The sequence below is a fragment of the Typopeltis vanoorti genome, chromosome 7 (genome assembly GCF_054136105.1).
Source record: "Typopeltis vanoorti isolate ZY-2024b chromosome 7, IOZ_Tvanoo_1.0, whole genome shotgun sequence".
Classification (NCBI taxonomy): Eukaryota; Metazoa; Arthropoda; class Arachnida; order Uropygi; family Thelyphonidae; genus Typopeltis; species Typopeltis vanoorti.
In genome coordinates this window covers 101,565,178-101,687,073 of record NC_143555.1, presented here as the reverse complement: position 1 = coordinate 101,687,073, position 121,896 = coordinate 101,565,178, and the positions used below count along the sequence as shown (strand labels likewise).

The window sequence follows — 121,896 nt, the reverse complement described above, 5'->3', positions numbered from 1 at the left end:
TAAAACCTGCATGTTTTTCGAATTATCAAGTAATTTATAGCGTCCATAAAATTAACAAGTGTTGATGTTGAAAGCTACAGTTGCACGTTTTCTTATTTTTCAAAATGAATCAGTGATAATACTTGTAGTTATGTTTTGCTTGGGAAAGAATCGTATTTCCAAACGTTTTGTCTGTAGTAGCTTTTATATGGATCATTACTGAGATATACTAAACATATTTTGAAAGTTCTCTGTGGTTTTTACTTATAATACATCAGTTTTTAAGTAGCAGCAGCGAAACTGTTTTGAGTATGCCTGCCTGATTCTTGAACGGGACGTCACTTTCTATCGCCACCTGGTGGTAATCTGGAGTACAATTATGCCGAATGACTCATCCAGCTTGTTGCCACACTGTTTGGTATTCTTGCTGCAAGGCTCATTCTGTTTCAAGTTTCAGCTGCCTTCACGCGGAACGCTTGAGACCCCTCTAGTAGGTGGCGTGGCGACCTCGTGCGGGCTTATGGTGGCAGCCGTACAAGAACTTTGAAGAGCGCGATGAGTCATCGGCCAGAAAAACCTGCCACTTCAGCCTGTGCTATGGAAACCAGGACTGTACTGAAGTGCTGCAAGCTTCCTTTTATCCCGATTTAACAGTACAGGGTTTGTTTTCTTATACGACTTTCTTTTCGTGTTCACCGTGAAGAAATATCCACAAGTGCTCCGGCCATTACTCTTGCTTTGAGCGGTGATATGACACATAACCGACTTTGAGTACGATGAAATGGTACGGAGGCCTCGTTGAATGCTAGCCAAATTTTCGGAGGTGAATAGGGACGTTCACACGTAAAGGGGCGAACCCTGCAATCTTCAGACTTCAGTGTTGACGTAAGTCACGTTGTCTTTTGTTTTTCTATACCATGCCTACCTGATTAATGTTCGTCTCCAAGTGGATTAATTAGAGTAATTATGCCTTTTTTTTTACCTCGTCCTCATTCCAGTTGTTTACTTTCCCTATTAATGTAAAATAAATTTCAATACAAAAAAGAAAAGAAATAAAATTTTAAATGCTAAATGCTTGTACTTCTAAAGTGTCTCACTTTAGAAGTACAAGTACTCATCATTTAATCTCTATCAACATAACTCAACAAAATTGTGATAAATTATTAATAAATTTTAGGCACCCATATCCTGAATTTCTTTTAAAAATTATAATAATAAAACGCTGTATTTTGAGAGGTACTTAACAGTGGTGTGTATAATACAGTTTTAATTGATATATTGGCTTTCCTTCTAGTGTTCTCAAGTATTCAGTTCATCACTGTGTATGTGTGTGTGTTTTAACCTCTTCTTCAGTGGACTTTTATAGTATGCCATAATTGCCATTATTAGTTTAATAAATTATAAGTTCATGACCGTTTCGATTATTCACTCTGTGCAATCGTAATTCCATACGTGTTCAGCCTTTACACTTCAAAGAAATTTATTGGAATTTGTTGTCGAGTTGTGAAAATAGGTAAAGATATTTTAAATTGTAATTGTCTTAATTAGCTTGAATGTTTTCGTCGTAAGTTGTACAAGTTGCATTTCGATTCTTAATGCTACGAAAAATCCGCTTGTTAAATGAAATAAAATATAGTATTAAAATATATCATATATTTGAGATTATTCTTCTCGAAGTATATGTTAATACGAGTATCGGTTTATCTAGCTATTAGGCTAGTTTCTGGTTTATCTGATCGATTTTGTTTCCGGAAATTAGGGAATTTTTTTATATGCTTTCATAACTTCTGTTATATATATATATATATATATATATATAATCTAACGTTTAGGGTATAAGAAAGCAGTTAGTACGATGACAGTCAACCCTCCTCCATTTTACTGCTTACTGTGCTGCTGTAGTGATCTGATGTGCAGCGATATAAGTCACGGTCTAGTGATCATAATACTCCTTTCTATCAAAAAAAAAAAAAAAAAAAAAAAAAAAACTGCATTCATGTGACACATAATAAACTAGCTACTCCAAATTAATCCTTCACATACACTCTTCTGACCCTCGCAAAACATAACAAAAAACATTTATTATCACCTGAACTTGTTCTTATACTATATGATATTAAAAGAAAAATCCATTTTTAATTGATCTTACATTCTGCATAAGCATCGCAGATTTACGTGAAATTCCACAACCAAAATGATTACTAAGGAAAAATTAACTCGTACTCAATGGAATTGGCATTTCCGTCATAATCTTCTGTTGCCATATGCTTTCTGTGGTAATTTTTTTAAAAAAAATTAAAAATCAATCAACTTTGAGTTTGTTGTTTAATTCTCTCTCTCAATATTTGTTAAGATCCTCTTATTGTCTCCAGATTTCCGACGTTCTTAGAGAATTTATTTTAAGAAATAAGATAAAATGTCAGAGGCGAATGATCGACTGTTAACCGTTTTGTTTCACCAAAAGCATTCGCGAACAACTGCGATTAGTGTGCCTGTGCTGAAAAATTCTCATGTTAAATCAGGATTGTAATGGAAAATATAGCTTGCTGTGTTTTTTTGCTAATGGTGTGTGTGTGTGTGTGTGTGTGTGTGTGTGTGTGTGTGCGCGCGCGCGCGCCTTCTCCATTTAATTTTACGAGATAGACAGTTTTGTAATTATTAATTGAATGTAAATTGTAGTTAATTGTTGGATTTGGAAAAATTACTTTTTTTTTTTTTTTACCGTTGCTAATGCTGAAAGTTACAAGGGGATCGTAACATTCGCGGATTTTTTTTCCTCGCTAAAGTTAAAACTGATAGAGAAAAACAATGACATCAATAAGTGTTTTTTTTTTTTTTAGGTAATAGTTAATTAGTATTCTCTTGCTGCTACACGTAATGTCCAATTATAATTACTTAGCGTAGAATAATTGTAGACGAATAGCTGTCCTACCTAACAAATATGCCATCGTGATTTGTTCCTTTGTGAGTCATGCTGTAACTCGAGAATAGTAACTACTAAAATTTTGACGATTACGTATCAGTACTGGGATCTAATTTAATACCTTAATTGTGTCTACCTGTTTTTGACGTGTAGTTACTCGGGTTTTACTATATTTGGAACCATGTTTTTTTTTTAATGACGTACACGTAATGTACGTCAGTAAAAGTGTTATGCTTCAGTACACGAAATCTGGTGGATAGCATTTTTCAAGTCCTTATGTAGCTCTTTTGTAAATCAAAGTGTGTGTGAGAGAGAGAGAGAGATTTCCTTTTGCGTCTGAAGAAAATACGCTTCACATAGCGTATTTATTTTATTACAAAGTGCGTTTTGTTGTATGTTTTTTAATATTAAAATGTTCTCATTAAATCGATGAATGCTATAAAAGGCTATTTGTCTTTGTAGCAGGCAAAACAGAAATACTTGTCATTTAGAAAATACATCTAGTTCTTTCCCAGCTTAGCGCCGCACTGCTTTTTATCTTCATAAACTCGAGCACACAAACGTTTATGAGAAATTCACCTTTTGATAATTCAGAACATCGTTAAACTACAATAGGTGTATTTTTTGTATATTTTATTATTTATTTATTTATTTTTAAGGATAATTAATAGATTACGAGATGGCGATACACCTCTTTCTTGCTTGCTTTTTTTTTTTTTGTTTGTTTAAGGAAGCAGAGGGTATATATTTTTGTGTAGAGGGTATCTCTATACAATATATATATATATATCAACACTGCAAAAAACACGCAAAAAAATCACATATACAGATTATCGGTTCGGCCTAGTTATGCGAATTTCCAAGCACTATGCAAAAACGGATGCTCGAAAGAGGATCGAAAAAGAATTCCATGTTTTGTTTCTAAAGGTTTACACTCTCTCATGGTTGGAATTCATAAAAATGTCAATCAGCAGAATATTTCTGGAATTAGAAACTCATAGTGCAGAGACATCTAATGGTATAATTTTGAAACTTCACACCAGAATGGGGGAGGGCAAAGAGTGAATGTTTATTATTTCATACCATTGTATGGATTTATTATTATTAAGTTAGTAATGATGTAAACTTTTCATGTAATACTCTCATATCCTGTACACCCCTTGAGGGTATATATCAGGAATTTGATGATGATGATGATTATTACACCCTCCATGGTGTCGGCAGACTCATCGTGGATTTGGTTCATAGAAAAATATTACTTTTTAGCATGGGCTCTTATTGTAAAAAAAATACAAGTACAAAAATATAAAATCAATAAAAATATTTTAAAAAAATTCCTTAAACCTTTCGTGGGTGGGAGCAACAAAAAAAAAAAAAAAATCAGGCTAATAAGACACTTCGCTAGACTCATGAAGCAAAAGGACATTATGTCATTGACGAGATAAGGTTTGAAACTGGACCAATCCATTATTAGATTTAACATCTTCTTCCCCTGATTTTTTTTTCAACGAAAAAGTGCATACGAGGGATTAATTTAGTCAAGATATCTACGTCACATGAATATACTGAGGGGAGGTGCAAAGGTGTCATCATTTTACATATATACTGTAAATCATGACCTCTTTCGTTAACGGAGTGATGTCGTTGCATTGTTCACTCATCCGTATTTCGTAAATTCTTGTAATGTGACCATATTACAAGAACAACAAATTTTACAAACACTAGATACTTACTTATTTTCAGCAAATCGCATTTGTTGTTTCTCTTACCTTTCGAATAAAATTTGTATTATCGTTGTTATTTTCGATTTGGTATAGAAACAAACACGCGCTATATCAATATAACTACCATTCCGGCTTCCATTCCCAAATTTAATGATAAGCCCTTTTTGTCAGCATCATTAGAGATCTGGTATGATTCGACTTTAATTCGTATTATTTTCATGCTGCGGTGATTGCTGTTTATCTGCTGACCTAATATCTTTTGGCCCAGGTAGCACCCAATTTTTATAGCGTTTGAAAGCGGGCAGTTTCGAAGTGTAAACTATGGATATGGATTTTAGTAGGATACTATGGATATTCTAAAAGCACATTCATTCATTCCTTGTACATAAAAATGTTAGACCTCATATCAAGGACTACATTCAAGATGAAGAGTGCAGAGTATGACTAGATTGATATTTAGACTGAATTACTATTCTTAGGAAGAAAGAAAGAAAGGCTTCAATTTTGTAGGTTGCAGGCCAAGGCGAATAAAATCAATTGAAATCCTTAAAGCTGTTAAGTAAACGAAAAAGTTCAATTATAAGGATGTTTTTGCATTCTTATATTTCAGGAATGACGTTTTAGAAGACAATGGTTACTCTACTAATGTGACTAGGTTATACTAATCTAACTGGTATTATACTTGGCGCACTAATTTTATGAGAATTTTTTTTTAAAATTCAGACGTAGTACATTTATTTTGAAAATTTAGTTATTATTCTAGTGTATTGTTAATGGTTGTATGAGACCATTAAAGACATTTTGCTCTTGAAGATTATGTTCTGACGTCGATGCTATATAGTCTATGCTTTCCTTCATCGCATTTTATACTAATAAATGAGTCAAAAATTTCCAGTATATCAAATCGATAATGGGCAGATACTGATTTGGTGTGAGTGTTATGCCCTGGTAGATTTCAAATTGATTGAAATGTGTGCTCAGCTGTTTTGTGGATTTTTTTTTTTTATTATTATTTATTAAGATGGTTTATGAAGACGATCCAGGTGCAGATAATAAAACGACTAGCACACTGGAGTGAAGAACTTAAAGCTCGACTTTGATACATATCCCTTTTCCACATTATCAGTATAAATGTTTATGCATTTATCCCACTCTGGTCTCAAGACCATCTTGTCATGGAAAAAATTGGTATCAAGGGTCTTTAACCCGGAAATGATAACGTGTTGCAAATCGCCAGCTAGCCAGTGTCTTCTCAGTGGTTCAACGAGATGGATGGAAATCGTTGAGTACCGTATACAATACACGATCAGAACTTTGCGGCGACTGTCCAAAAACCTAAGAGACCTTTCCTATTGTCTCCAAACTTTCTTCCATAGATGTTTGCTCTGTACAATTTACCGATGGGCGATGAATTTCTTCCACTGTGGTAATTTTAAGCAGAATTGGAATCCGATTTCTGAATGTTAAAGGTATCGTACTTGTCGGAAATTGAATCGTGCTGTGTACACTTGTTTCCATTCTATTGAATATGAGTTAACTAACTAGTACATTCTTTCCCCTCACTCCCTTCTGTTTTCCTCATCATAGCGAACGATACATTTTGACGTGTAGTGCTGCGTTACCTTATTTTTAGTAACACCTCCGTAATTCAAAACTACAGAATAATTTCTATTAGTATAGTTAATTGAAATATATTCATTTCCTTTGTATAGGTTGATATTATTCATTTTGTATTGTGTTATAAAAGTCACTACCTTTAAAAGCCATCATAAAATGATGGCTATAAAATGACAGGGGGCATACCTGTCATTTTATTTCTTAATTTATTTAATTCTCCTAGGCACAGCCTATTCTTACACGACTAATCCTCACATTTCACCTGCTTACAAAAAAAAAAAAAAATAATAATAATAATAATCTCCAGCTTACGATCTTCGGCCAACAGAATCCGACGAAATCAGTAATTGTAGGTGCTTTCGTAGCTCAGTCAGAAGCGACCACGCTTTGATTGGAAAGTCTGGGATTCTAATTCCTTCTAGAATGCGAAAAACCTTTATAAGCGATTTCAAGTGAAGATTAGTTCACCAGTTTAAAAGAAAGGTAACAGGTTTCAGTCTTTCCCACCCACCAAACAAGACTGACTGGCAAACATATGCAGTTGACAAGCATAACATGCTCCCTTCGTGACCTTAACTTCCTCGATATAACTCTAAACAAACAACGTAAATCATTCATCATGCGGCTACGAAATGTCTTTAAAGCAGAAAGACTCTTCCCCCCCCCCCTTTGGAAAGCGATTTTTTAAATTTAATAAGTGAGAATTGTCTTGATGGATATTATATTTCTCACAGCAGAAAACTTGTATTATCAGAACCAAGTACGGAAATTATCTGAGACAAATCATATATAAAACTTTTAAAGAAGTGCATTTCGCAATAGCGTTCTTTTATAATGACGTTATTCCTTATTCCAGCAATTAAATCGAAATCTGTTTTGGTAACCATTCGTACTTGGCCTTGATGGACGGATTTTATTGAAAATTTGTATTTGGAATCATTACTGAACTTTGTCGTTGTCTCGTCTATTTTGATTTAAATTGGACTAGTGTTTAGTGGCAAATTTTCACGCTTTGAAATTAAGCAAAATTCTTATGACTGTGAATAAATCTTAATAACACCTTACACCAGCAAGTGTAGAAAAGATCGAAGACGTTCATAAAAGAAAAAAAAAGTTTGTTTCGTAATATATTTCTTATATAATGACACCATTCATTATCATACAATTTAAATCCCCATTTTGGCATATATACTATAGACATAATTTTGATTTTCCCGATATGGCCACTAAAAATCGTCTGATTTGATGATATTTATACCAAATTTGAATAAATTCCATCTAACACGAGGAGAATTATTACAATCACTTTACCGTAAAAATGGTATGATTGGAATTCAGTTGTAAATTTTAATGGAAATGGGAAAATATCAAATTTCATTAATCGTAGAGTTATTACTTTGTATCACTTCAAAACATTTTTCTAGTAATATGTGTTCGCTTGAAACTGAATTTAAGATGGCTGGACTTTCACTAAAATTCGACCTGGAATAACATGTGTGCCTACGTACTGATGAATAAAAATTATATGCATTTTGCAAAACACACTTCACTTATAAGCAGTGCTACGTTCAATTTGCTGTGATGATGAATATTACTGTACAAGAGTACTATTTTGAAATGCAATTTTTTTGTCTTGAAACATTTCCATTCGTATTTTAGTCTACTGTACTATTTTTTACCATTTGCAACATATATTTTTTCATTGTTTTGCTAATGAAAATTAGCCTATTTAGATCATAATTAGTTCATATTTCAAAGTTTTTCAAATGAAAGTGAGTTCGCAAGTTTCGTATAAGGCGGCAGGGTTTTTTCCCCCGGAAACTCCGTTTTCGTTGGGATAAAAAAACTCGAGTTTCCGGAGTTTTACAACAGGCCAAGTTGTAAAACTTGGCCAGAATAATACATATAATTAACAGATCATAATATTGGCCTCATGGCTTCGTGGTACTCATTTTGCCTGTTGCTAAATGAGTACTGACGGACAAAACAATTTAATTAATCGCTTAAGCATTTTGCGATATGCATCGTTATATAATTATTATTGAAACACCGGAATTTACCCTTTTCTGCTGTAAGAAATCTCCCATTTCTTATGATTTTATAATATACTTTACAAAAATAAATAGTGCCTATTTAAATAGTGCTTAGTGTAGTGCTTATTTCTTATCAACTCTTATCAGCGGTAGGATATTGGCATCAGATGTTGCAATATTTTCGTCAAGTAAGTTGTACTTGCTTAATACTGTTTTTGTGACTTTATTCATTGCTATCAAGATGCAAAGCATGACTATATACCAATTTACTTCAGGATCATTCGTGTGGAACGCATTGTGGACATTGCCTAATGTGCTTTTGTCTTACGTGCAGTGAGTGACTGTAGAAAGTTTTCTTTAGTCTACAGTTGCAATTGAGGTCACTTCCGTAAGCTACGTTGCGTGCAACCTTCAGAAAATCAGTCGTGAAATACCGGAAATAAATTACTCCCTTATGTGAAAAGCTTCGGTGTGTTCGTTTTCAGAATCATCATTAGTACAAATATAAGCTATCACCTGATGCAGATGTGTTTATTTGGACTTTGTGTTCTTTTTATTTTTTTAATAGTAATTAATACCAGAACACGAGAAGTTGCTCCTCCTTTCCATCCATTCATGGTATAGCAATGAATGAAAAAGTGAGAGGAAGTACAACAGATTTGAAAACTTGCAGAGTGTACTTATTTTTGGAAATACTGTACATACTTTGGAAATTGGATAACTAAAGATCTCCAGTTTCACATAACATGTATTCGCATATCCTTTATAAAAACACCGGAAGTCGAATATTTGTGTTTCTGAGTGTTTCTGAGTTTCATTGAGCATATTTCATAGTGTTGTGAAAGCTTGAGAACACATTCTCCAGCAGTGAAGTAGAATAAAATGCAATAGCTTTCAGTGTTACGAAACAAGTCATTGTGAAAGCAAGACTGAATAAGAAATCTAATAGAAAAATGCATTGCACAATATCTGACCAGTACTGTTAGAAAACTTGTCTGTGAAGAATGTGACACACCAGAGATTGCAATCATCATTGCGTGTGCATTTGGACATACTGGAGTTTTCAATAGATTGTTATTATTGTTGTATAGTTTTTTTTTTTTTTTTTTAATTTAAAAGCTAAGCTTTTCGGTAGAGACTGCCAAATTTCAGTTAAATAATTAAGTTTTATAACATTAAAGAACTTAGTGGTTCCATTATGCTGTCAACTGATTTTTGGCGAGAACAAGAATTATTTCGAGATTCAGATGGAACACGGAATAATTTATTTTTACCTTAGGAAAATGCGCACCTCCCCTGTTTTGAAACACTACTTTTATATCCCAGTGATGGATTAAGGATTCTTCTTTCTCTAGGCCATGAAATAAGTGTTGCCCATATACAGGATGATTCCACGCTCCTGTCATAAACTTTAAAGAGGTATTCTACACATCAAAAAACTAACGAAATGGTTCCAATAACCACGGTTTTTTTCAGAAACCTCGCTTTTCCAGTTTACAACTCTTTGTATGACAGCATGAACGCCAACAACCTGCATTGCAAGTAGAAAGCAAACTGTAATGAAATAAGCATAAATCCCTTGGTAACTGGCAAGATGAAATACTATAGGATGAACGTGCTTCGCAGCACGTGTTCATAATCGACCTTCGTGTTGCCAGCGATGCAGCTGTTGAGACGTTTGACCACTGACATTTTCATGCACTTGAAAGGTTCCTGGCTGGTGTTTGATGGTAGTGCATGCATCTTCAAAATGTTCTTACAGTTCATCAACATTCCCAACTGGAGTAGAATACACCAATGATTTCAAATAGTCTTACAAATAAAAATCCACTTTGGTTACCTCTTTCGTCAGGTAACTGAAAGTCATTTAATTGGTGAAGATACCCTCGGGGCCTCACGACTTGAAGTGTGGTGGAGTTCTCATGTATGAGCCACACGTTTCCTCTCTACACCAAGAGAACGTCATTAAGCACATCTCTGTTGTACCATATAAGGTACAGAAGTCCTGTATGTCTGGTGAACATACAGCTCGATTTAATCTGAATTCAAAGAGACTTGCCCATATATTGCTGCTGATGTCTTGACTGAATAACTGTGTGCGGATGTGATTGTCGTGATAATACCATCTCGAATGAATGTCACATCTTCTTTGAAAAATGAGAGATTGAAAGAGAGAGAAAAAGCGATGATCCCGCGTACACTGCTGTAGAAGCCATGGACAAAATAACAATTGATGATGATAGCCTTGTAAAAGTGCTTGGATCCACTGGATATGGTACAGGCAAGGTCTATTTTCATGCAGGACCCTACATCAACTGCTCGGGAACGCCATCTTCCACTGCAGTACTCCGTGTGGATTTCCCGTCATTGGACAGCGTTTTTCTCAGTTTCCAGTATCCTCACAGATTTCCGCTCTCTCTCTCCTTCATTTCGTACAGAAACTGTCACGCTCACAAAGGCAGCGATAAAGACTGAACGTTCGAGAGCACGGAATTCAACTGCCAGGGAAAAGCTTGGTAAAGCCGATGCTATTATTTAGATGTGTTTGTTATTAGATGTTAATAAAGAACCTGAATTTAACAACATAGAAGTAAAAAAAAAGTAAATGTTAACTTATCCTCTATTTTAATACACCAACGTATGACTTAGAAACACTGAAACAAATGGCAACTACCAGTTCTGAGGGTAGCTCCAGGCACCTCTTATAATATGATTCTGTGTTTTTAAAGTCATCTTGATTCATCGACTTGCGTTCATCTACTTCGCGTGTTATCGACATTTCGTGCTGCAATCACAAAGGGCTCTGTGAAATGCGAGGTTTCCTAACCCATGTTTATTACAACCTTTTCGTTATTTTTCAGGCGTAGAATACGTCAAGTTAATGGCAGGGTTGTGAAATTATGTATATAAATTTGCGTACTTACCAATTAGTATGAGGGAAATAACAAACTAAAACCATTGTAATTGATCATTTGCGTGTTTTATTATATATTAGAATGCTCATGCATCCATACATATGCACATTTGGTAGAGAAAATAATTAATTCTGTGAATAGTCCAGCGAAAAATTATTTCATCTGTCAGCAGCAAAAGAACAGAAAAAAAAAAAAAATCAGAAGGATCAAATCAGAAACCTAATAAATATAATATTCCAGTTTGGAAGAAAGTTAGTGATAGGAAACTAGTTATGAAATATTGTTTTGGACTGTCATTATATTTAGTAACATAATGTGGATATTAGCCAGCCTGGTTGACCAAGTGTATCCGCACTCTTAACCAGCAGGCCGCAGGTTGGAATCTCGCCTTGGGCATGGATGTTTGTTATTGTGGTTTGAAAAAAAATTCCATATTTGGTCTCTAGAAAAGGGTTTCTGGACTTGGTAAAAAAAATTTAATTAAAAAAAAATATATATTAAAATTATTAAAATAGAAATTAAAAATTCTTAACTCACCTATGCTACTAATGTGCTATAGATTTACAACCTTTCGTGAGTGGGAGTCATAAAAAAATACACAAAGAAATGATAGTGATTTTTGAATATGATTAACATAGAGTCCGGCGAGATATAACCCCCCCCCCGCCTCCAAAAAAATAAATAAAATAAACTACCGAGTTAAAGGATAGTTTTAATCTAACCTGACCCTTTAACCTAACGGCTTTCGTATGGACCGAACATCGTTTGCATTCAGTACAAGTCCAATCTAAAAAAAAGAAAAATAATAAATAATTTTTTTTTTAAATTCGATTATTAGATAGTAGCAATGAAAACTTTGAAATATGGGATGAGTATTCTCATCCCATATTTCAAAGTTTTCATTGCTACGGCGTGAAAGAAGTGACTTACGGTGTGAAAGAAGTGATTTAGAGTAAATATTCGGGATCGGTAACAAATTATAGCGTTTGCGGGATGAAAAAAAAAAAAATCTTGTTAATCAGGATACACGAGAGAATTTTTTTAAACCAGAATGGTGCACCTACTAAAATTGTTGGCAGCCATTAATTTGCAAAGTAGCAAGTAAAGAGGTGGACACTTGAATGTCAGGCAAATGTTTAAAAAAGACCAAGGTCTTTTTTAAACTTTTCTGCCATATCCGGAGATAAAAAAATAAACAAACAAACCAGTTATTATTCATCACGTTGTTGCCATATGTGGTCTGCCAAGGCCCAATATAGACAAACTTCAATATAATACTCATATGTTAAGGTTTGACATAAGAATGTATTCTCATATCCTCGAAACTATAATACAATTTTACTATCGAAGAAGTCCTAATTTAACATACACATAGTGATGCAAAATCCGGTTCAGAACTAAGATGACTGGAAACAAATCCGGCTCTTGATAACCTTATGAAATTCAGATTGTTTGTCATTTTTGAATCTTTTCCGATGGACTACAAGGGTATAGTTAGACTCCCACTAATTTTCTTAATTTAAAAGCCTACAGAGAAAGAATGCGGGTAGAAATTTCTATATTTGCGCTACTAATACTACAAGAATATGGATTACCACGCACTGTATCTCTGCTCCCCATTACATTTACGTTCCCATTACACTAAAAAAAAAATGGTTCCTTATATTATATAGGTCTTGTAGTACATATTATTTTACATCATTAGTAATGAAATTTAAATTTTATATGAATATAACATATTAATTTTTTAATAATCATTATAGTACAACTGTGCCTGTCTTTGTAATGCAATACCAAGGACTCATCATAAATACACATTCCCAGTTTGAAATCTTGACATTTTCACTGGGTCTTGCTTGCTAACAGTAATTATTATATCTTGTATCACCGCTTACTCGTGCATTTCTCCTTCATTCATTAATTTGCCACCTGAATTTTTTATAGTTGAATATACAAAGATATCTCTCCTTAATGTTTGGAGCATTTCACAACTCCAACTGTTTGAAACTTGGGAGAAAGGGGAGGTATATATATGAAATGTGAATGGTAGTTAATTTGAGGCAATCTGATGTGATGTGGCCAACATAATATGCAGTTTGTTGCTAGTATAGACCCTGGGAGTACAAGGAGTGATGGGAAGGGCTTGCGTGCAAATTAGCGCAATGAATGCAGGTGGACTAATTATCGACTGGAAAGAGGAAAATCACGTAGCAAGAAGGAAATGGAATTCATACACCTTCTAAGAGATAATTACTTGAAACAGCATATAACTGAAAAGACTCGTGGCGTGAGAGTGTTGGATCTGATCATGGGTTCAAAACATCTAAGTTTTGAAAAATATCTTCTTAAGTAAGGTGTCCACGTTACCCCCGATTGATGAGAGTGATCATGCGGTATTGACTTGGGAGGCCGCAAAATTTGTGGATTTTTCTCTTAAGAAGGGGTATATACAGAGCTGTAGGGTAGGTGTTATAACAAGCTTCGGAGGCAGGATATTTTTGTGTCTTCTGTAGCAATAATAATATGAAAATTGAGGTTAATGAATCAGAGGTACTTAGGATATTGCAGAATTTAATGCAAATACTCCTGTGGGTTTGGATGGGATATCAGCTCGGGTATTACGTGAATGTGCAAAGGAATTGTCAGTGTCTCTTACTTGGTTATTTAACCTAAGTCTGAGTTCCCGTAAGGTCCCTAGGGAGTGGAAGGAAAGTAAAATAGTTCCTTTGCATTAAGCAGGCTCTAAGACTGCGGTAGAAAATTACAAACCAATAACCGTCTCGGAAGTGGTGGTAAACGTATTGGAAAAGTTGGTCAAAGACAGAATTCAGAAATGGGTGGATAAGAATATGGTACTGTATGAGGGGCAGCATAGTTTTGTTAAATGTCCATCTTCTTGCCTTAGTAATTTATTAACTTTATAATAGAGTGACAGTTAAGTTGGACAAGGGGGGGGGAATGGCTACACGGTGATAGTGCTGGATTTTGCTAAGGCATTTGACAGGAGACTCCATGAAGTACTATTACACAAATTAGAACAAGTGGAGATGGATATTAAACTGGTGATGTGGATACGAGAGTGGTTCATGGACAGATACTACCAAAAAGTAGTGTGCGGAGGAGCAGAGTTCCGAATGACTAGTGGTGTGCTGCGCTGCAAGGCTCTGTGCTTGGACCATTATTGTTCCTGTATAAATGATATAGGAAATGACTTGAAACGAGATATTCAGTTGTTTGCTGATGATGATGCAAAGTCGGGTTGCGTAATTATTAATCAAGCTGATGTAGTAGAGAGCTTGCAGGATGATTTAAATAAGCTGGCAGTATGGACAAAAGATAACGGATGTCAATTTAATATAGAAAAGTGTAAAGTTACGCATTTTGGGATTAAAAGATTACAGCTATGTACCACACTGATGGAACTGTACTCCAGGAAATTGATGAGGCCAGGGATTTGGGAATGTTGGTGGATAGAGAGTTGAAGTTCAGAGGGTATATTGCTAAGGTGTCCAAAATAGTTGATAGGATTACTTGATTATTGAAGAACACTAGCATGCAGAGATAAAGAAGTTATTATTCCTATTTTTTATACTTCTACATCTGAATTACTATGCTCAGGTTTGGTCGCCTTTATTTCTTGTAGATGAGAAAGTAGTAGAAAAGATTCAGGAACGAGTGACCAAGTTAGTGAGTGGTCTGAGGAATGCTCTCTACATCAATAGATTGAGAGTTTGTGGGTTGCAGAAGTTGGTTGATAGGTGGAGAAGATGGGATATGGTAGAAACATTTAAGTTACTAAAAGGCTTTTATAGGATTGATGCAGGGGAAATATTTCAGCAGTTAACTAGTGGTGGAAGAACAAGAGGTCATCCCTGGAAAATAACAGGGGTCTGAGGACTAGATTTTTTTGTTAGAGAGAGAGAGTGTGGTGAGCGAATGGAATGCGTTGCTTGACTCAAAAATTTAAAATTAAGGTTATTGTCCTATAAAAAATTGAATTTTAGAAATGTAGCATTTCATATAATTTTGCTTATAACCCTTAAATTACATGATATCATTTGAGTTTATGTGAATTATGTAATTTAAGGGTTGGGCTAGAAATGCATGCTTTGTTTAAAACGGTATCGTTTCCCCTGATTCGTGTCACATCGCAGCCATCCGTAATATGCTGGCTAGTGTATTAAATGACATTTTTCAAAGGACTTATTATGCAAGTTTCGAAAATGTTTTGCACGTGAATATTGCCTTCACACTATGCAGCTGTCGAAAGTTATAATGGCTAATGATCACATATAGTACTTAGACGTTCGAGTAAGCTATTTTATTCTGTTCCATGTATCATATGTGATCATTAAGGGTTTTTTTTGGAGTTCAGAACTGAAAAAGACTCGTAATAGAAAAATGTACTAAGTAACACAAGAAAAAACTTGCCTGTTTATTGCCTTTATATATTGCGAAAATTATGGAAATTAATCACACAGATTATGCTTCCTCATTTTATCGAAAACCATACAGTAAATCGCGCAAGTTTTTTTTTTTTTTACTTCAAATGACTGGAATTCCCTGTTCTTGAGGCATTCACTATGCAAATTAACAAAACGCGAGTGCAAACATTTAAAGTTAGTGTGTTTTGAACGTGACATTTTGATTTTTTCGAGTATCGTCAGTAGCTATACGTACCCGAGTTAAGACGCGACAGCCTTTTGGTTGTGCTTTCAGCCACAAGAAAAATCAAAAACATTGTTTGTATACAGACAACTGCGACACGGATGCGATCACTGTTATAAATAAAACGTTTCTTTTAACTGTTTCGTTGTGCGCGTTATTCTCTGTAATTACTGTTGATATTTTATATCTTCTGGTATGCTTGTAATAAGTGATCTGAGCCTTCCATTAGCAACAGGTCCGAAGTTAGCTAGCCGGGCGGAAACTTTTCCTTCAACCCATAATGACCTACCGTTTTCAAAATCTTATAATTTTTTCCGAAAAAGTATGAAAAATTTTTGTAAGTAAAACGAAATTTTGAATCTGTTTTCGAATTTAAGGAGTGAAAATTAGACAATCTGAAGTAAATAAATAAATAATAATCAAAAAGCAAATGTCAGATTTTTAACTGTTTATTAAGAGATATAAGCGAATGTGGAAATTATTTTTTTCTATAAACGTAGTCGTTTTCTTCGTCTGTTCGTATGGAATTATTCAGGGGCTATGGTTGCATGGATTTTATTGAAATTTGGTGTTTAGAATTCTTAGAAGAGTTTGTTGAGTCGTTTCAACTTTTGTTTTATTAGGTCTCATTTGTGTGTGTGTGTGGGGGGGGGGGGTATATTGCAAAATAATCCCGCTCTAGCTGGACGTAATTAATAAAATCAGGGATTCAGAATACATGCATGAAGATGTCCATGTAGTTAAATTTTTGTTTCAATCGACCCACATTGTTATTGGCAAAACATTCTAATGAATATTAATAATTTCATGCTGGCTTGAGCACTGAATGAAATCTGATATTTAGCATCTTTGTAATGAAAAAAAAATTAAGTAAAACGAAATTAGATGGCTAGAGCAGTGGTTCTCGAGATTTAGCTGGTGGCCGCATAATTCCTTTTTTATTAAGTTGCCGATAACAGTGATGGTAATTTAATCATGATGAATTTATATACATATTATATAGGAGTGATAATAACATTTCTAAAGTTTTTGTAAAAACTGCAACTAATAGTAAGTTATATAACTTAAAATTCTATCCTGAAATTATCTGAGAAACGTATATGTTTTTGAGTTTTGTAGAATAATAATAATAAAGATCTGCAAACCATTATTTTGAGTTGCAGCTTTTCATGTAATACTGCTAGAGACCTAATTCTGAGACATTATGAAAAATGTTTGGCTGAAACAATCTTAAAAAATTAATATTTTTTAAGACCACCGATATTCCATATACGACATAATATCGATGGCTTTTTGTAATATAACTGATTCCGTCTTAAATAGTTTGCGTATTAACATTATTATGAAAGTAAATACAACCGTTGTTTAAGCCGTTCTCTCACATTTCTTAACCTTCTGATCTCGTATTAGTTAGATAACTTAGGTGAGTATGCGTTACATGAGGTTTTATAATTTGACATTGAATTCTTTAAACGCCATGCTCTCTGAATTATGTTTACACACGTGAGCTTCTAGATGGTAATATCTTCCTTGTTTCTATGATAATTCACATTTCCTGTTCACTGACCTAATTCAAGTATACATGTTTCAATTTCCTCATACCATTATACACGTGTATATACAAGTTGCACTGAAAATGTTTTTATGCCAACAAACAGTAATCGATTTCTTTGATTTTCAGTTATTTTTATAATTTGCTCGAAACGGTCACTCAGTTGTATAAGAACTAATTGTGCCGTGGACTTGACTAAATAAATCATGACTCAGTGTAAAATACTTGGTGGTAATTGTTGTGTTCTCCTATGGGAGAATTAGGTCAGAACATAATTGCAAAATAAGAAAAACGTTTTATATATATATATATATATTCTTAGCCCAGTTGTGTGTATTTATACATAGTACACTAATCCATTACTCATTCCCTAGAGGGCACCATGGTGATTTTTAGAAATATTTACTGAGTCACCAAACGTGCGTTTTCTTTAGCTTTTGTAATATCAATGCGGACTACTAAATTGGTGCCTGAAGAAATTATTACTATGCTCCGCTTTTAAATTGTCGCATCAAGCAATTTTAATTTTGTTGGCTGAACGCAGTTGATTTTAATATAGATAAATAGTTTGTTCGCATCTATCATGAAAAGCTAAACAAGTTTTGGTGTAAGGATCGTCAAATCTATAAAAAATGTTTTTAAATTTTGAAGGGAAAAAATCCATGAACGAGAGAGTAGGAGGATGTGTGATTCTTATTCTTCTTGATCCAGATTACCTTCTAAGCTGTATGAATGTTGGTTCAAATAACATTTATGCAATGTGTCCTAATATATACTCCGTGTGTGTGTGTGTGTGTGTAGTAACGAAGCTGGGCTTACACTTTGAGCAACACGTGCCCACACTGCTACTATTCTCTCCCCGATTTTCACCTGGCATACTACTGCTGCTGCTCTATACTTTTTTTTTTTTTTTTTAATCCAGATAAGAGTTCCTTCCATCCGAATATATACATTAATAGTCAACTGATGACAAACGCTTAATAAAAAATTGGTATAGAATACGTGAATAATGTAACCTACATAAAGATCCATATCCAACCATTCTTAACGAGCTGGTTCAAGGTTGTTAGCCTTAACAGTTGAGTGAGTTAAGCCTTCACTTTGTTATCGAAGGGACTATGAATTCGAATTTCATTGTGGGATGAAGTTTGTGAAATTCTCTATGCGGAAATAATTTTCATCCGAAGTGATGACACCTCCACCTTGCTGGCTTGGACGCTTTCCTAGGTCTCCAATGAAGCGCATTACCGCGAGACATTAGCGAATGCTCTGTTATAAGAGTTAACTAGTGCAACACAGCAGTATTTGAACAGGATGGTATTTTTATTATTTAAAATATTGATTTTGATATCATTTAATTTTATTTATGCTATTCCTTAGCGAGCTTGCCCTACCTAGACCACGCCCTAGTCTTCTATATGCAATTTTTAATAATACTGAATTTCTCATTGTTTCCTTTCAATAACGAAGGGATTGGGATCGGTCGAAAATGATTATATAGAACGAAGGTGGTGAGGGCTAGCATATTTTTTTACTAATAATTTTTTAAATATAGAATTCATTATTATTAGGTTCTGCATATATTTTATATGATAATTATGATACACATAATATGATAATTATATGAAATTTGAGCTATACATCAGTGTGTGCTGTAGAATATTACGGTTGAATGTAAGGGATCAGTATGATTTCCAAGATTCAGTCGCTATTATATATGCTCCAAACTTAGTGACATCAGTTCAGCTAACTTATTATGTGCACAATAATTAAACATATTTTGGTTTAATTTAATTAATTATTATTAAAATGAATGCAATTAAATAAACAAGTATTAAATATTGATCCTGAGTAAGATATATGCAAAATATGTTTTTTTTTTTATATTACATTACTTATTATATAAAAATAAGTAATATATGTTAGAAATAATTATGACACATTGAATATCATTAGGAAAGTAGGTTGAAATGCTGGGGAGGGGGAAGTAATGTTTGATCATCATTTATGTTCATGGCTCCAAGAAACAGACATAATCCTTTCATATAGATAGTTTTTCAGATTTCTCATTTTCAAGTTTTTCGTGAAGAAAATGAAAGCTTTTTGGTGTCACGAATATGAAGTGACGTTTTCTTTGTGTGTGGAAAAGTAGACCATCTTGCTTGAGGATATGGTGCTGGTCATTGAGACTAATCTAGTTCATTTCAATGTAAAAAGAGAAGAATGCTGTAAACGTATCGCTGCCTGGCATTTAAGGAGATTCATGTTACTGACTGCAGTATGATTTTAATTGATTTTATCCCCCCCCCTCCCAGCTGCAAATTCCATACAGACTTCTTGAATTCTCATAATTCAAGGATTCAATATGGAATTTGAGAATTCCAGATTCATGAATTATGGGAATTTAGTATATCATTGCATAATATATAGCGTCTGTAAAAATCTGGGATACTAATACTACGCTTTTAATATGAAACCTGAAACCTGTACCATAGTTTGTAACGGATTATATATGAGTTTTCCATCTCAGATTGTCTTATCCGTAGACTTTGAATGGTAGTGCAACTGCAGTCACTTCTAGGATCATATGAAGTGGGATGATATCTTTCACTTCCTCTCATATATTCAAAAGTTTCGTTTATTACTGTTCTGTTTTACCGAAGTCTTTTAGTAGCGATATGCTTTTACCTTCAAATGTTGGGTACGCGAGTTCTGTTTATGGCACAAATATTCCTTTCAGATATGGGGAAAGCAATATTCCAGTTCTCCGTCATTTGTATGTGTACACACACAGTAAGAGAATGCTAGTAAAGTAGAACTGAATTTAAGTTTTTATGGTAATACGCAGTTGCTGATCCTTTTTTTCCCCTTACTTTTTTTTTCTTCAGATGGTTGCATTTTTCAGCATCTTACAAGTGTCAGCGCGAGACGCCACTTCTCTCGCCTCTAAACCAATGATATTTGCAGTATGGTAGTCCCCCTCGAGTACAGTGTAGGTTGTTAGTCTCCAATAGTGATTACATACAACCTTTGCCATTCACGCGTCTTGAATTACGTCGCTGCTAGTTTTTCATATTAGAATTACGGTGGCTGAATCACCGTTTCTCAGAATGATTACGCATTTTAGTACAGCATAGGGATCTCTGCCAGGTTTTCTTTGAGAAGGACCGACTACTTTGTTTACTTTAGTTAAACAGCTGTTTTGGAAGTAAGCGAGGCGAATGTTTTTTATGCCTTTATGAGATCTATGTATAGCTCGATATATTTAGCTGTATTTAACTGCCAACTGTGCTCTAGACGAGATGTATCCATGTGAGGGGGGTCCAAGGTGACTTCACAACAAAGAAATAGGAAACCAAAAAGATTCTAATTAGTAATTGAAAATGGACAAAAATGTTTCTCTACTGGAGCAATACTCTATTATATTAGGAGAATTTTTTCTACATGAATCACATACCCCCTCCAAACGAGAAATCGCAAATAGCCAAATAAATAAATGCACACATAGAGTAATACACCATAGTGTAAATTGTTTTAGTGCACGTTTGGGTAGGTTTTTTTTTTTTTTAAAGAAAACAGAGTACGCATTACTGAAGATAATTGGTTAGACTTGGATAGTATTTACTTAAAATAAATTATCCCCAAACTGTTTTGTTTACATTTCGAAGACCTAAGAGAAATAACTGTTTCATTTGTTTTGCAAAGTAAAATCTCTTATCAATTAGCACTTCATTTTACATATATTTATTGATTTTAGGCTGTTTATTATGGTATCAAAATATCAAAAACGTAGAAATAATTTTCTAGTTACGTCTGGTTTAAAAAAAAAAGAAGTATAGGAGTTATTATTTATTGCTTTGCATGGAGTTGTTGGACATTTTTTTTTTTTTTTTTTTTTTGGTGTGTGTGTGTGTTGGGGGGGGGGGGGAATTCCACCCAGATGTGAAAAGTATTCCGTGGTTAGATGAATTTGCTGTTTGTATAGAAGTAAGTTGTTCAGTCATAGACACTATTAAGACTAGATAACTATTAACAGAAAAAATAATTACTCTGAGTGTTCAGGAGTGATAAAATGGGATATGCTTACACCAAGAAAGAAGTATATTTAAAGTTATTGTGGAAAGAAGTTTTTCATCTTGTTTAGGTATATAAGTATTATCAAAGATAAACGTGAGTGTGTGGAGGATATGCCAATTCTGGGTATAATTGTTTTTAAGTTATACCCAGGATTGGCATATTCATGGTGCATCCATATGTCACTATCTCTCTCACCTAGTTGTGTGAATGGGTAGCATCTCAGCTTTTCCACCCAACAGTCTGTGTCAGTACTGTGGCATGGACATTTGTGAATGTTGTCTTTTAGTGGTAAATGAATTTTATTGCCCAGTGGGAGGCCACCGCCTACTTAGTAAAGGTTTCAATTAGTTTGAAAAAGTTTGCTTGTTATCTAGAGCAGAGTTCTTAGCATGCTGTATAGGTTTACAAACTTTTGTGGGTCATCAATATAACAATACAATTATTATAATCTTGTTGGGTTTATAAAATTTGATAATATTTTAACAAATTTTAACGAGCCTGTGTTGCTCAGTAGAAGTGGCGTGCACGTCCACAGCACTATGCCGCTGAAGTAAACCTAAATTCAGTTCTAGTCGCTGACTAGAGGAACTTTCCTAAGCCTTTCTTCGACTGGTTTCCGACTTAGTTGATCTTCGATCTCTGGCACAATGAATGGTTTTTCCCTCCTAGAAACTCAGAAAATAGACCGCAGAATCTGCCCTATTTCAGATAATAAATGAAGGGTTAGGATTAGAGACCCTGAGATGGTGAAACTTGTCAGTCACCTGTTTTCACCAGATACATACATGTATACATACATCTTCAAGGCCCACCTTTCCTAATTGGGTTGTGGGGGCAACAGCTGCAAGTAGTCACGATCCTCTGCCACCAAGCTCAGATGTTCTGGTGGGATTCCCAAACACGGCCACCCAAGGTTTTGGATATAATCTATCCAGCGAGTCCTTGGCCTTCCATGTGGCCTCTCACCCTCTGGCCTGGCAAAGAGGGCCTGTTGAGGAAGCTTCTCTTGTGGCATTCTGACCAGGTGCCCGTACCAACGTAACTGTTATCTCTCAAGACGGAGAAGCAGCAGTTTAGTATTGAGCGTTTCCCGAATTGCAGAGCTTCTGACTCTGTCGAGTTTGTTAGCCCCGCAACCCCTCAAAGGAATCTCATTTCAGCCACTTGGATTCGTGTCCGCATTCTTTCGGTCATTACCCAACTCTCATGACCATAGGTGAGGATGGGGACATAGACTGTATTGAAGACAGCCAGCTTTGCCTTCTGACTTAACTCCCGCTTCAATACTACCATACTCCTGTTCTACTTGCCAAAGCTTATCCCGATGCCATGTATAATTATAGATTGAACTGTCCCCCTCAGTAAGGGCTAAAACGGCCTTGTCTACTCCCCATAGGGGAATAGAAGGTGTTAGTAGATTTATTTTAAAAATTGTAATTGAGTGAGGACTTATCACACTCAAAAATTTGTACTTATTTTTTCTGATTTACTTATGTATGTGCATACATCACATTAAATTATTATATCTATATAACTAGTAGCGGAAATTCAGTTGCTGAAGATTCTGCCCCTACATGCTTTTGAAGCATACAGCAATTTCAGTTTATTTAGTTTCATAAGCTTTCTGGGAATATGGCATATAGTTGTTTGTATCATATTCAAATTGCAGTTGCAAGAGATAGTGAGATTATGCTTGCTACATTAAAATTCCTTTTGAAAGTTTATTTTTCACTTGGTTAGACTATAATGAATTTAGTTTAATCCTTTATCCAAGTGTGAGCAAACAAAGTTTGTGCCTGAAAATATCTTCAGGACTGGGGTAAGGTAGTACAGCACCAGGCAACTCATAGCAAAGGTGGACCAAGCTAACATCACTCCTATCTCAGTATCTCCCATAATGCAAAACACATCTCCTTGCGGATATGTATAATGTTATGCATTAAGGGAAAGGCCACTACCCAGACTAGTTTCAACCTTTATTGAGGTCTCTTCAGTGATAGCCAGGCCCAGAAGTGGAGATACCAGGCAGAAGCAATGGCGAGGTCATATTTACCTATAGGAGTTGACAAAAGGTGTGCCACCTTTTTATTAAATTACTCTGGATTTAGAGAAAGATGTTGAAAGTTTATTTTTCACTTGGGTTAGACTATAATAAATTTAGTTTAATCCTTTATCCAAGTGTGAGCTTGGTCCCAAGTGAAAAATAAACTTTCAACATCTTTCTCTAAATCCAGAGTAATTTAATAAAAAGGTGGCAACATCTTTTGGCAACTCCTATAGGTAAAGATGACCTCGCCATTGCTTCTGCCTGGTATCTCCACTTCTGGGCCTGACTCCCACTGAAGAGATCTCAATAAAGGTCGAAACTAGTCTGGGTTGTCGCCCTTCCCTTAATGCATAACATTATACATATCTGAAAGGAGATGTGCTTTGCATTATGGGAGAATACTGAGATAGGAGTGATGTCAACTTGGTCCACCTTTGCTACGAGTTGCCCAGTGTTGTACTACCTTACCCTAGTCCTGAAGATATTTTCAGGTGCAAACTTTGTTTGCTCACACTTGGATAAAGGATTAAACTTCATTTATTATATTAAAATTCCTTATATTCCATTTTCAAGTGTTCTTCCAAAACTATTTACTCCAAGAATAAATTGTTTTTAAGACTATTAAACTTTTTTTATCTAATCTTTGTCAAGTAGCTTTATTTTATCCTCCTACATGTTTCGCCAATCTTTGTCTATTGGCATCCTCAGGGAATACAAACTAGTAAGCTAAAATGAAGGTTACAGACTAGGTTATAACTGATGGTTCTAATTTATACAAAAAATTGGTATTGTGCGTGACAATGTGCGTGTCTTGTTAACATGATTTATTCGTTATGGCTCATGACGTAATTGTTATGAAAGTTCATTTCTTTGATGTTTAATGATCTGATAAAAGTTTTCCAAATTTCTGGTAAAATTAGACCTTGATTCTTGTTTAGGTTTTCAGTTTTACGGGCGACTGTAGCTGCTTCTTTAAAGGTTCTTGAATGGTAGTTATCTTCTATGTATGGCATAAGGCTCTTATCCCACTCAATGTGATGGTTAGTAGAGGCATGAAAGGCCCTGAAATGTCTTGTCTGTTATTTCTGACATAGCCTATGTGTTCTTTCTTTCTCATTTCAAAGCTTCTAGAGGTCTGACCTACATAACTAATACCACATGAGCAGGGTATATTATATACTCCAGAGTACTTGTAGAATGGGTGAGGATCTTTCGGTGATCTTAAAAATTTCCGAATAGTGTTGATTGGTTTGAATGTCACTCTGATCTTATGTGGTTTTAAAAGGTTAGCTAATTTTGGAAAGGTTGCTGACAAAAGGAATCGTAATTGTACGGATATGTCAGAAATAACAGACGAGACATTTCAGGCCTTTCATGCCACTTTGCCTCTACTAACCATCACATTGAGTGGGATAAGAGCCTTATGCCATACATAGAAGATAACTACCATTCAAGAACCTTTAAAGAAGCAGCTACAGTCACCCGTAAAACCATCACATTGAGTGGGATAAGAGCCTTATGCCATACATAGAAGATAACTACCATTCAAGAACCTTTAAAGAAGCAGCTACAGTCACCCGTAAAACTGAAAACCTAAACAAGAATCAAGGTCTAATTTTCGGTGATCTTAAAAATTTCCGAATAGTGTTGATTGGTTTGAATGTCACTCTGATCTTATGTGGTTTTAAAAGGTTAGCTAATTTTGGAAAGGTTGCTGACAAAAGGAATCGTAATTGTACGGATATGTCAGAAATAACAGACGAGACATTTCAGGCCTTTCATGCCACTTTGCCTCTACTAACCATCACATTGAGTGGGATAAGAGCCTTATGCCATACATAGAAGATAACTACCATTCAAGAACCTTTAAAGAAGCAGCTACAGTCACCCGTAAAACCATCACATTGAGTGGGATAAGAGCCTTATGCCATACATAGAAGATAACTACCATTCAAGAACCTTTAAAGAAGCAGCTACAGTCACCCGTAAAACTGAAAACCTAAACAAGAATCAAGGTCTAATTTTCGGTGATCTTAAAAATTTCCGAATAGTGTTGATTGGTTTGAATGTCACTCTGATCTTATGTGGTTTTAAAAGGTTAGCTAATTTTGGAAAGGTTGCTGACAAAAGGAATCGTAATTGTACGGATATGTCAGAAATAACAGACGAGACATTTCAGGCCTTTCATGCCACTTTGCCTCTACTAACCATCACATTGAGTGGGATAAGAGCCTTATGCCATACATAGAAGATAACTACCATTCAAGAACCTTTAAAGAAGCAGCTACAGTCACCCGTAAAACTGAAAACCTAAACAAGAATCAAGGTCTAATTTTACTAGAAATTTGGAAAACTTTTATCAGATCATTAAACATCAAAGAAATGAACTTTCATAACAATTACATCATGAGCCATAACGAATAAATCACGTTAACGAGACACGCACATTGTCATGCACAATACCAATTTTTTGTATGAATTAGAACGAACCATCAGTTATAACCTAGTCTGTAACCTTCATTTTAGCTTACTAGTTTGTATTCCCTGAGGATGCCAATAGACAAATATTGGCGAAACATGTAGGAGTATAAAATAAAGCTACTTGACAAAGATTAGATAAAAAAAGTGTAATAGTCTTATGAATAATTGTCAAGAAAAAATTCAACATAATAAATTGTTTTGTTGTGGTTCTTTCATATATTTTCTGTAAAATCCATGTATGGCACTTGAACGCTTGTCACAGAATTTATCTTTTCATATGGAATCGTAGCATGCTCCCTCTCAAGATGGTGCCATCCATTTTAACTATAACAGTATCTTTGATGTTAAGAATGAGACAAAGAACAAATTGCTTATTTATTTCCTGTTACTTATTCATTTCCAATAAACCAATGAATTTTTATAACAGTTTAAAATTGTATACTTCATTTTGAATAACCTCTTTATTTACATGCGGCTCTTAAACCTATATAAGAACCAGTTCACTCATTTCTAACAATCATCAATAGTCAACACCAAGTGATTTCAGTTTTACTTTTGAAAAATACAATAAATTTTGACCTTTCTGGACACCTTAGTAATTAGACCAAATGGCAAGTCTTTTTAACTGTTTATAGAAAACTGCTGTTACAGACAGTTTCTTAACCTGATCCTTAAAATTTAGGAATTAAGAATACCTGAGTAAGGTATTCTTGCTTAAAGGAACACCGTACTACCTACATAAGTCTACAATTTATGTTTCATTATGGTTGAATGGGATTTAAAATTGGTGATACAAAACTACTGATTCAAACATCAGTCATAAACAGACAATATGAAGTATCTTCTTTTGATATCATAGATTTCTTCTTCTCATTCTAGTATAATATAAATGAATGAATGTAATATAAAAGTGTAATATAAATAAATGAATGTTATATAAAAGTGTAATATATATAAATGAATGTAATATAAAACCTAAGCTAACTATGTGGTATAAATACCATCAAACTTTGCTAAATCATCTAACCAAAGAAAAATACGTTTGGAAAATAATAATAGATCCAAACTATTAGACAAGTAGATGAGAATTAAAATGTTAAAAGGATACCTTGCGAGAAAATAATGAACTTATAACTAAAAACCTGTAAATTAAAAATAAAGTTGAATGACTGATATGAATTTTGTTGAAAGTTTTTTCACTTAGTTATAAATTAAATTAAAGATGCCAAGAAATTATATTCTTGTTTAATCCTTAATCCAAGTTTAAGCAAACAAAGTTTGTCCATGGAGCATCTTCACAATTAATCTACTTGTATATGCATAAGTGTATACATAAGCAAACTTTGTTTTCTTACACTTGGATAAAGGATTTAAACAAGAATATAATTTCTTGGCATCTCTAATTTGATATGAATTATGTTAGTTGCATTAGCAATGTAAAAACCTTACAGAATGAAGCCATTCTGAATATAGTAGTTCTCAGAAGTGTGAAATAATAATAGCACTCCCTATATAGATTGGCATCAGTGGTCATGAAGCACTGATTGGCTGTAAGTTTCAGGTTCATTTTAATGTGATGGAGCTGTCAAAATTCTGAAATAATGTGAGAGCATTGCATACTTATGGCATTACAATTGGTTTTAATTTCAAATAGTTTCAAATGGTTTTAATTTCTTATAGTTTCAAATGCATAATTGTTTCACTGTCTTTTTTTTTTGTTGTAATTATTATTATTATTGCATATAAGCCACCTCCATGGAGTTTGCAGACTCATCATGGGAGGTCCATTTTAAAAACATTAATTATCCATCATCATCATCATCATGCTTTTTCAAGAATTTAGGCCTAGAGTGGCCTGTTCCAGCCTTGGAAATCATCTATGAATCTCTTTAGAGGATGTCCTGGACATCCAATAATTATCAATACCTGTCATGTTTTGCTTGGAAATCATTCACTGATAGAGCATACATGACTGACTGGTAATTTATTCCACTCATTCACTACTCTCCAAGCAAACAATCTAGTCCTTACTCCCTTGCTAACCACACTCTTACTCACTTTCCATGGATGACCTCTAGTTTTGTTTACATTATTCATGTACTGAAATATTTCCTCCACATCAATCCTATAACACCCCAAAACAGCTCAGAACTGTTTTCGGAGAAGAGTGCTATGTCATTTACTTATATCTCTAAACAATGATTAGAGATCTAAGTAATTAAAGTAAAGCATAAGGATTAAACATAAACTACAGCAAATCTAAACTAATGACTAACCACACAGAAATCTCAATAAATGTTGAAAACAGAAGTTACGAAGAAGATTTTAAATATTTGGGACAGATAATATCATTTAAAAACAGGATGGAACAGATGCCAGAATCACCAATGCTTGGAGGAGCTATTGGAGTTTAATAGTGGATGAAGGGAGACCTACTAATCAGCCTAAAATGCAAACTTCATAATATGATCATACTACCATTTTAACCTATGAATCACAAGCATGGTCACTAACAATTAAACATTGACCAAGATAAGAACATGCCAGAGAGCAATGGAAAGAAGTATATTAAACATCAAAAGGATAAAAAAAATAAGAGCCCTAGAAATGAGACAGAAAAAAAAAAGGCACTGACATCATAAGAAAGCAAAATCCCTAAATTGGAAATGGGCAGGACACTTGATGAGAAAACAAGATGATACATGGGATAAACTGACCACTTACTGTGTGGACAGACTTATGTGTTCGTCGAACATGTTGTTTATTATTTTAACGGTATAATAGAACACAGAAACTAAGTAAATAATTGATTTATTAACTTGATGCTGATATTTTGCTGGTATTATAACCAGCATCTTCAGAGCAACAAAACACAAAAGTACTACACAGAAACCCATATAAATCAGAGAGATTGTTCTTAGAGGCGACAGAAGCCCTAAAACACACTCCAAATCTCAACAAATATGGCTGTATTAACTTGCCGAAGATCTGGGAGACAGTCATATTAAGGAAAAACTAGCACTTTTCTAGGACTCTAGCAATATATGATAGCGTTTTTTTTTTTTTTTTTTTTTTCAGATAGAGGGCGCCAAAATCAGGACTCTAGTCTTTGTGTTGCTGCTACAATTTTGTTAATGTACACCATGTTGTTTTAGTCTCGCGTATTGTGACAAACAGTGTTTTTGTGCTCTGAAGATGCTGGTTATAATACCAGCGAAATATCAGCATCAAGTTAATAAATCAATTATTTACTTAGTTTCTGTGTTCTATTATACCATTAAAATAATAAACAACAATCACCACTTACTGGATACCTAGAGAGGGAAAGAGAAGTAGAGATAGAAAGAAGACAAGATGGAGAGATGAACTTATTCTAACAGCAGGACCAACCTGGTCGAGAACAGCCCAAAATAGAGCCGAATGGAAATAACATGTGGGAGACCTTTGCCCAGCAGTGGGATTCTGCAGGCTAACAACAACAACAGCTCCCATATCTGCCAATCTTCAATCTCTCTTCATGTGGACCATCACACAAACCTGTCCCCATCTTGGTCACTTGCCTCTGAATCCATTCCATCTTGTCCACATCTCCAGGCAACCAGATCTGTATGCAGTAATCTAGATGAGGCCTTACCAAAGCTTTATAAATAGGAATAATAAACTGCTTATCTCTGCATGTCAGGGTCTTCTTCAATAACAGGTAATCCTATGAGCTGTTTTAGCCATTTTTGCAAGATGCCCTCTGAACTTCAACTCCCTATCCACCAAATCCCTGGCTTTGTCAATTTCCTGGAGTACGTTTCTATCAATATGGTATGCAACTCATAATGTTTTCACTCCATAATGCATAACCTTACACTTTGCTGCATTGAAGTGACATCCATTCTTCTTTGCTCATACTGCCAGTCTATTTAAATCATCCTGTAAAATATCAACATCATGTTTATTGACTACTGTGCTACTTAATTTTGCATCATTTGCAGAATATTTCCCCTCAGATCAGTTCCTGTATCATTAATGAAGAAATAAAATAGCAGTGGTCCAAGTACAGAGCCCAATGACATGCTACTAGTCACAGGACTCTGCACCTGAATAAACTACTGTCTGGTATATCTCCAACAAACACCCTCTTATCCATATTTTATGAAAATTTTATAGAATGGATACACAGTAGTCTGAAATGCTCCACATAAGTGAGAATGACCATATCGTAGAACCGACTGACATGTTCTGAATCACATTTTGTTTGGCATGGAAATTGTATTCTATGTTGTGATGTTGAAGTATTTTTTTTGGCGAATTTGTTTTTTTTTATAGGCCTGAAATGATTTGATAATTTAAGATTTCTAGTGAAAACTATTTAGTAATCTTTATATTTGTTTGTATATTTTAAAGCATTGTAAAAGTTGTGTGTGTGTGTGTGGAACTTTCATACTTTATTAGAGGATATATTTATTTCATTTTGTGGGTTAATGACTCTTACTTTAGCTAGAGATATTAACATAATCAATTAATTGTTGTGGGTATGACCAATTTAAAAACTGTTTTGCATAAGTTATTTCTCTGATCAGTAAGTAAATATATATGCATTTATAAATTGCATTAATGCAACAGACTAGTGCAGCTTGTGATAATATACTATTACCTGGCATTCTCTCATCTCCCCCCTCCTCCCAGTATTTCATTCTACAACTGATATCCACACATGAAACAGTATCCACACAGCAGCTGTAGAATGAAATACTGGGAATGTACTAGGGATTTGACAAGGCTAGATCTATTAATTGCATCATAGAATTTGTCCATAACCAATATGACCACATTTTCACCAATTGGTAAGCATAATCATATGGTCATGACCTGGGAGGTGGCTAAATGTGTGGAATTTTCAGGTAAGAGGGGGGGGGGGGTAATATGCAGAATTACAAGGCCGGTTAGTATGACAAACTAAGGAGATTGCTTGGAAAGGCTGAATGTTAATAGTGCATTAGGAAGTGATAAAGGAGAGTTTGAGGGAAGTAATACAAACTGCATACCTAGAGTCAGGAGAATAAATCAACTGGAAGTTAAATGGATGAATATCATTATTAAACTGCAGAAAAATTTTTGGAGGAAATTCAAGGAGAAAAGTGACCAGCAGACATATGAGCAGTGCAAAGCACAGGTCAGAAGGGCAACCAGAGTGGTAAGAAAGGCAAAAGCAGAGTATAGAAGGAAAGTAGCAGTGCAGGCCAAAGATAATCTCAAAGAGTTCTTTTAGTATGTTGTAAGTAAAAGGAAGAATGTTTGTGGCAGAATGATTTTAATGAATGCTGATGGTAGGGAGGTAACTGAATCAGACGAAATAGTAGAATTACTAAGTGAACACTTTGCAAGCGTGTATTATCCGGTCAGAAATATTGCAGTAACAAAAGGTGCATAGCATATTACAGAACCTTGATGTGAATACAGCAGTGAGATTAGATGGTATATTAACTTGAGTTTTATGAGAAGATGATAGGGAATTGGCAGTGCCTTTGACTACATTGTTTAATCTGTCTCAGCTCTGGGTTATTCCCAAAGGAGGGGAATAGTTCCATTGCATAAAGGGGTCTCCAAGACTGATGTAGCAAATTACTGACTCATCAGCATACCAGGAATCATCAAGGTACCGGAGAAGTTTGTTAAGAGCAAAATACATGAATGGATAGACAGAAATGTTTGAATCAAACTCTTCCATTAGCTCTGATATTTCTAAATCTACCTCCGGTTTCCCTTTTCTTTTTTTATAGTAGCCAAGTGCTAATGAGTCTGCCTAGAATGTGTACTGTACTAAAATGATCACTTAAGATTTTCATTTAGTTATTTCTAGTCCATCTGACACCTTCCTTTTATCTGCATTCACAAAGGATTTTTTTTCCCATTGTCATTCTTCCTTTAAAATTGCTGCATAATGAAAAAAGTTCTCTCAGATATCCCTTGGCTAATTTTACTAACATTTTTTCACATTCTGATATTACTTCTTCATTATGGCAGTTACTCTGCTAGCCTGCTAGTCATTACTCTTCTTCAAAATTGGATCCATAGCACTTTATTTTTATGCATCTCTTGCTTTAAAGTTTTATTCATCCATTTAACTTCCACACACTCCTGTTTTCTCTACTATGCAGTTTCTTCCAATCTTCTACTTCAAGTTGCCTTCTTGATGTATAATAATCACCTTTTGGTGCCAGTCATGTCCCTTCTTAAGTAAGGTCTTACATGATTTTCATCTCAAGTCTAAACTATGAGGTGTGGCTATTAAATAATGAGACTGGTTGTAAAAATGTAGTTTATTATTATAATTGTACAACTTAATTGTTATCCCCTTCAACATACTCCCCTCCTCTATCTGTACACCATTGCATACGAATTTTCCATTGTTGGAAGCAGTGCTGCAGGTTGTCAGGTGTTATCTGCTTCAGTAGCACTGCTGTTTTCTCCTTTACCTCATTGACTGACTGAAAATGGGTGCCCTTCAATGCAGATACTTGCAGGAGAAGATCATCACATGTGATGAGAGTGGATTTTCCAGTACGATCCAGAAACAGAGAGACAATCGATGCACTGGGAAACTCCCACATCACCAAGAATGAAAAAAGCAAGCATGAGCAAGTCAAAACTGAAGGCAATGCTGATCGTTTTTTTTTTTTTTATATATATATATATCAGTGCCATGGTAATGGTTGAATGGGTACCAGAGGGTCAGACAGTTAACCAACATTATTACCTTGAGGTTCTGGCCAAGCTGAGAGAATGAGTGAGTGAGGAAGAAGAGACCCAATCTGTGGAAGAACAATGCTTGGATTCTCCATCAGGACAACATTCCAGCCCACAGTGCACTGTCTGTAAAGCATTATCTGGTTGATAAGAAGATCCCAGTGTTAGACCATCCATTTTACTCACTGGACTTAGTTCCATGTGACTTTTACCTTTTCCAAAGTTGAAATCGGCATTGAAGGGCACCCATTTTCAGTCAGTGGATGAGGTAAAGGAGAAAACTGCATGCTACTGAAGCAGCTAACACCTGATGACTTGCAGCCCTGCTTCCAAGGAAAATTCATATGCAATGGTGTATAGATAGAGGAGGGGAGTATGTTGAAGAGAGATAACAATTAAGTTGTACAGTTGTAATAATAAACCACATTTTTGCAACCAGTCTTGTTATTTAATAGCCACACCTTGTACATGATCTTCTCCAGTTGGAGGCATGACAGTTATATTATTTATAGACAGATTCTTAGACACTTGACCAGATCCAGTATGCTTTCATCACAAAGCCCTTCCGTGTATTATCCTTATGATAATTCCTTGAGTAACTCTAAGATCTCTTGCCCTCATTTTGCATGTTTTTTCCTCCCAGTCTGTATCCTCATAATTGAAATAAATCTCTCATGATGATGATGATGATGATAGTCCTTCCTGTGTCCATACAATTTATCTGTCTCTGCAGCAGAACTCGATTAGTTATTTTGTGCTTTTAATACCTATCTCACATCATTGAAACTGGCTGTTTTATTATTATCATGCAAGTTGTTGATTGAATAAATTTTTTCGTACACTAATTTAGTTTCTGATGTAGATTACATGTTTAAAAAAATTACTTCCTTTTGTCATTTTAATATAGGAACTTAACTACCAATGACAGGTCGGAAAAGAGACGCCATGAAGCTAGGAAGATCTAGGAAGATGTGAGGTGTTTTGAGAGCTTGGAAAGTTGCTAAGTATGGCTGTAGTCCCTGAATCAATTAATACTGTCGATGTACATCAGCTAGCTGCAGTAGTAAGAAATCATATTGATAACGTGAGTTTCCTTTACTCAGTGTGCAAATTTAGTATTTTATAACTGAAATATACTATTTTTGAAAAGCATATTTTTGTGAATAATGTGTGCAGTATTTTTTCTATATCAAAAATGTAGTGTTTTTAGATTAAATGTTTCTGTGAACAGCCTTCTCTGGGATCTTGGTTGCAAGGACATTAAGCAACAGCTGTGAATATATAAAATTGCATATATGAAGCCAAATAAAAAAGAATAAAAATATATATCAATCTGTTAAAGAAACAGTGATTTTTTGAGTTGTTTGGAACACATATATCATATATAACATAGTTCATTATCAGGAAGTTTGACATATCTGCTCCAAACAACTAAAAAAATCATTGTTTCCTTAAGAGATTGGTATATTTTTTATTCTTTTTTTCATTTGGCTTCACATATGTTTCATTCATTCAATTAAATTGCTTCATTAATGCAGACCATATAGAATTGTCATCTCTTGATTCTTATTACATTATGTTAGAATAACACACCATCATCTCCACTTTGGATCTTCTTATATATACAGGTAATCCTCGTATAACACGGTTTCGATATAATGTGGTCTACAAATTGTAGTAACCCTCATATAACTTATTACAACACGTGGTACTTATTACAACATGGTTTCGGTATATCACAGTCTACAAATTTTAGTAACCCTTTATCTTTTCATATATTTTTCACCTCGCGACTTAAAAATCAAATTGTATCTTCGTTAAATTTGTGTCTACCCATATCGTGCATGTAGTTATAAGCAGTGAATTTATATTAGGAGAAATACCTTTTAGCACGCATGTACGTCAATTGTTTATCGTATAAAGTGTTTATTGTTAAAAATCGTCTACGTTCTCTGCCAGAAAAGCGTATTAAAAATGATAAGTGTGTTAATCTCAAGCTAAGCACTTTATTTTCTGGTGAGTTACATACATAATATGTAATGCTTTTTTCATGTAAAAATTTATTTTTTATAGTAATGGCTGCTGAAACTGCAACGAAAGGAAAAACCAACATTGAAAGAAAATTTATTTCTCTCGAAGAAAAAATTAAAATCTTGGATCGGTTGACAAATGGATAATCAACAATTCGAACAATCAAACAAAATGAACATAAAATCCGAGAAAGTTGCTGGGTCATTCTAATGGAAAAAAATTAAGAAATCTCTAATGATTTGGATAGAAGATTGCACTCAAAAGAAAATTCCTTTGGAGGGAAATCTTATTAAACAAAAAACTCTCAAAGTTTATAAACATTTAAAAGAACTTGATAAAGATATAAAGATTCTTCAGAAGAAAGCTCTCAGCATGGATTTTGTGCCAGTAAGGGTTGGTTCGAAAACTTTAAAAAGCGGTTTTCTTTGAATAATCTTAAAATCCAGGGAGCATCAGCAGACGCAGAGCTGCCCAAGAAATACCCAAGAGAACTTTTAGAAATCATCGAAGAAAGTGGTTATAGTGTAGACCAGGTATTCAATGCAGATGAATCCGGGTTATATTGGGGGGGGGGGAGAAATACCAAAACGCATCTATATTTTGAAAAATGAAAATCAGCTCCTGGATTCAAAGTTTCCAAAGATACAATTACTTTACTGTTTTGTAGTAATGCAGGTTAATAAACCAATGTTTATTAACCGATCCTCAAATTCTCGTGCTATGAAAGGGCCCGACAAGTTCACCCTACCAATTCATTGGCGGGCCAACAAAAAAGGCATGGGTTACAGCTAGCATGTTTAAAAATTGGGTTTTCAAGTGTTTTGTACCCAGTGTAGAAAGTTACATCGGGTACAAACTTCTTGATAACTAAACCAGCCAAAGTATGCAATGAGAATTATACAAATAATGTGCAACAGATTTCAAGTGGTGACATCGTCTGGACACTGATAAATAAAGAACATCTATGAAATGTTATTTTTGAAGACAATGATGACAATTAAAATATGCACTTTATTTTATTTTGCCTAAAACATTTATGCATTATGTGCAATGAAGTTTACATACAATTTGTAATTTTTATAATTTTATACTATGTATAAAATTATAAAAAATTTATACATAGTATAAAATTATATTATATAGTATATAATAGTATAAAACCCAATATACAGTTGGGTGCTACTATAGACCAGGTGATGGAATAGATGGTTCATCAGCTATCATCAATAACACTCCTCCCCCCATTTTATTCCTCCTAAACACACTAATACCTACACATTCTATCCCACTAACTATATCATCTTCCGTCAGTCATGTTTCGCTAATGCCAATAACCTGGGGCCAGGAAGAATTCAAGGCCAAAAATTCTTCCTTCTTGTTCCCAATACTCCTGGCATTAGTATACATGAAATGCAGAGATCCCTTTGTCCCACCCCTATCTTGATGCATTATTCTAACTATCCCATTCCAATTTTTACATTCTTACACTCAACTGTCTCACTGATGTCTGCATATCCAATCCCTCCCCTCCCTCCTTGGTAGTTCTAGTTTCCCTGGTTCTGCACATCCATTTTCACTTCATTCAGCAACACTTTTTCCAGTCTCCGCACACCAAATCCATTCAAATGCAGGCCATCCATCTTGTATAAATCCTTTCGCCCATCAAACTCATTCCACACGTCCATGAATTCCACACCATATGCATAACCTGCGCATAATGTCATTTGCGATTATGGCCCTCCTAAACTCCTCTCTGTCATACCGTGGCAACAGACTCACCATCCTAACTCTGTCACTCTTTTCTTTCGCTACCTTTAACAATACTTTCAAGTCCTCTCTCATAAAAAATTTATCTCCTTTCAATTCATTTGTAAGCGCCACAACTATGAATTCTTTCACCCTCTGTTTTTGCGCTCTAATACTCTCACTTACATCCTTAAATTTTGTACCCGGTAAGCACAATTTAGTTAAACTCCCATCTATCACTCCTCTTAATAATGAGTCACCATACAACACTCAATATCATAGCAGTGTGAATGATGCTGTGTGACATATAGAAGTAAGTCAACGATTATGAGAATTAAAAATGAAAGAATCAAGTGTTGCTTGGGTTAGATGTTAAGAAGGCTGTGGGAATGAATGACATATCACCACATATTTTTTAAAGAATGTACAAGAGTTGGCCATGCCCTTGTTCTGGTTATTTAATGAGTCTTCCAGTGGAGAAGATCTCTAAGGTGTGGAAAGAAGGCAAAATAATACCTCTCCACGAGCATGGTTTGAGAAGAAGTTTCCAATTATGGACCAGTCTATATATCTGCAGTTGTGATCAATGTGTTGGGAAAATTGGTTAGGAATAGAATGCAGGATTGGGTCAATGGACATAAGATTCTCATAAGATAAAGACTAGACCAGTCCATAATTGGAAACTTGTTCTCAAACCATGCTTGTGGAGAGGTATTATTTTGCCTTCTTTCCACACCTTGGGATCTTCTCCACTGCAATCTATTAAATCCCTTTTAATATGTATATGAATCTCCCTTATCCAACACATTCATCACCCTATTATAAAATGTAAGCAGATTGCTGAAGCAAGACCTGCCCTTCACAGACCCATGCTGACCATCACAGAGAATCTTATGTCCATTGACCCAATCCTGCATTCTATTCCTAACCAATTTTTCCAACACTTTGACTACAACTGCAGATATACGGACTAGACCGGTCCATAATTGGAAACTTGTTCTCAAACCATGCTTGTGGAGAGGTATTATTTTGCCTTCTTTCCACACCTTAGGGATCTTATCCACTGCAAGACTTATTAAATAGCCAGAACAAGGGCATGGCTAACTCTTTTGTACATTCTTAAAAAATACATGAGTCTTGCTTCAGCAATCTGCTGAAGCAAGACTCATGTATTTTTTAAGAATTTAAGAACACTTAATGATATTACATGTGGATTAACTTTCCAACTGATGATGCAAAGTTAGGTAGAATTATTAGGGGTATTGCTGATATTAATTCTCTACAGGAAGGTTTGAATAGACTTAGCTTGAACAAATGAATGCACTTGCAGTTTTAATATTAATAAATGCAAGGTGTTACACTTTGGGATACAGAAATATAAGGCTACATATTGTATTGATGGAACTGTACTTCAGGAAGTGGATGAAATTCGGGACTTTGGGGGTGATGGTAGACAGTGGACTAAAGTTCTGAGGGCACATTGCAAGTGGTGCAAAGACTGTACATCATGCTGTTCTAAAAAAAGTACATTGACATGTAGGGATAAGGAGGTGGTGATGCCTCTATATAAGTCATTAATTCAACCACACATGGGCTATTGTGCTTAGATTTGGTTACCTGCTTTTCATTGTGATTTGGAAGTACTAGAGAGGGTCCAAAGACAAATGACTGAAGTGATATCTGGAGTGTTGGTTATGAAGAGTGTTTGAGGGAATATGGATTACAGAATTTGGTGGATAGGAGGAAAAGAAGAGATATGATAGAGACCTTCAAGTTAGTTAAGGGATTCTACCAGATTAATACAGAAGGAATTATAAAAGGAGTGGATGTTAAGATGGGAAAAACAAGAGGCTATCCATGGAAGTTTTATAAAGATATGGTGAAGAAGGATGTGAGGAGTAGATGTTTTACATGGAAATTTGTTGTTAAGTAGAATGGATTGCCGGAGTTCATTGTGAATATAAATTACTTCACGGTTCATTATGACAACCATGTTGCTGGTTGAGTGGGCCCCTCTTGATGAGGCTTTTGACTCAGGGTACTGAAATAATAATATCATGCACAGCTAAGTGAGCAGGATAATCTATTATTCCAGCTTAAGAAATACGAAGGTTACCTAGTTAGTTGTGATTTCTTTCTAGAACTTTAAAATAGGTGAGAACAGATGCATTTCAGGCAGTAGTGTCATAAAGCTTCATGTGCTTTGAGAAAGAAACCAAATTTAAATCCACTTGAGTTTATCTGGATTTGATTGCACATAACTCTGTGGCTAGTATCATTTGCATAGGAAGCAAACTCAGATTTAAAGAATAGCATGCTACCTTGTTCACTTAGCTGTACTGCAACTGAGACAAGATGTAATTACATGCAGCATGCCAGTTTTGAATGTGTTTTAACCAATCTCTTATTCTCTCCCTGATGATTTTCTGGTAACAAGGAAGAAATATATGGAAGCAGTTACATAAATCTATATTTCATGTTCTAACCATTATTCATTTCTATCTACGACACATTCCCTTTCCTGTTACATTATAAGTCTAATAGCTTGTGACCAAATAATTTACTCTCATAAACCTAATTTTTGTAAGATAAAATGACTATTTTTTTCCCTCTGTCAGAGTCTTCTAGGTATTCCTAGAATAACTTGCTCTTTTGTGTCATGAGGAAAATTTGATTTTCTAGGAGAAAAAAAAAATTATTCTCTCCTATCTAAAGTTGAATAACTTAGCTTTGCTTGAAAAAATCCAAGAAACTTTGTATTTGAACTGGTCTCTTTTCCAACTGAATAGCATGTGCTAAACCAGTTAGTTAGATATCATTGAAGTATATTTATGATAGAAATTTTTAGTTTAAAAAATGCAATGAAAACTTTTATTTAATAGAATTAAAACATCACACAGTTGTTCTGTTTTTCCAATTATGCTTAATTTGTTTTTCTTTGCAGATATTAATCATAGACAGTCGTTCATTTTTGGAATTCAATACTTGTCATGTCATAAGTGCTGTTAATGTGTGTTGCTCAAAGATTGTTAAGAGAAGACTACAGCAAGATAAGGTAAACTTATAATTGCTGAAATGATATGTAAATGCATTCTACATGCACATGTTAATTTGGAATGTTGTTTTACCAATTTCTTATTTTCTTCCTGACAATGATGACTTGGTAACAAGGAAGAAATACATAGTGGCGGTTAATTAAATCTGTATATAATAATTAATTAAGAAGGTAATAGCTGTTATTTCTGCACTGTCTTGTGAACTTTTACTTTTTTTAACCTCTTTTTAAAACAGAAAATATGTATGTGTATATAGTATATAAAAACTATAAACAAAAAGTAATGTGCATATAAGTTTCCAGATAGGTATAACATAATTTTTAATTACATACTATGGTTTGGATAGTGAACTTGAATCATATGAGAGTGTGTATTACATTTTGCAAATTTATGCCATCTTTTCACATTTACTGATGGGTTCTTGACATTGAATTTAAAATGGTCCCAAACATAAAAATATTCCATTCCATTCAAGTGCCATCTCCTATCTAGGAGGTTGACTACCATGATTTGACTCATGGTTAACTACATGCATTACATGTGGCGGTGAGGACCCTATCTCTTCCATATCATTGTAAGTATTCATGGCTGTAAATCCGTGTGTGCTCACGGGGCCAGTTTGCCTGTTCTGGGAGATGAAAACCCTAGTTTACGAGTGGGGAAAAAAAAAAAAAAAAAAAAAAAAAACCACCCTACTTCTGTATGATACTAACTAACTCACCTTTAGTTGATTCCTCATGTCATGGGTGGGAATTGAACCCAGGTCTTTCCAACCAAAGGGCTTCCTCTATACTGACTGAGCTATGGAGGTTCTATAAAAATATACAATACATTTATTGTTGTGTATTTTTTTTTTAAAATGTTGTAAATGTTTTTTTTTTTGGTAGTACAGACTTCAAATAACTTTGGATCCCTGCATCCCAAAAATCATAAAGATGCCATTGATGGAGATATTAATTTAAGATGCCTTTCTTTGTTATTTTTGATATTGCTTGGATTTTTTTTGGTGTCAATTTGCTATAAATATTACAAATTGTATAATTTTACTTGCATTGTGTCTGTTCAGATTTTTATCCCATTTATCCTTTTATGATTTTAAAATATTTTAAAATGACTGCATTTCAAATTACTTGAAATTCAATAATACTTAATTACAATTATATGAATATAATCACTGTATGACAATATCTTTGACACTTAAAGAACTTTTGAAACAGCCTAAATGCATATATTAAATATGAAATGAAATCATAGTTACTATAGTGAACATTGTATTAGAACAGTATGTGAAAGTGTCCACTATAGTGCATATATAACATTGCTTTATGATTATGTTTTCGAAAGGTTAAGTGTCTTATATCTGCCATTTGAAAAAGGCTAATTTAATGGACAGAAGTATACTATTCTCTGTGTCCTGTTTGGGCTGATAAAGTGTAATCATTACTGTCCTCTAGTAGTTGTACCTTTGATTTTAGTGCAAAATTTGTGGATCGGATGTATACTTCCATAGACCAAGTTAAGGCTATTGTTATGAATTACTACTATTAATTCATATAATGTTCTTTTGTAGTTATTCACTTTTATTTGTATAAAGTTGACTTTTTTCTTCAACTATATGGTTTACTTAATTTTTAAAGTTAAAGGGAGAAAAAAAAGAAAGACATCTTTTCATTTAGCAGTCATCCATAGAAGTTAAAATAGTTATTTCCAATAAAACTAAGTAAGCTTTTCACATTTTGTATCATCAGATAAGATTAATACAAGATTGACAGATGGACAGAGCTTGCCATTATAAAACTGATTATATCTCAGAATAAACTGGCTCACAAAGAAAGAGAGCATCAAGCAAACAATTTTCCCATAAGAAATAATGCAGAGTGGTCAGATTGTGTGCAGCATATAATTTTTTTAATCATATACAGAGTGAGTCAAAATGACTTGAGCAATTTCTGCAAATTTTTACGAAAATGGTTAGTAATAGGAAAATGCGACGTGCAGTAATTGAAAAGGAAACTCAAAGAGTTTCAGATTACACATGTGTAAGAATGCATTTTGATAGCTACCACTACGGCATTTGACCATTGTAGAAAAAGACAAGATGGCGAGTGAACTGGGGCATGCTTTTTGCATTTTAAAGCTTCATAGTACAAAGTCTGTGCTATGAAGCTCTAAAATGCTGTGTAGTGAGCATTTAGAAGAAGTATGGCAAGGAGCCTCCTGCTGTGAATTCCATTTGTAAGTAGTATAACAAATTTCAAGAGACTGGTTGCATCTTTAAAGGGAAGAGTCCCAGCCAACCACATCTGAGTGACAAAACAGTTGATCATGTTCAATAGTCATTTCTTCTAAGTCCAGTGATGTTGATACAACACTGTGGCCATGAACAAAACTTACCACAGAAAATAGTGTGGTGAATTCTGCAGAAATGCCTTGCCCTCCATCCACATTATTTACACTTACTGCAGGCTATTATTGCCAATAATAAGTTTCCTGCTTCTCTTTATGCTCAGACATTATGGCCTGCATCAAAGAGGATGAAATATCCATGTCAAGAATGTGTTTCAGTGATGAAGCCATATTTCATTTGTCAGGAATAGTGAACTGACATAACATCCATGGATGGGGTTCTGAAATCCCACATGCAGCTGTTGAACATTCAAGGGATAGTCCAAAGGTAAATGTGTTTTGTGCCCTGACAAAAGATAAAGTTTATGAACCTTTCATGTTTGCTGAAAAAAATGTAACTGGAATTGTGTGCTGTGACATGTTGGAAATTTGGCCATTGTCACAACTTCTGAATGACAGACCCAATGCACTCTTTCAACAAGATGGAGCACTGCCACACATCCATCACAAAGAAGTCATGTCCCTTTTGAACATTCAACTTCCCGGCAGATGGGTAGGTCAAATGGGTCCTACAACCTGGCCTGCATGTTCACCAGACTTTATGCCCCTAGATTTTTTCCTCTGGGGATATGTAAAGGACAAAGTTTATGTGCCACCTTTGCCACAAAACCTGGTTGATCTGAAGGATTCCATATGCAGAGCTTTAGAAGTGATTGATCGTCAGATGTTGGTTTCTGTGTGGCAAGAAGTCGCATATTATTTTGATGTGTGCCATGCACCACATTGAACTTTTATAAATCAGGTACAAAAACAGTTTCAGTTACTATTTCAACTAATGCAAGTTATTTCGTATTGTTGTGTTTCAATAGTTCTTGTTCAATAAGTGTTTCTAATCGCTCACATTATTTTGACTCACACTGTATTTTTAAATATCATTATAGCACATTTGCCTTTGGGAGCATGATGATTTCCTCATACCTCACAAGTGGTAAAAAAAAAAAAAAAAAAAAAAAAAAAAAAAAAAAAAAACTGATTGATGTCCCAACTATGATAAAAGGAATTTTTAGCCATTTAGCAAACAAGGCTAAATAAGTCTGGAGACAATGAACTTTTTTAATCCTAGAAACTTTTTTTTTTTGAAAATAATAACTGAAATATTACTAAATAAATGGTGATCAGGCAGTTAAAAATGAAAGAAAGTAGAATAGGTTATAGAAAGGTGTGTGAAAAATTCATTTAACTATTCTCTATTTAGTGTTGGTGTTACAGCAAGTTATATCATATCTCTCTCTCTCAAGTTTGGTGGGGAGATCAGTTGGGAATGGTCAGATTTAATTTGATTAATGAAAATAATCAGTAAAATATTGCTTAAACTTTTCCAATTTTGGGAAATCATCTCAAGTGACACTCCTCATTCTTGTGTTTCTTAGTATTGTAATTATCTCTGACTTCTAATAAACTGTATTGACAGTGGCTAAGAAACCTAGCGGAAAATTCTACAAATAATAATTTTCCAAATGTAAGTGTCATTCTGTTACTCTATAATAATTTTATCATTATGTCCTCCACTTAAGTTTTGATTTTTAAATCTGTTGCTCACAGCTGACATATACATTGTTAAAATTACATGGTATGGTTTCTCATTCCTCAGTACCTAATTGATATAAGTTTGTGAATAGCATATTGCTCACAGTCCTCTTCAGATGACCCTAGCTTGTAATAGCATTCATCTATTCTATGTATTTTGTCTTGTTTTCCTACCTTAAACCATTTACTTTATCACTATTCTAAATCTTTTCTCTGGTTGGATTTAATTCCTCTGCAATCATTAATAATACTCGCCCTTACCCTTTTTGTCCAAGAGCCCTCAGTAGCTCATTTGGTATTGATGAAGCCCTTTGGTTGGAAAGATCTGAGTTCAAATCCTATCAAGAACCTTTACTGGGCTTGACTCTAGAAACTTCTGTTTTTTTCATCCCACAAAATAGGCAAACCAGCCAGAAGAACACAAGCAATTTACAGATGTAGCAGACAATGTAGATATGATTAACTGCCCTATCATAAGCAGCAGTCAGGTTTCTTAGTCATGACATGCCTTTGAGCCTAAAATGAAAGCAAGGTAGGATGGGAATAGAATAAAGGATAAAATAAATTTGGTCAGATGAGTTGAATAATAATGGATTTTTTTCCCCACATTTTAAAGAGACAACAGTTTTATTTTCTTAATATCATTTATTTATTTTATTATAATTTTCATTAGAAGCACTAATACTCAAAAAATTTATATACATAAATACATATATGTTATTCATCTAATATGGGTAATATCTGCATTAATTTTTAGATTACAATCAAAGAATTACTTATACATACATGCCAGTGTGAAGTAGATGACCAGTATGATGTAGTAGTTTATGATCAGGGTTCATTAGATACAAATTCCATTCCTGCTGATAGTTTTCTTGCTGTTTTACTTCAGAAACTTTTACCTGTTTTCAGCAGTGTAAATCTTGTCAGAGGTATGTATAAATATAAAATAACTTTTTTTTCCTCAAATGTTTCTGAATTTTTATTTGTGAATATCAGTGATGAGTCTTAAAAGTGTGTTATATAGAAATAAAAGAAGAATAAAATTATTTATACACTATTGTAATATCTTTATTTTATCTTTCTTCTTTAAGTTTGAATTATATGTCATGCCAATATACAGCTTTATTTTTCTTTATTATAAATCAGCTTATATTTGAAAATCCTGTAACTGAAGTCATTTCATATACACACAAAAAAAAAAATTATGATTTCTATCATTTGATTTTTCAGACGGTCAGCTGTCTGTAAAGTATGATTTTGAATGTATTGCACCTCGTGATATCCACTGAGATTATTAACATTATATAGTTCATTCAACTGTTTCTCTCAAATCAGTTGTTCTTGAGATGGAATTGTAAGGAAAAAAATTCTACATTCATTTAAAAAATTTAAATATTGGCTCATCTAAAAAGTTATCCTTCGTCATTTCTGGATGCTTGGGTTATGAATAAGCTTGATAATAAATGAAAAGATATATAATGGTTATTATTACTATTACGGGCAACTCAAGGAGTCCTTAGACTCATCGAGGGAGGCCCTAAACATCATCATGTCAAGAATAACTATTCAACATCCACGCAGTATCTATCATACTTTGCCTTGAACTCGTTCACATTCATGGCAGCTTATTCCACTCATTCACCACTCCAAGTAAAAAACCTAGTTCTAACACTCTTGCTAACCACACTCTTGCCCAGTTTCCATGGATGGCCCCTAGTCCTCCCACCATCAGTCCTGTTCTGAAAAATATCCTGTGAATTAATCTTATAGAAACCTTTCATAATTTGAATGTCTCAATCATACCACCCCTTTTCTGCCTATCAACCAATTTCTGCAACCCACAGATCTTCAACCTGTTCTTATAAGGTTCATTCCATAGACCTGCTATCATCTTCGTCACTCACCTCTGGATCCTCTCCACCTCCTCCCCCCATTAAGAAGAAATCCTGGTGCCCAGATCTGGGAACAGTAGTCAAGATGGGGTCTTATTAAGGCTCGATACAGAGAAACAATAACTTGCTTGTCTCTGCTGCTGAAACTACTCTTCAGTAACCAAGTGATTTGATGAGCTGATTTAGCCACTTTTGCAATGTTCTCCCCCCCCCCCCCCAAACTTTAACTCCCTATCCACCAACACTCCCAAATCCCTGTCCTCGTCAATCTCCCGAAGTACAGTTCCACCAATGTGGTATACTGCTGCTAATCTTTTCACCCCAAAATGCATAACCTTACACTTTGCCACATTAAATTGACATCCATACTCCTTAGCCCAGTCCTCCAATCTATCCAAATCATCCGGCAAAATTTTGACATCATGTGTATTCACTATTGCTCTACCCAACTTTGCATCATCAGCAAACAAATGAACAGTTCCTCTCAGATCCTTTCCTATATCGTTAATGAACAAATTAAACAGCAGTGGTCCAAGAACAGAACCCTGTGGCACATCACTAGTCACAGGCCTTCTTTTAGACTCTACTCCTGAATAAACTACTCTCTGATATCTCTCTATCAACCACCCTCCTATCCATCTTGCTAACCCTGTATCCATCCCCATCTGCCGCAGTTTACTGATTAGAATTCCATGTGCTATCCTGTCAAAGGCCTCAGCAAGGTCCAGCAGTATCACTGTAAACCCATTACCCTTATCATGTTCAGCCATCACTGTGTTATAAAACGTGAGCAAGTTACTGAGGGATAATCTAACTTTCACAAAACTGTGCTGTCCCCCCCATACAGTATCCCATGATCATCTATCCATTCCTGTATTTTTGTCTTAACTACTTTCTCCAAAACCTTGACGACAACAACTGATATTCTGATCGGTCGGTAATTTGCAACAGCAGTCTTGGAACCTCCTTTATGCAGTGAACTATTTTCCCCTCTCCCCCCCCCTCGGGACTAACCCAGACCCGAGACTCAAATTAAACAAAATGGTCAAGGGCACTGACAATTCTTTAGCCGCTTCACGTAAGACCCAAGCTGGTATACCATCTAATCCCAGAGATGTATTCACATTAAGGTGTTGTAATATTGTAATATACTATTCACCTCCATTTCATTCACCTCAATTCCCGTATAAGCTATTAGTTCCTTCATTCCTGCAATATCACCACCTGGATGATATACTCTTGTGAAGTGCTCGCTCAGTAATTCCACTATATCAACTGATTAGTTATCTCCCTATCATCGGCATTCCTTAAAATCATTTTGCCGTATACATTTTTTCTTTTACTTGCAGCATATCGAAAAAACTGTTTGGGATTCTCTTTAGCTTTCGTGGCTAATTTCCTTTCATAATCCACTTTTGCTTTTCTTACCAAAAAGTGTTATTATATAAATTATATAAAGTGTTAACAAGTTGCATTCAGGCTGAAAAAATGTCTTGAATATAATAAAAATGTTAGGTAGTGATTCTAAAAGGAGAAATGGAACAGCTTCATTAGAAACTTATTAAGGAAATACCCAAATTGATAGATTTGATTCTTTGTGCTGATGTGACCATCTTATCTTGAATGATATGATGTAATATTAACACTGTCCTCTTTAAGCCAGTCTGCTTATCATGCTTGTTCTCCCACAAGATTCTGTAAATTCAAATCCCACCGTGGGCATGGATATTAACGATTAACTTTAGGTGAGAGATGAATTTCACTGCATGGAGTGAGATCACGTCCTGCTTATCAAAGGCCTGAAGTGGCTTAAAAAAAGTTCCATATTTGGCCTTTTGTGGGTTTCCAGATTATGTAATTTTCTTTAATTAAAAAATGTGAAGCATTTTTATGAGGGGGGGGGGTAGAAAATATTTCAAGACGAATGCAATCAGAACTACACAATACTAGAGGTAGAAGAAATCCAGAAACATGAAATGTTTAAGTGAAAAGTCAGAAAAATAGTGGTATAAGAGTTTTACATTGGCTACACTGCATAATTCAAAAGTCTTTAGGAGAAGGTTGCACTTCAGGTAATTGGAATAGAGTTCTCATCCTAAAATTTATGAAAAGGAAATAAAACTGAATGTGAACATTGAATTGGTCTAAAATCCACAATAAATTTTCTCTCAGGTCCTAGTATGAATGAAAGTAGTAGTAGTTAAATCTAAGTAACGTTTTCTAATGATTAAATTATGATCAGTATTGGTTGGTTAGAACTGTAATTAATTCTCTTCATTCCCATCTCATTCCATATTAGATCATTCATTTTCAATTCTTTGGTTTCAAAATTTCACTTTCTTTCCTTTTTTTCTTCTTTTTTATTATTACTAAGTATCATTTTCTGTGTTCCCTAGAGAGAGAAAGTCATTTAAAATATATTTGCAAGATAACAAAATTTCATGTTTGTTTGCTTTTGAAGAATCTGAAGTCACAGTTTTTGTTTGAAGGGAGTATTTAGCTATTGTTAATACCTAATTCAGTTCAGCACTTAATCTTTTACTTTTCTTATTTGCCTGCTAACATTTAACAAAACTACATTCAGCCATTGTATATCAAAAATGATGAATAATGTCAATCAACAAACCAATGTCCAGTTGCTCTCACTTCTATTCTCTAAAACTGGTGAAGCTTCTCACCAGCTAGACTTCTCACCTGATCAACAATACTTATTCTCCCTCTCTCGTTCTGCAGCTGATCTGCTATCATTCATCATCCACTTCTGAACTTAACCCTTTCAGGACCATGGGACATGTGTGTCCCCACATAAAATTTTTAATTTATTTGCAACCCTTTACATCCATTGGGATACATGTGTCCCATGAAATTCTATAAAATCTATGATTTTTTCCTACATAATGATGATGTTTTATGTTAAATAGATATCTAACATAGTCATTTTAATACCTAAAAACTTTGTATTACTTCCTAAGTCCTTCTGGTTCTGAAAGATGTTGAAAGTTTATTTTTCACTTGGTTAGACTATAATAAATTTAGTTTAATCCTTTATCCAAGTGTGAGCAAACAAAGTTTGCGCCTGAAAATATCTTCAGGACTGGGGTAAGGTAGTATAACACCGGGAACTCATAGGAGTGATAGTAGCTTGGTCCACCTTTGCTATCTCAGTATCATCCACAATGCAAAACACGTCTCCTTGCGGATATGTATAATGTTATGCATTAAGGGATGGGCCACTACCCAGACTGGTTTCGACCTTTATTGAGGTCTGTTCAGTGGGAACCAGGCCCAGAAGTGGAGATACCAGGCAGAAGCAATAGCGAGGTCATCTTTACCTATAGGAGTTGCCAAAAGGTGTGCCACCTTTTTATTAAATTTCTCTGTATTTAGAGAAAGATGTTGAAAGTTTATTGAAGATATTTTCAGGTGCAGACTTTGTTTGCTTACACTTGGATAAAGGATTAAACTAAATTTATTATGGTCCTGAAAGGGTTAAGCCATGGAAAAGCTCGTGATTGCTCTTGACATTTCTGAAGCATTTGATCAGGTCTACCATAGAGGTCTGCTCAGCGAACTGTCATTCAATGGTCTACTTTCAACCTTTTGCAACTGTGTTGCCAGCTTCCTCTCTAGTCACTCATTACATTTCATGGTAGATAGTTTCATCTCCTCAGATTTCCCAACTAATGCTCGGGGCACCATACTTTCATCACTCTCTCTTCCTCCTGTATATAAATGACCTGCTCTCACCGACTTCAAATCCTGTCCATGGCTATACTGATGACAGTACATTCCACTCTTCCCTTTTTTTGACAATCCAGGTAATCCAGATAATGCCCGATCATTAGAACCTTCAAGATCCTTCATGAGAAATGCCTATTCTGATTTCTTCACTTTTCTTCAATAGGATGATGATAATCTTATGAACTTCACTGCTACTAAAACACAGTTCTGTATAATTTCCAAGAAAAATCTCCATTACTTCTCCTGATGTGCAGCTGCCAGAAAATTTGGTATGCTTTTCTGCATAAGGTATTACTTTTCATGCAGCTATTTACATCATAATCCGATGAGAGAGGGATCATTAATTAATCAGATTAACTGATGACCCTTCTTTCACACAGGTGTTGAGTTTCTGCCTTATGCATCTTCTACAGGTACTTCCATGTTATCACTCTGCTGAATTGATCTCTATAATTCTTCCACCCTTTTTCAAAATTGTAAGACCAGCTGCTAATGAACATCCATTTACCATCCCCCCCCCCCCCCTCTCCCTAGTGTTATAAAACCAGCTTCTCTTTCATTCTACTTCTCCCACTCTTTCCCAAAGACTATAATCTTCAACTATTCAATAAACATGTCATCAAATTTCTTTCTCTTACCCATACTCAGCACTGAAGTACTATAGGTCTTGTGACCTTTTGTTTGTGGTCAGATATAATAATAATAATACAGTGGTACCTTGGATTGCGAGTAACTTGGTCTGCGAGTGTTTCGCAAGACGAGCAAAAATTTTTAATAAATATTAACTTGATAAACGAGCGACATCTTGCAATACGAGTACTGTATTACCTATGTGCTTTGTCTGCCGAACGTCACATGATCACAAGCCACTCAGGATTGTGTGTAATCGTCTCGCATTCACAGTCTCAGTCGGCATACCTCATTCGTATAGTCGCATTCATGCTAGTGTTGTGACCATGTGTGTGTGTGCGTAAAGCATTTCTTTATTTTGTGTCCAAATGTAATGACTGTTCTTTATTAACTGTACTATGACAATGGCCCCAATGAAGAAAAGGGTTGAAAGAAGTGGCATCCATAGTGTTGTGAGGCATGGAGAGGCTGCGAGTTTGGACGCAAAGGCAGCTGTGGCGTTCGTTGCCAAATTTCAGCTCATGATTTCCGAGTGTTACCTGCCACAGCAAGTTTTTAATTGCGATGAAACAGATAGCAGTGATTCCGTTAGTGACAATGAAAGTCGTCCTACCCAATACAATTAATTGTATTTACTGTAATATGTAATTAATAAATTCAATTACTTTATGTATTTTGTATTAATCATTTTTATATGAATATTTTTGAGTTTTGGAACGAATCATCTGAGTTTCTATTATTTCTTATGGGGAAATTCGCTTTGATAACACTTTTGCAGAGTGCATGTTTTGGTCTGTTAAGTATTGAATATAATAAGCTGTGTTGATGCCCTCACAATTAGGAGAAAATTAGTATATATATCTTAGAGGACTATGATTGGACAATAATGTCCAATGTTCCATCTTTCTTCTTATTTGGAGAATTCGCATGGTGCCACTTCATTGCTTGATTTCAGCAGCAGAATGGTTAAATATGCTTTGATCACCACAATGACACATTCTTTCCTGTTCTTTTGTGTTCTTCTTTCAACAAGTCAAACTCCATATTATATGAGTAGAACAAGTTTCTTTTCCTCCTCCTTCATTCCTACTGCTATTGTATTGTGAAACAGCTTTCTCTCCCATTTGTTTCCCAAGCAATACAATGCACAGGCTTTCAAATTCAATGTGAACAAGTTCGTCATTTCCCAAATCACTTCCCATACCTACTACTAATGTACTCTTAAGTCAACACCATCCAGCTTCTCATGTATACGAGCCCAACATTAAAAAAAAAAGTAACGAATGCAGTAACAACTGGCTTTCTAAACAACCTAAGGTTGTTATATTCTTCACAGCATGTTGTCCAATGTGTGGCGAGTTCATTATTGTGATGTTTGTATTTCCATCTGTAAATCATTTCACCTGCCTTCTGATATTATTGGAGGCCATGTGGGCATCCAGCAATATCATTTACATACACACAATCAAGTTGCGCATAAATATCTGTATTGCACTCTGGTTTCATTTATATAATGATTAGACATTCCTGTTATTATACGTTTTATGATATTCAGCTTGGCAGATAATGCATTCGAACTATGTTCATTATTTTTTAGTACAACTTTCATATTTAATTTTTTTCTCTTTCTATTAACAAGAGAAAAAGAAAACAACAGGGGAATTTTCATTCATTTAGTTATGACTAGAATATATAATCTGTTATATAGAAATGTCATCAGCCAAAACACCTTAAGTACAGAGTTAAATTTTTTATATATTATTTAATTTGTACTTTACAATTTGATTTCAGTATATACTAGTGATGCTTTATAAGGTTTTTGTCTTTAAAATAATACTTCAAAATTTTTGTTAGTGACAAATGCTATTTTATAAAATTCTTAGGTGGCTTTCTTGAGTTTCAAGCAGCATATCCTAATCTTTGTGAAGATAAAACTAGAAAATGTGCACCACTGACATCACTTTCTCAGCCATGCTTATCAGTTTACAATCAAGGACCCACACGTATTCTTCCTTTTTTCTATTTAGGTTCTCAGCATGATGCACTGAACAAGGAATTGCTAAAAGTTAGTATTCACTACATTTCATTATCTTGCTTATTCATTGTGATTAAGGAAACAAAGTAGTTAATGAAATTTCGTTCTTGTTTATATATCAATTTTGTTTGTTTGAGATATACGTGATTAGGATTCTATGATGTCACACATGGTTTAGCATGTAACTTGAGACAGTGTCTTGTAAAACTGCATTCAGCTTGCTCTGAAACAAGTAAAACTGAATAAGTATGTAAAATGTAAGTGACCAAGTAAAAAGTAGTAAATGTGTGTGTATATCCCAAAACACCGGGATAAGATGATAACATTTATTTTAATTGACAACATGACGTTTCATCCTAATTGCGCAGGATTTCTTCAGGTGTAAACCTATAAACTAGTAAACAAAACAGTAAAAACTAACAAAGGTGACAACTATTATGCAGTTATAGGAGAGACTGATGTTATTTTAAAATATTTCTAATTCTCTGTTATGCCAGCCTGGTTAGCCAAGTGGTTAGCATATCCATTCTCCAGCCAAACAGTTGCAGGTTTGAATCCCGCCGTGGGCATGAATGTTTGTGATTGTAAAATACTAGTGGTGGTCGTGGTAGATGGTATTGGTGTAGTTGGTGGAGACAGCTGTAGAGTAGGTGCCCTCCCCCCGATGAATCTTTGGACTCTCTGGAAGTGTTATGTAATAATAATAATAATGTTGTATTGTTCAGAATGGTGTGCGTGTTTATGCATTTACATGCATGTTTGGTTAATGAAAGCCACGATGTATTCAGGCAAGTTGATACTTGGGTTAATATTTAAATATTTAGAATCTAATGCCATTTCCAAGGACTCCCAGATTTTTCTCTCTGTTGTATTATAGCAACAGTGTAATGTCTCATAACAGAGTGATGTCTCATTTACGAAGCGTCTTGTGGGCTAGCTGAAGAGAGCACATGTGATGACAAAGGTGAGGCTTCACTCCTATAGTATTCAATATCTCAAATGTGTTCTTCAATTGACTTTTTTGTCTGTATATATAACTTCTCACTTTAACTTCTCTTCTTTAACATCATCACTTCTCAGTTTAGTACATAAGGCACATACCATTATATTGAACTTATTAAAGGACAAATTACTTAAAGTTCTGGCCAAGACTTCATAGCTATGCTAAGGAAAGTTCTGTTGTAAACCTTCCACTAAAATAGTCCTTTGGACTCTGAGTTCTCTTCAGTGAGAGCTAACTGTATAGTAGTACAAGGCATTCAACAAGAAACACAATATTGTTGCAAGTGGTATCTATTATGTTCCTTGCATAAATGATGAATATTTTGTGTATAGGGATATTTTAAAGTGCTTTCAAAAAAGAACCTATCATCAAAAGAATTTTTATTTTTACTTCAGATCATTAAAAACAAAAATAGTAGGAATAATCAAAGATTATTCATTTTGGATAGATACATTAGAAAGAAAAATTGCATTAAAGAAATTCAAAGAAGTCTACCACCAAATAAATACCTATACCGCTAATTTAAAGAAAGGAAGTGTTCCAGATGCATTCAGTATGGAAGAAAAAAATGCTTACAGAAAAGAAATTCATGAATATTTATGCTTGTATCAAACAAGATACTTCATATTCTATAAAGGTAAAGCAATATGTGAATTGCTGCAAAATCATATTAACTTATCTGTGTTCTTTTATGAAACAAGCTTTTGATGCAAAGGAACTAATAATCAGGCAAAAGACAATGTCTGGACAGAAGAAGTTAAGTGTGATCTTATTTGGGTGGATATTGTTGACAGGAAATTGTTATCAGTTATGGGATATATCTGATATCAGTGTTTGAATTGATAATGTTAAATTGTCAATTATTATTAGTTTCATTCTTTGAAATGTTATTTATTGTAATGTATTTCACATAAGCATCACCATCAAATTCCACCATCAAGGGTCAGCATTAAGTCCGTTTCTGTTTAATATTGTGATGGAGGTGGTAACAGAGGAGGTGAGAGAAGATGCACCTTGGACAATGTTGTATGCAGATGACATCTTGCTCTGTGTAGATTCAAGAGAAGAAGCGGAAACTAAACTGGAAAGATGGAGAAAAGTACTGGAAGAGAGAGGTATGAGACTGAGCAGAAGTAAGACAGAGTATATGTGTTGTGCAGTGGGCGGTGGCCAGGAGACAGACCTGGAGCTGGAAGGAAATGTCATCAGGAAGGTGAGAGACTTTAGATACTTAGGTTCGACAGTGGAAGAAGATGGAGGAGGTGAGAAGGAAGTGGGATGCAGGATACAAGCAGGTTGGAGGAACTGGAGGGAGATGGCTGGAGTGTTATGTGATAAGAGGGTGCCGATCAATCTGAAAGGCAAAATTTATAGGACAGTAGTGAGGCCAGCTATGACATATGCTATAGAAACTGTGGCCCTGAGGAAAAATAACATTAGCAGGATGGAAGTAGCAGAGATGAGAATGCTTAGGTGGATGTGCGGTGTGACCAGAAAGGATCATCTGAGAAATGACTATGTCAGGGGAACAGTGAAAGTTACGAACTTAGGAGCGAAAATACAGGAGGCAAGGTTGAGATGGTTTGGTCATGTGATGAGGAGGGAGGACGAATATGTGGGAAGAAGGGTCATGCAGATGGATGTGCAAGGAAAGCGGGGGCGGCCAAAGAAGAGATGGAGGGAGCTGGTAGAAGAGGATTTGAAGATGAAGAACTTGGATGTGGTGACAGCCCAAGACAGGAAGGTGTGGAGGAGACTCATAAGAAACAGTGACCCCACTTAAGTGGGAGAAGCTGCAGAAGAAGAAGAAGAAGATCACCATCAAATTCCTGATATGTATTCTCAACAGCATATTATGTGATAGTGCTGCATAATAAAGTTTATATTATTATTCATTCCCTATCAATAGTTTTCCTTCAAATTAATCTTCTTTTTGTTCAGGACTCTAATACTGTCAGATCCTATATTTTGGTCTTTTAAGGTACTTCTGACTGCATCAAACCACCTATATCCTGGTCTTCTTCTAGGTCTTTATGTTTCCTTCCACAGCATCAAACACCTGTTTTGCTAACCTTTCTATTCTGTTTAAGTGAAATACCAGCTTAGATTAGTTCTGCTCACACATTCCAGATGGAAAGAATAGCGTGAGAAACTGTGCAGCAGAGAGTATAAGGAAAATTGGAGGAGTCCTCTCACAGAAAAATTTTGATTTGGAACTTCCTCTACTTAGGCATGAGGTTGAAAGAGCAATTAAACAGCTTATCAGCAATAAGGTCCCAGATAGAGATGAAATCCCAGCAGAGTTAAGGCCACATTGGATTGGAGGTAGGAAACGATGAGTGTTTCATAGCTTGATTACAAGGACAAGGGAGACAGGATCATGACCTAGAGACTGGAAGAAGTCAGTGTTTATACCACTACACAAGAAAGGAAATATGAAGGATTGCAATACTATAGAACTAAATACTATTAATTTAATCTGTCATGAAAGCAATATTTTGTTAATGATCATTCTAAATAGGACTGAGGCCAAAGTTGAGGCACAGATGCAAGAGAAACAAGCAGGGTTTAGGAAAGGCAAGAGTACCAGAGAACAGAACCTTAGACAGATCATTGAAAAGTATAAAGAATTTAGATTCCCTATAATAATGTGTTTCATATATTACTCCAAAGCTTTGACTGTGTTCAGCATATGAAATTATGAGAGGTAATGAAAATAATGAGTTTTCCTCAATACATTATCAGGTCGATTGCTAACTTATATAGTAAGCAAGAGCCATGGTAAGAATAGATGTTGGATTAATCGATTGCCTTCAGGTCAGCAAGGAAGTTTCCAAGTTAGATACCTACTTTCTCCTTACCTGTTTAGTATCTATTCTGAGGACATCATGCATGTAGCATTGGATGAGCTTAACACAGGAATTAGGATAGGTGGTGGCAGATTAATCAGCTTAACAGAGAAAGAATTGAGGAAGTCGGAAATTTGAGTACTTGAAATCTATTGTTAATGAAGAATTGCTGTTCAGAAGGCATCAGATGAATATTAGAAATGGCTAAAACAATAGAGGCATCTAAAATGTGGAAGAATGGATCTATCTCCACAGGAACAAAGTTGAGGATTCTGGGTGTAGCTGTTTTTCCAACAGTCACTTATGGACTTGAGACTTAGAACTTAAAGAAGTCTGATAAAAAAAAATAAATAAATAAAACGAATAGCAGTATGTGAATTGCTGCAAAATCATATTATCTTATCTGTGTTCTTTTATGAAACAAGCTCTTGATACAAAGGAAACTAATAATCAGGCAAAAGACGATGTCTGGACAGAAGAAGTTAAGTGTGATTATGGAGGATAATCATACACTGCAAGGCAGACATGGATAGATTCTAGAAAGGATTGGTAGAGCTTTAAGCTTCCTTAAGGATATTGACAGAGTAAAGCTGAAATACTTCGGATACATTGAAAGGATGGAAAGAGGAGTTCTCAAAACAGCAACAGAAGGTAAAGTTCATGGAAAAAGAGGAAGGGGTAGGCTGTCAGTGAGATAGATGGTGTGTCTGGAGTGACTGATCTTCAGAAAGTTAAAGTTTCCAGAAAAGCATATAAGAGGGCCCCCTGGTAAGCACTGGTGTGGCATATCACCAGTCAAAGTGACCATGCAGCATCTGATGATTATCTACTGGATAGATGGATGGACACACATTTCCAAATGCTAACAGTCAGGTTCCTTCTTTCTAATATCCTCAGTTTTATTATGATATTGCCATTGTTGCCATCTATTCACTTCCCTAATCTTTCTCAGAACTCTCATATCTGTGCTCTTCGGTTTTTGATCAGATATTTTATATCTAACCCAGCTCTCAGATCCATAATACAATTGGTTTGAACACTCTTGTATACAGCTAGTTTAGTGTGTTGACTAATTTCTGTCTTATTCCATATAAATTTATTCACTTGACTTCCTACAATGCAAGCTTTGCTATTTTTTATTTAATTTGCTATTTGCTATCTTTACTAAAAATTTGATTAAATACTGAAACATTTTACTTGTTCTATATGGGAAACTTGAACTGTGTTCAAGTTTCTCATGTTCCTGCCTATGTTTTTTTAATTTTAGTCTATTGCTAAGTTTCAAACCAAATTAGTTAAAGAATACTGGAGAATACTGGATTTGTTTAGGAGTACATCAGTGGTGGCTTGTGCATAAGCACTGTGACACTGCAGCAACCCCAAGGAAAAAACGGAAAAATTAAATTTTGTTTGTGTTAATAAATAATAACTATGCCTACAACATTATATAAATGCAATACAACATGTTAAATGTTACAGCTTATGTTTCGACATTGATTGAATAGTTATAATTAGAATTGTTCGATTAATGCTTTAGATTACGAAACAAATGTACTGCGATCTAACACAGTGTCAGAATTATCATGTTTGGTCAGTTGGGGCTAGACTTACCGATATTCGTTTGGACTTGTCACTGCACTTAACAAGTGAATCCGACACTGCTCGTTAAGCAATGTTGCTACAGATAAATTGTATGCTTGTGCACATTATTTCTGTGAGATACGAAACTTTTATTATTGGTGTGTGTTCATGGTGAGGGTGAAATATTTTTGGTAAATCTTATTTTATTTTGTTAAAATAACATATAATTATTTATTCCTTATAGCTACAAGGATGAATTATGACGAGTGTCACTGTTGAAAATATGAAAAGAATTATATTTTCTTGATTATCATTACACGAAAAATTATCATTACATGAAACAAATGCGCTGTGATCTAATGCAGTGTTGGAATTGTCATGTTCGGTCAGTTGCGGCTAGACTCACCGATATTCGTTTGCACTTGTCACTGCATGTAACAAGTGAATCTGACACTGCTCAATGAGCAGTGTCGCTACAGATAAATTGTATGCTTTCATGCGTTATTTCTGTGGCAAAATTAGAAGAACAGATTTTATTTTCAAATAATATTTTTAATAAAGCAAATTTTTTTTAATATGTAAATTTACTTATTAATAAATTGGTTACTGATTAGGAAAAAAATGAATTATTTTTCTTATTTTGTATGTGCAGCACTCCCACTTAAAATTTTCACTGGTTGCCACTGGAGTACATCATCATTTGCTTAAAACAAAAAGCTAAGTTTGATATCTCCAATTTTGATATCAGGATGCCACTTTGATTCATAATGTGATCCATATAGATAACAAATAGTAACACCTAATTTCACATCAAACCATCTTTCAGTTCTAAGTTGATTTACAAGTCAAATATAGACTATGCATTGCCCAATATATGTAGTCCTGTTTATATTTGTACCATATAATTGCAGCATTTTGAAAAGCTTTTTTCTTGGCACCTTGCCATATGCCTTTCCCAGATCTACAAAATTGGAATACAGAGCCTTGTTATGTTCTTATGATTTTGAACTGTTTGTCTTAAAGTGAAAATCTGATAGCTCCTATTTGGCTTGAACCCAGTTTATTCTCCTCTAAGTTTCCCTATGTGCATGAAATGTAGGCAGGGGGAGTGCTGGGCAATATAAGTATTTAAATACTTGAATTCAGCAGCCACAGAAATAGTGCTTCAGAAATGAGTGAATGTCAGTTTATGGATACTATTAGTGTATTTCAGGTTGAAGAGAATGCGAAAGATGTACACATGGATTTGACCTTGGAAATGTGGCAGAGGAAGATGGTTTATCTGATGGCTGTGATTATGTGTGTGTGTGTGAATGTCAGTTGAAAGCATGATGTGTGGAGCAGAAATAGAACAGCTGAGAAAGGAGATGTAAGGCATGAAGACTGAATTGAGGAGGGTGAATGAAGAGATAAAGAGGTGGGCTTGTGAAAAGAGATCGAAAGGATGAAAAAGAGGAAATTGGAGAAAATTGAGTGAGGGAGGGAGATGAAAGGAAAGAGGGAAAGTAGGAGAGAAAGATATTGGAAATGGAATGAGTCAGGGATACCAGTGAGAGAAGAATGAATGAATCAGTTTGGAGTATTATGTATGTAGATTTGATAAGTCAGGGTGTGCAGTATTATTTAGCATTTAGTATTGTTTAGCATTTAAATAATACTAAAGCAATAACTAGCAACCTCACTAAAGCTGGATTAACAGCTGTGAAATCTTTAAGAGCAAATCAGGATATGATAAAGATGTCATAATTACTAGAGCTGATAAAGGGAATTCTACTGATATTTTAAACCGAACAACTTAGCTTCAAAAAATAAATCAATTAATCTCTGACAATAAACACCTTTCAACTTGTGAAATATAACTCAACTAATCAGATTAAAAGGTATAATTAGAATTACTTAAATCAGTTCTCTTCTTGGTCCTCAGACAAAATTAAAAATGTTACTTCGACACTATGCTCGCTCCCAGAGAATTTATGGTCTGTCTTAAGATTTATAAGGAGAACATACTACTTTGGCCCAATAGGTGAAGATTTTGATAGTCCCAATTATCACTTAGCCAAAAAACTAGTGTGATGCTCAAGGGGTTGGTAGGTCATTCCCCTTCCTGTATAAAAAAATACACAACACTTTGTAAACAAAATTAAGTGATTTATATAAGTGAAAGTGGTTTATTAGCCAGTTTTGATGTATCTGCCCTTTTGTTTTGTCAAAACATATTTCCACCATCATGACCCTCTTTGCCCATGTACTATGTTCTGGTTATTTTGTGTGGCAAAATACTTTTTCCTCTGCAAACATGGATTTACCATTACCCCCCCCCCCCCCATTGCTAACTTTATATGGAAGCTTTTTTGAGCAACATGCTCTAGATTTCTGTACTTTAAAACTCAAAGTCTGGCTTAGGTATGTTGATGATGTTTTCATTTTCTCAGCCACCTGAACAACCAACACAAATGCATGCAATTCACAGCTGAAATTGAAAGTCAGAATGCAACACACTTCCACTTTCAGATACACTTGTCACAGTCATGATAAGTTCCTTCTGGCAGTCGTTCCTTAACTGTTTACCATAAGTCTACATGTACTGGTCAATATATACACCAGGGGCATATATTCAGGGTGTGTGTGTTGCACACCCACAGAATAGTAATATCACCGATATTATATTTTTGCATATATTACTGTTAAAGACTCCCCTAATTGTTTCCTAGATTTGCTTGATTCCTATAAACACAAATATACTAATGAAGCTTCATGAAGAAGACACTTTTCAATTCATAAACATTGTGTCATGTTCGTGTTAATAGTCCGGGTGTGCGGTCACAAATACGAAAACCTTGGAGCCCTTTGAACAGATGTACACATGCCCCATTGGATCAAATTCTTAGCATTCCAGTGGTTTTAAACTACCCAGAAGGTGAGGCAGGGTGTGCGCTGAGACAATAGACACCAGAAATCAGTGGCGGATTGGTTATTGTGTCAACCAATCTAGTTGAACGTTGTCATGAGTTGCTGTTTTTGTTTTCTGTTTCATCTGTTTTTGCATGCATGAAGTGTGAATTGACATGTTTAGGGACACCGATATAGATAAGTTTTTAATATATAATTTTCTATAAATAATTTATAGTCAGAGCTTTTATGGATTGTATGATTATAATCAAAAGAGGTTGGAAATATAAGCGAAACGAGTTATTTCAGCCTTTCTTTCGTTCAGTCCATAAAAAATAATTTCCCAAGTTATTACTTTTTCTGATTTCTGTGTGTATTATATGGCTATTTAAAATTTGTATCAAAATTCAAATTATCTCTGTCTCACTCTTGTATTTGTCAATGATAATCTAATCTCATAACCAACCAATTAAGATGAGCTGATGCACTATTAAAACTTTCAGACATCAATAAAAATGTAACCATATGGTCAAATTGACATGAATTTTGTAACATGGGTTGCATAAGTACACAACAGCACAACCAACCTAAATGGGCACACAACACCACTGATATACACATAAACTATTACCACCACCCAACACAAAAACTAGGTGTCATTAGAACACTAAACATAGCTTTAAAGATTTGTTGCAATTATCAAAGCCCACTTAAGCATGAATTAAAAATTATCAGCAATACTTTCCTAAAGACTGCACCTAATATTAAAAATAAACTATATTACAATAAAACTGTAGTCATTCCATACATTAAAAGGATAAAGAAGAAAGCATATCAAAAGTTCCTGTCAAATAAGTCTGCTAGCGCTCTTAGAAAATACAGAGACAAATGTAAGAAAGCTAAACACTGTGTAAAACTGGCTAAACAAAATCATGGGAGGACTTTGGCAAGAACATAGAAAATAAGTATCAAGAAGATGGCAAAATATTCTGGAGGTTGTTGAAGAAGCTTAGAAATGGTGGAAAGAGTGCTGTAAAAGGATTTAGAGATGATAAAGGTGACATGAAAACGGGAGAAAAAGATATCCTTGAAGTATGGAGTAATTACTTTGAAAAATTGCTAAATGAAACAAGCAGATAGTACGGTGGTAAAAAACACTCAACAGGCATACAGTCAGGAATACATATCCATACTTGAAGTAGAAAAAGCTATCAAAGGCTTCAAATGTGTGAAAGGCAGCAGGAGTATATGATATTCGACCAGAAATGCTGAAATATGGTGGTATAAAAGTCTTACAGTGGCTGCACTGCATAGTTCAGAAGTCCTGGAAAGAGGGACGAATTCCCAATGATTGGAGTAGAGCTCTCATAGTACCCATATATAAAAAGGGAAATAATAAAAAAACTGAATGTGAGAATTACAGAGGTATTTCCCTAATGAGTGTGCTTGGTAAGATTTATGCAAGTATACTTGAGAAACGGTTGAGAAGAATTGTGGAAGAAAAGCTTTTGAATAACAAGCTGGATTCAGGCCAAATAGAGGCTGTCAGGATGAGATCTTCACTTTACAACAAATAGTTGAAAAATCATGGGAATATAACAAAGATCTGTATTTAAGTTTTGTAGATCTGGAAAAGGCATATGACAAGGTGCCAAGAGAAAAGCTATTCAAAATGCCACAGTTATATGGTGTCAATGGGGCATTATATCAAGCTATACTTAGTCTTTATTTGAGTTGTAAGCAGTTATAATTGAAGTACAGGAAGATAGTTTGATGTTAAATCTGGTGTCAGACAAGGATATATATTATCCTCTCTGTTATTCATTATCTATATGGATCACATTATGAAGGAAAGTGGTATTAAACACGATATCAGAATCGGAAATGTTAATGTCAGCCCTTTGCTTTATGCAGATGATGTTATGCTTCTAAATAAAAACGCTTCAAGTCTGCAAGATTCCCTGACTAAATTGAATAACTGTTGTAATAGATATGGTATGAAGGTCAGCAATAAAAAGACAAAGACAATGAAAAGAGGCAGAATCGTTCAAAATGTCAACTGTGTTGTGAATGGAGAACCTGTGGAACATGTAAAACATTTCAGCTACTTAGGCATGATTTTTAGTGAAGATAGTAAATTAAGTTATGGAAATAGACAACAGAATCAACAAAGCTGGTATAGTAGGAAGTCAATTGAATAAATTCATATGGAATAAGAGAGAAATTAGTCGGAACACTAAATTAGCTAAACAAGACAATGTTCAAACCAGTTTTAACTTATGGATCTGAGAGCTGGGTCAGAAGTAAAACACTTGACTAAAGACTAGAGACCAGAGATATGAGAGTCCTGAGAAAGATTAGAGGTGTGAACAAAGGCAGTATCAATTAAAAATGAGGATATTAGGAAAGAACTTGATGTTGTCAGTATCCAAGAATGCATTAGCAGAGCTAATCTCAGGTGGTATGGTCACTTAAACAAAATGGGCGAGGAAAGATTAGCAAAACAAGTGTTCTCTTCCAGGTGACAGGAAAACGACCCAGAGGAAAACCAAGCTATAGGTGGATTGGTACGGTACAAAGTGCCTTAGACGATAGAAATATAATATCTGTTAATGTTGGAGACTTGACAAGTAACAGACTGATTTGGAAGAATATTGTAGATAGGAAGTTAGTAATGATGTAAATTTTTCATGTAGTACTATCATATCCTGTACACCCCTTGATTTTGATATTAAAATATCAAACTACAACCTAAAAGGGATGGATTTATTTATTACTGAAATAAGATCGAACAGGCTTCACTTCATCAAAGTAAAATATTCAAAATTAAGTGGATATTGAATACCACATTATTTCTTAGCTGAATAAGAAACTCAAAGATAGGAAATCTAATATAAGAGTTTCATGCCGAATATAGAAAACTATATAAAGTTCGGCGAGACCATGCGTAGGCCAACACATAGTAGTGCATGGTACATGGCAGGAATTTGATGATGATGACAATATTATATAAATGCAACCTTAATGCCACCTTTAAACCTCCTGCAAAATTAAAGGTGTTAATCCTTAATCAACTCCTCCAAGGATTTCCTCCTTCCTTCCTTCCCTGCCCCCCCCCCCCCTGGAGTATACTGTATTCCATGCACCTGTAATCTGCCTTATATAAATGAAATTGGATGCATAATTCCTAGAAAAAAAGAACATTAAGTGACAAATTAAATTTAATAACTGTGGTAAATTATGAAATACTAATCCACCACCCCAATCCCAATAATAATTATGGTTTAAAATTCTCAAGAATATGGATGCCACATATTCTACTCACATAACTTTTGTTCTAAGAGATCATTATAAATTATGATGAGGAAATGTGGTACTTACTCCAGGATCTTAGCCTTAATATAACAAACACGTATATTAAATTATTGATTAGGCCACCATTATTGCTGTATTAAAAGATAATATGAATTTTTTTCTCTGGCCATATAAAAATAAGATATACTAAAATCGAGATATACTAATATACTAAGATAAATAAGATATACTAATATAAAGTATCGGCGACCATTAGCTCACGGTAGTGGTCGCCGATACTTTATAGTTTACTATATTCGGCAAGAAACTCTCTGATTCCAATCTTTGAGTTTCTTATCGGTAAAACAATGTGGGATTTAATATCCCCTTAATTTAAATAATGTTTATATCACCGAAATGAAGCTTATTAGCTCTTTATATTTAAGTAACTTAATGGTTGCACCTGTTTGGAAATCGTATAGCAGAGTATATAAGTTCTTTTCGCTATACACTTTGGTATTAATTGGTCTAGCTACTCACTTGAAGCCTCAAAAAAGGCTGAAACCGGTCTGGGTAGTGACCTTCCACTATAATGTAATAACAGCATACATTTCCTAGGAAATGTGTTTTTACATTATGGGAAATACCTAAGAATAGCGATCAGAACTTCACCACCTTTGCTACGAGTTGCCCGGTATTGTACTACGTACTAGGGTCACTTGCATTAGCTCACGCTAGTGGTCGCCAGTACTTTATAGTTTACTATATTCGGCAAGAAACTCTCTGATTCCAATCTTTGAGTTTCTTATTCGGTTTTAAAACAATGTGGGATTTAATATCCCCTTAATTTAAATAATAAGATATACTGTTTGAATTGTAATTTAGTTTCTCTGTGTATATATATGTATATACTCCAGTTTGATGACCTTAATGTGAAGGTCAAAACATTGGGAAATTAATTATTCTTATAATTATTCTTAACATAGTAGTAGTAGTCTCCATAATTTTATCAAAATGAATATTTTGATAAAAGAAAATATGTTAGCATTTCTTCCATTCTGATCATTAGAATAGGAGAAATGAAGCAAGTTTGAGCTTGGATATTGAAGTCCCCATGGAAGATTGACCTCATTGTTTGGATAATTGAATAAAAGGTCAGAGCTACATCAGAATTTCGAAAGAAATAATGATGACGGCAAAGAAATGTCATAAAATGCAGTAAGAAAATTTTGAGCCAGCTCAAGAAGGGCTTATAAGTTTGGCTTTCTCAGAAGATCTGAATAACGATCAGTTCCCCACCATCCCCCAAGCATGCACACACACAGTAGAAGAATCACGGAAACGATGTTTATAATACAAATGATAAGATTTATGTAGATAAATATTAAAATAAATCTGGAAGCTTTTTTTTTCAGCGTATCACTGCTGTTTTTGTTTTTTAATTGGGTTTTTGTTGTTTTATGTTAAAAGGAACTGCACACATATCAAACTACAACCTAAAGGGGATGGATTTATTTATTACTGAAATAAGAGCCAACAGGCTTCACTTCGTTGAAGTAAAATATTCAAAATTAAGTGGATATTGAATACCACATTATTTCTTAGCCGAATAAGAAACTCAAAGATAGGAAATCTAATCTAAGAGTTTCATGCCGAATATAGAAAACCATATAAAGTTCGACGAGACCAAGCGTAAGCCAACACCTGGTAGTGCAGTGCTAGGGCAACTCGTAGTAAAGGTGGTGTAAGCTCCAATCACTGTCTTTAGTATTTTCCCATAATGTAAAACACAGCTCCAAATTTTATATAGTTTTCTATATTCGGCATGAAACTCTTAGATTAGATTTCCTATCTTTCAGTTTCTTATTCGGCTAAGAAATAATGTGGAATTCAATATCCACTTAATTTTTTATTTATTTATTTATTTTTATTTTTATTTTTTCAATTGGTAAAATTACTGAACTTAGAAAGAATTAATTTAAGTGAAAAGTTGGAGCATACAGTAGTTGGGGTGGGGGAAAGTCACCTATATAGAATAAACTCAATCATAAGTTTGATAGTGCCCCTCCATACCACAGTACCTGAATTTTCTCTTTCTCCAGAAATGATCTGCCAAAGGAAGTGGCAGTATGCTTATTTTCCAGCTGGCTGGAAAGCTTCATGATTTTTTATCATGTGTACTGTCTAGCTTTCTGCATCGTCATGCAGTAAAAATGCTTGTATTCCTTGAGTTGAGGAGTGTTTGTCTCTACACTCTGTTTGGCAAACATAGCTACTGACAAATATGTCACTAATATATTAGCAAGGAGAGGTGTTTAACATGATGATGATGACAGTTATGCAGTACTTAGAGGTTTAGTTTACATTTTGTCTAACAATGGAAAGTATACACTTTCTGTAGCAATACTTGTTGGGTTTGCCAGGGCCGCCCCAATTTATGGAAACATGGCTCACCACAAAAATGCGTTGTTTGCTAGGCTGGGAGACACTTTATTCTTCTTACCACCCATCTGTTAATGGCTGATAAATAAGTGTGCATGATAAGTATTTATGTTGAATCATTCAAGTTTTAAGAATGCAAAAATGTCATGCCAACTAGTTAGTGGTCTGCTTTTTTTTTTTTTTTTTTTTAAAGATATGTCATTTCAACTATTAGCAGCCAAGCAGATTAAATCACACTATGAGCATGAATGCTTGTCAATGTATTTAAGTAGTAGATGATTTCATTGCCCATTGTGGACCGCTGTTCTACTTACTGAGGTCTTAAGGTGTGCTGAAAAAAGTTCCATGTTTGGTCTCTAGGCAAAGATTCTGGATTAACTAGCCCTTATCCAATCACATTACTAATACTAATATAAGTTTAGAATCTTTTTTTTGGGGGGGGGGGAAGGTTTGCATAAAGCAAGCATATCACAGAATTATTTATTCCATTTTTTTCCAAAAGATATCATGGTAATCTTGTTTTCTTTCTTTCTTCAAAGGCTCACAATATTACATATGAACTGAATGTCAGTACGACATGTCCAAAACCAGACTTTATTCAAGAAGCACGCTTCATGAGAATACCTGTAAATGATAACTATAGTGAAAAATTATTGCCACATTTTCCTAAAGCATTTCATTTCCTAGGTAAGTGTTGAGAATTCCTGTATTATCAATGCATTTCTTTCAGTTACTCTTTGTTTTGTCATTGTTAAATTAAAATAACTGCACATACTCGCCAATAATTTTAATTTTGCTGCATTTAAAGCATATTCTATGTAGATGAGGTTTGGGTTTGCTCATTTCTTATTTGTGCAACTGGGAAATATTATCTTAAGATAAATACTTATCTAGATGGTTTAAAATGTCATGTTTGTTAATGGATTCATTTAGGTTAGTTAAGATAATAAGCATTCAGAACAAGTGGTTTGTAAATCCCCTTAAAAAAAGTGAGTAAGTTTTTTTTTTCGCTTTCTTGGCTTTGCAAATTGGAACCTTTTATCAATGTAAGAGACCATTTCTTAACATAGCGAATGCATTCCTAGATCATCCACATGAAGCAAAATGTGCCAAGGGGTGGAGGTATTGTAACATCTATCTCACTGATATACATATTAGCAAAACCAAAGAATACTTTCAGTAATACTTTCTTATCTCTACTGTTTAATATGTTTTTCAAGTCATAGCAAAACACTTTACAACTGCTTTGCTAAAAAGAGGTGAAAAAGTGGTTTTTTGGAACCATTTTTTACTACTTTAAACTGATTGTCATTTCAAAATGGATACCCTTGAGATATGCTTTCAATTTAGGAAATAAACAGTAAGTCCCCTGGAACCAAGTTCAGGATGTTGGGGGGGGGGGGGCTATTTCACAACTTCATTAGTGACTATAGTCACTAATGTATATTCAGTCACTATAGTGACTGAATCTACACTCAACTTTTCATTGCTTCTGCTTTCTTGAGATCTTTGCATAGCATTTATTATTGTCCCTTTTATCATACAGTCCTGTTGAATGACACCTTTTGCTGTATCAGAAGATAGTCAGCATGCACTTAACAGTAGAAGATTAATTTGAACTTTTTGTTTGAACTGATATGTACCCTCAGGGGGTATACAGAATATTACAATAGTACTACAAAGAACGTTTATGTGAATACTAACTTCTTATTGACAGTTGCCTTCCAAATTAATTTTATCTATCAGGAATCAGATCGTATAATTTAGTCATTATGTATCAGTCTTCTAGATCATGGTCATCCTCTGGGTCATTTTTCTGCCATCCTGGCAACAAATACTTGTTTTTCTAACCTTTCCTTTCCCATTTTGTTTAAGTAGCTGTACCATCTGAGATAAATTTTTGTAGCTGAAGAGCAACAAGTTTTAAGTGTGCAAAGCATTTCATAGTCATCAGATTTTTGATGCATAAAAATGTTAAGTGCTACTGAAATTCAAAGAGACAATCCGTTTGGAAGGACCCAGGTTTGAATCCTGGCTATGATGAGAGAAACTTTTACCAGGTGTTTTCCCATCCAGTGGTGAGTTAGGTAGTCTCATGCAGATGTGGAAAGTTTTTTTCTCCTGGAAAAAAATGGTTTTGTAGCCCTCTAAACAGGCAAATCAACCCTATGAACATACACATATCTACAGACATAGAGCCTCATCGTCTTATCTTTCTGCTGCACATTATGGAGACGATACTTGGCAGGACAGGACCACATGAGATTAGACCTGCTCACCCATTCCTGAATGATAACAATGCAAGTATTTTCCTGATGTCCCTATTTTTAATCTACCGATGTTGATGCCATCAGTTCAAATCCCCCTAATCTTTGTCAGAACTCTCATATCTGTGGTCTCCAGTCTTTGATCAAGTGTATTATTTTTAACCCAGCTCTCAGATTCTGAAGTTAAATGGATTTGAACACTATCTTGTATGCAGCTAGTTCAGTTTTGTGACTAATTTCTCTCTTATAAATTAACTCACTCGACTCTCCATCTTCCCATCTAGTTGGAGGTCTACCAGGTTTTCTCTTAGTTGATCTTGAATACAAGTTTGTGACATGGTAAGTCTATCTGTTGTCATTGAGCCTTGCAATATATGATCCCCCCCCCACCGTGCCTTGTTGTTATATATGGTTTTCACTACTTCTTTTACTCTGGTTAATTTTCTGATAGTTGTATTATTTGTGATGTGGTCATTTTTATTTATCCCTAAATTTTTCTTTCCGTGGTATGCTGGATGGTTTGTAGACTAAGTTCTTCTTTTTGTGTGTGGTGCTCCAAGTTTCTTCAAAATATTATTTCTGTTGCTTGTATTTTTATTTTATTTATGTCTCTTTTTCTCTTTTCTCCATGTATCTGCTGCATCAGACAAAATAGATCTCACTGTCCCAGAATGGGCTACTTACACTGTTAAAAAAGCTTTGTCCTAGTGAAATCCTCTTTAATATCTCCTGATCTAAACTTCCAGTACTAGAAAGTACATTTGCCAAATATTTGAAGTTTCCTACTTGCTCACATCTAACACCATTAATCTATATGTTTTTTCTACAATTTAAAACCAAGTCCTTACTCCTCTTGCTATTAATATATGATCCATAGGTCTGTGTTATACTTTTCCTTTATCTAGTTTTTCCAGTACAGGATATGATGGGGAAAAAAGCCACCTTACTATTCCACAGGGACAAATTTAAATGTGAAAAACATTTCTGGAATCTGCTTCAACCTTAAGGAGCTATCCAAACCTTCAAAAATTTAGTTGGTATGAAGCCTGAAAGTTAAGAAGCACCCATCCTTAGAACTTTTATCCAGTAGCCAAGAACACCCATCCTAGCCCACTAGGGACACTATTTAGGACTTTAGATTTGCTTTTTTTTTGTTCTATTTCAGTCATACTTACCTTATATTAAAGTCTGAAGAAAGAACTGGTAAAAAGTATTAAGAATAATATGAAGAACAGATAAAATTTATAGATATATTATTGCTATTATGCAGCTCTTCAAGGAGTTATACTCATTGAAGGAAGGCCTCTTCCAGATTATACAATGCCTAAATACCTATCATATCTTTCTTGGAAAAAACATTCACTTAAGATCACTTACAACATTTACTGGCTGTCTGTTAGTTTCCTATTTCAGTCCTCTGTAAACTTGACTGTGTTACTGTCAACAAATAACAATGATTGCTAACTCGGTTGGCCAATTGAATATTATACCTTCTCTTTAATCAACTGACTTTGGGTTTGCATCCTGCCTTGAGCCTGGATATTTTTGAATGTCTTCAGATGGGAGATGAATTTCATTGTCCAGTGATATATTCAGAGTGGTTCAGGTTTATGGTATACAAAAATGTGTGATAAGTTTACAACCTTTTTTTTGAGTAGGATTTATATATGTTCTATGGAGGAGCATAAATGTCACTGATCTACTGTATGCTCCTAGTTTGTGTTTATGGATGGCTGGCCTGGTTGTCCAAACATCAGACTAGGAATATAGGAAAGAGTAGATCAGTGGTTAGTATATCCACTCTCCAAGCAACAGAATGGGGATCCCAATCTGCATGGATGTTTGCGATTGTCTCTAGGTGGGAGATAGATTTAATTGCCTGGTGTGAGACCACTACTCTTCTTATTGGAGGTCTGCAAGGCTTGAACGAGTTCCATGTTTGATGTAAAAAATATATAAAATTAATAAAAATAGAAAATATCCTTACCCCATGGTATTAATTCAGGTGTAGGACAGGTTTCTTGCCTTATATTCATGGTTTCCTTGGCAATATTTACATATCACTGGCCACCTTATTTAATTTTCTAAAGAAATTACTCCAATCAAAAAATGGAAAAAATACATTTTTGGGTGAAAGACCTGTGTAGCTCAGTGGATGTGGCATTTGCATACCACAGCGCTTGACCACACGAAGGAAGACTTCTTGATATCGAATATAGTTGATGACTAGAAGAAATTTTTCTAAGCCTTTTTTCGACCGATTCCCAAGTTATTCGATCTTTGGTATGGGCAAGCAGGTTTTTCGTCCTGTAAACTCAAGAAAATCGATCGTAGAACCCACATTATTTCAGACATTAACTACGAGTGTTAGGGTTTGGGACCATGAGATTGCGGCACTTATTGAGCCGCCTCTCTTCGCTGCGTGCCGCTTAATTAGTGATAGCCTTGGGCCAGCTATCTCTAATTGGGTACCAGTGGAGATTGAACTGCTCACTCAGTCTCCAAAAGTTAGATAGGGCTAAAAATGGCCTCACCTACTCCCTATATTATACGGGAATAAAAAGGCATTAGCTGAGCTATATGAGTTGTTTAAGGGACAGTGCTAGATAATTGAGAGAGGGCCCCCACATGGCCTGTAAGAAATGCAGAGAAATCACTTCTGATCAGTGTCCAGTTCTCATCTTCACATAGTATGACCTGTTACTAGGTATCAATCTGGATGGTACCATGTTGGTACCAGTTTGTGTCTTAGATTTTGTATTGGCTTAAACACACAAATACGATAGTACAACCTGATTAAATGACTTAAGTGATGCTGAATTAAACAAGGGTCCTGCTGTTATTGGCAGGGAACCAGATTGAACAGTAAAAAGTAAGCGACCAGAGGACTTTCAACCTCAACTATGAAGATATGCATGATCATCAGCTTAAAAAATATCATTGGAAAGAGAGGTGGAGTTAAGAGACATTACAGAAATACCATGTCAACATAATTGTGAGATGAAGAAGGCAAAAACATGAAATACTTTTATGTAATAACTATGTTGTTATATTCAGGTGTGAGTAATCAGGACACAATTACAATATTCAACTTTAAACAGAAAAATAGTCTTGAATGGTATGCAGTTTCAAGTATGGTAATTTGGTCAAATTTAAGAATAGAAAATTGGATAGTGTGACATTTGTGTCTGTGATCCTACGTAGATTCCTATCGGAAAGAAATAGAGGAATTTTTGTTTTGGAGTCATTAGAGAGGGCACCCATATCATGGGTGCCCTCTCTAATGACTCCAAAAGATGTGTCAGATATCCTTTCACCAAAACAACTTTTTTCAGTAGTTAACTTCTGTCATATATGGGATATTTTGGAAGTGATTCATGTGAAAGAACATTGAGTACACAAATCTGACCTAGCTTTCCATACTACTGATGAAATGCATCAGGTACTTTGGCAACTTACAGAAATGTCATATTGAACTCAGCAGCTATGTTTGCAAATTCAAAGAAGGCATTGAAATAATGTTATTTCAATGCCTTCAGAAAGCAGGCCTTAGTTTAAACCAACTGTGATCATGATGCATAAAAGATCTAAGGAACTGAGATCTAGGTTATTATAGACATTAGTGTATTTTAACCATGAGCTACTTGTTTAAATTCTCAGCACAGTGTACACCATCAATTTAACAACATTTCTACATATGCCAGTTTATGTTTTAGGAAATGATCTAGTATTATTAGTTTTTCAAATTTAAATATTTTATTTTAATGAAGTATGCCATAGAGCATAGGAAAATTATTTAATCAAACACTTTTTACTAAGTGTTTTCTCATTGTGGTTCTTACTGAAAGTAATATTATGGATATTTCCAATCACAGAAGCTTAACAGGTGTTTTCATTGTTTTTATGTGCTTCTCCAACATGAGAGGTTGTAAATCTATAGACCTTGGTACCTTGGATGGGCTAAGGTTTTTAATTAATTTTTTGTGTATTCTTACATAATCTAGAAACCCTTCTCTAGACCAAACATACAACTTTTTCACGTCACTTCTAGTCTTCAGTAAGCAGGGTAGTGGTCTTGCATTGGACAATGAATATTGTCCCATTCCTAAAGATTTTCACAAACATCCATCAACAAATTTGAGTGGACCAAATGGAGAGTACTGCTGCCCTTGGCTGGTGTTATTAACTTTATACAGATGTTACTGTTGTCCTTTCATCGGAAAAACTAAAGTTCAAATTCTGTCTAGGAACAAGGAACTTTTATAATGACTTTGGAAATGAAGATAATTTGACCATTCTCATACAGAGGTGGCCATGTTTTTTTCCATTATTGAAAACGCAAATTAGCCAAGGCACACATGCAATTAACAGAGAGTAATGGCCCAAGAAACAAAACTGTGGCCTTGTAGCTTTGTTTCTTGGACCATAATTCTACTCAGCTCAGCAACAGAAATTAGAGTTAGGAAAATCTGGGTGATAAACAGGTGGTCTTAATGGCTGAACCACATTAAAAACTAAAATATTGAAAAGGAACTAGATATTATTAGTATTTAACAATGTATGAACAAGGCTGATTTAAGTTATAAATATATTTAAGGTAACTTAAAGCAGAAGTATTGTGAAAACTGGAATTTTGTAGTGATGTTTTACTTTTTCTGATTTAATGTTTCCTTGTTCCATTAAGTTACATTCATCTACTATCTACAGCTCTCAAAATTCTGAAAATCACTTTGGCTTCTTCAACTGTTTATCTCTGAAACATGACTATCTGCAATCAAGTCAACGTCATAGGTGACTTTAATGTCTGTATTTTCAGCTGGCTTGCTTTTTTTTGATTCCACTAACTAAGCTTGAAGAGATGATGCAGAAATATTTTCTGTAAGCAGTGCTCTAACATATATTGTCCATCTACCAACTAGAATACCAGATAACTCTTCATTCTGCCCTTATCTTTTCTTAACCAGTTCTCCTACCAGCTATATCATACAGGTTGCCTATCCTTTTCTCTTGCAAGTGTCTGCTTCCACAGAATGCTCTTCCCCTAACCATTCTCATGCAGTTATACCTCATGCCAAAGGACACGAGGCATAACAGCAATATCCAAGTATGATATGATCTTCAGGATGTCTCTTCTTTTTATGATCAGACACTTCCTGTAAGAAAATTACTGAAATTTCTCTTGCTGGAATGAAAGCCTTTATTTTCTGCTATATTCAAAATTTCTACCCACTGTCCAAGTTGTAACAGCACATTTGCCAAGGTACTCCAAGGAAAAATAGTGGATTTGCAAGTGGCTTGAGACTAGAGTTCCAGCCTTTTTCCCCGGTCAAGCTCAAGCATGTAACAAATCCAAATCTGCTTTGAATGGGCCAAATGCAGAAATTTGGGTGTAAACTTCTGCTAATGTGTGCTTTCAAATTTTTTTTTGCCCAGATGTCAGCATTGTAGCAACACACAAAGATAAATCTGACCTCCTGACATCATTCTTCTCCATCTCCTGCATGAACAACTAAGGCAAATCATCCTTTCAGACCAAAAACAATGCACCATATGTAATGCACTGTTTCTAGTATAATAGGAAGACTACTTCCTGTGGTCTTTCAGCAGAAAGATGTAATTATAAAATTTTATATATATATATATATATATATATATATTGGTCGATAAAATAAAGCTTTATCGTTTTCTTTGATCTTATTATTTAGATTTAATTCTTCTTGCTAGTTACAAAATTTAGTTGCATAAATTAAACATGAGATGACAGTGTTATTACCATTTTGAATTAAGTATTTTTTTCAAAGCATATTATGTCCTCTGTTTTTCTTTTCATTTTAAAGATAAAGTCAGGGAGTCTAGTGGGTGTGTCTTAGTTCACTGCTTGGCTGGGATCTCAAGGTCAGCTACAGTAGCTATTGCATATGTTATGCGATACTTACGCATGACTTCAGATGATGCTTACAGGTATTTCTTGAATTTCTATTTCTCTTTTGATTATAAACTTGCACTGCAAACTAATAAAATATCTGCAGTTTCTTCTAAAATTATGTAGGTTTATAATAGATGCTTTTTAAATCCAATGAACAGAGGAAAAAAATATATGTTTGCATTTTTTCATTCATTACTGTCTTTACATAGATTTAAATCTATGTAAAGACAGTATTAAAATAAAACATAGATTAACATAGAATTAATAATAAATAAAAATAAATAATAATAAAATCTAATGATAACTAATAATAAATAAAATAAAACATAGAATTACAGGGGTATTTCCCTACTGAGTGTTCCTGGTAAGATTTATGCAATTATATTAGAGAAACGGTTGAGAAGGATTGTGGAATGGAAGCTTGGGGAAGAACAAACTGGAGTCATGTCAAATAGAGGCTGTCAGGATCAGATTTTCACTTTACAGCAAATAGTTGAAAATTCATGGGAATATAACAAAGATCTGTATTTAAGTTTTGTAGATCTGGAAAAGGCATATGACAAGGTGCCAAGAGAAAAGCTATTCAAAATGCCACAGTTATATGGTGTCAATGGGGCATTATATCAAGCTATACTTTGTCTTTATTTGAGTTGTAAGCAGTTATAATTGAAGGAAGTATAGAAAGATGGTTTGATGTTAAATCTGGTGTCAGACAAGGATATACATTATCCCCTCTGTTATTCATTATCTATATGGATCACATTATGAAGGAAAGTAGTATTAAACCTGATATCAAAATTGGAGATGTTAATGTCAGCTCTTTGCTTTATGTGGACGATGTTATACTTCTAAATAAATCCCATACAAGTGTGCAAGATTCCCTGACTAAATTGAATAACTGTTATAATAGATTTGGTTTGAAGGTCAGCAATAACAAGACAATGAAAATGAAAACAAGACAGAAACATTGAAAATATCAACTGCTTTCTGAATGGAGAACCTATAGAACAAGTAACACATTTCAGTTAACTGGGCACAATTTTTAGTGAAGATGGTAAATTAAATATAGAAATAGACAACAGAATGAACAAAGCCAATATGGTAGGAAGTGAACTGAATAAATTTATATGGAATGAGAAAGAAATTAGTCAAAACACTAAATTAGCTGTATACAAGACAGTGTTCAAACCAATTTTAATTTGTGGATTAGAGCGCTGGGTTAGAAATAAAACACTTGACCAGTGACTAGAGACCACAGATATGAGAGTCCTGAGAAAGATTAGGGGCATGAATAGACGTCATCAATATATCATATTAATCATATAAAATTTTTAATATCATATTAAAAACGAGGCAATCAGGTTCTTTCCTAATATCCTCGTTTTTAATATGGTATTAAAATTTTAACACATTCCTGGATTTTATTAAAATCTAGGAATGTGTTAACAGATCTAATCTCAGGTGGTATTGGTCACTTAAACAGTAAGGGAGAGAAAAGATTAGCAAAACAAGTGTTCTCTGCTAGGTTGGGGAAGAAGGCCCAGAGAAAGACCAAGATGTAGGTGTAGGTGGATTGATACACTAAAAAGTGCCTTAGAAGACAAAAATATAAGATCTGATAATGTTGGAGTCTTGACAGCTAACATTTGGAGAGAGAGATTGATATGGAGGAAAATTATAGATAGGAAGTTAGTAATGATGTAAATTTTTCATGTAGTACTATTATATCCTGTACACTCCTTGAGGGTACATGTCAGGAATTTGATGATGATGAAGCATAGATCACAGATATGTCCATGGCTGCTGTTTAGCAGAACTAGCATCCATTATGCCTCCTATTTCTGCCTGATCTGCAGGAACTCAAGCAAGCTGCCCAACATCCCTTTACATTTGAACTGCATACTCCGAATCTGCTACTCCCAGGTGTCTTTCATTCCATCCACCTCAGTTTTATGAGTAAGCCTCCACTATAGAGTATTTCCAAAGGACTACAACTTCCAACTGTTTAAGAAGGATATCAGTAGGTTACTCTGCTGCTTCTGATCCCAGCCCACACGTGGCATTTATTTGTTATAGACCCTGCTGACTCGTGTGTGTGTGTGTGTGTGTATGGGTGGGCTGATGTGATATTAAAAAAAAAAGTATTGCCTTTATAACAAATAAACAACAGTGTTAACAATGCATTCTTATAATTATTTTTGTTGTTCACTTGGCAAAATGGTAGGAAAATAACTTCTGCACTTCATTTTTTCATCTCCTCACCTCCAAAAAAAGAAAAAACCATTGTCATAAAGTTTTGTTCTGAAATGAACATGTAAAACAGAAAATATTGTATATTTGAAGAGAAATATATTTACTTCTAGCTCTGATATTGTGTTACATTTTTGAAATAGCTATATTTTTGCCTTTGTTTTACACTAAAAATGAAATGTATAGGTATATGAAAATGAAAATGAAATACGTTTGTAATTCTTATTTCAAATAAGAATTACAAACTAAGAAAAATAAGAAAATGAAAACGTATTTCATTTTCATTTTCTGAAAATGAAATATGTTTGTAATTCTCTTATGAACAGCTTAGGAAATAAAATGTAATCTGATATCTATAGTTTGAAGGCAAATAAATCAATCCTTCCTCTTCAGAAAATGGATAAATGTCTCTGTAACATAGCTGTACTTTTTTTTAATCCCCCCCCCCCCAGATAACTTTATCAGATACCTATAACAAAACAACTGTGATTATCATAAATTAAGAAATTATAATGCAGTCTTCAAAGGTGATAAGGCCAAATTGATTTTGACAAAAGTTACTGTATCAGCCTACCAAAAAAATATATTAGCATGTCTGTTTAGAATGTCCACTGATAAGAGGACAAAAATTAAATGCAATTTCTGATGTATAATAATAAGCTACTGCTTGGTACTCTTTAGTGTTCCTTCTGGGACATGTTCTGTAATTACTTTCCTTTTCCTTTACTTTCTGAATAGTGATAAGTAATCTCAATTAACTTTCAGCCTATTGCTAAGTAGAGAGGATTATTAGCTAGTATTTCTAAACATAGTTTACTTCAGAAATAACTAGCAGCATTAGAAGCAGTAACATTTGAGACTTTTTTGATGGCATAAATATACTCCTAAACATTTTTTATACAGTGAAAATATACATGAAATCTATTTGTAAAACTTTAAATGGCTTCAGCTGAAAAGTAATTTGTTCAAATATTTTCTTCATCATCATCATCAAATTCCTGACATGTACCCTCAAGGGGTGTACAGGATATGATAGTACTACATGAAAAATTTACACCATTACTAACTTCCTATCTACAATTTTCCTCTAAATCAGTCTGTTACTTGTTAAGACTCCAACATTATCAGATCTTATATTTCTATCGTCTAAGGCACTTTGTACCGTATCAATCCACCTATATCTCGGTCTTCTTCTGGGTCGTTTTCCTGCCAACTTGGCAGAGAAAAGTTGTTTTGCTAATCTTTCCTCACCCATTCTGCTTAAGTGACCATACCACCGGAGATTAGCTCTGCTAACGCATTCCTGGATGCCGACAATGTTAAATTCTTTCCTAATATCCTCGTTTTTAATATGATATTGCCATTGATGCCATCTGTTCATGCCTCTAATCTTTTTCAGGGCTCTCATATCTGCAGTCTCTAGTCTTTGGTCAAGTGTTTTACTTCTGACACAGCTCTCAGATCCATAAGTTAAAACTGGTTTGAACACTGTCTTGTATACAGCTAATTTAATGTTCCGACTAATTTCTCTCTTATTCCATATGAATTTATTCGATTGACTTCCTACCATACCAGCTTTGTTGATTCTGTTGTCTATTTCCATATTTAATTTACCATCTTTCACTAAAAATCATGCCTAAGTAGCTGAAATGCTTTACTTGTTCCACAGGTTCCCTGTTCACAACACAGTTGACATTTTTTACAATTCTACCTATTTTCATTGTCTTTGTCTTTTTAATGCTGACCTTCATACCATATCTATTACAACAGTTATTCAATTTAGTCAGGGAATCTTGCAAACTTGTAGCAGATTTATTTAGAAGTATAACATTGTCTTCATAAAGCAAAGGGCTGACATTAACATCTCCAATTCTGATATCATGTTTAATACCACATTCCTTCATAATGTGATCCATATAGATAATGAATAACAGAGGGGATAATGTACATCCTTGTCTCACACCAGATTTAACATTAAACCATCTTCTCTTGAAATTATTTAACAAATAGCTGACCTAATGCCAGGCCTGAGAAGGTAAAGAAGTTAGTGGTAGTAATAATCAAATTGCAAAGAAATAGCATAATTTTAGAAGCACTTGTGTTGCCAGACATGACAGTATTCTTAATTCTTTTCTTGAAATGTAAAAATGAAATAATAGATCTCAAATTTGAAGTACTTTGTGTTTATTTATAATTATTTACAGATAGTAGTAGTTATAATTCAATTCTTGGCATAAATGGGGGGGGGGAGCTAATTGGAAGTCTTAAAAATGAGCCTAAATTTTGCATTGATCTATATAGAATATATTTAGTAGTGGGGAAAAAGCATTACTGGATATAAATTTGTGATATAAGGGGGGAAAAATCTCACAATCCGAAAGTGAATAATGCAATTTAACATCATCCATTAATAAAACCAGTGGATTCTGCTCTGCCTCCCTGCATGAAACAGAGTTGTAATCCAGTAATATGTTTTTAGAATTAGCATTAGGAGAAGAACAAGCAGGTTTCAGACCAGGACAAAGCACAATTGATCAATTATTCACCTTAAGACAGCTAATAGCATAGACTCTAGAGTACAACTAAAGTTGCTATATAAATTTCATAAACCATCAGGCATTTGATTCAATCTGTAGAAGAGAACTCTGGGAAACTGAAAGAATTTGGAATTCCTAACAAAACTATAAGAATAATAAAGAATCTATATGAGAAATCTGAAAGTGCAGTATGCGTGGAGGACACCTTAACCAACTGGTTCCACACAGAGAGTGGAGTAAGACAGGGATGCAATCTGTCACCAGATCTGTTCAATCTTACACTGGAAGAAGCAACCAGTAAGGTCTTAAACAAAGAAGCCTCCGGAATCAAAATATGTGTGAAAAATATAACAAACTTAAAATTTGCAGACGATATTGCATTATTTGCAAGCATGGATGTAAATCTACAATGAATTTAAGATAAAATAATTAAGAATGTATGAAATTTGGATTATGAATAGAAAAAGAAACACCAATCTGAAATTGAAATTGATAATAAGAATCTAGAGCAGGTTGAAAACTTTGCCTACCTCAGAGGAGTAATTGAGTACAATGGTGAAATTACAAAAGATATAAACAAATGAATTACCAAGCATCCCAAACTTTTGGATGACTAAATAAAATATGGAAGTCAAGAGACATCAAACAAGTAACAAAAGTAAGAATCTATGAGACAATGGTCCTCCCAGTACTTCTCTATAGAAGTGAATGCTGGAATCTCAAAAAAGCTGTAGAGAAAAAAATTTATTAACTACTGAAATGTGTTGGCTAAGAAGATTACTTGGAGTATCTCTGCTTGATAGACTAAGAAACAAAGACATAAGGAAATGACTAAAACAAGAATTAACAATAATAGACAAAATCCAAGAAAGAAGACTGCAATGTTTTGGTCATGTGACCAGAATGGGAACAGAAAGATTACCAACTAAAGCCCTGTATATAATGATGGAAGGTAAAAGATCTAAAGGGTGGCCCAGAATTAGATGGATAGGTAAAATAAAAGAGCACCTGAAAACCAAATCACAACAAGCGACACCAAACTGGACAGAACTGTTCAGACTCTCCACGGACAGACAGAAGTGGAAAGAGTTCATTTGGCCTCATCATTATCCACATAGATGATGGAAGAGAGAAGAAGAAGAAATTTTATAGCATCCTGAGTAGTCGCCCGTTCAAGCTCAGGAATGTCTTCCTCTTCACTTGTTCTTCTAATGTCCTCTGACGTTTTGCTCTAGTTTCCTCCTCCTCCATCAATGGATGCAAACTCTTCATACTTTCTGATGTGGTTCATGTCTAATGGGATGTCATTTTCACTATTGACCATATCTGACAATCCATAATTGAATGCTCAAAACCATAGTGAGTAAACAGTTTTGAATCGTCTTGTTGTTTATTCCTCACCAACTGTCTGTAATGCAACTTTTTCTGTGGTTTAACCTTAGGCGTTTATTATTAGTAATATTATTGTTTGGGATAAAATTTTCTGTTTCTTTTGTTTCAATGGCATCTTAAGATAACACCTATTATGCTATAAAAGTTGAACATAATGCATATATAACAACAAGCTTTGTCAAAACCTTTTTAATTTTATGAGTGCAAAATCTATAAATAACTAATATTATAATCTCCATATTAATAATTTCAAATATCATAATGATGTGAGCAGTTATTTGATCACATCAGTTGTGAAATAATTTTACATTATGTGAAAACATGCAGAGTGGTATTAGTTAACAAGCAAAAACACCACTGATAATATTTTTAAAATTTTAACATTTATGGCTATCATAACACTTTTTGTTTGTATGCTTAAGATAATGTAATTAGGAATGCAGACAGTGTCAATTATGATTTCACATTGCAGAAAGCTAGTTCATAAATCATTTATATAATATTATTATTATATTTTTATGTGACCTAAAAAAGGTGACGGGCTAGGATTTTTTTTTTTCTGTTTATTTTGTATTTTTACATATTTTTGAATAATTTGGAAACAACTCCATTTTAGAAACCGAGCATGCAAAAAGTTCCACATTTGATCTCTATCTTTGTAATCTACCTTCACAAATCCCATCTTTAACACCCTCCTTGACATCCTTTACACTTAATATGCATCACTTTCGAAACAAGGAGACCAGATCTTCTCAACATAGCCCGGGTAAGCTATTTTGAGAAGATCATCTGAAGATCAGCTGGTTAACTGTAAAGTTAATTTGGAAAAGTCAGGCTATCTGGTCTCATAATGACTATCTCCCAGATCTTTGGCAAATTAATGCAACCCTACTTGTTGAGGTTGAGGTTGGGGTGCCTTAGAGACAAAATTACTTCCTTATCCTTATCAGTTTTGTTTCAACATTGCTATTATCTTCTGAGTTGTATTTGCAATCTCTCAAAACAACTATATCCCTAGCCTGATTAGTTTCTTCTAGCAGGACTAATATGCCATTGGAAATTACCAGAATGCAAAACTTTACATTTACTAACATTGAACTAGAATCCATTTTCACTTGCCCACAATTCCAGCATATTCAAATTTTTCTGCAAATATTTCATGGCATACATATTAAAAGAAGACATTGGTTATGCACAGAAGTCACTATAGATCCGAAAGATCATTTTTAGAATCAGCATCTGCTCTGAAGCACCCCAACCTCAACAAGTAGGGTTGCATTAATTTGCCAAAGATCTGGGAGACAGTCATTATGAGACCAGATAGCCTGACTTTTCCAAATTAACTTTAGTTAACTAGCACATAAAAGGTACCTTGTTTGGACATTAGTTCTTGTCAGTTACAAATTGAATTGTTTCTAATGTTTTGGCATAGTGCTTGTCCCAATTATAATTTGTGCTCTGATGATGCTGAGTAGAAAACCAGCAAAATATTAGGAAGTTCGATGTTTGAATAATTGAAATTGATAATGATAATGAGCTATTTTAATTATTAAGTGCACTTAAAAAGCTCACTATTACAAAGAATGTTGTTTTAAGCTCATTAATGATGATGATATTCAGCCAGTTTTCTACCCACTACAGGGTGAAGGCCTCTCCCATTGCTGGAGGGTTGGGTCTACTACCCCCATGGTGACCCAGTCCAGCTTGGTGGAGTGTTTGTTCACTTGTGTGAATGAACGTATGAAGGTGAAAGACAATCACAAACATCCATGCTTATGTGGGATTCGAACCTGCAGCCTCTTGACTGGAGGACAGATGCACTACCCATTCAGTCAACCAGCAGCCTTTAAGCTCACTATTGTGAAGATTTTAGTAAAAGCTGAAAACCTTCACAATAGAGAATTGAATTTCTTAGCAAATGATATCAGAATCTTGGCATTACCTCCAATGAAGTTGTTCAAGCTAAAGTCTCAGCACTGGCAAGGTTCCTCTTTATAAGTCTATGATTCAGCCTTATCTTGAATACTGTGCATGGATTTGGTCACCTGAGTTTTTTTTTGGGGGGGATGGGGTTCAGAAGGTGTTAGAGAGAATTCAGAGACAAGTGACCAAGCTGTTGACAGGTCTGTGGAAGCTCTATGAGGATACATTGAAGGTGTGTAGGTTACAAAGTTTAGTTGATAAGTGAAAAACAGGGGATATGATAGAAACTTAAGATATTAAAGGGATTTTATAAAATCGATGCAAAGGAAATTTTTTAATATATGACAAATAGTCAGAGAACTAGAGATCATCTGTGGAAGTTGGATAAGACTGTGGTTAGTAGGGAGTGTGTGGAGTAGATTTTTTGCATGTCGAGTGGGTGAATGAGTGAAATAGATTGCTAGAATTAGTTGCAAGTGCCCTGACAGTGAATGAACTTAAGGATAAATATGATATGTTTTGTGTGTATAAAAGTTAGTGTGGGTCTCCCATGATGAGTTTCCAGACTCCATGGAGATACCATATAATAATAATAATTAGTAGACAAAGGAAAGTTATAGGAAATTACAAGTGAAAGAATCAAAAACTTGTAAATAAAATGAAATAAATTGCAGGACACAGAACGATGGAAATGGCAAAAAATCATACACTGACAACAAACAAAGGAAATTGCATATCATATACACTGACAACAAAATACAGAGGATTGTGGTACCTTCCAGTGATAGAACCATACATAAAACACCTAAAATGACAACATGAAAAAAGTGTAGCTTACTTTTACAGAGATTTCTCCATTACTCGCCCTTATTCCCCCCCCCCCCCCCCCCCGCCACACACACACCTTTTGTTTCCTTTTCCATTTCTCAATTCTGCATACTAATAATCTGCTAGTATTGATTCTAACAACAAGATCCCTCCTCCTGCATGAAAAGAAAGACAACAGCTGGGGGTGAATATCCTGTCATTCATGGATATTCACACAAACTTTCAAACAAAACATTATAGTCTGGCAGAGTACTCAAATAAAATAGCTTTGCTACTAGTATGCTTAATGCAATCGCAGTATATATGGTCCCATTAAGACCTACTTCCATGAATTGATAGTTTGCATTTATTTATTTATTTTTAATAACTGAACAAATTAGTAAAGCTTATGTTTAGGCATTTAAACTCTTGAGAAAGGTATGTTCCTCTAATCTGAACAAATATGGAAAATAGCCAGTACATAAAATAATAAATTAAACTCAAAAATCATACATAATTAAAATATTTCATTGAAATTATAGCACATTATAATTCATATCCAAGATTCTATGTCATTCTTTTAGTAGAATGTAGTTGAGATGAAGATCCAAATGCTTGCTGAGAATATTATGATAACCTAGAGTAAAAATTTGGATTGCAGCAGAAATAGTAACTAATTTGTAAAATACCCATAATACTTTGTTTTCCTTATAAAACATTAAATGAGTATGTATGTATATTTATATATATATATTTTCTTCCTTTAAATAGGTATGTGAAATCTAAAAGAGCTACAATATCTCCAAATTTCAACTTCTTAGGACAGTTATTAGAATATGAAAAGTATTTACAACATGAAGGAATTCTGGATTCCAGACATGAAGTTTCTACAGCTCCTGTTCTGACAGATGGTAAGAAACCATATCCAAAGAAGAAATCACCTGTGGTTCACAATTTTAATGTTCCAAACTACCAGGATTCCTTTCACGGTTTATCAAAAATTTCTGCAACAGAAACACATTCAAACAGTGAAATTTCCGTAGAATATCAAAGACACAGAAGTCACAGTTGTACTGGTGCCTGGCTTTCTGTTAATGAAGACAGCACTACAGAGAGAGTTTTCACTTCTCAGTCAACTTTATATGAACAGAAGAATACTTGTGCAGTATCCAAGAATGAACACTTTACAAATAACAAAAGCCATTTCATGGGGTCTGAAAAAGGTGTTGATGAACAGCCTTTAGAAGACATGGGCTTAAAAATAAAATGCATACCAGTATCATCTTTGAAAGAGCTAAATTTCACTCCTTGTCAAACATCAAGCACTTCTGTGGGAAGCAATGTGTATGAAACTAGGGAACTGTACACAGATGTGTTCATTAGCAATAATACAAATAGTGGTGTATGCCATTCAGTAATGGACATTGAGGAAAATAAAGAATGCAGCTATTCTCTTTCAGATAAATCTAATGAAGATTGCAAGTTGATGCAAAAATCCATTATCCAGGAAACAGGTTCTGTTTGGTATCCTACATCAGCTGGAGTAGATACCAACTCGTATTATGATCCCAAAGGCTTTAACCGTTCTGATTCAGTAAGTACCTCTGGACTTGGAAGTGAAAGCTCTGACTGTACTGACAGTTGGAATGAAAGAGAACCTGATGATTATGATGAGGATGTTGATTGTCATCATAATAATATATATGATATGTTGGGAAGTCCACTTAGTCCCTCAGAAGAGCACTTTTTGGATTTTACTGATGAAAGTCATAGTAAGTTATATCAGTAATATAAATATTTGTTTAATGTTTACAGTTTAATTTTTAGTGATTATTGATGTTGCTTGTTTAATTATAAAACTGCACACACTTCTCTTTGTTAAATTACTTTTTTTTTCCCCTTGAATTTATTTTATTCGTTCTGAAAGCTTCATGCTTTCCACAAATATCACCAATTCAGTGGCAACCACTGAATGCTTTTCCAAATGGAATGGTTTCATTTATTATTAATATACAGGTAATTCTCACTATAGCAAAGTACCTAAAAAGTCCCATAGTAATATTGGTATTTTGAAGGAAATATTTACTATAACAAATTATTCCTTTGGTTTAATAGCCCCTGTAATGCAGTCACAAGGACAATGTGGCATTTCCTCCTTCAAATGAGAATACCTGAATTCAAATCTCATTTGGAATTCAGAATCTTTAAGTACTTATTTGTTATTTATTTCATATGATGATACAATGGCCATGAGCTCCTTTTATGGGGAGATACGGCACCATCTCAATCTCCCCTGATTTTATCCAGGCTCAGGACCAGTATAGCTGATGAATCAAGGCCTATGGTTGGATCTTAAGTATTGCTGACTGTAATCTGTGTGTGTTCATGGGGCCAGTTTGCCTGTTCTGGGGGGGACAAAAAACCCGAGTTTCTGGGTGAAAAAAAAAAAAAAGCCACCTCCATATGAGACCAGCTAACGAACCCAGGTCTTTCCGACCAAAGGGTTTTGTCTATACCAACTGAGCTACAGAGGCTCTTTTAAGTACTTTTCAAATGGAAATAAGTTAGCCAGTCTTATACAAAGGTGGATGGGATTTTATCTTCCAGAAAACTCAGGTTTTTCATTCTGCAAAACAGATAAATCAGCCAGAATACACATGCACACAATTAACAGACATAATAAAATACTGTCATTGCTTTGGCTATATTCCATCTAGTGCCCTACACATTTGTTATAGTGAGTTGACTGTATGTATACCTTCTTATTTTGATAATTGTAGAATTGAGCATTTTAGTTCTATACTTGTAGATTACAAGCTTCATTAAGTGCAGAGGCAACATTTTAGGCTCTAGCCTAGCATGATTTTTTTTTTCCTTTCCTAGTTTTAACCATTTCTCTGTTAATATTTATATGTGCAAGAGAAGTTTGTTATGTGGTAAACTCTTGTTTTTCCAGCACTTCTGTTGGATAAGGTTTATTCATCAAAAGTTCTAGACATGAAAGCTATACATATGGTTATACATCACACCTATCAGTGCATCACCTCAAAGAAATGAATAACTATTTAAAGCAAGAGTAAAATATTAATTTATATGAGTGTTTATACAGAAAGATTGAAGGCTCTCATTCACGATTGAAAAATCAGTCATATTATTAAAATAGTGCTGTTCCAGAAATCAGATGACATACTACTACTAACCTTGTTCAATGATGGTTGGTTAACTGTGGATTTGATTATTTGAATGTCAGATGATTGTATTTCATAATGCAGTTATGGGCAGATGTAGACAAAAAATACTATACCTATAAACAGGACTCCAGAAATACTAACCACAAAAAAATTTTACTTGCCCAGAATATCAGTCTACTTTATATAAATATTTATAGGTGATGTTTTTATTTTTAAAATAAAAAAAAAAACATTAAACGTTATGTTGACAAAACAGAGTATTACATTCTTTAATTCTCACCAGACATTACTCGTAATTATACGGAAATATGCTCTCCTTTAATGTGGGTTTAATATGTACATCACAAGACATCTCATCACAACTCGGGTTTTTTTTTCTTTCATTTATTGTTCTTAATGAGGAGTGAATTTATATAAAGTATCCATGAGCAGTAATTTAACAGGAAAGACAAATAATAAAATTCATGAAAACAAATTAGGTTGCACTTAATGTAGAGCCAAACTCACTTTTCACGATGCACTCAGTCACATGGGCCTATCTTGGACTTTTCTTTTGAAAGATAATTGTATTTTTCAACCAACAGTATTAAATAGAATCTGTGTGTTATGTAAAATTTTTTTAAACTAATTACACTAAGCTAATTCATGTTGTGAGCTGTGAAAATAAGTTAGAACAATACTGTATTACAATTGCACGCCTACTTAAGAGGCATAGGTGTTCGAAGAATAATACACATTTATACTGCAGTATTTAATTAGATTGTATCAAAATTTTAATTTTTGTGTTCATAATTACGTTTTTTTTCTTGCTGATGAATTTTTTTTTTTTTAAAGAATAGATTGTCTGTTACATATACCATGCAGGTTTTTAATACTGGAATAAATGAATGCATTAATTGATTAATAAAGGTTTAAATTAAATGTAATTTAATTTAAAGGCATATATGATAAAAAACTTGCATGTTTTCTCACACACATTTCAAATGCATGATATTTACTGCTTTCAAAGTAAAGCATCATAAAATAACACGTAACAGCGGCTCATTTTTCTTGCTTCATTGCAAATGAAAACCAGAGGTGTGATGCATATTGGAGCATGTGTGAAGTGAAATGATCCCTATAATACTGTAAGAGAAATGAGGAGATTTTTGGAACTTGAAAGTGGATATTTATGAAGTCTTTCATATAGAAAGAAAAATGTTTGAAAGTTATCAGTTGTTATGTTTTTGACAATGACAACAGTACAGCTGTTGGTGGGGTGGAGTGGGAGAGGATATGGTAGGTTGAGCTTTTAATTAGAGTACTATGAAAAAACAAATTTCATAACTTTATGTAGAAAGAAAAATAAAGTTCTGAACCTTAAAGAAGATAAAGGAAGGGAAGAAAGTGAAGGTGATTAGCTTATGTTATGACTTTTAGAGAAAACTAGTACTAAAATTGCAGCTGTTTCAGTGATTCATTAAAAGAGAACACTGTAGTGTTGTTGGAATTAAGGAGTTCAGATCCAGAAATTTCCAACTCTCTAGAAATAAAACTTCTTTGATGAATTCAAATAACTTGATAGTGAATGAGATGCTTTAAGAAAAAAAATGTTTAAATTATGCGAAAAAATAATAATACATTTAGAACAAGACCAAAAATTTGCTCACCACTTGTTCTAAATGCATTATTTTTAGCATAATTTACACATTTTTTTTTTTATAAACATCTCATTTTCAGCTCCATCCAGTCAGTGGATTTCTGGAACTCTGCCAATAACTATGACTGCTTCCAGCCTCTTTCAGAAATCTTTAAAAACAACAGGCCAAATAAGAAAAACTGTATCTGACAGTAGTTTTGGATATAAAAAAAAAGGCCACATCCAAGCATACATTTCTTGTACAAGCATATCTTATTCTTATCTTCATCTCTCTCTCTCTCTCTCTCTCTCTCTCTCTCTCCTAAATAAACATAGCATTAGTCACCAATTACATATTTGGTTTAATCCTTTATCCAAGTGTAAGCAAACAAAGTTTGCACCTGAAATATTTTCAGGACTGGGGCAATGAACAAGTGATCAGAACTTATACCACAAGTTCCGATCGCTTGCCTTAGTATCCCATAATGCAAAGCACATATCCTTATGGGTATGTATAATGCTATGCATTATGGAAAGGATCACACCTTTACCATGAGTTGCCCCAGTCCTGAAAATATTTCATTCTCAAACTTTGTTTGTCTACATTTGTATCAAGGATTAAAACAAATTTGTAATTGGTAGCATAGCCAATTGAAAAAACTTCCATCGTACATAGCATTAGCTTGTACTTTTCTTATTAGACTCAAATGATTCATATATACATCTCCTTATTATAATTTCTTAATATCATCATCATCATCATCAAATTCTTGCCATGTACCCTCAAGGGGTGTACAGGATATGATAGTACTACATGAAAAAATTACATCATTATTAATTTCCTATCTACAATTTTCCTCCAAATCAGTCTGTTACTTGACAAGACTCCAACATTATCAGATCCTATATTTCTATCGTCTAAAGCACTTTGTACAGTATCAATCCACCTATATCTTGGTCTTCCTCTAGGTCGTTTTGCTGCCAACCTGGCAGAGAACACTTGTTTTGCTAATCTTTCCTTGCCCATTCTGTTTAAGTGACCATACCACCTAAGATTAGCTCTGCTAACACATTCCTGGATGCTGACAATGTCAAGTTCTTTCCTAATATCCTCGTTTTTAATATGATATTGCCATTGATGCCATCTGTTCACGCCTATAATCTTTCTCAGGACTCTCATATCTGTGGTCTCTAGTCTTTGGTCAAGTGTTTTACTTCTGACCCAGCTCTCAGATCCATAAGTTAAAACTGGTTTGAACACTGTCTTGTACACAGCTAATTTAGTGTTCCGACTAATTTCTCTCTTATTCCATATGAATTTATTCAATTGACTTCCCACCATACCAGCTTTGCTTATTCTGTTGTCTATTTCTATATTTAATTTACCATCTTCAGTAAAAATTGTGCCTAAATAGCTGAAATGTTTTACTTGTTCCACAGGTTCTCCATTCACAACACAGTTGACATTTTCAATGATTCTGCCTATTTTCATTGTCTTTGTCTTTTTATTGCTGACCTTCATACCATATCTATTACAACAGCTATTCAATTTAGTCAGAGAATCTTGCAGACTTGTAGCAGATTTATTTAGAAGTATAACATCATCTGCATAAAGCAAAGAGCTGACATTAACATCTCCAATTTTGATATCATGTTTAATACCACTTTCCTTCATAATGTGATCCATATAGATAATGAATAACAGAGGGGATAATGTACATCCTTGTCTCACACCAGATTTAACATTAAACCATCTTCCTGTACTTCCTTCAATTCTAACTGCTGACTTACAACTCAAATAAAGACTAAGTATTGCTTGATATAATGCCCCATTGACACCATATAACTGCAGCGTATTGAATAGCTTCTCTTGGCACCTTGTCATATGCCTTTTCCAGATCGACAAAACTTAAATACAGATTTTTTGTTATATTCCCATGCTTTCTCGACTATTTGTCGTAAAGTGAAGATCTGATCCTGACAGCCTCTATTTGGCCTGAATCCAGCTTGTTCTTCACCAAGCTTTTCTTCCACAATTCTTCTCAACCGTTTCTCAAGTATACTTGCATAGATCTTGCCAGGAACACTCAGTAGGGAAATACCTCTGTAATTCTCACATGCAGTTTTATTTCCCTTTTTATATATGGGTACTATGAGAGCTCTACTCCAGTCATCAGGAATTCGTCCCTCTGTCCAGGCTTTCTGAACTATGCAGTGCAGCCACTGTAAGACTCTTATACCACCATACTTCAGCATTTCTGGTCGAATATCATCTACTCCAGCTGCCTTTCCACATTTCAAGCCTTTGATGGCTTTTTCTACTTCTAGTATGGATATGTATTTCTGACTGCATGCCTGGTGAGTGTTTTTTACCACTGTGCTGTCATCACTGTTTGTTTCATTTAGCAGTTTTTCAAAGTAATTACTCCATACTTCAAGGATATCTTTTTCTCCCGTTTTCATGTCACCTTTATCATCTCTAATTCCTTTTACAGCACTCTTTCCTCCATTCTTAAGCTTCTTCAACAACCTCCAGAATATTTTGCCACCTTCTTGATATTTATTTTCTATATTCTTGCCAAAGTCCTCCCATGCCTTTTGTTTAGCTAGTTTTACACAGTGTTTAGCATTCTTGCATTTGTCTCTATATTCTCTAAGAGCACAAGCTGACTTATTTGAGAGGAACTTTTGGTATGCTTTCTTCTTTTCCTTCACTGCCTCTTTAACTTCCTGTGTCCACCAGGGAGTTCTGATTTTTTTATCCTTACAGATAACCTCACCACATGCTTCTCTGGCAGAATCAATCAATGTTTTCTTCAGAGTTTGCCACTGAATCTCCAAGGTTTGATTTTTGTTCTCAAACTCTTTCATTTTTTCTTCAATAATCTTTGTGTATTTTAGCCTACAGTTCACATCTGAGAGCTGCTCAACTTTTATTCGCTTTAAAACTTTCTTACATGTTCTTCTTTTCAATATGAAATTCAATTTTATCCTGCTCAAGACTAAATAGTGATCGCTTCCAATTTCATATCCTCTGTACACTCTGGTGTCCTGCACCAAGGAGAAAACATCACTATCAACAATAACATAGTCAATGAGACTTTTCTTATTCCTAGCCTCTTCTCTCCATGTGAATTTGTGCACATTTTTATGTTGGAACATGGTGTTAGTAATAACCAGTCCATGTCCTGAGCAGAAATCCAACAGATATTTGCCATTATTATTAGCTTTGCTCTTTTCTCCAAATTTTCCCAAAATATTTTTGTATGTCTCACAATCATTTCCTACTCTGCTATTTATATCTCCAACAAGGACCAACTTTTCATTTTTCATTGTGTCAGTTGCTTTTTCTAAAGCCTCAAAAAATTCCTCCACTTCTACCTTAGTAGAACCTTCTGTGGGACCATAGGCACAAATAAGTCTCATTGTCCAGTTCCCCATTCTCATATTTGCCCACATTACTCTACTTGAGACTGACTGCCATTCAAGAAGATTAGCCTCGTATTTTGTGTTGAATACTATGGCTACTCCTTCTTTTCCTTGATTGTCATTGCCTGAATATAACATTTTGCATTTATTGCTCAGAAAGATCTCACCAGTTTTGGTCTTTTTTGTTTCAGTCACTCCTATTATGTCGATCTGGTACTTATCTAATTCCTCAGATAGCTCCATTTCTTTGCCATTCAGGCTTCTTACATTGATAGTACCGATCTTTAACTCTGGTGATGTTGAGTTGGGGGTTTATTTTCAGATTTGTTCCAGTAGCTGACTTTTCGCTGTTCGCCCTGGTTCCCTGGCGAAAACAACGGGGGCCTTGTTGAACCGGGCGACACCCCAGCCGGCATGAAATTTTGTCATGTTGTACCATCATTCTCTGTTTTGGTTTAACCAATAAGAATACAATTTGGTCGACTAAATCCCAAATTGCCAGCCCATCCTCGTCCGTTCAGTATCCAAGTAGATACCCAACAGGGTGCACCACGAGAAGGTGAGGATTGGACATTAGGTCAGAAGTCCTGGTCGGTTCTCCGCATTCCTTTAAAGGCTATGTGGAGGTCTCCTCTCAGTTATACAGCTTTGACCCTTAAGCACCCAATTTCTTAATATAGGAAAACATAAATTGTGAGGGTGAAAGATTAATGAACATGTCTCCCACACTGGGAGTAGTATGTATCCAGATTACCTCCAGGTATGATCTGGCAGAGTATGTGGTAGCATAACCAGCTGATCAGGAAGTCTCCTGATGCATTACCATCAGTTTTAGCCCCATCCAGCAGCTATCTTAATTCTGTATCTTCAAATGAATAGATGTAATATCTTCATCCCCCCCTTAGTTAATTATAACTGTTAGGCATGTGCATGAAGGATGTCATCCACAATATATGTATGTATGCAAGCAGAGAGAGGAAGAGTGATAGAAGCTGAAGATCCCACTCAGGGGACAGATTTGGTAACAGCCACTTGACACCTCTTATAAGCAATGTAGTTTTACCAGCCAGTGAAAGTCATTTACTCCTACTAAAATCTAGTTATTTCCTGCAACTGGAGCATCAGGTTAGGATCTTCACCTTCACAAGGCGTGGTAAAAACTTTACAAAAGTAGCCTGCTTCTCGATAACGAGAGTAAGTGACCACGTGACCAAGCCACTCTGTTGACATTGGATCATAATTAGTAAATCCCATCCATGTAAGATTTTATAGAGCATTAATACAGTGAGTGTGATAAGGATTAATTAATCATAAACTCTGTTTTATAGATGAAATATGCTTTCATGTATAAAAGCAGGTTAACGGTTTCTTGCCAAGCAATAACATTTTTCTGCCACCTAATGATATTCATAAATATGCCTACAGCCTGTTGGTTAGTGAGTAGAACATTGTCCACTCAGCTAACCAGACCTTCCATGTATCTTCAAGGTGGAGGTAATGGAATTATAGGTTGATAATGATAGTTTATTTATTAGTTTATTGATACTTATATTTGTTATTTTTTTAATGGACTTTTACCATACTATAAGGTAAATTCCAGATGAGTACAAAATAGTTTTAAAATTATAGAATTGACTATAAATGTTAATTCTGAAGCCTATTTGGTGAACACTATTGGGATTGGCATTCAATATCATTGGAATTCTTATGATAAAAGCCAATAGAAGTGTGAGCTGTTTATTCTATTTGGAAATCATTTACCATATTTATCTATGCTGAAAGTTGAAGAGTGATATAGAAATTAAGCCTTATCTTTGGGTGATGTTATTATGTTACCATCTGGATGTGAGAAAAGCTTGGAAGAATTATGCCTATGACACTGACAAAGAACAGATACCTTGAATGTCATTTGAGAAGAAGGGAATTTTCCTGCATTTGGTTACTTTAAAGTTAGATTGAGATTAACAATACAATTTGCATTACAGAACAAGTGCACAGTTTTCGTCTCAAGCCATTTGTGATATGCTGAATTTTTTCTTCTTGAACTTCCTTGACATGCATGTTGGAGAACAAAGACTTGGAAAATGCTGAAAATTTTGAGTAAAATAGCAGATAAAGGCTTTTATTCCAGTTTGAATTGTTTCTCGTGTTAAGGTTTAATGGAGTGAAAAACAGAAACAGCAAAATGAAACAATTAAGCACTGTTTTATTAGTTCCAGTATTTCATCACAAAGACATCATCTGGAATACAATAATGAGAATAGTAATGACACACACACACAACACAAAAAATAAGTAGAAGGTATTAGATTGTCCTACTGGGGGTGTCCTCTGTCAGTAACTGGCCAGCAGTCTTGGCTTTTGAATTGGAGTTCTAAAAATTACCATTTCCAAATCTTGGGAAGTTTCACACACCCACATTGATTAAGTTTGATTAATTTTGAAAATCTTCTGCTGATTTCAAAAAATGTTTTGCATGTTTGTATTTGCTGCAGTGAAGCATAGTATTTTGTTCCAACCATTGCTGTGCAAGATATCCAAGGCTTTGTCAATTGGACCTGATGACCATAATGATGGCAGCTCAGTTGCAGGGGACAAAGAAATGCATCACCAATTTAGCTTTATAGATACCAAATGAGTGATCATTATGAGTTTCTTTAATTTTTTTAAACATTGTTTGTGTAGATGAGAAATCTCATGATAAGAAAGAGGAGGAATTTATTGAATTGTTTTGAGGCAACTTTCTCAAGCAGCATGCGAAAGAAGGAACTTGGGGTCAAAGAGTGTTGAATTGGCTCATAGCATCAGAAGGGGGGGGTCTCTGTTAAGAATATGGCTATTTTACCACCAGTTGGTAATAGTAATCATGCTGTGCTTTCTTGGGAAGTATCTAATTGTATTGATTCTCCGATTAGAACAGTTACATGTTTAACTACAAAGCTGGAAATTATGATCACTTTAGGAGAATACTATCTTTGGTCCCATGGTATCAGTTACTGAATGGGAAAAATGTCAGCAATGCATGGGAATCTTTGAAAAAGTGCTTAAATGAGATCGTATCTGAATGTATCCCTAGCGTTTGAAGAATAAATAGGTTGAGAGTGAAATGGATGTGCAACCTTATTAAGCAAGAGATCCACTAGAAGAAGATGTGGAAAGAATATCATGAGAAGAGTTATGAAATATATAAAACTCAAGCCAGTAAAGTAACGAGTATTGTGCGGAAAGCTAAATCGGAGTATGAAAAGAAGTTGGCCATGCAAGCAAAAGAAAGAATGAATGTGAAGGGAAAAAAAAGAAGAAGAAGCAGAAAACATATATATGATATGAAACTGACTTATCTCTTATAATTCTTCATAAATTGTGTCAATTATTAATAAATACTGATAGATAGATAGATATTTTAATTTTTTTAAATTAATTAATTTTTATTTATTTTTTTGTCATTATAGATATAAAGGGAATTGGAAACAGTTCACATGCAAGAATGGTTTGTCCCAATCTTCAGGATTCTGGAAAAATTGAGAGACAAATGTCACAATGCAATGATTTGAATATTTCAAACAACACAGTGTTCGAGCAGGAAAGATTATGTGAACTGCCCGATAAACAGGTAAGAGTGGATGGATTATACAGGGCTCAGTCTTGTCCTGTAATCTTGTTTTGGCTTCAGAGGACATCTAGTTTGGATTCATCAGTAAAGGCTACAGTGCTAACTGCAGATTTAGATACTCCAAGACTCCGCAAAGCAAAAACATCTGTAGCAGAAAAGGCAGGTAAACAGAAAAACAGGTACAGTTGCAGTAATTTGGACTATATGGATTATAGTTGCATTACTGGTAGCTTTACTCATGACTCTTGTCCAGAAGTACCACAGTTTGGTGGATGCCAGAAAGTAAGTGGAACTTCTAGTTCAGATTCAAATTCAGCATTGTCACAATCACACCATGGCTTTTGCCATAATATTGATATGATTCAAGTTTCCTGATGCAGTTCTCCACAGATTTCATCCTGCTATAGTACATAACAATGGGTGTGAGCTGCCAGATCACTGCCAGGAATAATTATTGGTTGTTTTGTTTGCCATGTCTAAGAGCTGAATTGATTACTACATCTTGCAGTGTTATATCGAAACTTCAGAAAACTATTAGCAGGGTAGTATAGAACTGTGAATAAATAGACCAATCAGAAATGGCTACATATCTTTCAGGTATTCTACAATCATATGTGATAGATTCTTTTAAATTAGAGATTTAAATTCTTCAGATTTTTTAAATAGTTGTTAAGAGGGGCAGGTCTCCTTTCAGAATAATTTCATTCGATGGTATTAAATTTTTACACCTAGACTATTTGACATTTGTTGTTAATTACACTTATGATATTTACTAGTAGATGTGCAGTGATCTCACTGGGCATTCTGTCCATTCCTAAAGTTGGAGCTATTCAGGGTAAAGATATATAAGAGAGATTTACAAGTTTTGGTTAGGTCTGGATTGTTATATTTGTTGTACTGGTTATTCTGAAAGATTACTGTAGGTTGCCAAATATATTGTTTCAAACAGAATATATTTAATTCATATGTATGTGATATATAATGTATATTGATACCTGTTTATAATGAGTCTAAATAACAGTAAACAAGCTGAAAATACAGCAGCTTTGTTATTCCTGTAAGTTAACTTACAAGAAATGTTTATTTTTTGCCTAAATGACTGAATTGTATATTTTTGTTCTCCATTTTTAATGAAATCAATTGATTATTGTGATTTTTAATTTTCCATCATTAAAAAATTATGTCATTTCTTTAGCTGTAAAGAAAAAAAAGGGGGTTTCTTTTTTTTTTTTTAACTCTAACATTTAGAGAAAGGATGCTAAGGACTTGAAGCCGTTTCTAGAAGAAGTCATGTTATGATGTACCTGTAAAATTAGCCTATAGTGTTCTTTCTTTAGAATTTGATGAATGGACTGTCACACAGTCAGTAACTGTAATCTTGGTGTTTTCAGATTGTGTGGACTCAGGTAGTGAAATGGAACTTAATCTCAACTCATGATAAAACACTCAGGACAATATTTTGCTTGTGTAAAGAAATAAAATGTAAATTTATTGTGTTGGTAGTGGAGTTAAAATGGGTATTGATAAATGTATACATGTGAAGTTATAAGTGAGTTATGGTATTTATGTTTGCTTGTACTGGATCAAAAGTTGTAAAATGGTTATCTGAAACCTGTGAAATAATGGATACAAAAATACCGAGGTTATTATAAGTGAATGTGCTAATTCTGTAAGTTGTGCAAAACTTATATCTATTTTGGAATAGTTCCTTTCTTTTTTTCTCTCTCTTTTACATCATCTCTTTCAAAAAATTTTTCATGTTCACTATATAAATACATTATGCTTTCTACATAGGCACTTCAGTTTCACTGTGAAATACTTCTGAGCACTTGTTTAAAATATTGATCCACTGCTGCTCTGAATATTTACTACTCTTGCCTTTAGTATTAATTCTATTCCTGTTGTTCACAAGATCACAGTCATGCATTTTATCTTCAACAAAATTTTCTTTTAAGTTTATGGCAATATAATGTTCCTTTCCTTCCAAAACAGAAAGGAAATCTTGCACAAAGGTTATTTTTGGTTTTTGCTTCAGTTAGGAATTTGTTTCTCTGTTTATAAAAAAAAATTTACAGTTGTAAGTGGGAACTCTTGAAAATGAATAATTTTAGCTGGTTAGCTTATTTAGTGCACATTTCATTTTGTTGAATGTAAAACTTCAAATAATAGTAGTTGTTGTAGATTTAAAAAAATGAATATTAATTGTTTATATAGTTCCATCTCATTCTTTTAATGATTGTTAAAAGTCTAGTTTTTTATATAATCTGTGTTATAGTGTGTTTCAAAATTCTGAAACAAATTTTTGCATTGTCTCAACTTGCATATCATTACTCAGCAGTTCATTAAGAAGAGTTATTTACAGATAGATTAGATGATACATTTATTCCACAGTTCCTGATTAAAGTGAAGAAGTGCACTTGGTTGTTAGAAATGAAGCTTGTCAGTATAGCAGCATATCACTATCACTTTTTATATGAATACATGGTTTAAGTGGCCAGGCAAAGTGCTTTTTATTAAAAACATGTAAAAATGTTTGTTTTATAGATTTTTTTTTTTAACAGGGGATTAGATTTGCAGGAATGGGTTTAGTGAGGTTACATTATTTTTTTTTAATTAATTAATGGGAATTGTGCAAGAGTTATTTATGCAATCTTAGGTGATTCCATGTTTATGTTGTCAGTTACTTACCAATTGCCTTTCTTTTATTTTCTATTACTTATGTACATTTCAAAAATTTTTTAGATATCTGCTTAAGCTTTCCTTCATATGTAAGATTTTGACATTAACTAGAGCATATTTGCTTATGATGACATATGAGTGTGTGTGTGTGTGTGTGTATGTGTGTGTGTGTGTGTGTGTGGCAGAGAACATGTGCATACATGTTCATTTGCTGAGTGGTTATGTATGTACATGTGAGCACAACTTAAATGTAAATCAACTGTATAGTGTACAGTAGTTGGAAATCTAAGGATATAATGTGGAAAGTTTAATTGTTTCAGTGCCACCTGTGTGTATAATCATTAGTTTGAAATACACAACTCTGTTGCTCCTCATACTTTTTGTTGTAATTTATTTGCAATAATTTTACTATTATTTAATTATTGTATTCCTATATTAGGTTGTTAGCATGTAACTGATATCTTGGAAACAGGTAATTCCTAAAATAGGTGCACCATGTGAAATAATGCACTGCCTTTAAACACTTTTTACGTTAAATAACTGCTGTTATTGTGATACGGTAGTTTTGAGAAACATTACTTGAGAAAGTTCATATGAAGGATGAGAATAAATTTCAAGGCCTATCCTATTTCAAGCAAAGCTGAATTAGCTAGTCTTAGATGAAGGCAGTAGGATTTATTGTTCTGTAAAAACAGATAAACCGCATACATACTTTTCCAGACAAATCATATGAATATATTGCTATCAGAGCTAACAAGCAAATAGCTAAAATAATATGTTGAAAGATAAACATTATCTTACTTAATGAATGAATATAAGTTAAAGCAGTTTGTAGGTAACAGTAATCAATCATATATAATTAATAATCATTATAAAAGTCTTACTTAACTGTTTCATGAGAAAAAATTCTCAAGATTCTCTAATTTTCAGTTGAATGACAAACACAAATCTTAATATATATCATGATTGTACTTAATAATGTTTCAAGGAACCACTTTCTTTAGACTATGAATTTCACACTCAGGCAGCAACTAGATAGCATTCCAGCCATGCAAGTTGGCACTTTTTTTTTTTTTTTTTTTTTTTTTTTTTTTTGTGTGTGTTCTCACTGGAAATTATCCATGATATATACGTGGTATATATCATGGATAATTTGTATTGAGAATTACAGCAGGTATGGTATAAAATGAAAATGATAGCCAGCACAAAAACTTGTCAAGCAGTGAGTTTGAGATCCCAGCATTAAACAGTTTATAGAATTAGCCAACGAATTCAATCCATTATTACATACTACAAAGACAGTGCCTCTCTGTCTGTTTATATATTTCCAAGTAAAGGAATCTACATGATTGTAGATTACAAAACTTATAATATGCTTCCTTCAAGGTTGCATCCATGCAGGTTACTTACTTCTCTTAGAAGAACAAAAGATACAAACAGATATCAGTACAATAGTTCCCCCTTATCCATGGGAGGATACGTTCCAAGACCCTCAGTGGATGCCCAAAACCACGGATAGTACAGAACCTATATATACTATGCTTTTTACATACATACCTATGATAAAGTTTAATTTATAAATTAGGCACAGTAAGATATTAACAAGAATAACTAATAATAAAATAGAACAATTATAACAATATACTGTAATAAACGTTATGTGAATGGAATCTTAGCGACCTCAGCATATGATTATTTTTCTTTCCTTTCACTTAAAGGAAGCACTTTATCTCTTTGGAGAAGCTGTAAAGTGCTCTGAATTGCCAGCATCACTACTCTTGCACTTTGGGGCCATTATTAAGTAAAATGAGGGTTACTTTAATTGACTTGCAATACTGTGACAGTCGATCTAATAACCAAGTCACGTAATAACTACTAGTGACTAATGGGTGGGTTGTATACAGTATAGCATCGATACACTGGACAAAGGGATGATTCACATCTTGGGCAGGATGGCACGAGATTTCATTATGCTACTCAGAACGGCACGTATATTTAAAACATGAATTGTTTATTTCTGGAATTTTCCATTTAATATTTTCAGACCAGGGTTGACCACAGAAAGTGAACCTGAGGATAAGAGGAGACTACTGTACTGCAATGGGTTCTCCCCTCTTTCCTCCCCTGCCTTAACAAGTGTTGCTCTTGATATCTCTATGGCATCTGTTTGGGTTTGGCACAAAGACCTTATAAGTAAGCCTTCATGGTCATCTCCCTTTCAACTTTTGTTTCTAGTTTTTAGTTTTCTTTCTGATCACACACACACACATTACATGTGATAGTAATGGGTGTTTATCTTTATCCTCAAATTTTGTGACTAATGCTGGAATACCACAGGCATATTTCCAAGAAAAGGAATCTACATGAAAGTATGATAGATTACAGAACTTATATTATGCCTCCTTCAAGGTTGCATCCATGCAGGTTACTTCTCTTAGAAGAACAAAAGATACAGACATCAGTACTGCTGGTTCTCTCCTCTTAGATAGACAAAACACACATTCTTGAAACATCTCCACATAAGCCCTTTATCCGACTATGACAATGTTTTCTAACATGTCAACGGTCGACATCCAGCAGTTCATCTTACTTAAAAAAAGGAGAAGATTGATAATAGTCTAGCCATTCTGGACATCTTAATAACACATCTACCAAATGGTGTGTAACAGGAAAGTTGTACAGTTTTGTTTTTGTACAGGAAACCTACCTATACAGGGAGAATCAAACTTTTCCATCTCCCCCTCCCAGCAATATGGCATTATTAATATACTAACTAATAGAGCAATCAGTCTCTGTTCCAATGATGAAGAATCCCTGACACTTAATCACATATGCCATATCTTATCTCATGGCTACAATTCCAACAAAAATTATCAGAATCTACATTCTGATAATCTTCTCTACATGTGGATAATAGAAATGTGACTATCAACCCATTGAGATGTCATACGAAGGAGAGGTTGCTGTACCAAACTTGATGATGACTTTAAGATTCCTTTTACAGCACTCGTTCCTTCATTTCTTCATGCATGGCCTCTTACATGAACTTACATGAATGTGTTTCATGCATGCCTGGATATGAGAAAGAATGGAGTTTGTTCATAAGCGAAGGATGAACTTAATAAGAATTGTTATTTTAATGTTTTAAAACTGTGAATATTGTGTTTATATAACACTTTGGCTGTATTTTCAAGCATACAATGAAGATTGTTATTTTAAATTCTAAGACCACCTTCAGCCTAACAACCATAGAGTATTTAAATATCAATAGATATTTGCCAGGATGTTGTTGCTTTTAGTCTTAAAATTTCGAATTGTAAGAAATGAAAGGTTATAAATTGTCTTTTCTTTGTATTTTAATTTTCTAATTTTGCACTGAAAACAGTGATTCATGCTATGGTTCCAAATGCAGGACTAGAAGAGGCCTAAGCCTCTTCTGTTACCCAACTCCAGACCTGGGGATTTCAGGAGTCATTCTCTGGCAAGTCCTCTGTGCTGCCAGTGTACCCTGCAGCATACAAAGAGTGTCTTGAAATCAGCTCAAGAGAGTCCAAAGCTTAGTAAATCCATATAATTAAGTTAAATCATACAGTTTGATATTACAATAGAGATTATTTAAGGTGTTGCATAAGCTAAATAATGGATATAGACAGAGACACCATATAATATAATAAATGGGGAGTACTGAATGGGTTTCTAACCTCATCATAGTATTTTCATAGTATCTACTTGGATTTTAATGAACAAGACTGGGCTGGTAATGTGAGATTTTATTGACCAAATTCTATTCCGTATTGGCCAACTATATGCATAGTATGATTGTATGATCAGATGCTGAGTGGATGTTGCCCAATTATGTAAATATACTTACCGTTTTCACCAGAAAAAAATTAGAGCAAACAGCGAAAAACTCTACAGGAGCCTTCAACAGAATGAAAAGGTATTCAGTCAAGGGTAGAGATAAGCCAGCTAAAAAGTGAAATCTGAGAATTGGGTGTTACCGAAGTGAAGCAGAGTTCAAGAAGGATTTTTTCCCCCCCATTTAAGAAGACTGAACTGTGTTTTCATAGTACTAAAACTAAGTTCTAACTCCATTAAAGATTATCATGGAGATCAGTGATTGTAATCATTGGTTTTTGGAAGATCTTGAAACTTCAAATATTTTGAGTACTGCAAGGTTTTTTTCAAGTATGAAGGAGGAGGTATAGAGTGCACCATCATTAGCAAAACTATGGGTTTCAGATACCAGGAGGATATGAGGACTTTTCAGCTGAAAGAAAGGGAAAAATCCTTTCACCTCAATATGGAGGTGAAAAGGTTTTTCCTCAGGAAATACAATGCCATTACAGCTAAAAGACTTTCTGGTGTCTGAATTCTTAAAAAAATTTATGTTGTAAGAACACAGTGCACTGTTTTTCATATAGAAAATATGATATTTCCTAGTTCATTTATTCAGGAATCAGAGGAGAAGAATGATTACCAGGAAATCAGCTTTTCTTTATGATGATAATACAGTGAAGACAAGTGGAATTATATCTATCCATTGATTATAGCAAAGCATTACCTCCCTCCCCAGCTGTGCTCAAAACTTGTGGTCTGAAACTAATACCATCCCAATGTTATCTCAATATTCTTTCATATTGATGAAGTGGTACTCACTGATCCTATCATAGCAATGGTCCTAGAAGGTGCAACTCCCAATTTGCACAAGTGACAAAATTTCTTCATCTTGCTTCATGAAAGCCAAATTTTTAATTTGTTCATGTTTTCTTTGCTGCTGTCACATGCTTCAGTGTAGAATGAGAGTGATGCTGAACTTTCAAATCCAAACCATTTGTCATATGTTGAATTTCTTTTATTTGAATGGCCTTTGCACACTCATTGAAAAACGAATCTTGAATGGAAAGTTATAAAATATATGAAAGTTTAAAAAAAAAATTTTTTAATTTGACAAGTGTTTGGATTAAGAGAATTTATACAGTAGCATGATCATTGAAATACGAGTGCAAAAATAGAAAGAATGGCCTCCATAGCTCAGTTGGTAATGACAATACCTTGTGGAAAGACATCCTCTCTCTAGCATCTGAATGACCTTTATAAAGCACTTCTCAGTTGTGGGTGAGCTAGCCAGTTTTATATGAAATTTAAGGTTTTTTTCATCTAGTATACACACTGAGTGATTTAGAAGACTTCAAATAGGATCCATGAAGTCAAATTATTTGGTGTTGTGGAGTCATTGAGCCCTAGATGGTAATAGAATATGCCTAGTACCACTGTAGTGTCAAAGAAATAGCTGAGGAAAGGGCATTTTTTGTAAAAAATTTCATGAAGTTATGGTTTAAGTTAATAGGGGAAGTATACTTAGAAGCAAAACTACTAAAGAAGAATTAAGTTGGGAGAGCAGTGAAGGTTATCTGGTATTCTGCTGAGCAAATAGATGAGGTAGACTATATTATTGCTTGCAGCAAATATTTCTCCTCAAGGTTGGTCATTGGAAGCCAGTTGAATCTGTGGAGATTCAAGTCACCAAAAAAGATTGCCTCACTGCTTAGGTGTTTGAACTGAAAAAAAAATTAAGCGTTAGAGATAAAAGGTTGAAGAGAATGTGATTTTCAGAATTTGAGAGGTCAGAGACAGCATTGAACACAAGCAAAAAATTTTGAACTAGAGATCTTTTATATCTCAATTTCAAATTGATCTGGCACAGAATATTTTATCGCACAAACATAAGATGAAATGAGGTTACATTTAGCACCACTGTGGTGTTAAAGAACACAAAGCCAAGTGTAGCTGAGGGAGGACATTTTGTTTCTAGAGAAATTTGGAGATAATGATTTTAGTTAATAAGAAAGTTGATGTCTATGGCACATACAAGAAAATTGATAAAAAGGGGGGTACATGGAATGACATACCCCACCTCCCTCTGTTCTCTCCCAATACCATGTTCCAAATACATTTATGGTGGAATAGGGAAGCTTTTTTTTTTCTTTCGTTGTTCTGTATAGCTTTTATACCATTTTGTTGTAGTACACTCTCTCTCAGTGCTATATTATTAGAATTCTATGTGTTGGGTTTCATGGTCTTGGAGAGTTGTGGAAATGAGCATTTTTCTCCGTTTGGTTGATTTGGCTATTCATGCACACCCATTCTCTTATCCATAGCATGGCTTCAGTGAAGAAAGACGATACCTGGACAAGTAGTATCTATCCTTCAACCACCTCTGATAGTGAGTGCAAAGTTATCAATGAATCAAGGCTTTCATGAAAGGGATTGTGCCAAAAATGGCTGCCATTGCCTGGTCCTAAATCCTAACAGGTACGTATTATGCCTGAAATTATGCGAGTTATATTTTCAAATTTTTGAGTTGAGTGGTTAAAAAACAAAATTTCCTGGCGGGAAATCTTACTTGCCTGTGCTTAAGGTTGACTAACTCGAGTGACAGCTAAACAACACCTAGGAAATGTTCTGCTATTTGGCGATTAGAATCGAACCTATAATAGTCTTTCTTGGGCTGTACAGGCACTTCCAAGATATTGTTCACTCTTTCTTTTTTATTTGAAAAATTCTTCACAAGTATATGTAGTATGAAATGATATGCATAATAATAATAATAATAATAATAATAATTATTATTATTATTATTTGAGACCTCCAGAGAGTGAGGACTTATTGAGGGAGGCTATACATTAATCAAACTAGCTGTCATAACTTCTCTTAAACTCATTTACACAAGATGTACTCACCACTGCAAGAGGCAAACCATTCCACTCAAATCACTGCTCTGTGAGAGAAAAGTCTAACTTTTATTCCTTTCTTAACCATGCACAAACGTAACTTCCATATAATGAAAAAACTTTATCAGACGATATCCAGTAACACCCTTTACGAAGTTTATAGACTTCTATCATAATACCCCCCCTCCTCCTATTAAACAGAGCCTGTGGTCCACATACTATCACTCTGTTCTCATAATCAGATTCCATAATCACAGTATAATCTTTGTAACTCTTCTTTGAACCTTTTTCATAGCTCCTCTATTCCCTTGGAACCTGGAAGACCAAATCTGCACACAGTAATCCAGGTGTAGTCTTATCAAGACCTTGTAAAGAGGCAAAATGACTTCCTTATCCTTACATGTCAAGGTACATAACATTGGAATTATCCTCTGAGGCATATTTGAATTTTTGCTGTGTGACATTTGAACTTCAATCTCCTATCCTCATCAGTTTCTTGTAGCATAACCCCACTAATATATGCTTAGCAAGGCCGCATTTATACTTTTGGAGGCCTGAGGGGCAACATTATTATGAGGCTCTCAAAAATAAGCATTTTTTTTAGTTTATTGAAAATAAAATTCAACATTTCCATAATAACTCATTTTAGTAACACATTACAACATTGGTATACATATATTTGCATTTTAAAAAAGCATAAAAATAAATCAGTTCAAATTTAAATAAAAAAATTAATAAAAAAAACAAAGTTTTTTTTTCTGGCTTTGGTTTTAGCAAATATATCTATAATGTCATCATAATTGATCGAGTCCATTACATCTGATTCAATGTTTAATAACGACAGGTTACTTATTTTATTTTGGTGCAAGTTGCTTCTTAAATAAATAATTTTTTATTCGTTTCAACACTGAAAATGAGTGTTCAGCACTTGTATTTGAAATAGGCATCGTCAAAAATATTTTAAAAATATTTTCTACATTCGGAAAAGTAGACATTGACCCATCGTTTATAAATTTGTACATATTTTTTCAATTGAAGAATTTTCTTCCTTTATCATTAAAGATTGCTTAACTTCATAAGTAAATTTTTCTGGATCAATATCAGTCCCATAAGTTTGTAAAATTTTATCAATACTAATCTTGTACTTGTCTTGATCTATATCTTCCTTCAAAAAATGTCAAATATATCTAATATGTCGAAATAGCTTTTTTTTCTTTCATTATTTTCCAAAATTAGCCTATCGCAAATGACATTAAAAGTGTTCACAACGAAATTTTCTTTCCGCTGTAATATAATCTCATTGTTACATTGTGAAACTTCGTCACTCATTTTTTTTCGTTTTTTAACTCTCCTTTTCATCTTTAAATTTTGTCTCATCTGTTAATAAATTCGCTTCTTCATTTACAGCAGCAAAACTATTTCTTATATCTAAAATAAAACCAACTAAAGAGTGTAACAAATTATTAGCTAAAAACAAATCCATATCGGGATCTTGTAGAGATTTACTAGTAGTATTTATTCAGATTTATTCAACTCCAGCGTTGATTTTTTTTAAGTTGCAGTAATAAGCATAATAATTCCAGCTTTAGTTAAAACGTAGAGGCAATAAATAGTAACGATAACTTGCTATGCTTGCTAACATCCACTTTTTTACTTGCCATTTCACCCTAAAATGACTAGAATATTGATGTACAAAAAAAAAAAATGAACTGAAAAATCAATTTAATTTATAAATAATAATAAACTTGAAATTCATATACTCTATTCATGTGATATGGAAACTGCTCTTACCCAACTAATTAATACAAATAGCAGCAGCACACAAAAAACCTCTGTTGTCTCTGGAACGTGTTTCAAAATGATTTCAAAAACTTTCTTTAACTCAAAAAAACTTATTTACTCTGTTTACAATTTCCACTTATTAAACTTCTAGTATACTTGCAAAGAGGTTAGCTAACTCTCTGTTAAGTTACTTTTACAAACTGTATATCAACATCAAATATGCCAATAGATTCTCTTAATGACACTTCTTGTTACTGTTAATCTAAATCTTAATTGTCCAACTAAAATACATTATAATAGGAATTGTACAAAGGTATATAACTTACAAAAGCTCTGTATTGCACATTCAGTCAAAGGTCTTGCACAAAAAGTTCTAAGGCAATTCTTTCATCTCAGATCTTGAACTTCCTTCAGGAAATCTGGCTTCAGAAATATCTCATTGGGAAAATAACGGACTGAACTGTGCCCTGCGGTACTCGTATACAACTCCAGCAAAAAGTTATTCTCCCACGGCGAAAAGAAAAACTTCTGAGCCAAGGTGCTTCAGGTAATTTGTCTCACCTTTTCTCCTCTGCTTGGGCTTGCCAAAAATGCCTGGACGACTGCCACCTCTACTAACTCAAATTGCTGTCAACCGGGATTCCTCTCTAGCCTGGAAGCTTTTCTCTGGTGATTAGAACATCTCCTTTCGGCAACTCGAAGCCCTCTCTTAAGACTGGAACTGGACGCTCCTCTCTGGCAATGTCTGGAAATGGGAAGCCCTCTCTCTAGCAACTTCTGGATCCGGTAAGCCCTATATGCTTGGCTCTGTCCCCTTTTATTAGCCTTCTCTGAGACCTCACACGATGTTTGTAACCCCCGAAGAATCTGTCATGATTCTTTCATCTTAAGTTTCAAGTTCAGCCTGCTCTTTGTTCTCTTCTGTGCCTTCTTTTGATTGTAAGTTGCCGACCATCGGAAAGTTGTTTGAACCTTTCTGACTGACTTTGGAGGTGTTTACGTGCAGAGCTTGTAAGCCTTTCTCATACACACAAAATTTAATAAACAACCTTTCAAATGCCGCCATGTAGATCTATTACATACAGCTCCGGCGAAAAACATTGCCTTTGTTTTTAACACTTTAACATATTCTTATTAAAGAAGTATATACAGTTAATTTCCAAAGGGCTATTTACAAAAATATCTAATACAAAATATACAGAGACAAACAAGGTTATTTTTTACAACATTCTTATGGGACTTGACCTAAGTAAAAAATCGATGTAATGTGCTTTGGAATATTTAAGCTACAATCGAATTTTTACAAAATTGATAAGAACAATAATCTAAAAGTCCAGGTAGTCCAGTGAAAACCATCTGTGACAAAATGAAAGTAGTTTATTTATTTAAAAACACAAAAATACAAATTTATTAAGTATATCTTTATAGAGTTCATAATTAAAAGGACTCAAATAATAATAATAATAATAGATTTCTACAGATGTGTCTCATCTTCTTTTGGTATTATCAAAATTATCAAGTTATTCTGAAGTATTACGAATTTTGCTATTTTATTATTATGCCGCTAATATTTCTTCAAATGCGGCTCTTTTACAACAAAACTGGCTAAGTTATGTTGAATATATCTGTTCGCAAATATACTCAAAATCCCTTTGACCTAATAAAAAGGCAGAATGCTGATGAAACTTCATCAGCATTCTATCTGTTAAAATGCAGTTACCCTTCCTCCCCCGCCGTTAACGGATTATTGTAGTTATGCGCACTGTATATCTTGGATTGACCCTTTATTGTTGCACAATTTACTTATTGTGTCTCTTCCCAAATAAAAACGAATTTCACATGTGCGAAAATAAATAATCAAAATGTTCGTTTGCATTGGAAATATTATGTCAAATATTTATATTTTTTAAATGACATTTATTGAAACAAATATGACATTTTGCTTCCTTTCCTTGCAAAATAAGATTATATGGGTCGCACATTTCAATTTTAGGAACGATTTTTTTTTTTTTTTTTTTTTTTATGAACAACAAATGGTGTTAAACTGCATTACTCGGGGTTTTCGATTGCGAGTCTTTTTAATTTATATCCAATGGTATTTTATCAGAGATTCTATGCCTTTGTCTTTTGCTTAAAACTGCAACAGTACAATTACTTTGGGAAAATAACGAATTCAAACAAAAAGAAAGTGTGTGTGTGTGGTGATAATTTTGGGAGGGAGGGGAGTTAGCCATTAAAGACGAATTAATTATGTTATGAAAATTTTGAAATAAAATTTCATTTTGACGCATGTACTTAAACACGTTTCAAATGATAAACTGTTGGGAAAATATCGCTACTTCAAAACTGCCGCATAATATCGAAAAGAGCAGAAAATATGTACATAACAGTTGACTTCATAACTGCCGTTTATTTTGGACTTGTATATACGTCCAGCAAAGAAATGGTACGCTTACATACATGAATTTTATGGAATACAGAGTTCCTGTTAATCTTATATTCTAAGGAAAGAACAAAGTATTTCAAATGGAAGCGGGAGGCCTCACACATTTTTCAGCGGCCTCTAGTTTTTATATTATGAATTTAATATTTAAAAATAAGTATTTTATTTTGCAACTATAACTATGCTGTTTTTTATTGTTCTTTGTGAGGAGTAAGGTTTTAAAATGAGGCTCCCTAGAGAGTGAGGCCCCATCTTGCGCCTAATGGTAAATGCGGCCCTGGCCATTAGAAATTTCATCATGCCAAATTGCATAAGTTTACATTTACTAACATTGAAATGACAGCCATTATCATTTTCCCAAATTTCCAGCCTATTCAAATCATTCTGTAAGTGCTAGATATCAGTAGCATTCCTGATCTTACCAACTTCACTATCTTTGCATCATCAGCAAACAATTGAATATCTCCTAGTAGATTCTAACTAATATCATGAGATTCTCACCCACCAGATACAACTTTTTAATACCTGTCTGTCAACTATCCATGTCAGGAGTCGATATTCCAAACCCATATACTCCAGTTTATGCGACAGCTTTTCATGTGGTAACCTATGAATGCCTTAGCAAAATCCAACAGTATCATAGTGTATCCATTCCCTTTATCCCTTTATTTATCAGCTGTATCATTATTATAAAACATGACCAATCTTTAGTAAACCCGTACTGTTCCTTGCAGAGCATGGTTTGTCTCTCAGTCTATTTCTGTACGCAAATTCTTACCAACTTCTCTAAAATCTTCACCACCACACCAGAGATACTGATAGATCGGTAGTTAGACATATTAGTTTTGCACCGCCCTTGTAAGACAGAACTGTCATACATTCTTTCCATTCCTGTAGTATCTTTCCTGAGCTGAGACTCATGTAACTTAGGTATTACATCATTACGCCAATGCGTGTGGGTAAGGGATTCTGGTCTTTTATAATTCGGTTCAGTTCAGTTGAGTAATAGATGCAAATCATTCATTCATTTATCCATTATGAGAGCCTCCGTAGCCCAGTCGGTATAGACAGGGTCGCATTTGTACTTTTGGAGACCCTAGGCACAGCATTATTATGAGGACTCAAAAGAATAAGTCTGTTTCAGTTAATCAAATTCATACGGATTTTTTTTTTTTTTAGTTTATTAAAAATAAAAGTTATTTCCATAATTCATTTTAATAAAATAAAAATAACAACATTGGTACACATATATTTGCATTTTAAAAAAGTTATAAATAAATCAGTTCAAATTTAAATTAAAAAAATTAATAACTAAAAGTTTTTTTCTGGCTTTGGTTTTAGCAAATATTTGCTAATACCATCTCGATTAATTATCAAGTCATCATAATTAATCGAGTCCATTACATCTGATTCAATGCATAATAACAGCAGGTCACTTGTTTTATTTTGGTGCAAGTTGCTTCTTAAATAATTTTTTATTCGTTTCAACGCTGAAAATGAGCGTTCAGCACTTGCATTTGAAATGGGCATCGTCAAAAATATTTTTAAAATTGTTTCTACTTTCGGAAGAATAGACCCTTAACCCATCGTTTATAAATTTGTATATATTTTTAATTGAAGAATTTTCTTCCTTTATCATTATTAAAAATTGCTTAATTTCATCAATAAATTTTTTCTGAGTCGATTGGTAGAGCCTCTGATACTGATAGCTCATGCAAAAAGTTAAGCAAGTTTGAGTGCGGTTAGTAGTTGGAAGGAGTTCATCGTTCGATGCTGTTGGCACACTCTCCCTCGATGAGTCTTTGGAATCCCTAGAGGTGTCACATAATAATAAGTTTGTAAAATTTTGTTAATACTAGTCTTATACTTGTCTTGATCTATATCTTTCTTCAAAAAAAAAAAAAAAAAAAAAGACATATCTAATATGTCTAAATAGATTTTTGCTCTTTCATTAATTTCCAAAATTAGCTTATGGCAAATGACATTAAAAGAATTAACAATGAAATTTTCTTTCCCATGTCATATAATCTCATCGTTAGATTAGAAACTTCGTCACACATTTTTTTCCCCGTTTTTAAACTCTTTTCTTCTCATCCTTAAATTTTGTCTTATCTGTTAATAAATTCGCTTCTTCATTTAAAGCAGCAGAATCTTATATCTAAATTAAAACCAACTAAAGACTGTTACAAATTATTAGCTAACAACAAATCCATATCGGGATCTTATAGAGATTTACTAGTAGCATTTATTCGCTGTAAAATTTTGTCCCACACAACTGTTAAAATTGTTGTTTCTGTATTGTCAAAATGTTCAGCCAAAGATGAGGTTTCTAATTTAGAATTATGCTTTTCATGAGGAGAAATGGATAGTTCAAGTAATGTCTGTTTAATTTGTTTATATCGATGTTTCAAAGCCAATATAGCGTCAGCTCTTGCGGACCACCTCGTTTCACTTACTCTTTTAACTGTTAAAGATTTTTTTTTTTTTCTAAATGTTTAAGGAATCTTCTTGTTGAAGATGAAAAGCAATGATACACATTTTGAATAAAACAAAAATATTGCACTGTTTCCGCAGCATAGTTGCCAATTAAATTTAAGGAATGACTAAAGCAAGATAATATAATGTGCAGAGGGACTATGTTTTTTCAGCCTAACTTGTAACCAGTATAGGCACCTATCATATCATATTGGCAGGGTTATCATAGCTTTGCCCTCTGCACATTTTTATCTCCAAAGATAATTCTTTTAATTTTTTTTAATACTACCTCTTCTAAATATAAGGAATTATGTTATCTAATACTGATGAACCTGATAAATGTTTCTCTGACTGATGTCAGAATTTGTGGTTATATACATGAATATAATAGCTAGTTGGTCATTATGGGCAACGTCTGGCGTTGAATCGAATATTATTGCAAATTAACCAGCTTCCTTAATTTCTGATCAGTGCCAGTCCTAGGAGTTTAGTCGCTCCGTGCAATAGCATATTTTGCCGCCCCTTCCCCCTAAAAAAATCTTAATGACGTCTTAAAAGCCATGATGTTAAGCTAGGCTTCAACATGTCCGATCATAAATTCTAAATAGCATTAGCTAATGAAAATTCATAAGTTAATGAAAAATGATCATAAACTATATCTTTTACAGAAAGAGAAAAACAATTAACCCTTTAACTGTGGAATATTGTTCTTAAAATGTGCATGTACATGTGTATTATTATTATTATTATTATTACACCTCCAGGGAGTCCAAAGACTCATCGATGGAGGGCATCTACTGTGCAACTCTCTCCACCACTCAATCCACTCTCAGATCAAGGTCAAGTCACGGCCAACAATGGAATCAGAAGTAAATGCAAGATAGGTGTTCTGCTATTGTCACGTCGTCTGATATTAACACTGACAGTGCGATATTAAACGCAACATAATACCACATTATTTTAAGTGATTATGAATTTTTTTTTAAATATACACTACAATGAACTTTTATTACGTAAAAGTTTAACTAACGACATCCTGAAGTATGATTTCAACAGAAAAGGAGTTTAGGCCAATTTTGCCTCCCCCAAAAACTTGCTGCCCCCCATGCAAATGCATGTGTTAAACCGTTGGTAGAGCAGACCCTGTTTCTGATAACATTTCTCTTGTTTTATTAGCTATTAACGCTATGAATTCATCACAAGTGTGGTAAGAAGGATAATTTGATCTGACAAAACCACAATTTGTGTACATTTTCATGTGATGTTTTAAAAAATCATCAATCAGAACCGCAAGAATCAGAAAAAATATCTTATTGCCTCTCAGTAACTTAATGGCAGCTATTGTTCTTTTTAAAACCTCTTTCCAATAATTTTCCTCAGATTATATTTGTTTCATTAATTCAGAATCAATTTGGCTATTTAGAGAACTTGATTTTCTTTTGCGACACGTGCGCATCGCTCGTTTATGTAGAATGCTCTTGATCACATAAGGTTTGTGTTATATTTCTGTCATTATTATATTATTTGGCTTAGAAAACAATTTACAAACAAAGCAGTAAATTGCTTTGCTCGTTTCTGAAAAAATTAGCCACTCTCGTTTCTCCTTTGTTCCATTCGCCTTTTCACAGTAAAAATGTGATTCATTTACGTTTCTGATATATATTCTATTGCGTTCTGTGTATTTTTTTTTTAATTTTCGATTTTACCAACATTCTGAGACAAATTTATTAAAATATGCTCGATGAATTGTTTATTAATACTAATTGGCCACACTGCTATATCGCCAGGATAAGAGATAGCTTGCTTGCTGGTAAGTACAGACTCCGATTGAAAATTTTCTTCAAAACCCTCTTGATTTCTTTCATTTACTTCTTACTCTTCTGTGTTTTCCACATTATTTTGATGTTCTTCATTTTCACTTCGTCTCCTCCTGATACTGACACCAATGTTTCGCTTTCATTCCGAGAAGTTTGAGGTACAACTTCAGTTCTATGAAATTCTTCACTTCCTTCATCTTCACAAGAACATAAGAAAGATAAAATTGCCCCTTTGACTATTTAACTGTGTTTTCCTTTTCTCTGAATCATTTTATTTTATTAGCTCCAGATTCAAACTTTTTTTGGCATCACTATGTGTATTATACTATCAAAAGGGAAATAAATATTTATTAATTCCAAAATAAACATATAAATAAATAAAATAAATAAATACGTTAAAAGCTTAAAAAAATACAAAAATAGAAACAGTACTATTTTGGTTTTATTAAAATAACCGAGTAACAGCAAAGAATAATAAATTCGTTGAAAAATATATTCTTATCGAATGCGACGACTACTTTAACCATATACAGGTAACCCTCGTATAACGCCGATGTAGAAATGCCGCGTTATATAAATCGCGTTATGCGAGACTCAGATTACATAGAAAACGTAGGGTTAGGTTCCGAAATCGTTTTTTTTTTAATTATATAAACAACAATGACATACCCAACAAAAATATATTTTTTATTTAATTCAGGTAATTCATGTAAGTTAAGAAAACATATAAGCTATGAAACAAATATATAGTATAAACTTATAAAATTACAAATTGTACATAAACTTTATTGCACATAATAAAGTACATATTATAATCGTCATCACTGTCTTCAAAACGAACATTTCGTAGATGCTCTTTATTTACGAGTGGCCGGAAGTCGTCATCACTTGAAATCTCTTGGATTTCAAGTGATGATTTCATTTGTATAATATAAGTTTCATTGCATACTTCGGCTGGTTTAATTATCAAGAAGTCAGTGATAAGACCTTGCTTACCACTATGCTGCAATTTTTTATTAAGTTCATAATATGAAGCTAAACAAATATCCAATTGTCTCGTGAATTTTCCAGAGCCCTCCGTTCTGGGGTCATTATCCGTAAAATAGCTTCCCAACTTTCTTGCCAAGTCCAACCCTTCTGCTAATTTCTTTAAACTGAATTTTTAACGGATTCATCACAATCAGAATCTTCGGCAGAACTTTCCCCACTATTTGGTTCGACGTCATCTATTAATTGTACCAGTTCCTCCTCATTTAAACCTATTTCCCAATCAATTAATTCACTAATTTCGTTTTCAACCATATTGCAAAAGCCCTCTATGTGGCCATTACTATAGAAATAATTTTTTTTAGATAAAAAAATCATTACATATTGTATGCAACACAGAAGAAAATGAAGTGCTCAGCTTGAGAAGATCAGCACACTTATGATTTTTAATGCCTTTTCCTGGCAGAAAACGAAGACAACTTTCAACAATAATTAACACTTTATACGTAAACAATTGACGTACATGCGTGCTAAAGGGTATTTCCCCCTAAAATTCGCTATTTATAACTAGATGTGCGATACCGGCAGACGCAAATTTAACGAAGATAAAATTTGATTTTTAAGTCACGCGGTGAAAAAATATGAAAAGATAAAGGGTTACTGCAATTTGAAGACCGCTTTATATCGAAACTGCGTTGTACAGGGTGTCCCAAAATTCACGCAAGAAGTAATTTTGATAGAAAACTGAGGTTTTTAATTAAAAATTGTAATTTCTTATTGATTCATAAAGTATACAGTATAGGGTTATGCATGGAATAGCATATCGGGTAAATGGCCTCCATGGCTTTGCTGGCACATACGCACTCTTTTGTCGAAATTTTCCATGACCGTTTTGCATAAATGTGGCTGAATTTCGTTGATACAGCGCTCAATTTCCTCCTTCAAGGCGTGGGCTTGTTGGCATAAGCCTTAGACTTCAAAAAACTCAAGAAAAAAGTCCAACGGCGTTAAGTCACATGATCTGGGCGGCCAATTCTGATCACCAAAACGGGAAATTACACGACCAGGAAATGACTCATGCAGTAATTGAATTGTTTCTCGGGCTGTATGGCATGTGGCACCGTCTTGTTGAAACCACATGTCGTCCACATCCATATCTTGAAATTTAGGAACAAAAAACTGGATTATCATGTCGCGATAGCGAGCACCATTAACTGTTATTGCCTTACCAGCCGCATTTTCGAAGAAGAATGGACCGATGATGCCTCCAGCCCAAAATCCGCACCAAACAGTGACACGTTGTGGATGCATTTGTTTCTCAACAATCACTCGTGAATTTTTTAAACCCCAAATGCGACAATTTTGTCGATTAACGAAGCCATCAAGATGAAAATGAGCCTCATCGCTGAAGATGATTTTGTCCGAAAAATAAGCATCCACTTGTTGTTGTTCCATAATCCATTCAACGAACTCTCTTCGCTGTGTGTGTGTGGTCATTTTTAATAATCCTGAACTGTCAGCTGTCACGCTGTCTTTATGGCGCTAAATTTAAATCTTGCGTGAATTTTGGGACACCCTGTATAAGTACCGCGTTTTACGAGTGTTACCTGTAATTAGGTATATACCCTTGTATATGTACCCTTGTATACTGCTTTACAAATACTAGCCAAATAATGGTAACTAAGCTATCAGTTTACGCGTGCGTACGAACGACACTTAACTCCCTACTGGCCGAGGTGGATGACATAGCCAGACCACTCCAGCATTTTTCATAGCCAAAACTTCATCGGCACTCTACCTTTTATCATGCAATTACCCCCCCCCCCCACACACTTCGCCGTTAATCCCTGAACGGCGATTTTAGAGCCGTTAACGGATTAACTGTGGTGGAGCGACCTTTGTGTCAGTTGTCTTTACGTTTACTGTGTTACTTGGAATTTTCTTTACTGCCCTAGGATCTGACCCTTTTTTGCTGCACAATTTATTTATTGTGTCTGTTCCCAAAAATAAAAGCGAATTTCACATGTGCGAAAATAGTCAACCCTGAAATGACCAGAGATCAGCCTTTGCAATGAATCTAATAATAGTAAATTTGCTGTCTTTTATTCTTAAAATCTGGGCAACAGAACAAGACAACTTTATGTTGTTTCAATATAGAATTTCAATATTTTGAAATATAAATTCAATAATTTATATTTCAAAATATAAATTACTGACAATATAGAAGATTTTTTTTTTCGCGAATTTTCAAATGTTTGTTCAGATGTAAGGTTTTAAAATGTGGCCCCATAGAGAGTGAGTCCCCAGCTTGTGCCTTATGGTAAATGCGGCCCTGGGTATAGACGAAACCTTTTGGTTGGAAAGAAAGTCTTTCCAATCAAACTCTGTTCAGGTGAAAGACTCACTTTCACCTGACCAAGAGCTGTGAATACCCACAATTGTCTCGTGAATTTTCCAGAGCCCTCCGTTCTGGGGTCATTATCCGTAAAATAGCTTCCTAACTTTCTTGCCAAGTCCAACCCTTCTGCTAATTTCTTTAAACTGAATTTTGTAACGGATTCATCACAATCAGAATCTTCGGCAGAACTTTCCCCACCATTTCCCCACCACTATACAAACATATTTGCATAGCACATATAAAATATGTGCTATGCAAAACCAGCATGCAATCCAACAAATCCCTTTGCATTCAACCAAATTTACTGTCTGGTGCTGGTTTATAGCACCAGACAGTAACCATTCTTCTTCTTTGAGGACACCGCCGGTATCGAGGTATCGCGATATGATAAACGATTTTGTTGTGCCACAGCCATAGCAGTGCCTGTGCATGGATTCATTGGTTTTCATATAGTATGAGGAGTCCCCCCTTCCCCCCAGAGCATGACCACATCTTTCATCTGATCTGACCCCCTGTGACTTCTGGCTCTGGAGATTTCTCAGAGTCAGGGTTTATCGGGATCATCCTGATAACTTGCCTGGGCTAAAAGACAGCATAACGCATCATGTGCGCAACATCACTCCCGACAAGTGCGTTCTGCGGTTGAACACACTGTGCAAAGAATGTAATTTGTTACATACCAAAATGGGCAGCATATTAAACAGTGCAGCCCCGTGAATGCATAATAGAAGTGAATAAAAATGTTTTATTTGTGCTGGTGTCGATTTTTTCCTTCTTATATATATATATATATATACACACACACACACACACACAAAAAAAAAATTACTACGTCTATATTCGGTACATCAAAGCGTCCCTGGTGAATTTTGGAACTACGGTTGTTGTTTTTTTTTTAAGATATATCTTCAAAGAATCCCTGTTTAAGGCTTCGTGGAGCGTCCCATTCTGCGAACCTTTACAGGAATACATGATGCACAACGTATTCCTGTAAAGTTTCGCAGCATTGGATCACTGGGTGGCGTTCCACGAGACCTTAAACAGGGATTGTTTAATTTCAATCACCATGTATATTAAAATATTTTCTTTTACATTATAATTTAATAATCGAGCTTTACCAGAAAGTGAAGCTTAATGTGGAATAAGAAATAAATAAACTACTCTCAAGATAATAATTGCTCTTTGTGAATGTAATCTTGGACTTACATTTTCTTGCCTTTTTTGTCTTTATTAAGTGAAATAGGCATTTCCAACTTGTGTGATTTAAATATAGTAGTGCATAGCATTGCTGAACAATAGCAAAACTCATAAGCCACTTACTATCTCATGTCAAAAGTATTTCGTCAAAATAAACATGTTTTGATTACTTATCTTGGTAATAAATAGAATTTATTGTGTTCTCTTTCTTCCTATAACATTTTAAAAAATGTAATAGGACTTTCAATAGCATTAACAAATGAAAATAAATATTTTTATGAAAAGCTAAAATTATAGCAAAAACTTTATTTTGTATATTTTATACTTTTCTTATTTTTAAAAATATGCATTACCCAACATAATTAGCGGAAGTCCAATATTGTGTATTTATGTATTTATTTATTTGTACCAGTTTAAAATTCCGAAATAGGTTCAGCTTGACAATTGTTTGAAAAGCTTTTTATGAGCAATAACTTTAACAAAGCATTTATTTACGCATATGGCTTTGTGAAACTGGCAAGTGAAATGTACACAATCACAATCTCCAGAAACAAATGATGAAAATCTTAACAATTAAAAGCATTTAGCAAATGCTTTAGTTTGGTAAACTTTTCTAGATCTTTAATTTCAATTAACGAAAGAAATTTTTCTTGTTTTAAAATTTATTCAATTTTTTTACTTCGCTTGCTACATGGGGGGGGGGTGGGGGGGGGGGGGGGTGGGGGGGGGGGGGGGTGGGGGGGGGGGGGGGTGGGGGGGGGGGGGGGTGGGGGGGGGGGGGGGTGGGGGGGGGGGGGGGTGGGGGGGGGGGGGGGTGGGGGGGGGGGGGGGTGGGGGGGGGGGGGGGTGGGGGGGGGGGGGGGTGGGGGGGGGGGGGGGTGGGGGGGGGGGGGGGTGGGGGGGGGGGGGGGTGGGGGGGGGGGGGGGTGGGGGGGGGGGGGGGTGGGGGGGGGGGGGGGTGGGGGGGGGGGGGGGTGGGGGGGGGGGGGGGTGGGGGGGGGGGGGGGTGGGGGGGGGGGGGGGTGGGGGGGGGGGGGGGTGGGGGGGGGGGGGGGTGGGGGGGGGGGGGGGTGGGGGGGGGGGGGGGTGGGGGGGGGGGGGGGTGGGGGGGGGGGGGGGTGGGGGGGGGGGGGGGTGGGGGGGGGGGGGGGTGGGGGGGGGGGGGGGTGGGGGGGGGGGGGGGTGGGGGGGGATAATCATATGTGTGAAGAGATGGAGTACGAAATCGTAGACACGCATTGTCACTTCGATTTTTTTCTGCAGAAAGAGAAATTCCTGGGAAGTTACCAAATGTACAAGAAAGCCAACGCTGACAGTTAACCCAAGAATTTTGGTGGGTGTATCGCAGTATTTTGTCAACCGAATTCCTTTGGTAACGTGAGATATTTGCACTTTATCTCTATGCTTCCAATAATAGCAAATTCTGTGTATGTCCACTGTTTTCCTCTTCAATGCTTTTACTTGCAGTTGTGCAGATGACATTATTCGATCGGGACAATTGCATTGTTTCTCAATAGTTATTATCAGTTAAACACTTGTACCTTTTTTATCTACATCTTGAAGTGAATGTTTATTTGGTATCCAAAGCATTGTTGTTCGTATTCTATTTTCTTGAATGTTCTCTTAGTGACAGCTTCAAAAAAAAAGAGAGAAAATAGGTGGTTCCTCTTTTTTTATAACTAAATAGCAATAGTGATTCTACGGCTTGGCCATATGCTATATGGGGCTGAAGCAGACGATAAAAAAATACGTTTTTCGACAAGTTGGTTTGCGTTCACAGCTGGACCTTTATGATTATAGAAAGTGACTCGTTTATGGAAGTCCAAGAGCACGAACATTACATATAATAATGCAATGATAGAAGACTTGCTTGGCACAAAACGAAACTAACGGTTGTAATAGAAACACAAGAAGACCTCAATCGCGAAAAAAGATTTGTTGAAAGAGAAATGCCAAATGGAGCATATACTACATTCGCTCTATTCGGAAACAGAACTCCGAATAGAGGGAATACCAAAAGAAAAGACAGAAGATTTAAGCTCCATAGTGCAATTGATTGGCACCACCATCGGCATTCCAGTCATAACTACAGATGTTAATTTAGGACCACAAAAAAAAAAAAAAAGTGAAAGCCCGCAACCAATCATTGCTTTTTTTATCAACAAAAGTCTGAGAAACTGCTTTCTATCAGCAAGAAAGAAAACAAGGCCGACAACTTCGATTCTAACTGACAAGCAACTCCCAACTCTAATCTATATATTTGAACACTGGACTCCATACTTTAAAAATCTTCTATACCAGACAAAGAAAACAAAAAACAGAGAAAAACTACAAGTTTCTCTGGGCTAAGGATTCGCAGGTATTTTTGAGACAGGATAAAAATGCTCGAGTTTATCTGATTGCAAGAGAATCCGATCTAATTGGTCTAGTATATTAACTCTCTCTCTATCCTTAAGAGTAAGATATCAATTTATTTCTAAAAACTATAGCATGGAGATCTCAAATCTCGGCGACCATATCCAGTCAGAAAATATAAATTTCCGTCTTTGACTCTTTAAAGAAGCGGGTGGCAACACTTCCACAAATCCAGATTTCACCATCGCACAAACAAATTTAAGAAGTATAAAGAAACACTGGTTTACTTGGATAACTGCTCAACTACACCTTGACAAACACAGACTTACTAATCCTGACCTAAGTTCCAATACATGCAAAAGTAATAACTGCTAGTACAGTTATTACTGTTGTAGTTGATGGAGAGATATTACAGTTGATGGAGAGATAGGAGGGAGTAGAGTATTCAGGAGTAGAGTCTAAAACAAGGCCTCTAAGTTGTGATGTGACACAGGGTTCTCTTCTTGGACCACTGCTGTATAATTTGTTCATTAACGATATAGGAAAGGATCTGTTCATTTGTTTCCTGATGATACAACGTTGAGTAGAGCAATATTGAATCCACATGATATCAACATTTTACAGGTTGATTTTACCGATTAGATGACTGGGCTATGGAGAATGTATCCCAGTTTATTGTGGCAAAAGGCAACGTTATGCAATTCCAGAACAAAATATTCGACACTGGCATAATTCCCCAATAAATAAAATTTGTGATAATATGGCAATCTTCAAACATAGTAAAAGAAATGATACACAGAACAATAGCTAACCTATCAGTCATCTGGAAATATTATTGACAAAGCAGACTCCACAGCTATTTACAGAATTACAACATTATCTCAAAAATCCAGTTCGGCTTCCAGAAATCTAAACGCACCATCCGTCAACTTCATATAATATATTGCACAAGCTTAGAGACAAAGTAGTACTAGAAAATTATCAAGAATGCAAGATGGAAGCATTTCGCCAGAGCACCGCTTGTGGAAACAAGACACACCGCGTGAAGGTGGGGATTACTTGGCTGGGAGAGGCTCTATGTTGCGTATCGAGCCCTTAGTGTCTCCGACTAGGAAGGAAATTTGAATAGATTAAAGAATATTGGAAAAGAGAATTTATTGCAAAAGCGTAGCTCCGATCAAAGCAAAAGACAAGCAACATTATAATCGATTCGTTTCAATATATTGCAATCTCAATATCACATACAAATTTCATAAACCTAAAAGGCATTCAGGTATTTTAAGCTTTGTTAATTTTACAAAAATCAGAAATTCTGCTCGAGAGAGAGAGATAGAAATTTTTATAACCGAGTAAAGGGTTCCAGACAAGAATGTAATCTCTTTCCAAAAGCGCTAGTTCGTCTATCTGGAAAATAAACGGAATATTTAATTCAGCAACAAGACCCATTTCTTGATCTATCAATGGAAAAGAAGACATCTGACCCTTCGTTCGAACATGTCCATTCTTAGATTCAATTCAAATCAAAGAGAAACGTTTAAAAACCAAACGAGTACTGTTTATTTGAAAAGAACACAATATTCCAAGATATAAAGGACAAAATGACTCAAAATAAAAACAAAGTAGATATTTTAAGATATGAATACATTCACAGTAGAAAAGATTTCGTTGACGATCAAGACAGCAATATAAAGAATATTTGAAACTGAAAGTTCTCACTGTTTTGTTGTGAAGAAGAGAAAATTCATTTTGTTAATCAACAGAATGTTCAAGAAAGTGTAAATATAAAAAGAGTTCGACAGGATTCGCATAGAAACTATAGAAGCAGATGTTATTAAATATATTTTTATTTTAAATTAAATATAAAATTAAAGTGTAGAGAAGAGGGCAGAAGAGTAACTAGTGTGGTAAGAAATGCAAAACCAGATTATCAAAGGAAATTAAGTGCGCAAGAAAAAGAGAATCACAAACAGGTTTACTGAAGTGCTGCAAGTAAAAGCAAAATGTATACGGTAAAATGATTTTAAGAAATGGATGTAACTGAATCAGTTGAAATAGTTGAATTACTGAGCCACACTTTTCACGAGTATATCATTCAGTTGGTGATATTGCAAGAATGAAGGAACCAATAGATTAAGCAAGAATTGAAGTGAATGAAATAGAGGTGAATAGTATAATATTAAACCATAATTTAAATACA

General features: G+C 34.6%; 1 protein-coding gene across 1 annotated transcript; it reads left to right on the top strand.

Moving 5' to 3' along the window:
• The first annotated feature begins 441 nt into the window (after positions 1 to 441).
• On the top strand, positions 442 to 97,887 carry LOC150104915 (uncharacterized). Its single transcript, XM_090395419.1, has 9 exons — positions 442 to 864; positions 33,662 to 33,838; positions 39,476 to 39,586; positions 44,278 to 44,452; positions 51,670 to 51,851; positions 66,419 to 66,566; positions 73,984 to 74,107; positions 83,753 to 84,753; positions 94,672 to 97,887. The coding sequence occupies exons 2-9, from the start codon at positions 33,761 to 33,763 to the stop codon at positions 95,205 to 95,207; spliced, it is 2,355 nt and encodes a 784-aa protein (XP_090251545.1). The 5' UTR covers positions 442 to 864; positions 33,662 to 33,760; the 3' UTR covers positions 95,208 to 97,887.
• The last annotated feature ends 24,009 nt before the right edge of the window (positions 97,888 to 121,896 follow it).

What these genes read in the sequence shown, in the direction of transcription:
- LOC150104915 (XM_090395419.1), top strand. Translation starts at nt 33,761, where the DNA reads ATGGCTGTAGTCCCTGAATCAATTAATACTGTCGATGTACATCAGCTA. An exon ending in GAAGACTACAGCAAGATAAG is followed by an intron (nt 39,587 to 44,277) that starts GTAAACTTATAA and finishes ATTAATTTTTAG; the next exon opens with ATTACAATCAAAGAATTACT. An exon ending in CAGTGTAAATCTTGTCAGAG is followed by an intron (nt 44,453 to 51,669) that starts GTATGTATAAAT and finishes TAAAATTCTTAG; the next exon opens with GTGGCTTTCTTGAGTTTCAA.